Source organism: Dipodomys merriami, unplaced genomic scaffold, assembly GCF_024711535.1.
Source record: "Dipodomys merriami isolate MVZ:Mamm:240054 unplaced genomic scaffold, mDipMer1.0.p SCAF_9, whole genome shotgun sequence".
In the NCBI taxonomy this organism is placed as follows: Eukaryota; Metazoa; Chordata; class Mammalia; order Rodentia; family Heteromyidae; genus Dipodomys; species Dipodomys merriami.
Genome location: NW_027206512.1, coordinates 35,360,711 through 35,504,889, shown reverse-complemented (window position 1 = coordinate 35,504,889; position 144,179 = coordinate 35,360,711). Strand labels below are relative to the sequence as shown.

Here is a 144,179-nt window from a genome sequence, read left to right as displayed (position 1 = left end):
GAGAGTTTCTAGGCACTGTGTTGTGGAAGGCTGGCAGTTAGAGTGATGAATAGTGGGGACTGGAGGTATCCAGTGGGGAAGGTAAGGCAACATTTCCATACATCAGAGCAGTCAGAATCACAGCCAGCTGCACCACTGTAGCAGAACAATGAGAGAGATGAAGAACAGCCATCTTGCAGAAGGTGAAAGAATTGCAGAGAGCCAAGGATAGACCAGGGAAGATGGCATTAGAGCAGAGAAGAGCTTGAGGATCCAACTCGGACTCGCTTGGTCCATGGCTGCAAATGTGTCCTGCCCCAGAATGAATGGCAGAGTGATTTATAAACTTCCTTCTAAGGCAGTGGCTGGGGCAGGGGCTGCAGATCCCCCCGAAGCTGACTAAAGATGGGGTCACCTTTGGGTAAGGCCCTGTTTTGGCATGGAGGGGTGGGGCTGTGTAGAAAGTAGGTACCCAGCTCCAGTCAATTGTAGACATTCTTGCTGAGAGACTTAGCACTGCAAAGTCTGCAATTTTGTGTGCAAGTCTCATATTTGAAGTAGGAGCAACTAAATCCAATTTAGAATACTATTACATTCCAAACCAAATTCCTGGGTGGGTCAGATTTGGACCTCTGGTGGGATTTGTGTATAGTGCTGGGGTAAGCAGACATTTGCCAGTGGTGGAACTTGAAAACCAGCTGTAAGAAAAGCAGGTGGAGACTCTCACATCTGTGTAGGAAAGACAGGTCATAAAGCTCAAAACACCTGCCAGCAAGGAAGGCTAAGATAATCTGCAACAATGGATAGACTTGGCTTCTGCAGGAAACTTTATGGTCAGTGGCGAGACATGCATATCTCAGGATATATATGGCTGTGTTTGAGAGGCTGTGGTAGAATAGGAGCCAAGAAAACAACCATCACCCAAAGAAACCAGCCTCCTTCCTCAGAAAGACATAAGCTTAAGAGAAATTGCTTCTAGCCTCTGCCACAAAAGGGAAATAAGGTCAGAAACAGGTGAGGATAAAATAAAAATTCTGTTATAGAAAGAGTAAGCCTACCAGCTTTAGGGTTGTAAGATATCAAGCAACGCTTTTAGAAGGCAGAAGAATACACAACACTTGGGGACCATGTTCCATGATGTGTGGACCATATGCCCTGTGGACTGGGCTTCAGGATCTGCCTCTCTATCGATGAAAGCTTATGTCATCTAGTGGCAGGCTGGTGTGGGTGTATACATAAGAATGAGGAGGGATATTACTAATGAAGTAGGATTGGGGCACCAATATATTTTGAGGCCTACTATGTGCTGGGTCCTGTGTGCATGCTTCATGTGTGATGACTATTCTGGACACTTCCAGCATTCTTATGAAACATCTGCTTCCCTTTATGCGCACTTTGCAAATGAAGAAGTGGGGGTACAGTGGTTAACATGACTTACTCAGTGTTGGAGCATAACCAATTAGTGGAAGAACAGGAATTTAAATAGATTCAGCATGCAAATAATAGCAAGAAGCACTTTAGCTTCCTTCAAGGAAGTGATGTGTGACCTTTGAGCTCCAACTTCCATTATTAACTCCAGCCTGTCTTTAGAGGATCGGGAAGATTAAGTGAGACAGTGGTGGCAGACTAATGCATTGTTCCTGCCCAATCATTACAATTCATACTAGTTACTGAATAGTAAGAGCTGGATCTGGCATATAGAAGGTTCTGGTGACTGTTGGGGTGACAGCTGGGAAAATTGCAATAGATCAAGAAGTGACTGGTGAATGAAAGCAATGAGCCAAAGGGCACGGATTCCTCTCTGGAAAAGTGTGGGGTTGGAGTCTGTTTTTGTTTTTTTTTTTTGTCGGTCATGGGGCTTGAACTCTGGGCCTGGGTGCTGTCCCTCAGCTCTTCAGCTCAAGGCGAGTGCTCTACCACTTGAGCTACAGCGCCACTTACGTTTTTCTGGTGGCTTATTGGAGATAAGAGTTTCACGGAGGGGGGGGGAGGGCAGGGGGAGGAGAGGATGTGAAGGGATGGGAAGGGGAAACAAAAGAGGAGGCTACAATGCTTGATAAGAAATGTACTCATTATCTTGCCCATGTAATTGTAACCCCTCTGTACAGCATTTTCACAATTAAAAAAAAAAAGAGTTTCACGGACTTTTCTGCCCAGGCTGGCTTTGAACCACGATCCTCAGATCTCAGCCTCCTGAGTAGCTAGGATTACAGGCGTGAGCCACCAGCGTCTGAGTTTGTTTTTAAGAAAGGTGATTTGCACAGATTTGCTACAGATTGAATTCCATCTCCTTCCAATGACTAGGCTGAAGGCCTCATCCCCAGTGTGATGGTGTTAGGAGGCTTCACTTGGGGGAAGTGATTGGCTCACAAGGCTGGTCCCTCGGGATGGATTTGACACTTGTGAGAGCGCAATCTCTTCTCACCAGGTGCAGATAGCACCAGAAGGCAGCCATCTAGAAGCTAAAAAGTGGACCCTAACCACACACCAATCTGCAGACCCACTGAATTTCCATCAGATAATGAAAAATGCAGTTGGGAAGATCTGCTCTCTGAAAGAAAAACACTACAGGTAATTGAAAAGGCTACATTAATGTTCCAGTGAGGATTAAGTTATCAGCCCTACAAAATTCTGCTTGAGTAGGTAGGATTCTGGCACTGGAATTTAACTCATTTTTTAGAAAGGAATAGGACCTTAGAGAACTTGTCCTCCCAATCCCTCTTTGTATCATAGAAGAAAAAGAACTCCAGCTTAGCAATGGTGGAGTTGAGTGAATCCATTACTACTAGATATGCAAGGCCCAAATCCTCAAATACCACCTTCTTCCTCTCTTTCCTCCAACCCCCCTACCATCAGTTTGGGTCTAGAGTTGTGCATAATGTACAGGTATAAGAAAATAGCCTTGATGCATTGGTTGAGTGTGGGAAAAAGAAGCATTTGGACCTCATATTCATTAGGCTAGGTTGGGTAGGTTGTAGTAACAAAAGGTTCAAACATGTTACAGATCAACACAACAGAAGGCTACTTCTTGCTCATTTGACAGTCCAGTGTTGTTCCAGGAATGGCAAGAAGGAAAGGGAAGGACTCTTCAATTATCAGCCTCGGTGGATGGCAGTTCCACACCTCCAGTTTCCAAGGTTATAAACTGGACTAGAGGTAGCAGCATCACTTTTCATCTGCTAGACCTCAGTTACATGACCACAAGGAGAAACATAGTTCAGATGTGTCCCAGGGAAGGAGAGAGAGAAGGGCATTTTGGTGAGCAGCCTACAGCTTCTACCACAATCCCTTCAATCCCCATTTTCCTACAAATTGTGAAGCACCAGGATTTATGACATCAACTTCTCCATCTATATCTGTGCAAATAAATGGCAAGTGGGTTCCTTGGTGTCTTTCTGTGTCATTTTCTCACATGTCTGGTAGCCTGGTTTGTATTCAGGAACAGATAGTAAGTATGGAGATCTTCTCAAGATCCTTAATTGTTCCAATATTCTCACTCTATGAATGGAAGGTAAGAGCTGGAGTGTGGAAAGCTACTGGTCTAACAGAGCAGAATCAAGCTCATCCACTTGCTACTAGTATGACCTATGGCAAGTCAATTAGGTTCTGGAAACTCCAGTGTCCCTAGTTGTTCATTTAAATGCACACGTAAGCCTGGGAAGATATCTGGTCCTGGGGAGTATAAGTGTCTCTTTCATCGTTTGTCATGTGTCTTCATGTTAGGGGTCTTCTTGGGGGCTGCATTTCGGGAACAAAGTGGATTTGTTTGGATAAGTTGACAGGGGTCTATTTGGGAGCTGGGATGGAGGGGGGCAGGAAACTTAACTCAAACACTCCATCAAAGCTTCACACTCGAATAAGGCCATTTCAGCAAACCATCTATCTCCCCTTGAAAGCTAATAGAAAGACCAATTTTTTCTATAACTTTTTTGTCATGTCTAAGTCACTGGTAGTGTATCTAAATTTGTACTCATTTTGTGTCTGAGCAAGTTGTTAAGCTAAGCTACAATGCAGGTCATAGACTTGAAAAAAGTAGATGACACACCAAAAAGCCAGTGAAACTGGTGATTTATCATGAACGGGAGTATATTTTTATTTTCCAAGACACACCAAGGTTTAGTATAATTAACTTGCACTTGTTAGAATCAGTGATTTTTTTTTGCATTAAGGATACAATACCAAAGACGACAGTAAATAGATGTTTTCAATCTTATTCTGATGTCCTTGCCATCATCATGGGAATTAAGAAGCATAGGTTGGGTAAAATTGGTGCATGACTACAGTTCTTCACTTCCAAGAGATCTTGAGAGTTGTGGTAATAATGCAATTTATAGTGGGCAAAGTGAAGTGATACTTAACATGTCTTGGTTTAATAAATGCAAAAACAGTGCAGAAGAAATATGTTCACAGTTTGTCAAATACAATATACAGAAAACCTGTAATGAAGCTAGGACTGGTGGTTCACACCTGTAATCCCATCACTCAGGTGGTTGGATCTGGACGCTCATGATTTGAGGCCAGACTGGTCTACACAGCGAGAACTTGTCTCAACAACAAAAACAAAACAAATAAACAAATAAATAACCAAGTGACTGGGTAAATAGATAAGAAAAACCATAAGGTGGTCTCAGATTTTCTGACCACCTTCCCCCATCAACTTCTAATATCTGTTTTATTTTTTCATTTACACATACTTTCATCCATTTACTTTTCAGTCATTTATTGGAGACTATGCACAGCAGTGATAGGAACTGGGATGATATCAAAGAAGCATAAGAGAATTCTTGGGGTCATAGATTATAAACTAATTGAAGAGAGAAAAACAATGCAGGAGCAAGAACAAAAAGTAACAGAAGAATTGGAACGCTTCAGCAACTATACTGTGTTTGCAGAAGTGTTTTGGAAGTTCAGAGAGGAGCCACAGCATCAGGAGCCTGTCCATCACTTGGAAAGAAGGTAGGAACTGATCTTGGAAGAGATGATGGGAAGATTTTTAGGGGAGTGTGAAGGAGCCAGCTTAGACTGTGCAAGAGGGGTACTGGCATATCCCTACATTCGTGTGTGGAAACGTGAATCCCCAAGGGGGTGGTATTAGCAGATGAGGTATTTGGGAGGTCTGGAAGAATGGACCCCCTTAAAAGACCTCAGGGAGATGCTGTGTCCTTCCTACAGTGAGAAGTCATTTGCCCAGGAAGAAAAGTTCTCCCCAGACACCAAATCTGAAGCCTCCAGAATTGTACGAAGTAAGTTTCTGTTGTTTACAAGCCACACAGTCAGTAGTAATATTTTGTTCTAACAGCCTGAATGAAAGTAGACAGAAGAAAATTAAGGGCAAAATAGGAGGAAGGCAGAAACAGTGTTTATTAAAAGACAGTGGTGATGGGCCTGAAATGCACTCTCCAGTTAGAAAGAGCAGATGAGAGGAGAGGAGGTCCAGAGAGGGAAAGGAAACCTAGCAGGGAAGAAAACAGGAATGGGATCTGCTATGTAGTCAGTCGGTTGGGACTCAGTCTATTTCTCTGGCCTCTCAGTATGCATATGGACTAGGGAGGCTAGTGACATCTTCCATTCCTCTTGAAGGTGGAGCTGTGGGTGCTTATTGGGCTCTCCCACAGAGCCAGCTTCTGGTCATAGGACCTATGCAGTCACAGAGGGCCCTTGGCTTACATAGAGCCTGGGTTTGGTTTTGGGCTCTCTTCTGCAGTCTCAATATCCCCAGACTTGTAGCTTTGAATTAGTGTTTGAAATTGAATGCAAGGGGTCAGCAGAGCTTGGCATGAGAGGAGGAGACGCATGCGCCGTGGGCCCCAGTTTTCACCTTAGCCAGAGCTACTTGCAAGCAGAAGCAGCCAGCAGCATTCCAAGAAACCCAACGGACCAGTAGCTTGCCTTTCTTGTTTGCGTGTTTCTTACTTCCCTGTTTTAGGAAATTATGCGTAAACCACTCAGGCTGAAAATGAAGACATGAAATGAAAAATGAATAATAAAGATGTCAGGCATGGTGGTAGACACCTGTCATCCCAGCACATGAGAGGCTGAGACAGAAAAATCTCTAGTTGAAGGCCAGCCTGGGACACAGAGAGATGCTGTCTCTAAAGCAACTGATCAATCAATCAGCAAATACAAAGTAGGAAAGATGAGACAATTTCTATTTCCTTTGAGTGTGGGGGTGTGTGGGGGTGTACACACGCATGCTTGAACTGCTACTGGATTTTGAACTTGGAGTCTGTGTGCTGTCCCTGAGTTTTTGCTCAAGACTAGCACTCTACTACTTGAGCCACACCTCCACTTTTTTTTATTGGTGGTTAGTTGGAGAGAAGCCTGAGCTGGCTTTGAACCTCCATCCTCAGATGTCAGCCTCCTGAGTAGCTAGGATTACAAGTGTGAGCCACCAGTGCTTAACTTGACAATTTTTCCCCCTGTAGTTCTTTTTTTTAACCTTCCTTTCTCAGCAGTAAAGATGAAGTTAGAGAATGATGTTGGGATGTGCACATCACAAAAGAAATTAAAACAGTTGAGCTATTTTTGAGTAGTGTTTCTACTATTCAGAAATAACTGTATATATATATATATATATATATGTCTGTATTATACAAGATACAAAATATGAACTGTATGTTTTTAGTGAGTCCACACATGAAAATTCAGTGATATTCTTGACTCATGATGGGACCGTACCTCAATAAACCCCAGTAGAAAACATCTTGAGCAGAAAACATACTTTACACAGCCCAGCTGCCAATCAGGAAGCTCTGTTGCTGTGTTCCTCATGATCACATGGCCTTTTGGGAGCTCCAGTATTGTATATTCTGCATATTGATAGCCCAGAAAAGATCAACATTCAAAACTCACATTGCTATGGTGAATAATGCTGTGATAAACATAGTTGTGCTGGTAGTTTAGTATGGCCTTGTTTGTGATCATTTGGGTAAATGCCCAAAAGTGGGATTGCTGGGTCATAGGGGAGCTTTATGTATTTTCTTTTGAGGAACCTCCATACTTCTTTCCAGAGTGGCTGAACAAGTTTATACTCCTACCAACAATGCAGTAGGGTTCCCTTTTTGGCCACATCCCCTCCAGCATCTGTTGTTATTAGATCAGTAGATGAATGGGCCAAGAAAATGTGATTATAGATATAGATATAGATAGATATAAAACAGAATTCTATGCTTCCATCAGAAAAAAATGACACTGCCCCATTTGTAAGGAAATGGAAGGACTTGGAAAAAAATCATATCAGGTGAAGTAAACCAGGCCCAAAGAAACATAGGTCCCACGTTTTCTCTTATTTGCAATAATAAATATATATGAGGGATAATCTCAGCAGATGAGGTGTTTTTCTTTGTTGTTGTTTTTAATGTACTATGTGATTTTTTTGTTTCTTCTGTATGTTCTTCCCCCATCCCCTGTTGTCACTGTATTTGATTTTGGTACCCTGGTACCAAATAGTGAGACAAAGGACAAGAGGGAACCAATGCAACAACATAATAAACAAGACAATATGTTGGGAATGATCTGTTGAGGGGAAGGAAAGTAGGAGAAAAATGAGGGAAGGGGTAACAAGTTTGATAAGAAATGTACTTATTACCTTACTTATGTAACTGCAACCCCTCTTTATATTTCCTTGACAATAAAAAGAAACCCTCATATTGCTTTTGAATCACCATTAAGTAAAAAAAAACTGTCAAGTCATTTGTCCCGGTATATTTGACTTAGAATCTAGCAATGCATGATATACAAATGAATGCCATGGCATTGAATTTTTAAAAGATGGATGCCAAAATTTAGGGTAACAATTTGAATTTTTATCATTTTTATGAAACACATCAGGACAAGTTAGGCATGATGGCGCACACCTGAAATCCCAGCCCTCAGAAGGCAGAGGCAGGAGAATTGTGAGTTCAAGACCAGCCTGGATGACATAGTTTGTTGAGGCAATCTTTTCTTATAATTGACTACTTCAAATAGTATGTGATTATTAATATTGAGATATAATTCAGGTATCTTAAATTCACCATTTAACATAGGCTTTACAGTGGTTTTCAAAATAGTAACATGGTAGTATAATATCCCAGAACGTTATTATTTCCCTCAACCCCTGCAAAAGAAACCCTATACCTTATTGGCAGTCACATTCACTTCTCACATGAAGAGTCATTCCATTGGTGACCTTTTGTGTCTGGCCTCTTTCATTTACCATCATGCTCTTAAGGCCTGTCCTTATGGTAGCAGACATCAAAATTTCATCCCACTTGATAAATATGCCTTGTCTATTTGTCTATTTGGGGTAAAGTTTTAATGAAAAAAGAGATTATCTATCTCATTCCTTTCTACTGCTCACCTCTACTCCACAAGAAAATCATGTTCTACTCCTCTAGTTCTTTCTCCTGGTATTTACCTCTGTGCTTCTATGTGGCATTCTTGTAGACATTATATTTGTAATTTTTAGATATTATTCACTATATTTCCACTTTGGATCACCCTACACAAGTGATCATCTGTTACTTTTTTGGGGTACTGGTCCTCAGGCTTGAATTCAGGGCCTGGGTGTTTTCACTTTTTTTTTTGGCTCAAGGGTAGTAGACCCACACTCTTACTTTTTATTTTTGGCTGGTTAATTGGAGGTAAGACTTTCCTGCCTAGGCTGGCTTCAAACTGTGATCCTCAGATCTCAGTTTCCTGAGTAGCTAGGATCACAAGCATGAGCCACCAGCACCGCAGCCATGTGTTACTGTTTTACCTCCACACATACCTACTCCTTCTCTCCCTTTCTCTTGATGTACTAACATGGACAGTTTTGGGTTAAATCACTAATTGTGCTGCTTATGTAAAGTGGTGTTCTCTGCTGAGCCAGGAATTCTATCATTATCCTTTGGCTTTTTGGACCCCAAAGAGTCACGTGTCTCGTCACCTCCACATGCTGGAGGTCACCAGACTCCGGCTACTTTCTATCACCTATACCCATACCTTCACCATTCCTACAGCTTTAAATGTGAACACTGTGCTTCCAGTTCCTCAGTTTATGCTGCAGCCTGAGCTTCCCCTGAATCCTGGCCTGGATTGGTGTCATCTGCTGCCTTGACATTTGTACTTCGACATCTAGCGGGCACCGCATACTTAACTTGTCCAAAACAGAGCCGTGTGTCCCTCCTCTGAGCCACAACCTTCCCATGTCAGGAAATGGCACTTCCACTTTTCCAGTTAGTTAGACCCCAACCTTGTAGTTTTTTCCATCTCTCTACCTGACTCTCACTCCGTCTTTATTTCCCTTTCTGTCTCAGTCTCTTTATCTCTGTCTTTATCTCCCTCTATCTCTGTCTCTCTGTCTCTCTCTCCACACCTTCTGTCCTCTCTACTAAAGATTCTGTCAATTATCTTCAAATAATATCCGAAATCCTATCATTTCTTACCATCCTTGTGCCTGCCACCCCAAGTCCATACAACATCGTCTCTTACCGACTTTCTTGCAATGACTCTAAGGGCCTCTCTCCTGCTGTCCTGGCCCACTGCAAGTACTTTCTCTACACAGCAGCCAGAGTTGTCCTTTTCAAAAATGAATCCTCACCTTTAAGCCTCTGCTCAAATCTCTCTCCAGATGGCCTATCTTATGCCATATAAGGCATTCAAAGTCAGTCGTGTTTTCAGCCTCATCTCTGACTCTTCCACTGTCTTCACTCTAATCCAGCAGCACTGAGTTCCTTTCCTTACCTGGATACCTGCAAGCTCATTTGGACCTCAGTGCCTTTGCCCTTTCTAGTTGCTCATCTGCAATGCATTGCTCTTTTATGGCATAATTCCTTGGTCCCTACTTCTCAAATGTCTTATCTGTTCAAATGTTACTTGTTGGAGTGGCTTCCCCAATTAGCCTGTATGAACCAATACCCTACTACAACTCTCTGTAAACCTCTTACCTTTAGTTATTTCACCTCCCAATATTTATGACCACCTGACACATTACAAATTTATTTTTCATTTGCTTTCTTCCCTGGGAAGGCTGGGAATTTGTCTGTTGGATATACTATCAGATCTCCAAGGGCTAAAATGTGCCTGGAATACAGTAAGCACTCAATAAATATTTGATGATTGAATGAATTAATAAGAAGTATCAATAATGTATGCATTCAATCTACAGGTTGAACTTGGAAGCAGATTTTCATATTCCATATTAAATTCTAGGTAGCCTCCTCCTCAGAATGCCTCCTTAGGACCTGAGGTAGGGCTCAAGTGGTAGAACACATGGCTACTAAGAACAAGACCTTGAGTTCAAGACTTAGTATTGCAAACATTTTTTAAAAAGCCTCCACAATTGGCAGGACTTCATCTTTCAGTATCTTTCTTGCATTAGATTACAGCTCCTCAGAGATATACTCAGTGCTCACCACAAACAAATAATTGTGACTATCCTCCATCAAATACCTGTAGAATTATAGCCCTTGAGGGGCTTCAAGAATTAATGGGCAGAGCAGCATATCGAGGTCACGTGTCATCCATTCCTAGATGCTTGGGAATGAGTCTGATGCATATAAGACAGAAGATTCCACAGCCTCTTCACTTATCTATCCATGCATCCCCCTGAGAATGAACTGGGCTGATATGTAATGAGTATCTCCACTGTGAAAGTTTCTAATTCCTAAACACTTTCTATTCTTGTGTCTAAATTGCCACTCCACTCACCAGCTCCTGCTGATGTCAAACATTGTTCCTTGCTCTGACCCCCATGGGGCCAAGGAACAGCTGGGTACCAGCATCTGTCTAATCACCCTTCATCCCCCTGCAACTGTTAAGACATGCCAGGTTGCTCTTTGCTGATGCCTCTCAGTTTTAAATGGGAATGCTGGGTATTCAAAGCACAGAGCCTTGACATTTAGATACCTGCCACAGTTTCCAGCTGTGAGAATTGCCTGTTGACTATCAGGGATCATCTTCTCTTCCCTTCTTAGGACTGGGGTTGAGCTTGATGGATTGAGTCCCCAGGTCACCACCTTTGGCAGCCATATGTGGTACAGGACTTAAATAGGATAGTATTCTGCATATGAAAATTGAATTCCATTCAGTGTATTGGCATGACTTCAAACCCAGGAAGAAATGAGGCCATGTGGAAACAAAGTTCCCAAGTCCTATAAGATGGATGTCTTATAGTCAGGACTTCCTAATTTCTTGACAGTCACTGGGCACTTCTGTCCAAATTCCCTGCTTTCTGTAGCATGAGAAGGTGTCCTTGGAGTGAGTTTCCTCAAACCCTGCTCACTGTGTTATGTAAATAAATTGGTTGCACAAGAAAGTCCCTTGGACCTTTTCCAAGGAGGCCTTGTGTTTAGATCAGAGGCCAAGAAAAGAGACCATTACCAATTGATACTGTTTTGCAATAATCGTTCACTGTTTTTGTTAGCGTCCTTTTTAAAAAGCTGAACACTTGCAGGTTAAATGTATGCTTTACCCTCAGAAACAAAAGGCAAAAGTTCATTCTTTCAAAATAAGAAAACAACAACAATAAAATGATAAAACAACAACTTACAGGCTAATTCACCTACCCCAGGAAGGGAGTCTTTGTGTGGAGCAGGCACCCGCTATGGTTGTGGTAATTCAGTTTGCAGGTACACGCAGCCTTTGGTATTTGCTTTCTGGGTTCAGAGTCTTTGTAGCTATGGGTAGCTCTAGCCATCCATTACCTGCGGGACAGTCATTATCAGGAGAAAAAGGGCTCCTGGAAAGGTGAACAAACATTTCAGGATCTCAGAGAGTCTTCAACTTGATAGAATTTTGGAAGTCTTTGCCTCAGCTCTACTGAGGACACAGCTTTGCCCTAAGCCTATGGCTGTGTAGCATCCTAGACCCCCGGTAAGATGGACCTCAGGCTGATCCCTGTTACAGTTCTGGGTTTGAATGAGAGCATGTTTTGTATTCTCCTAAGAACCTCTAGAAACATACCTATGGCTGGCCCCTTGCCAGGAGGCTGTGCTTGAGAAGATATGGGCTGGAAATCCAGGGATAGCACAGATAGGGCAGACAGTTTGTAAATATTTGGCTAATTCTGCCTCTCTCTCCAGATGGGCAAAGCTTTTCTTCAGAGGTCTTTTTCCTTCCTTATTGTTTTCCCCAGGAATCTCTCTGTCATTTGCTCTCTCTCACACACACAGGTTTTCAGATTCCTATGTTCTTTAATCCTTTCTAGGGTTCATGTGCTCTTGATCTTACCTAAAGTTCAAGATTAGAATGTTTCCCATAACTTGTGCCAAATCTCCTTGTAGAATAGACACTCCCAGGTTTGGGGATGTCTGAACTGATCCCCCTCCCAAAAAATCACATATGCAGTTACCTATTGGCCCCTAACTAAACAAGCAAGGTTTTGTGGGGGGGGGGGTTGCTTTGTTTTTGTCTTGTTCTGTTTTTGTGTGGGTCCTGAGGCTTGAACTCAGGGCCAGGCTGCTGTTCCTGAGTTTTTGTTTTTTAGTTTTTGTGGATTTTTTTGCTCAAAGTTAACACTCTTCCACTTGAGCCACAGCTCTACTTCTGGCTTTTTGGTGGCTAACTGGGAACTCACAGACTTTCCCCTGCCCCCAGCTGGCTTCATAATGGGATCCTCGGTTCTCAGCCTCCGGAGTAGCTAGGATTATAGGTGTGACCGGCACCTAGCTAGCATTTTTTTTTGGATGATGATACATAATTGAGAGTGGATAGAAAAGAGGCTTGGAAAAAATTATATTAAGTGAAGTAAGCCAGGCCCAAAGAAACATAGGTCCCATGGTTTCCCTTATTTGCAATAACTAGTATATGTCTGAGTCAAGCAGAAAAGGTCAGATAAGTTGATGTTAGGGAAATCAACCCCAAGATAAGTATTCAAATGTTTTTTTCTTTCATGCGATTGTTTCTAACATATTTATAAGATGATTTCTTTGTTGCTTTGTATGTCCCTCCCCCACAGTATAACCCCTGCTTTCACTGTACTTGATGTTGGTATAATTTGTGGAGGGGAAGGGAAAGAAACAAATCATTTAAATAGGGATACAGGTGGGCCCATTGCAACAATGAAATGTACAAGTCGTTATGTCAAAAAACGAACTTTACAACTTTGGTTGGGGGGGGGGGGATCGGGTAAGGAGGGTGGGGGAGGATATGGGAAGGGATGGGAAGGGGAAACAAAGAAGGAGGCAACAATGCTTGATAAGAAATGTACTCATTATTTTGCCCATGTAATTGTAACCCCTCTGTACGATATTTTCACAATAAAAAAAAAAAGAAAAGAAGCAGTTCTCAGGGTCATAAGCAACAGAAATGGATGGCTGCAAATGCCTTTTCTGGTTCTACTATCAACTTTTCCTGTGTGACCTTGACTTCTTACAACTTACCATAAATACAGAGAACCTCAGGGCTACTTTGAGCAACACATGTTAACTGGTTCAATCATGAAGTAATAACACATCATTTGTTAACATAAAACATTAGGTATACCTAGTAATTCTACTTAACTAAATAACTGGACTAGAGCAGAGAAGTCCACATTGTTTTCTTAGATTGAGTAAGAACGAACAAACATTGTCTTTATTGTATACCAGATACTTAGCTTATATCATCTCACTTCATTTCCCCAACCACTCTAAGTTGACAACACTTTTATTTCCCCATTTTAGAGATGAAGACACTAAGGCACAAAGAAGCAGCTTCAAGTTTTGCAGCCTGAAGAAGCCAAAATCTGTAAGAATGAAACAACCTGTGCATTCATTTTCTAAGTTGCTCCTGTCCACTTTGCCATGATGAGTGCTAGTCTTTCTCAAGTCATTATATAACATTTTGGTAATTCTATTCCATGAAAGTATTCAATCTATTTGGAAGAAATAACAAAAGACAGCCTACATTTGTTGAACTTTGTATAACCACACATATTATGTTATTTAATGTTGAGATTAATCTCAGGAAGTTGGACAGAAGAGAGCAATGTCTGGGTCCTAGGGAAGGAAGAGCATGGACAGGGAAGTAGGGCTCACCTGGAGGTAAAGGTAGGACTGGGTGAGGGTGGGGTGCGGTAGCAGTTTAACAGCATTGGGATGGTGATTAGTGCATTTGGATCTGATATTGGAAATTGAGTGGTCACAACTTCATCGCTCTTAAAATCCGAGTTGTCTAGCAAAGCCAGTCTATCAAGAGAGCACAAAAGGGTAGTGCAGATATGAATGCTACCTCTGTCACTTTTTTCTTGTGATCCTGTGTCTTAATCCTTAATTTTTATGTTGGTAAAATAGGTATTATATAGACACTGAGTAAGGACTCCCACAGGCCTGCCTTGCTTCTCTTCCTGTCCATAGTCCAAAAACCTCAAAAATCCAAGTCCAAGTAGCTTAGCAGTGGTGGAAGTTTTTGACCTTGAACTAAAAAGAGAGGCTTCTAAAAGGGTTCTGCCCCAAGTTCAGGGACACAGGTTTCTTTGAACACAGTGACCAGTACCAAAGGTAAGCGCAGGAAGAGTCCACCGAGATCATCACTAAGTACTCAGTCAGATCTGGACTGCCCTCCAAGGCTCATTACTACGACAGGCTTATTTATAACCTGGCTCTACCAAGAGGTGGAACTGGTAAGAGGGGGTTCCTGGTTGAACATCCTAAGACATGTGGATGTACCCTTGAAGGGGATTGTGAGATACTGGCCCCTCCCTCTGTCTTTAATTTCCCTGTCCCTGAGGAGAATGCCTTGCCTCTACCACATGTTCCCACCCTGATGTTCTGTCTCACCACAGCCCCAAAAGAATGGGACCAATTAACCATGGACTGAACCATCTGAAACTGTGAACCTCATTTTAAGTTGCTCTGTCTTAGTTATTACAGTAACAGAGAGATGATTCACACACAAGGCCTGTCTCCCCTTAGTTCTGTTTCCCTTTAGTCCTGTTTTTCCAGCTTTGTTCTGATAAGGTCAGTTGGGCTGGTGAGAGAATATGCTGGTGAGAAGACATGGAGGGCAAATGCTGGAGAAAGGGATAAAGGTCCATTATAATGCTTCTGAATGGAATTACAAGCAGTCTTAACACTGCCTTAAGGAAAAAGTGGGAAGAGTCAGAAATTAGGGATTAGAGAATGGGGGAAAGAGATAGTTAAGAGCCACAACCTGAGAGAGAACTTCCTAGCACACTCAATTGTGCCACTGACTAGTTAGATGTCCTCATAGGGTCACTGTGAGAACTAAATGAGAGATGCATGTAAGTCTCCTAGGACACTGCCTGCCTGACACATTGTAGGACTCTTGTTAATCTATTATTTTTATTATACTGTATTATATCCACAAAGATAGAATCAGGGAAAGAGGTCTAGGATCCAGACTTCATAAGTTCTACAAAAAGTTTAAAACAGTTCAGATATGCCAACTGAATTCCTAAAGTTGTGTTTCATGTGTTAGTAAGTTAATCCTTTACTATCCCTGTCTGCCTAGATTAAGTAATTAATCATTTACTACTACAACAGGTGGTCCAAGAAGATGATGTTTTCTTTAGTTTGAGATGGTATTGGATGGAAAAAATAATTCTAAGAGTTGATGTTGGTTGATAATCTAGGGCCTCCCTGAAGGTAAAATACTCTATAGAGTAAGGCAGACCAAACTCTTGTTGCATTGTATGGATCATACTTCCCTTTCCATGTGGGAAGTAAAAACTTGAACTTCCAAGCACCCCAGCCCTCACAATTCTGGGCTTTACTTAGTACTTACGTGTCTCCAATTTGTTTTTTCCTCAGCTCAGCCCAGTGGCAAACCCAAACTGGAAAGGGTTGTAGGAGACATGCATTATCAGATAAAGCTGGGTCTGTGCTGTTTGTATGAGGGAGATTCAGAGGTTGGTTTGTAGAACAATCTCCCAGGCTCCTTGGCCAGAGCAATTGTCTCCATCTCTCCCTCTTCATGATCCTCCTCCCTCTTCATGATCCTCCATCAGTGCCAAGTTGAAAAAACATGCAATGTTCACTTTGAGTTTCCTTTTTCTATGTGCTTAAGTTTCAGTGCTTGGAACACTGTGCCTGCTTGGGCCCAGGCTGGCTTCTCCAGTGTGCTACCACCTGGTGTCCAAAAGTAAACAACCATAGTCACCCCAAATCTTAAATTTTAGAGTCTTTAAACTTTTTCTCCAAGACAAACTGCCCATTGTCTTTGTTTTGGGGGGTTCTTTTTAGTGGAAGATGAAAGGGGGTATCTAAGGGTCACAGTAAAATTCCTTTTTACAGCTATGGTACTAAATTTTGTATGTAAGCAATAGACCAAATGCACAGATGATTTTGCTAATGGGGGCAATCATGCTATTCATATCTTTCAGAATGCAAAGAACTCTTGGTGACGCAAGTTCTTGGCATTAAGGGAGACACTTAGCAGACAGGATCCTGACCCTGACTTTCATCTTTGTGGACTTAAGCTCCATGGAAGGCAGTTCACAGACATGTTATTTCTAGCTGGAGTTGACTGTCCATTTCCTGCATTAACTTTGCTATCAGAAGGCGTAGTTGACTTTCAATCATGTGGTTTTTATGTCTGAGAAAAAAAAGTAAGGAGACTGAGCAAAACAGAGAGTCATGGGACTTCAGGGAAAGTCCCTTCAACAAAATGTGTCTGAAGTCTTTGCCCTTCTTTCCTCCATCTCCAATGCTGCCTCCCTAAGATAGTGGATCATTACCTGGTCCTGAGGTTCCTTCTTACAATGGCCTCCTAGGTTATCTGCCTGTGTCAGCTCTCACCCAACTCTTGTATGTATTGTGTACACATAATAGCCAAGGTGATGGTCAAAAAGTGTGAATTAGATCATCACTTCCCTGATTAACACTTTGTAGTACCTTCCCTGTGCTGAAGTAAAGAAAGCCCAAGCGCTCCCTGCACATACATGGCCCTGCATGGTCTGTCTCCATCATACTGATGATTCCTTTAGGCTTAATCCATTATCCACCAACCTGGCCAGACTTCCAGTCCTTAAGAAAACTTTTCCAGGACTCTGCACGCAATTTTTATTTAGATATTTTCTCCCAAATGCACTGCTTTTCCAATAATTCTCTCTCTCTCTCTCTCTCTCTCTCTCTCTCTCTCTCTCTCTCTCTCTCTCTCTCTCTCTCTCTCTCTCTCTCTCTGTCTCTCTGTCTCTCTGTCTCTCTGTCTCTCTGTCTCTGTCTCTCTCTCTCCTTTCTTCCTTCCTTCCTTTCCTCCTTCCTTCCTTCCTTTTTTGTTATACTGAGGTTTGAACTTTGGATCTTGTACTTTCTAACCACTCACTCTTAACCATTATCTTCAGCCCTTTTTTGCTAGGTTATGTGTACCTGAGCTTATATTAGGATTTCTAGTAGCTAGGCTAACAGGATAAGACACTGTATCTTCCTCTTCAATGAGAAGGGATCTCAAGAAGTTTTTCCAACATGTCCAGGCAGGCCGAGGACCTTGGTTCCACCAATCTCAGCCCCCTAAGTTGCTGGAATTACAGGTGTGAGTTTTTTCTCCTTAGTCTTCAGACCACAGGGAGAACTTCCCTGACAATCCTATTCAAACCAGCGTTCATGTTCTCCTCTCTGTTTGAAGCTTTCCAATAGCATTTATGTTTGATGTTATTTTTATTATGTATTTTCCATTTTCTGGTTTATCTTCTGCTTCTTACACTTGAAGGTAGCAAACTAAAATCATGCCTTGCTTGTCACATTGTATTGTCTATCTAGCAAGGCACTTGGCACAAAGTTAGAAGCTCAACAAATACTTGTTAAATGAATAACTTCTTCTAATGAGAATTTGAAACATGCATTTTCCATAAAGTAGTCTGCTTTGAAAGTGAGTGTTTTTCTCTTTTTTGTCTGGCCTCAGAGTTGGAACTCAGGGCCTCATCCTCACTTAGCTTGCTTGGCTGGTGGTGTGCCACTTGAGCTACACATACAGGTCAGCTTTTTGCTGGTTATTTTGGAAACAGAATTTCACAGACTTTTCTGGCTGGGGTGCCTTCAAACTACAATCATTTGATCTCAGCCTCTGGAGTATCTAGGATGACAGATGTGAGCCACTGGCACTCAGAAATAGTAGGGGACTTTTAAACCAAGTAATTCGAATATTCTACCCCACAGAAATCATCAGAAACAAAGAACTAATTTAAAAATATTTGTATGAGACAGGAGTGGATCCAGGCTTGGTGAATTCTTCAGAGAGTTGTTCAAAGCATTCTGTAGGACCTAGAATAAATGTTACTTACCTTTCAGCTCTTCTATGTTGTTGAATTCTCGACATGGTGTAAGAAGCTTTTTTTTTCCCTCTTAGGGCTCAGCTGACTCAGTTCATTATTATTTCTAACCATCATACTTCTAATTTCCAAGGAAAAGAGAAAACAATGTAAAGGCAGTAGGTAAAACTACTCCTGGGCCGTATGCCATGAAGGTTGACAAATAATTCGTGTCTTGCTGAGACAAGTGGAAAGAAATCTACCAGATAATGGTAATGTGGCAGCAGCATAGTATCACCATCACCAATCAACTTCACCACCATCATTATCACCACCACCACCATCATCACTACCATCCCCATTATCACCATAATTACCATGCCCATCATCATCCCCACCATCATCACTACCGTCACCATATTACCATCCCACCACCATCTACTGACACCATCACCACCACCACCATCACACCACCTGCCATCATCACGCCCATCATCCCTATCACTACCACACTCAGCAGCATCACCATCACTACCACCATTATCACCAAATGGAAGCTTTAATATGGTCTTTTCTGAAAAAAAAATTAAGCCCCTAAACAATTCAAGAAGCTGTCTGTGCTTACTATAAAGGGATTCAAGTTACATTTGATCAGAAAATATTCTGCCTATGTGGGTAATAGGGTCAAAACAAAAAGTGATTTTATGAGACCCAGAAATGAGTTTGACCCCAGTAAATATGGGCCAATTTGAAACATGATAATTAAGTTTATTGTAAGCATTTTGCTTTTTGAAATCTTTTTTTTTTTTTTGCCTCTATGGGTTTGTTTTGGTCACTTGGAAAAAAAATAGTCCGATGAGGGTAAAAACATCCAATACTGCTGAGCTTGATTTAGCTAGCAATTAGATACATTTTTATAAGTGCTACTAATTGTCCCTTAAAATAAACTGGAATGCTGTGAAAATGCATGTCACAGTCTAAAATTACTCATCTATTTTGAAATCTAATTCATGGCTTCCACTTAAATGTTTACAGATTATAGTAAAAAATAAGAACTATCAAAATTATGAAACATTTAAGTATAATTTATGAGGAACTTATCATTCATGATTTAATTAAGTAGTTCTTTGCAGCTGTTCAGGTTCATTCCTGAATAAAAATATCTTCCTCCAGCAGTATTATTGAAAACCAGAAGTTGTACCATAACAGTTTGCTCTTGTTATTTTCTTTTTTTGCTTCTTAAACATATGTGAAAACATAATGAGGAAATTGCAAAGTAATGATTTTTAAAACATGGGAAAGTTAACATACATTAGGTCAAGAGCCTGGGTCCCTGTTATAGTAGCACTAACTTTAGTTGCCATTAATCTGGGATCTCTGGTGCACATTGGTTTCCCAGTCTAGAATCGATTGATGGAAGTTTATTTCTTAGTTTTTGTTTGTCTTGAGATAAACTATATTACCCAGGCTGATTCTAAACTCAGGACTGAGTTCAATCAATCCTTCTGTTTCAGACTCTCAAGCTCTTAGGGGTGCAGGCATGTGCTACTGAACCAGGTTGATGAGAACTTCAAAAATTTTGTATGTCCACAGAGCTTCTATTGCTTAGTTCTAAGTTGGAACTTGGACATCTCTATTTTGTAGGCTCCTTGGAAATGTTATTGGATGTCTGGGCATTAAGGAAGTCATGATCCACCTCTCAGGGACTTCAGAAACTACAGGGAACAGAAATGGATCTGTCATCACATGATTTCCAAACTCAGGTGAGCTTGCCATTTGTGGGATCAGTGGCAGGCAAGAGGCTGATTTGTTTCTTATACTCCAATTGTTAGAGATTCCTTGCCTAATCTTAACTGTGTGGTTGTAAGGGGATTGGCAATCAGAAGACTTGGGTTTCAGTCACCTTCTTTCTGCCAACTGACTTTGTGAAATTCATCTCATCTTGAGTGTTATATCCATCAAATGAAATCTTTAGGGATAAATGGCCTCCCAAGATGAAGCTTGAAAACTGGTGGTTCTAGGCCATTTCCAACCTGAAGATGCTCCAGTTGGGTTCAAAACATGGATATTTCATCAAAGAAAATCTGTATTTCATCTTTCCATGAGAAGTTAGAAATTCAGACCAATGCTAATCCTCTCCTTACCAGTAACTAATTTATTGTTAGAGTAATATTTGCCCCTTAAGTTTATAAGTGGAGTTTTTATATCCCAACAAAGGCTTCCCCTCACTCACCAGCCAGTTTGTACATTCCTCCTTCCTGCTTGGCGTCTGGAGATGTTAGATCTGTTTACTCTTGTCCCAAGATCATTTCCAGGGTTAATATGCCTTGGTTCTCTAGATTACATTGGTTCTCTAAATAGCTAGCCCTGTGTCAGCCTGGCATCATTGGCAGATGCTGATTCCTCCTTAATCTTCCAGTCAGGAGACTTTATTTCTGCTTCCCTCTCTCACCTTCCCCTGCCCCCTCCCCCCAAAATTAGAGATTCTTTTCAGAAGAAGAAAAAGAGTGGAATATTGAAGGAATCTAGTGACTGCATCTTCAGAAAGGATCCAATGAAAGGAAGTTTCTTTGTTGACAAATCCCTAAGTACGATATATTCAGCAGGGTCTTACATAGAGTAAAGATTTGTACCAACAGTTTTGTGTAGTTTCTTCCAGAACAACGGCATGACTAAATTACCATGTTTATGCAAGTTATAATGAAAATTGTATGGCATTGAGTCCAAAATTCTTGTACCAATATAATAATTACCTTGTGATGAGAATTACTGGAAGGAAGTGGCTTTTGGGGGGAAAAGGAAAGGGAGAATTTTTTTTCAGCTGTTTCTGAAGCATCCCAAGTACAGTTAGAGAGGAACTTCATGTGGGAGAGAGATGTTCTAGGTCTAATATAGACTTGCTCATGAATGAATCCAGACTCACAGTTGCTGGGGAGCAGTAGGATCAACTTGGTCAGAAAGTGTTCTTCCTATTAGATAAACTCCACCTAGCCCAACGGGGATAGTATTCTCAGCTGTCCAAAGTAAGTTATTATCAAAACCATTCTCTCTCAGATTGCTTAATTCAAACCAAACATTTTAGTCTCCAGCTATGGACACAATCCTTTGTTAGAGAAGACACATAAAATTGGAGTCCAGAAATGAGCACAAGGAAAAGATATCTACACAAATGATAAAATAAACAATGTGCTATGAAAATAGGAAGTCTCTGACATCAGTATGAAAGGTTGGGTGGAGCTGGGCAGTGGATTGACCTGGAACACATAAGCAAACGTTTGACAATAACAATATGCATAGGAAGTCTGCTGGGAATGAAGTTCCAGCTTCTTGGGTGATGAGAGAAATGAGGAGTGAGAATTGGTAAGGAATAAGGCTAGAAAACTAGGTTGCAGCCAAATCAGGAGGCTCTCATCTGCCAACAGTAGTGTCAGCTATTACTTTTAGGTAATAGTGAATCATTTAACTGTTTTGTCTGCAATGAGAGTTATCATATTTTATTTTAGAAAATTAATTCTCCCGAAAGCATGCAGTATGCACTGGAGAGGTAGAATTGATGGGTATGAAGGAAAAAGAGTCAAGGTTACTTTGAGGTTTCTAAGTTGGGTTTGTCATTATCTTTACCTTGTATCCACAGATTAATCCATGGATTAATTTATGTTTTGTTCAATGACATGCTTTAATGTTAATTTAAGGTTAGATTTCAGCCAACAGCTCTCCCAGTAAAATTTTATTTATTTATTTATTTACTTAATTACATGGGGGATTCAACTAAGGGCTTGCTCATACTAGCAAGAGCTCTGCCAACTCAACTATACTCCCAACCCTTAAATTACTTTTTACATAAAAAATAAATGTTATTTTGTTCTAATACATATTATTTTGTCAAAAACTACAGCTGAGATCTACCAGGCATCGGTGGCTCACACTTGTAACCCTAGCTACGCAGAAGATTGAGATCTAAGGATCATGATACAAAGCCAGCCTGGGGAGGAAAGTTTGTGAGACTCTTATCTCTAATTAACCATCACACAAAAGGAAGTAGAGCTGTGGCTTAAGTGGTAGAGTGCTAGTTTGGAGCAAAAGAAGCTCTGAGACTGTATCCAGGCCCTGAATTCAACACCCAAGACCAGCACATACACAAAATATATACCACCACCTCCCAAAAAACCTCCACAATTTAATTATTTAAGGATTCCCCAAGTTTTTATGAATTTATTCCTGGGGCCTTTTTCTTTCATTCTTTAATGATTTTCCTTCAGCCTTTTCTCTTCCTCTCTTTGTCTTTTTCACTGTAGTCTAAATAATCCCACAGTACTTCATGAGCTGTCCAACAGTTTGGGTATTGACATAGAGGTGGTAGTTTCAGGTCATTTGGGCCAAATGATCCTCTGTGTGGTTTACAGAAGGCTGGGATGGTTGTGAGACACATGGCGTAAAAACTATGAAGTCAAATAAAATAATAAACCAATAAACAAATAATCTAATGATGACAAAACATGGGAATGTAAAAGGAACATAACTCATTGAAGAGACAACACACAAACACATACTACTTCTTCTAGTGTGTTCTGCCTTGTTCCATTATATATGACACTTGTTTTGGCCTCATGAAAACTGGATGGTTTTCAGTAAAGTCTATCTATGACAGCCCTTTGGGGTCTTAGAAGAGAAAACAGAGATTTTTTTGGATAAAATACAATTACATCCATATGGAATGTCCTCTTGCCCAGTCTGGTATTATTGGACTTCTCTGGTGAGCTAGACTTAAATGTTCAACTCCTCTAAATTTGGAAAATGACAGCTGAGAAGGAGTATAAGGCTGTTTCATGAATTTCACATAACTTTGAACATGTTCTGTCACCAATATGCATAGCTGAAGCAAAATTCAATGATGAGAAAGGGCTGAACTTAATATTTCATTATTTGGCTAATACTTTCATTATTTTAGAGAACTACTTACAAACTCCTTTGTGAATATTTTTATTAAATATTACTATTCCTAATTATAAATCAATATCTTAATAAAATAATACAATCTTAGAATGTTTCCATTGGCAAAATGGCAAACAGCAGTTATTACACTCACAGAACTCACATTTTTATTTTAAATGATAATTTCCTTTTTCTTTTTCTGAGAAGAACTCACATGTTAATCAAAGAAAAGAGTGGGATTTGAAGTCATCTCCTTCCAAGCTCCTAAGAGGGGACAGTGGAGGACATTAGAAAGTTTTGATAGCAACTCTGTTGTTAGTCATAAAAGCTACAACTTAACTCAAAAATGAGCTGCCCCTGTCCCACCAAATCACCTAATCAAGGTTAAGGCCACCAGAGTCTGAAAGTCATGGTGAAAAACTAGTCTATTATTTACAAGCTGTGAGTTCTGGCCAGTGCTTTGGTTTTCTCATCTTCAACATGGACACCCCAAAATATTCTAGGGGTATGTGTGTGTGTGTGCATGCGCGTGCCCATTGCACTGAAATTCAGCGCCTATGTACTCTCCCTTTTTGCTCAAGGCTAGCACTCTACCACTTGAGATATGCTCCATTTTTTGTTTGATTACTTGAAGACAAGAGCCTCACAGACTTTCTTGCCCCACACTTCTCAGATCTCAGCCTCTTGAGTACTTAGGATTACAGGTGCAAGCCACCAACATCCAACATTATAGGATGTGTAACAGCATCCTGAGATGGCCTTCACTAAACCCTCTCCTCATCTCCCTTCTCCCCTAGATATAATGATTAAAAATGTCATTGAACATTGCCAGATGTCTCCAGTGGGGCTAAGAATATACCTGACACATAATAAGTGCTTGGAAAAGATGAACAATTATTGTTATCATTTGGTACTGCTGCTAAAGAGCTGCAATTATGTCCATAAAATCTCCATTCCTCTTCTTGGTATTCATGAGAACATGCAAAAGAGAGAGTGCAAGAGAGAAACACACAGAGAAAAAGGGAGGGAGGGAAGTAGCAAGAGAGAAAAAGGAAGAGAAAGAAAGAGAAAAAGAGAGTTAAATGTAAACAGTACAGAAAGGATGACCCCAAAACTATAATCAGCTCCAAACAATTAAAAGCAGTAATTTCTTTTTCCTTTCACTACTGAGGAAGTGACCCAATATGCAACTCTTGGATACTTCCTCATATTTTCTGAATTTTATGAATCCCTGCAGATGTCCACAAAAAAAAGATGTCCACAGCTTGGCACTGGTGGCTCACACTTGTAATACTAGCTCCTCAGGAAGCTGAGATTTGATGGTGATGATCAAGCCAGCCTGAGCAGAAAAATCCATGAGACTCTGAACTCCAGTTAACCAACAAAAAGCCAGAAATAGAGGTATAGCTCAAGTGGTAGTGTGAACTTGTAGTGAAAAAGTCAAGTGTGAGCATGATGCCCTAAGTTCAAACCCCAATATTGGCACACACACACACACACACACACACACACACACACACACACACGAGAGAGAGAGAGAGAGAGAGAGAGAGAGAGAGAGAGAGAGAGAGAGAGAGAGAGAGAGAGAATGTCATTGTCTCAAGCTCACTGTATGAGCAAAGGAAAGAGATAACATGACTAAATGACTGCATGCTCTCATAAGTTGTGCTCTGGTGAGCCAAGCCATCATTGAATGTAATTTCCGTGTATTTCTTCACCTCTCACCTTCCACCACAGCTATTACTTAACCCACTGACCCAGATAGCTGCCTATTAACATTTAATACATGTTGAAGTGTGACTGGGCTTTGAACAAAACACAGCAAAGTTTCAGATTTGCTTTTAGCTCATTGCCCTTGAACCATTACACGAGGACTTTTTTAAAGCTTTGTCTTTCCTATGACCAAGGCATGTTTTTTTTTTCTTTAAGGTAAAACGAATGATTTATGAAGACGCATCTTCCCCTCCCCCATGAATGTAAGCTTCTGTTCCTTTAATGAATAGTGATGAGCTCCTGTTATATTAGACCTGCTCCAGTAAAGAAGTCGTGATGTGAAGATGTGGCAATTGTTTCCAGTTGCATGTAGTGGCCAGAGGCAGGAGGCCTGAGGGACAGAAGAGAGTCTGTGTGGGACTCAATATTGTGTGAGAAGTGCTCGTATCTGAAGGGGTATCCGTGGGCACAGGGGGGACAGTAGAAATACATCCAATGTTCCCTAGCTCAGTCTTCGGGGGTTAGCAATACTTCTTTTATTTAATGCCAGATAAACAGAACTAACCCACTACCTTCCCCTGTTCAAAATTCAGGACTCAAATAGGAACCAGAGGAGGTAACATCTGAAGAGTATAGGGGTCCTTGTATATGTAATATATATATGTTTTGTATATATATATTATATATATAGAAGAGCATTTTCAGATAAGAATATTTAGTAATATTTAGTTTGAGGAACTGGAGGTAAAGCTCAAGTAATAAAGAGCCAGCCTTGAGCAAAAAAACCAGATGAGAACACAAGGCTCCGAGCAAAAGTTCAAGTCCAGCACAAACAGAAACAACAACAAAAAGAATATTTAATTTGGCACAAATATGTATCAGTTCCTAAGCTTCTTCTAGAAAACATTTAAGTTCGATACATTTAGCAAATATCAATTTTTTTCTAGTTTTTTAAAATTTCCTCCCTGTTACTCAACAACATATGTTCCAGATTCCTGGTTGTTCATTTTGTTAAAGTGTTAAAAGAAGTTATTGTTGTCCTCCAACACATGAGTGGATCAAGAATATGTGACATATATGTACAATGGAATTTTACTCATTTGTCAGGAAGAATAATAGTATGACATTTGTAGGGAAATGGATGGACCTGGAAAAACTGTTATGTGAAGTAAGTCAGTCTCAGGAGGACAAAGGGTATATGTTTTCTTTTCTATGTGGATTCTAGTTTTTAAGAGATAAAAGTAAAACATGAGAGGCCACAGGCTCACAGAACATTAAAACTCAATCCTCAAGTAAGAAACAAAAAAAGCCAGAAGTAGAAAAAGTGGTTCAAGTGGTAGAAAAAGCTAAATTAAGAGTGAGAGACTGAGAGGCACTGAATTCAAGCCCCAGTACCAGCATACACACAGAATAAAATAAGTAAAATGAAATAGAGGATATTTGGGTACAATTTTAAATTACAAGACACAAAGAGAAGAAATGAGTTTTCCCGCTTGCCCATCCATTCATTTTTATTCTTCTCTCAAAAGATAAACAATTTGAGTTTAATGCATGTTTTTTCTTTTTCTTTTTTTTATCTTTTAATTTTTTTAAATTTTATTGTCAAGGTGATGTACAGCAGGGTTACAGTTACATAAGTAAGGCAGTGAGTACATTTCTTGTCGAACTTGTTACCCTTCCCTCATTTTTCTCCCACTTTCCCTCTCTCCCCAATCTCCCTCCCAATGCATGTCTTTTCAATGATATATTTATGTATTAGGGGGAAACCATAGATAACTGTCCTCTCTCCCCATGGAAAGCAGTTGAATTGTCCACAACTTTGTAGAATTTCACAAGCCATGTAATGTAATGCAAATCATGCTACACATATTTTTCCAGTGACCTCTGCTTTCCTTTACCAGGACATCTTTAACATAGCGATTAATCTTATTTCTCTCGCACTCTGCATCTCTGAGAGTTAATCAAAATTAGTCTTGAGAGGGTGGATTAAGGCTACAGCGAAGAAGATGGTAGAGCTTCTGAGAAAAAATCATCAGAAACCATACTTTGAAAAATCCTTCCTGGATCCCTGAGGTCAGCACGCTCAGAATGCTTAACTCTTTCCAAGGGGCCCCATTTGCAGAGTTATGAAGCTTTTCATTATGTAAACAAAAGAATACCCCAGTCCTGGTCTCTGGGCTGGGCTGGCACTTGCTGGCTGGGGTAATTTACCTCCCAGCCACCCAGCTTTCTCCAACAGCTCTGTGCTGGGCTCCAGGCTGTCTGGGAGAGAGGCTGGCTGGCTCCAAGACCCAGAGGCTGCAGTCTGGGTCTCAGACTAAGTTTTTGTTTTAATAACAAACGTTAACTTATTTTTCTGATGGTTTTCTGGAGTCCGAGGACACTACCTGATCTGCCTACATTGTTGTCTAGTATAATCTTTCATCATTTTCTATTTTTCATAATAATGCCCTCCGAGGGCAATTTAAGTGGAAACAGCTCTAGATTTATGGTCAAAAACTTAGGCTTAAATGTCTGCTTGCCCTGTTTATTAGAACAGATAGACTTGGGCTAAATCACTTCTCTTCACTGAGCCACAATTAGTTTTCATAGCTATCAAGTGGAGATGTATCTGTCATTTATTGGGAGCTTACAGTATGCTGGGCACTGCTGTCAGCACTTCACAAATATGTGATTTCTAGATGGTTAGGGCTCTTTTCTCACCCCATTGTATAGATACACAAACTCAAGGGAAGAGATGTTAAGTAAGTACCCAAGGACACATGGTTTAGGGAATGAAGGGAATGAATGATAGCAAAGGTAAAGACATTAAGTAGGGGTTGTTTTTGATCATTCTTCTTGGAAGAGCTAGCCAGGGCAAAGAGTTGGTAAATAGTTTTTGTCTTTATTATCTCTAAATCAGAGACTCATAACACATGAGAGCTATATGGAAACTCACAAAGTATCAGAGGTAAGCCTTTTCATTATCAGACAGGAAGACAGGCCAAAAGCATTCAGGAAACTTGGGCTAGGTTCAGATTTGCTGATGAGTGCTGCACATAGATTTTGCTGCCTGGATGCAGCCTGGTCATTCCCATGATTTTCTCCATCTAGATAAATGCCACAAACAGCTTTAAAAACAGTTTAAATGGTGGAAAAATTAAACATCTACAACAGTATAATGGACCCTGTGTCATTCCACCCAGCTGTCAAACTTACTTTCTCCATATTCTTTCTCTCCTGCATTCTTTCCCCTGCCCCCACTGGAAGATTTTAAAGTTACTCTCAGGCACCATAACATCTCATCAGAAGTATGGTATTTATCTTTAAACTGCAAGGCTTCTATTTTTAATATTTTCTCAATGCTAGTGTCACACCTTAAAAATAACACTCACATGGGCTGGGAAGGTGGCACTTGCCTTGCATGCATGAGGCCCTGGGTTCGATTCCCCAGCACCACATAAGCAAAAAGGAAAAAAGCTGGAAGTGGTGCTGTGGCTCAAGTGGTAGAGCGCTAGCCTTGAGCTGAAGAGCTGAGGGACAGCACCCAGGCCCAGAGTTCAGGCCCATGACCGGACCCCCCCCCAAAAAAAAAAAAAAAACACTCACACTCATGCTTCAAACAATCTACTATCCTGCCCGGGTTCAAATTGTCTCATTTGCCACACACATTTGTTAAAAAATAGTTTTGAATTTTTCTCCACCAGAGCACTACAGAGGATACAGGAATATTAAAAACACTCCCTATCTTTTGGTTCTGAACAATTAAAACTTAGCACAGTATTAAAATGGAAGAAGAATATATCATGGCGTGGAGTACGGTAGCTGATACAGGGGCTGCTCCTGCTGCCTGGATCCCTAGCTTTGCTTATGAATAAGATGGGTATAGTAGTACATGCTTGTAATCCTAACACTGGGAGGCTGAGGCAAGGAGATTGTGAATTTGAGGCCAAATTGGGTTACACAGCAAGGTTTTGTCTCAAAAACAAAACAAAAAAAGGGATTAACCATAAACTTTTTAAAATTTTTGGATGATCCTGGGTCTTGAACTCCATGCCTGGGTCCCTGAGCTTCTTTCTTTTCTTTTTTTAATTTAATTTTATTGTCAAGGTGATGTACAAAGGGGTTATAGTTACATACATAACGTAGTGAGTACATTTCTTGTCAAACTTGCTATACTTCCCTGAGCTTCTTTTAATTCAAGGCTAGTGGCTACCACTTTAGCCACAGCACCACTTCTGGCTTTTTCTGTGTTATTGATTGGAGGTAAGAGTCTCATGGACTTTCCTGCCCAGGCTGGTTTGGAACCTTGATCCTTAGATCTCAGCCTCTTGAGTAGCTAGGATTACAGGCATGAGCCACTGGTGCCCTGCTAATCCTAACCCTCTTCTAAAGTGATTTTGAAGGAAAAATACTAGATACAGGCATATGGATCAATAAGGGAACTTCATTATTACTCAGTAGGCATTAGCTACTATTATATCCTGGCATGGTTAAGACCCATGAATGAACCTTAAAGGCATCTGCAATAGAAAGGTGGGTTGTTCTGACTATTATGCCACAAACAATAAAGCTCAATTATTACTATGTACTATTATTATAATGGTGGTATTGACCAGACTTTTGGTTTTTTTTATTTTAGTTTCCAAGTCAGTGCTATTGGCTGCTTTATGTTCATCAGTCTCTCTCATACTCTCATGACACCCTCCTTCAACTTGAAGTCAGAAACACTCAGCCCTTGCCATCTTTTTCAGAGGGCCTATGGGCTAGAAGAGAATTCATTTCTCTTCTAGGGAGCCTGCCTGGTAGCACATGACTGCAATCCCTGCACTCAGGAGGCTGAGGCAGGGTAAGTATCAGGTCAGCCTAGTTCTACCTCAAAACCCACTGAAATGGACAACAGGAAGGGTGTCACTATAGCCTGTGTGCTCAGCAGGACCATCCATCCTGAAATGCCCATTATAGGCCAACTGTCCCTTGCCACACCCAGTGGCCCTTGTGGATGGTGAATGCATCACCCTTCTCATATCCAACATAAAATAGCAGGTGTTTTCTAAAGTCGTACACTTTAGAGTCATCATTCCTCATGTCCTTCCTGATGCCTGCTTCTCCTCAGAGTCACTTGCATGACAGGAGGCCTGAGGACAAGCAATGACCAGGGAACCTGAGGCTGGGAATGGTATATGCAGGTGTGACAGGAACTGTAGCTATTTTTAGCTTTTCCATAGTGGAGGCAGTTTTGATCAATGAAGAATAAAGGGAAGGGGAGAGTCAAGGCGAGGAGGGCAGATGAACAGGGAGAGGAAGGCCAGGAGGACATAGTCATGATAGTCAATATACATATATGGAAATGGAGCCAGGTAACTTGCAGGGAGGGATGAAGTTGGGAGAGAAGGGGGAGAATGACAGAAGGGGTGACATTGATCAAGATGCATTGTACTTATCAACTGACGTGTTGACTTGAGCCCCCCCCCTTGTACAACTGCTTAAAGATTTGGTAAAAATTTTTAAATCTAAAAAAGGGGAAAAGAACAGTATCTAATCTCACATCCCTTAATTACAAATTTTAGGAACTACATATAGATTATAAGTAACTCTGCCTCTTCCTTCTCTCAAACCAGGAAAACTGATTTATCTCTTCTTTTTTCTCATGTTGAATGCATATTTACTTCTTGTATTTACTCAACCATTTAAGACTTCTAGTCTTAAAGTATTTCTTTGTCCTGTGGCAGGGAAATGTGACCTCTTTATCAGATTAGAAGGAAAATAAAAAAAAAAAAGAAAAGGTCATGGTATTCACCTTGAAATGAACAGATTTGAATGATACAAATTAATAGTAGTAAATAAGCAAAGACTGTGGGTTTCCTGGGGCCAAAACAAAATCCTCATGAAATAAAATCTAGAAAAAAGCACCACGATGAAAAATTTGCCAGTAAATCAGTTTTATAATCATACAACATCCACTGAGTACATGGTTAAGCAAGCCCTATGTAAGACCCAAAGTTGACTTATAGTGCAGTTATAAAGTAAGTTATTATTTGGTGGAGAGTTTCTGAGGTAACAAATAATTCTTAGATGGGGCAAAGAGAGAGCTAAAACCATGAGCTGAAGGGATTTATGGAACTCAGAATGTGGCTCTGAAAGTTTAGACATACTATAGTTCTGAGAGGAAGTATGGATTTTAATAGGAGGCCCTATGGTTATTTATTATTTATTTATAAGTAGTTCTCTACTTCAGGAAGTTCTCAGGAATGATGGTTGGTAATTATAATAATTGTTAGGTGTGTTTTATTTATATGATACTGGTATATCTGGTATACATACTGGCAAAGCCTGGTATGTGTTAGGCAAGTGCTTTATTCCCACTGATCTGTATCCTACCCTTGGGGTTCTTAAACTGATGTTGTACCTTGCTCCTATTTCTCACAGGATTTCTCCCTTCTAATGTTGATTCTTCCTCCCTCTCTCCCTCCCCCTCTCTCTCCCTCCCCCTCTCTCTCCCTCCCCCTCTCTCTCCCTCCCCCTCTCTCTTCCTCTCCCTCTCTCTCTCCCTCTCTCTCTCTCTGTCTCTCTCCCTCTCTCCCTCTCTCTGTCTCTGTCTCTCTGTCTCTCTGTCTCTCTGTCTCTCTGTCTCTCTGTCTCTCTGTCTCTCTGTCTCTCTCTCTCTCTCTCTCTCTCTCTCTCTCTCTCTCTCTCTCTCTCTCTCTTATGTGGGGAGGGGCAGGATCTGCTGGTACGCAAGCCAGAGCACTCTTCCTTAGATATATGAGCCTCATAGACCTGGGCTTGTTTTGAACCAGTCTTCATATCTTAGCCTCTTAAGTAACTAGGATTACAGGTATGAGCTACTGGTGCCTGGTTTAATGCTCATTTTTCCTCTTTGCTTTAAATTGTTTTCAACTCCTTTCTCAAAATCATACCTCCCACCACCACACACACACATACCCCTAGATCTCCAAAAGTCTCTTGCTTCTGGTGCCTTTTTTCCCAGGCCACTCAGGACTCCCTAATCTCCCCTTTATCCCTTCTTCAGGCCACTAGACATTTTAGAAATTTTCAAGATAATTCGTGTGTGTGTGTGTGTGTGTGTGTGTGTGTGTGTGTGTGTGTGTGTGTGTGTGTGTGTGTGTGTGTGGCTATCTACCACTTGACCTATGCCTCCAATCTGTGGGTAGTTGGAGATAAGAATCTTGGGGCTTTTCTTCCCAGGCTGGCTTCAAATCACAAGCCTCCAATCTCAGCCTCCTGAGTAGCCAGATTACTGGCCATGGGCACCTGGCTTACTTGTTCACTTCTAATGTATGTGTTGATTAACCCCTTGCAGACTAAATTCTGGCAACATATACTCAATATGGGGTAAGAAGTGTATGTTCAAAGCCCTCCAGACTAATTAGGGAAGGGAGATGGTCCAGTAACTGAGCACAGGGCTCTGCAGTCAGCCTACCAAGGGGGCCAATCCTGCTTCAAATTTTATTACTTTTTTGGGCCTCAGTTTCCTCATCTGCAACATGGGGGCAGAAAGGACCTATGATTAACTGGGTGAAATGACTAAGTGCACATGGTTGTGGGCATTGTCAGTGCTGGTTATAATGACAGACTCCCATTGGTACTTTTCTGTCCTGACTGCTTAGACTTCTCTATGAGTTGTAGCACAATTGATCAATTCCTACTATCCAGAACATCTCCTTTTCTACAGCTCCCTTTTCTTGTCTTTCTGATTCCTATTTGTTGAGATTGTTTTAGGGTTCTCTCTCTTTTGTTTGCTTGCTTGCTGCCTTCTTCCTTTCTTCCTTCCATTCCCCTCTTTCCCTTCCTCCCCCTCCCTCCCCCCCCTGCACTTCTCTATTTCTTTCTTTGTTATTTTGTGCCAGCACTGAGGCTTGAACTTGGAGCCTGGGCACTGTCCTTTATCTTTTCATTCAAGGCTAGTCTCTTCCACTTGAGCCACAACTCTAATTCCAGCTTTTGAGTGGTTAACTAGAGATAAGACTCTCACAGCCTGTCCTGCTCCAACTGGCTTTGAACTGTGATCCTCAGATCTCAGCCTCCTGAGTAGCTAGGATTACAGGAGTGTGTCACCAGCACTCAGTTTAAAAGCTCTTGTTTATTCCCATGGTCCCAGTCCTCTTCTCCTCTTCTCCACTTCCCTACCTGTGCTGACCTTGCTCTTCACATTCCTCACTCTATCTAAGGTCTCCAGCTCTTTGCACTTGCATTTCCTATTGTTTACACATTCTTCTGTTTCCTTTCCCTTCTTCCCATCATTCAGAATCTAATTGCCACGTCTAGGGAAACCTCATGAGATCACTACACATACGATTCAGGAGTTCTGTGGTTAGAATATTTATAATAATGCAATCTCTGTTCCCTCTACATGTCTTTCCCATTTCACTGCAAATCTCAGGAGGTCAGCATCTGGGTCTTGTCTAACTTTGCATTCCTGGCACATAGGAGGTATTCAATTAATCCTGAGTAAAATCCAGAATGGATGCCCCACACTGCCTCCTTCATCAGCCCAACCATAGTGTCTTACAATGAGGATCACATATTCATTTTACTTTATGAACAAAAGACTTCCAGATGAATAACAAAACAAAGACTCTGAAGTATCTACATTTAAAGGATTATACCCTAGGTGCAGTAATTTTACTTCTAGGAATCATTCTAAGTAAATTAGCAGAAGCAAGCAAGTTTTATTCACCAAGGTGCTCAGCGCCAAGTAATTTATAGTCATATAAACACTGGGAAAAAAAAACAATGGGAAATAATTAAGCATCCAGAATTGTAGTAGATCCATATGATGGAACACAGTACTATCACGGCATATTATGTTTCATAGATTTTTTTTTTTTTTTGGGTCAGTTGTGGGGCTTGAACTCTGGGCTGGGCGCTGTCCCTGCACTCTTCAGCTCAAGGTGAGCACTCTACTGCTTGAGCCAGAGCGCCACTTCCGGTTTTCTGGTAGTTTATTAGAGATGAGTCTCATGGACTTTCCTGCCCGGGCTGGCTTTGAACCATGATCCTCAGATCTCAGCCTCCTGAGTAGCTAGGATTACAGGCGTGAGCCACCGATGCCCGGTTTCATAGAATTTTTAATGGCATGGAACAATGCTCACTTATGGCATTAGTAAAAATAAAAAAAAAGATCTAGGGAAGTGGTGCTGTAGCTCAAGTGGTAGAGCGCTTGCCTTGAGCTGAAGAGCTAAGGGACAACGCCCAGGCCCAGAGTTCAAGCCCCACGACCGACAAAAAAAAAAAAAAAAGACCTAGGTCTTATACTACATACAGGAAAAAAACAACATGGCCCTGGTGGGTCATGCCTGTGATTTTAGCTACTCAGAAAGCTGAGATTTGAGGATCATCATGGCTCAAAGCCAATTTGAGCAGATTCTTATCTCCAATTACCCAGCAAAAACTTGCAGTGGATATGTGGCTCAAGTGGTAAAGCACTAGCCTTGAGAAAAAAAAACTAAAGGATAATGCCCAGACTCAGAGTTCCAAGCCCTATTACAAACACACACACACACACACACACACACACACACACACACACACACACACACACACACACCAAAAATACTCACATATATAGAAAGAGAAAGACTGGAAAGAAAAGTAACAAAATGAACTCTGTAGTGTTTATGCTTTGGGTGATTTTTTGTTTTATTCTTTATTATTTTTGTTATTTCCAAGTTTTCTGTAAAAGCATCTTTACTTTTATAATCACAAATATTAACTTTTTTTTTTTGCCAGTTTTGAGGCTTGAACTCAGGCCTGCGTACTGTCCCTTATTTTGTTCAAGGCTAGCATTCTACTACTTGAGCCCCAGTGCCATTTCCAGCTTTATCTGTTTACATAGTACTGAGGAATCAAACCCACGGCTTCACGCATGCTAAGTATGCACTCTGCCACAAGCCACATTCCCAGCCCAAATATTAATTTTTTGCACTAGAGATTTTGATTGCATCACAGCATAATAAAAACCTTTGATCTGTTTGTTCAGTGTCATTCTTTTTTGGTGAGAGGACCTCAATTTTTCTTTGGGGATACATCTGGCCCATCATATCCCATGTGGTATGGATGAAATGGACCTACAGCCCAGCTCCTAAGGGATGGGTCTATGACTCAGAATGGGCCAATCACCATATTCTACTTTCTGGCTCTGGATGAACATGGGACTTAAGCCAGGCTAGTGAGATTCGATGTCAGTACTTCTATAGGAGATGTTTAGAGAAGCAGGGAAGCTCTACGTCCATTGGTACTTAAAGCCCTGTAAGGCTAGAGCTGCTTAAATGTATGTCCACACAGAGCATAGATGCATACATGCACATGCATGTATGTATGCATGCATGTACAAGCCCCACTGTTCAAGGCCTGGGATGTAGTAAAGTGTGAAGCAAAATCATCCCTAGTTTCTAATTCTGTTAATTAAGTTCTAGACTTCTTCACTTGCTTAAGTTTGGACTTTGCTTCTACAAGTTGCCATCAAAAGTCCTTACCCAAAGACTTATAGAAACAATAGAATGTATAAAGCACAATTCATGACAGAGTCCGAGGCTCTCACAAAACACAGTATAGAACTTGTCCATATAGCCTACCTGAGATATAAACCATTTCCAACAACACAAATGTTGGCGGTACCATAGTGCTTCAATACAGCACCTTATTTATACATTTTCTTTCAGTACAAAGTGGGCCAGGGCGTATTATTAAATATAGCTAACAACCCTAAAAGTACAGGTCTGCTGTACTCAGCATTCAATCTGTAACGAGATGTGAGGTGTCTCAACTCTGGCTGGAGTAGGTGGGAGGGTGGGGGAGTTGGGGGAAGTATGCTTAAGAAGTGTTTAAGGATGACTTAAAAAAATCAGTACAGGATTTCAATATTCAATAGCCGACGTGGTTAAGTTGGTGTGAACATGAGCTCTATTAGCCAAGATTATGTTTCTTATTTGGAGGTGCATTTTTCCTGGTCAACTATGAATTACACTAGGTAGGGATTTTGTCTTATTCTCTTTAATTTTTTTTGTGCTGTTGCCGGGGCTTGAACTCATGGTCTTGTGCTCTCACTTTGCTTTTTCCATTCAAAGCTGGCAATCTATACCAGTGGAGCCACAGCTCCACTTCCTGCTCTTTGCCAGTTAATTGGAGATAAAAGAGACACATGAGCTACCAGGCTTTGTTACCTACAGGCTATTCATGACAAACATGAATAACTGACCATCATTGTATATTTCTTATTTTTTTTGGTATATCTTGAGTCTTTTTGTTTTTAATCCTCAATAGAAGTTTCTTGCCTGGAATTAAACTGAAATATGATCTCTTTCACCCACTCTTCTGAAGAAATTACCCTCTTCAATATCAGTTGAAGAAAAAAACATGTATTTTTCTCGTGGATATAATGTTGATATTTTAACTCATTGTGATTTTTCTATTTTCATTACAAAATGGATTTTATGTTCAGGTTTTTTTTTAAAACTATTTTTGGGGGGTACTGGGGATCCAATCCACTTAATAGGCAAGGGTTTTGCCACTGAGCTACATCCCAGCCCACCAAATGGATTTTAGAAATAAATCAAGAGCCCAGAAATTTACAATTGCTTTGAGTGATATTTTTTCTTAAAAAAAAAAACAAACCAAAATCTCTGTCATTCTAAAGAAAAAAAGTGGTCTAATGACCTTGCATAGCCATATGACTTGAACCATTTGCTAGGACACTGGGCCATTCACACACCTGAATCTAAGGTCTGTGGGCAGGGCATACATCTTATGTCTGTTAATGATAGTCCCTCCTCCCAGCTGGTCACAAGACAGTTGACTGCTTGCTAAGAACAAACTTATAGACAATTATTTGCAATGATCATTTGATCAACCTCTAGTACTGATACGTTTTTGATGATTAAAAATAAATTTTCTTAAACTAGCCTATGTCCAGCCCACCTAAAACAGGATAGATTTCAATTTGAAATGAAGCTAGAGAGGTGAGAAATTAGACATTTTAGGTAATAGTTTAAACGTCTTAAGTATATTTAAATTGTTCCACGATTCCCCTCCTCCCCCCAAGGACAGGTACCTTTTATTTCCATGTCCCTCCCCCCCACCCCAGTAGGTCTTAAAAGGAGGATTCAAACCCTGGGTTTTCCTGTAGCTATGAGAACTTTTAGAACCCAACTTATGCTGCTCTATGAACTCTCAAACCCAATACAGACACGGTAGTAACCTTGGATTCGAAGCTGGCCCCATAACCCGTGAGCCTGCGTGGAGGAACCTGGCTTGAATCATTTTAATTTTGCTCGTGGCGCAGACTAGGGGGAGCCCCAAAAGGAAAGCAGTTCCTTAACGGTTACTTTAACATAGAGTATCCATACAGAGGAAAAGAAGACAGAGAAAGAAAGGCTCCCAGAAGCACACAGCACTAAACACCAGGGGCTCCCAGCGCGAACTTCTGGAGGCTCCCTTTCCTCTGCCGCCGCAGACCGCGGAAAAGTCACGGCAGGAGCTGGTTGGGCGGAGGCCACAGGGACCAATAGCAATCAAGTGTGTACTTACAGGTTGCGGAGCAGGTGGAGAAACTGAGCATAAAGAATAACCCCAACCCGGGCTCAGTCTTTCACCGCAGGTGCCAGACGCGCCACGCTGGCCCACCCGCCGCCCCCCAAACTAACAGGACTGTAGGAGAACATTGGAACCCATTCCCCCCCTCAACCGCCACCCTCAACGATGTCCTCCCTTCTCCCGCCCTCACGAGCCTGCAGGAGGGGGGCTGGTGGCCAGTCTTTATTGTCTGGGGCGCACCTGCCAGGTGGCTGGTGCCCTAATGGGTTCTCGGCTCGGGCTTGCACAAAGCACTGGGGCAGCGCCGTGCTGGGCTGGGATCGGCTTGGGGAGGACGGACCCGATGACTCGGGAGAAGACGTGTGTATGGGGAGGGGGGGGTGAAGGGGTTCCAGGGTCTCTCCCCTCTCCCGCAGAAGGCACAGACCCCGGCCCAGTCCCCCCACGCCCCCGGGATTACCACGTCGATTGAACGGGGGCCAGACGTCGCCTGAGGGAGCGCGACCCCGGCGGGGCGGGAGCGAGGGCGGGCGCGAGGGAGGGGAGGCGCGGAGGGGCGCGGAGGAGGGGCGTGGCCGGCGCGCAGGGGGAGGGCGCAGGAGGAGGGGCCGCTGCGCGCCGCTCCGCGCTCCGCGCTCCGCGCTCTGGGGGCTCGGCTTTGCCGCGCTCCGTGCACTTGGGCGAGAGCTGGAACGTGGAGCGGAGCTCGGGTCTCCGCGCAGCCACCGCGATGAGAGGCGCTCGCGGCGCCTGGGATTTGCTCGGCGTGCTGCTCCTTCTGCAAAGCGTCCAGACAGGTAGGTGGGAGGGAGAGCGCAGCCTGGGCCACCCTGACCGCACCCCTCGGTGCTGCCTGCCGGTGCCGCACGGGGGGTCGGACCCACCGGGGTGCGTCCGGAGAGGTGGCCGCCGGCCTTTACCGTGCCGGTGCGTTCCAGCCTCCGGGAAGGGCCGGGGCGGCCTGGGGGAACTCCGCGGCGCCCCACCTCGCTCACCTGCGCCTGCAGCCTCCCGCCGCGGGTGCTGGGGGACGCCGAGTGGGAGGTTTTCTTTTATTTCTGGGAACGGGGACTTGGGCGTGAGCGAGGCTGCGGGCGAGTTGGGGGCTGCTTTTGTGGCGACGGGGCGCTGGGGGCCGTGGCGGGCCAGGGCTCGCGGGGTCGCACGGAGCGACCTCGCCGTGCGAGGCGCGGCCGCAGCTTCCTTTTGTTAAAAGTTGCGGGTGTGTGCCCCGCCACCCTGAGCGCCCGCCCGCAGCTCCTCCGACGGGCCCCGGGCAAAGTTGGAGAAGCCTTTTCTTGGCTTCCGCGGTCGCAGCGTTCCAGCCCGCGGGCGCTTCTTTGTGCCACGGTGCGGGCGACCGGAGCTGGGGACCGGGGCTGGGGACCGATCTGCTGCCGCCCCTGCCGGACGCGCGGCACCACCCGCGGATCCGAATCGGAGGCGGCCGCTCTTCTCGACGCCCAGTTCGGTTGGGGGCCTCCGGGGAGGGGGGGGGGGCGCGGCGGGCGGACCCTGCGAGCCTGGAAGTGGCGTCTGCTACAAGGACAACTTAGCCGGGGCGTGTGGCGAGCAGCCGCTAGGTTGCTTCTCTCCCTGCCGAGGTAGGGTTTCCTCCATGACTGCCACGCGCCGGGGGAGCGGCGCCGGCTCCGGGGAGGCCGGGGGACCACGCGCCGGGACGCCGCGGTCCCCGCCCCCTTGCAGCCTCAGGCGCCCAGCCCGAGCGCGGGGCTGATCGGCTCGCGCGTCGCGGCCGGTACCTGCGACCTGTAATCGCAGGTGCCAGTTTACTTGGGGTGGGGGGCGGGGAATCCTGCGATTCACGACCCTCCTCCCTCCCACGCGATCGCTTAGGGCTGGGAGATTGGAGTGAACTTCCTGCAGATCGATCTCACTCGGTTCCCCAAGCTGTTGGGAAAACGCAGTGCTCCGCGCGGGAACTTGGGTCTTCAGGTGTCTGGAGGATCTGCAGGCTCTGCCACCCCCCACCCCCACCCCCACTCTTTTTAATTCCAGGTGTCGCTAGTGTGCGCGCGTGTGCGCATAGCCTGGCCAGGTCCTGAAGCCCTGGTTCTCTCCCAGATCATTTTAAACAAAACATCCTTTTGAGGTTCCCCTCATAGTGTTGAGCTAGGAAAAAAAAAAAGAGTCTGCACTGGCACGGGCCGGTGGAAAGCGGGTGTAGCTATGATTTGTGAGATGACCGTGGGCCAGTTTCTCAGGAAAGCCTCTGGGCCCGGCTTCCCCATCTCCCCCTCCCTGCCTCGGGGAAGGCCTGGGAAGGGGAGGGCTTTGCTGTGGGGAACTTCCATCTAGACCCCGCTGCCGGAGGAAGGGTCGCCAGGGGTCACCAGTGAGTGTCCGGATTCTTGGGCGGATTTTGCTTTTATAGTTTTTGCCTTGTCCTTTTTGATTTGATTAAAGGTGGGAACACCAGAAAGACCACACTGAACAATTCCTTTAAAAAAATTAAAAAAAAATGAACTAGTGCTTTCCTTCTCCCTCCTGGTTAGCTTGCTCTCTATCCAGTAGCTCATCGGCAGTGGGGAATTTTAAGGTCTGTGTCCTGGGTGGCAGGCAATGTGTGTACAGTGTCCCCAGCCTTGCTTTAGATCCTGTCTCTTTCTCTGCCCTTCACTAGCTGTGTGCCCTTGAACAGGTCATATTAATTGTGGGAGAGAGGAAGCAATTTCCTTAAGGGTTCTGCCAGGCATCTGCCTCCTGAAGGATTAATTTTGGGGGGTACAGAACATGTCTCCAGGGTTCTGAGTATGGATGCAACAGGCTTAATTCTCCCCGATCCTGTCCAGCCTCCCTGTCTCTCCTGGTCACAGGGACCCCTTGGAATATGGGGGTATGCTCTGCTGCTGACAGGAAGTTGTAGTTTTTGTTGTCCTCTCCTCAAATCCTATGCACTCCCTATGCTTCAGGAGGTGCTGAATCTCTTGGAGCCTTGTCTGTCCCCTTCTGCATTTACAGCTCTGGTGCTCAACCGAACAAACCTGCAAGAAACAGTGAATCATACCTGCAGGTGCTGGGCTCAAGTCATCCCCAGCACCTGGTGGGAAGCATTCTGGATTCTTACCCAGCTGGAAATAATGTGATCTCTCCTTGTAAAGAGATTCCTAGGTAATTCACAGCTTCCTGTTCTGGTCCTTCCCACCCAAGTGTACCTTTTTTTAAATGATTTTATAAACCATATATGCTGTGCTTTTGTACCACATGTTCTAATATGCCTTAGGTTTCGTGGACACATGTGTTCACAGTTGTTGATGTCATTGGAAGGGCAAGCCTTTGTTGAGGGCTTTGGCTGTTACTGTTTACACTCTCGAGTCCAGGAGATGAGACCATCACCACCAACCCCTACAATTGTACAACTGGAGAAACTGGATAAGGATAAATCACTTGCCCAAAATAATCAGTGGAAGAGCCTGAGCTCAGCACCATATGCCCAATTGCATATCCATTTACATAGCTCTCCAGAATCTGTTGTAAGGCTCATGCAAAAAAAAAAAAAACCCAGAAAACAAAAAAAAACCCCTAAAACTCAAAACAACAAAACTATTTAATGAATGCTTGCTTATGAGCCTGATGTTGTTGGAGATGCCAGGGAGATAGGATGGCCACTTTTGATGAAAAATGTATAGGTTTACCTGTCATTTCAAGGAGACTCAAAGAGGAAAAAGGGACATTTGACCTTTTGGTAGGAGAGCTTTGGATTTTAGGCGGTCCGTTCCAGTTAGGGTCTCTCAGAAAAGAAGATAAGCTGTCTCCAAAATAATAATGGCAATCAGTTGAAATCATTCTCCCGCTGCTACAAATAACCATAGCTCTATATACTTGTGCATAGTTGTGAAAGAAAGCCCCCAGGCTGGGGCATGGCTCAAGTGGAGGCCTTGGACTCAATTCCTCCCCTCCCCCCCCTCCCCCCCTCCCCACAGAGAAAGAGCCACCAACCATGGTTGATATTGCTGGCTATTTACCCTGGATAAACGAAGTGAGGTACAATGACAATTTGCTGCTCTTAGCCTTTCTTATCCCAGAAGAAATTCTCATCTAGAGTGTGCCAAGTATTCTGTGGGCTTCCCTTGTAACACATTTCTGTACAGATGTTGTTGTGGTGATGAATTTCGCTGCTGTTGTTGACAGCCATTAGAAGTTACCCGTAGGATCTTGACTCATTTCCTCAAGTCTCCTCCAGTGGATTAAAAAAAGGACACAAGGAAATGAGCCAAATGAGCCGAGGTGTCCTGAGCAGAATTCTCGGAGCTGGACAGCCGTGCTGGACCTCTTAGAAGTGGCGGGCTGGGCTGTGGTGGCAGCATTTTCTCCAGAATGAATTTAGTTGAAGAGTTGGCAGGCTAGAATGTGGGAAGTGCTTTATTTTGCTGCGTTCATGTGTGGTAACTTTTCCAAAGTGGGATTAAAAGACATTTGCAAGAATCCAAATATGCAAAATTTCATATGCATTCTCAGTCACTTGAAGAGAGATTTTCACAGCTGCAAATCTAGAGTGAGGAAAGCTTGGAAAGGAGTGAGTGGAGGGGAAAGTTTGAATGGGGGGCAAATCCAGTGTGTGAGTCTTTGTTGACAGTGGAGAAGCCTAGCCCAGTGGCTCTGATTTTTTATATTTGTAGAAACAATCAGTTGAGATACTGTTGTTAGACAGTAAGTAACCTGTTGGCATGCTTGTTGAGCTCACAGGATGCTTTTTAGAAAGCATCTGGGCAGTATTGAACTTTTTATTTTATTTAATTTTTGTCGGTTGTGGGGTTTGAACTGTGGGCTTGGGTGCTGTCCCTCAGCTCAAAGCGAGCACTCTACTCCTTGAGCCACAGTACCACTTCTGGTTTTCTGGAGATGTGTCTCTGCCTTACCTGCTAGGGCTGGCTTTGAACCGTGATCCTCAGATCTTAGCCTCCTGAGTAGCTAGGATTACCTGGCTAAAATTATTTTTTAATCAAGATCCATATCTTCCTCCTCTTAAAAAAAAAAAGAGATCTAAGCATGGTGGCAAATACCTGTAATCCCAGCACCAAACTAAATGAAAACAAAAAGAAAAATAAGGACTGGTTCCTTAAGACAAAACCAAGTTCTCAGTGGGCCCATTGTCAGTTTGTATTAGGCTTTGGTGAAAGTTGGTGGGACCAGGCAAGTATCTGTGGTAGAAGGAATATCTGGCAGCCTGCCTTGTACAATCTGATGGCTCATAGCTGGCAGCTGTGTGACCTTGGAACAAGTTACTTAACCTTTCTGCCTCTCAGTATTTCATCCTAGTTTTGCCATCCTAAATTTGCTGTGTGACTTTGGATAACTTACTTAACCCCTTTGTGCCTGTAATTGTGTTGCTACACATCATATTTTTAACTGGTACTTCATAGAAGCATAATAGTCATATGTTCACCTTCATTGTCAACTCTAACATGGGGGTGATACCACTCTTCATGTGGTTGTTGTAAAGAGAAGGTTTTTTTTCCTTAATGCTTGACATATTTTTATTACTAAACATTAAAATATAATTGTACCCGATGAATGTATGCAACTATAACATTAATTTACAATTTTATTTTTAATTTTTATTGTAAAGGTGATATACAGAGGTTGAAAAAGATTCTTGTAAAAGGTACCTGGCATTGGGTGTGGGTCTGGAGGGGTGTTGGCAAAAGTGAGCAAGTTCCTCCAGCAGGTGCAAGTTCTTATTTTTCTTTGTAATTCTTGCCCAAGGTACCAGTAAGTACTAACTTGACAGTGTTGGGATGAAATATACTTTTAGTTTTTGTCTTAGAATTTTCCATAATTTTTATGTAACAGCTGAGTTTTATATAGCTTTTGATATAGCAGTTGGGACTCATTGGTCTTAGAGATCTTAAGAGGTGTTTTGTGCTCTTTTGTTTTGTCTTTTAATTCCTACTCAGTGCCAGTGACTCACTCCTGTAATCATAGCTATCAAGGAGGCTGAGATCTGAGGATCATGGTATAAAACTAGATGAAGCTGGCAGTAAAGTCTTTGCCACTTTCATCTTGAATTCATTAGCAAAAAATCTGGAGGTGGAACTGTGGCTCAAGTGGTAGAGTGCTAGCCTTGATAGAAATTGTTAAAGAACAGCTCCCAGGCCCTAAATTCAAGTCCTAGTACAAGTGCACGTGCACACACACACACACACAGAATCCTGTGACATCCTCTTCCCCTTCCATATCTCACAGGATTTCTCCAGTAAAAATACTCAAGCCTGATCATTTTCCTATTCATCTTAGGTGTTAGTCTTTATGATTACATTTTGGTTATGGCAGACTTTTCTTAGATATCTTCCAGTGCACACCTTGACAGCTACATTTTCCACAGTTTCACAAATTTAATGTTTAAGCTGAATTATTATTCAGGGCATGTAGTGCCAGAGTTAAGAGCTTGGTTTCTGGAATTGACAAGCTGGGCTTTTAATCCCAGTTCTGCCTCTTGCCAGCTGTGTGATCAGGGACCAGATACTTAAACTCTCCTTTGGCTTCATCTTCTCATCTGTAACTGGAAGTTGGTGGTTCAGGGCTCTGGCAGGGATTACAGGACCTTTCTGATGGGAACATGTAAGAGGTCTGCTTAGGGCATAGCCCCAAATACAGGAAGTATGTGGGCTCCAATTTCAGTCAATTTTCTAATGTTTCCCTTTCAACTTTGTCTCTTAGGAAACATTTGTAAATGATGAAAGACCAAATCATATAGGTTTTTTTGTATTAAGATAAAATTTATATTATATATTTAATGTCCATTTCTGGGGTAGTTTACAGTTAGTAATATTCCATGCTACTCTTACACTTCTCTGACTTTCTACTGTTGGGAATACAGAGTTTGGGATAAAAGTTGGGAAGGGGATGGAATTCTGTAAACTTTCTCCAGGTGAATAAGTAGTTCCCTGGGACTCATGAACCCTATTGCCTTATGTAAAATGGCTTTGAAAATACTACTGCCTTATGTAAAGTGACCTTGAGAACACCATCTCCCCAGGAATGCAGCCACCACTCTGACCTGGTGCCTTGTCCTGGCTCCAACACAGTGTGTGCTGCTCAGTAAATACTGTGCTACCTGTTCTGCTGCTCACTGGCGCTTGGATCATGCTTTGAATGCAAGAAATGTTCAGAGAACATTTTGGATTCAGTTTAATGGAGGTTTATCAACCCCTTGCTGGGTCCTCCCAGAGTCTGCAGATAGGGGCTGGGGGTTGGGAGAGATGGGGCAAAGTGTACCACCGCTGATTGAGGGATGAACTTGGGGGCAGAGTGCATGGAGCTCTAGGCCACGTTTTATAGGAGAGGAGATGGAGTCCTGGTGGGCAGGTGATAATAGAGATTAGAGATCAGTAAATGGTGTGTGTGTGTGTGTGTATGTGTGTGTGTGTGTGTGTGTGTGTGTGTGTGTGTGTGTGTGAGAGAGAGAGAGAGAGAGAGAGAGAGAGAGAGAGAGAGAGAGAGAGAGAGAGAGAGAGAGAGATTTGAGATTAATTCCTACACTTTGAAGGAGAAACAGGGTGTAGTTGAAACTTCCTTTGGAAAAAACTACAAAATCCTACAATAAGGCATTCAGATCTGGCCTGAGGATTGTTTGGTCATTCCTTTGATCAGATGGCTGGGGTAAGAAATCAGAGGGAAAGAGCTGGAAGGGTAGATTCCTGATTAACTTCAAGGAGCACAGGAGGGGGCAAATTGAGTGTTGAATTTGGTCCAGATTATGAAGAAGGCTTTGAAGGCCAGGCTAAGGTGGACTTGACCCAGGAGCAAGGTCACTGTCCAGGGCCAACTGCTCTACATTCTGTCACTTAAGCACTCTCCAACCTGCCATAACTATGGAAGCTGAGTGCCAGGACTTGCTATGGAAGTTGCACCCACCCACTTGCTGTGTGCAGCCAAGACTAAGGGAAATTGTTTTCTTTTTTTTTCTTCTTTCTTTTCCTTCCCCTTTCTTTTTTCTTTATGTAAAATGCATGTGACCTAACTTTTACCATTTCAGCCAATTTTCCATGTAGAGCTCACTATGAAGTGTGTTTAGGTTCGTATGCAACTGATTTAGGTTGTGCAACTGATTTCCAGAGTACTTCATCTTGTAAAGCACAAACTCCATATTCATAAATAATAGTGTCTCCCTGTCCCTCAGGCTAGTACCTTCTGTCTCTTAATTTGACTTCCCCAGGGACCTGGTACAAATGGAACTGTATAGTATTTGTCCTTTTCTAACTGGCTTATTTTACTGGCCATAATGTAGCCTTGGAGATAAGGTTACATCCATCTTGTAAGAATTTCCCTTTTAAGGCTGAATAATATTCCAATGTATGCACATCTCACACTTGTTTTTCCAGTCACTGGTGGACATACATTGCTTCCATCTTTTGGAGGTTGTAAATGGTGCTGCTGTGCACTTGGATGCACAGGGCGTAAGGGAGAGTTTTGGAAGGGCTCTTTTGGGTTGGCGAAGCTGGGCTGAGAGCCAGATGTTGATGGGAGCTGGGCAGAATTACAGTTGGGCTCTTTTAGATGGTGTTTGGCTTTTGGAAGGAGTTTGTTAGGCACATGCCTAAGAAGGGGAGAGGGTCTGTGAGACCAGCATCTGGATTCCTAGATGCCTTCTGGGGCAGGCTTGAATCTCCTCATCATGACAGCAGGAGGTACTCAGTGGGAGTGATGGCAGTGATTGGCAGAGACAAGGCAGGGAGAGGGACAGCCTGTTTACAGGAGAAAATATGATGTTGGACTCCGCTGTGTTTGTTCATTGATTATTTATGGGCTGCATCTATTTGAAACTCAATTTCCAGACATGATGGTAGATATAAATGTAATTCTTCAGGTCAGGTCACTGTAAGAAATAAAATCCCAAAGTCACCGAACCTGGCTCTATAACCTTCTAGTACCATTTGTGGTATAGGAAGAACTTTGTGTTAAGTGCCTTCTAGTTATTATGAAAGTTTTTGTCAAAATAACGAGGTAGTAGGAAGACAATCTTGTCTTCTTAAGGTATGCATTTATAGTTGTTTTCTCAGAGAATGAAAGGAACATTGGGCATCAGGAAGGAAGTATTGTTGATGAGCCTTGGGAAGCAGGCCCTTGGAAAGCAACTTACAGAAATTGGATTTATTAAGGTTGGAGAAGATAAGATGAGAGGAAGCTTAGTGAATGACAGTTTTCAATTGTTTGTAGTATGGGGGTGTGGTGTGGGGGGGTGAAAGCTGAGACAAGATGTGACTAGTTGTAAATTGCCCCAGAAGAAAACTGAGACTTTGTTGTTGTTGTTGTTGTTTTTAAAGGAAGAATTCTTTAATTGGATAAACTGGAAAAGACTTTTTTTGCTTTCCCCAGTTGATTGTAGGATCTTGGCTGGAGATAAGAGAAAAGCCAAATACTTAACTTTGAAATGGCTAGGTCCTGCTCCACTCGACTGGAGATGCCTGTCTGAAATCCTTTCTAAATAATTTGGAAATGGGAAAATAGTCATTTCTCTCTCTTCACCCCTTGGCTGTGGACTGGTGTTTCTCATAAATGCTGTGTAACAGCTCAAAGTTTGGCTATATTGAAGATGACCAATTCTGAGCCTACAATCTAAAAATAGGTTATTGATCTGTTGGAGGGGGGTGGGCAGGAGGAGGGAATATAACCACTGAACAAATAGTGATGAACAAGACTTAAACTGTTTGTCAAGATAAAGAGGCGTGAAAGGAAGTTTGAGGTCTAGAGGTATCTATAATCGATGGTTGTATCCAAACCTAAGGAGGATTGTGCTGTGTGGTCACCCCCCTCCCCCCCCGCCAGATTCCACCCCATACCAGGTGGGCAGGTCTGTAAGGATGAAAGGTGCACCGGTCCTTTTCCCTTGATCACTCAGGGGTGGATTGTTCCTCTGTGGCTCACCCCCCCTTCCCCATTCTTTGATTTCCTTCCCATCTGTCCTTCCCTTTTGGTCATTTCACAGTCATGGTTCAGTGGTTTGCGTTAGAGCAGCCACTGGTGGGAGGGCAGGGGGAGAAGGGTGGAAATGAAATCGCACTCATTAGAGTTTCTGGCTGATAACATCATTTAACCTGTCATATCAAAATGCATTACCAGGTATAATGTGGGTTCTCAGCCTTTAAGGAGGCCAGATCTGCAGGAAGATCTATGCTGGGTAGATGCTAATGGGATGCCATTTATAATAATATTTAACCAGTCTGGTCCTGTTTCTTACTTTAGGATTGGAGGATGTAGGCTTCACTCTAGTAAAAGGGCTGATTTGAAATGATAGGACCTAAAATTTATTTTAGGAGCAAAGGTAGCCAAACAGTTCCTGAAAGAGGGGGGGGGGAGGAGAGAGGGGGAGAAGGAGGGGAGGAGAGGGAGAGGGAGAAGGAAAAGGACAGGCATTGGGGGATAACTTTAGAGCACCTGGATTTCATTTCAGTAATTTAAATATTTCCTACAGTGCCTTGTGTGATGAGATTTTTCTGATGAAATCTGGTCAAGTAATTGCCTAGTCAGAGAAATAACTTTAAAAAATGGTAAAGTATGCATCTCACTTTTGCATGTAGTTACAGATATTATATGTATAAGGCAAATCCAATATGGATATGTTGTACTGAGTTTTTTAAGCATAAAGTTAATTACCTTGTCCTTTCCTACCTTGGACTCGCCCTACAATGCCAAGATTACTGATAATCTGAATGTCACAGTAGCAATAGTTGATGTGATCTGCAGCAACATCCTTGTTTTATCAATTTATTTGGTCAAACAAAAACAAGCAGCTTACAACCTTCATTGTTGTCCTGTGTGGGCTGTGACATTTCCAGATTTGTTCCATTTCCCAGTCAATTCAGCATTTGAAGACACAAAACAGTATTGGAAGGAGCAGGTGGCTATTTATGGTGGGCAGGTGTGAAATTGATGACAACTTGCCTAGCTCTTGACCAAGTGGAAGAAAAAAGGGGAAAATTAAACTGAGGAGAAACCCTGATTCTTTACCGATATCTTTAAGATGCTCAGTAAAACTACTTATCCACCCACCTTCATTTGGGATTGCCCCAGGTGATTTGGGATATATTCAGAGGACGTTAGAAAATCCCCTGGTACTCTGGGGTGCCTATTTGCATACAATAATAGCCTAACAAGTTTCTTCTGGGGTTGAATTGCTTGACTTAAGTTGAGAACAAAGGAGAAGGAGTCCTCCTAAGAACTTTGGAAGAGATAGATAGGTCTGCGTGGGGAAAGTATTCATGGAAAGGAATTCTATGTAGATCTCAGTTTGTGGAGAGAACATTTACACGTGAAAGGTGGCTGGAGGTAGTTTGGAGATTTTAGCTACTAAGCCCCTCCTTGTGGCTCCTGTGCTTAAAAGTCAAAACAGACATGTTTAAGAAAAATAAAATCTTGAGAACTCTACTTGAAAAGATTGGAATAAAGGCAGTCTAAGTATTTTTAGTATAATAATTTTTAGCTTGTAAAATATTGAAAGTGCATTTCTGGCCTAGTTTTCACAATGTGGATTTCTTCTTTAATGGCCGAAGCACTATGGAAAGATTTTTAATTAAAGAAATGGATGCTGTTAGATTGGTAAACTCTATATGAACTACTTTTCAGGGTTGTTATTGTTAAATTAAACCAGATTCCTAGTCTGAAATAATCAGTAGGTTAAGCGGATGAGAATTCCTAAATAACTTAAATTTTTTGAATTTAGTTTAGTATAGACTATATAATTACTGCAGGGAAACAGTAGATAAGAATTTTAGCTGAACTTGAAAGCATCCCTTTGATAGACATCCCTCCACCTTTTAACAATAAGCTAGCAGATGTGGAAGGTTTGTGGAGTTTTTGGGTAGTTCTTTTTGTGTTGCCTTACTTTACACCCCAACATTTTGAAGGATGGTTGTTTAAAATGATCATCCCAGCTTCAGAACTCTTGCCTTGGATGGAGAAGTTGGACATGGGTACCATACCAGCAGGTGAAGAGAGGCCCAAGCAGGGTCCAGGCAGCTTCTCCCAGCACGAGGAACACATGGAACAGCAGGTGTACTCACCTGTGGACAATTACCACTACATTTTGTTGCAGTGTCTTTAATTCATAGATTTATTCACACATCATTATTAACACTTTGGATGTGGGTGTAGTAATGAACAGCAGGCCTAAATCCTTATCTTCTGGGTTTATGTTCTAGTGAAATATTTTTTTTTTTAACTCAAGACCTTATGTCCTGGAGCTCAGAAAAGAAATAGAAAAAAAAAAAGTTGGTCTGTTGCAGAAAGCAGTTTAATTGGGATTTATTTAGGCTCCAAATTGTGGTCAATTACAGAAGAAAGGTTACTTAGAGCGTCAGAGGGCTGGCTCATGAGGGGAGGAGGAGAAAGCTAGGGAAGTCATCCAGGAGAACAGGAAAAAGAGATAGGTTGGGGGTTTAGGAGAAAGACTAGGGGACTGAGTCAGTGGGAACACTCAGAGTGCTTGTCATTTACTGACACCGTTCCTATCCTGGGAAAGGCTGAGCCTTGGCCGCTGGCCCTGGCTTCAGTCTTTGGGACCTCAGAGCAGTAGAAGGTCCTCTGGATCCAGTCAGTGTCGCTGTGATGGAGGCTGAGTCAGCGCCCAACCACAAGCAAAGTTACCTGAAAGACTGTGAGAGCCTTTCATGTGTCAAGGTGCTTTGTCAGTCTGAAGGTTTGGAAACTTCCAGAATGCTCTTTCACAGCTGAGAGAGATGTTTCAGTTTTCCAACTCAGTGTTCTTTAGATTCTCTCCAAGGGGTGGGAGATTCTGTACCATTTTCTATTTCCCTTGGTTTTTTTGTTTGTTTTTGTTTTTGTTGGTCTTGGAGCTTGAACTCTGGGCCTGGGCGCTGACCCTCAGCACTTCAGCTTAAGGCTAGCATTCTACCACTAGAGCCACATCACCACTTTTGGTTTTCTGGTGGTTTATTGGAGATAAGAGTCTCTGGACTTTCCTTCCCCGGGCTGGCTTTGAACTGCGATCCTCAGATCCTGAGTAGCTAGGATTACAGGCGTGAACCAGCGGTGCCTGGCTTCTTATTAAATCTGAAGAACTTTGGTTTTAATAACTGCAGTGTTAAAATGAAATCACGTTGTTATTTGGCAAATCACTTGTCGGCCAGCCTCAGTCTTACTGTGCACTGTTTAAGCTCTCCTATTGCTGTTAGCTGATCTGGGCGAGGTCTCTGAGAGAACCTGGCTTGACTTTTTGCATCTTAGCCATTAGATGGCCTTTCAGAGTCACATTAAGTGGTCAGTTCTTCAGTTTCAAAGGATACACTTCCTCAAATGAGAACTGACACCATGGGATTACTCAGGGCTGAGTACTCCTCTCTGCTTGTGCTTGGGCGCTCTGAAGGGCTCTCTTTGCTGCTGATGGTGAGAGTTCTTTCTGGTTTTTGGGAAGGAATCCAAGCTAGAGGCTGTCTAGGGACTGATGGAGGAGGTTCCTTCTCAGGTTGGGAGCGAGGCCTCCTCAGTGAAGGGTATCAGGGAGGCATCTAGAGGTGGTTGGCAGGTGTCCCTGAGGAATATGGTGGAACTGTCAGCTGCAGGGGATATACTGTGAGTACTTAAGTAATCACAAAATCAGCTGTTTTAATGGACTCACTCCAGGTCTGACAATTTCTTTTATCTAATGTAATCATCATTGGCTAAGCTGCTGTTGTTTTGGGTGAGAATTTCAGGGCCCACATTTAAATAGATGTGTTTAAATGTATTATCAGTTGACTAGGGAAAAGTAAACAAAATTTAAAAAGCAGCAGGGAGCCTATGATTTCTAGGCCACTGTCTGAATTGTTTCAAAACCTGTTAGTGGCCATTTTGTTTTAAGATTGGAGGAACTGAGCCTCATTCATATGTTAACTTGGAAAGACTGTAATTTTATTCAGGGAGCATTTTAAGCAGCCTAGTATGGTGAATCATGAATTGTCATCTGCATTGTCCAGTTTCCACACTTGTAATCAGTGTTGGCAACTTTTCTGTCTTACCTCTTTTCCCATTTCACCTGCTATTCTGTAAAGCATGGCTTAAGCATCATGGAAGTTTTACCTCATAGCCGTTTCAGTTTTTACCTCTAGAATACAGAGCCTTGCCCCCCTTTTCTTAGACATAATGATGGGGCCAGTATCATACTCTTCTACATTATCTTAGTCACTTTTCATCTCTTGGACAAAATACCTAAGAACCATCAACTGGAAAAAGGAAAGATGCATGGTGTCAGAGGTTTCAGTCCATGGTCAGCTGGCTCCTTTGATTTTCACATCTGTTGCAAGGCAGGATGATTGTATTGGGGAGGGTGAGGTGAAACAGAGCTGATAACCTCTTGGCAGCCAGGAAACATAGACAGAGGAAGAGGTGCTGGACAAGATGAAACCTTCAAAGGTATAACCTCTAACCTCCAGTGATCCATTTCTTCTAAGTAGCCCCACCAGCTAGTTACTTTCTACCATTTTCCAGTAGTCCATTCAATTGTAATTCCATCAGTGAATTAATCCATTATTAGGTTCTTGCTCTTATGATCCAATCACTTCTCCCAATCCCCACCCCACCCTGAACATTGTATGGAGTGGGGGGGGGGGAAGCAAACCTTCAAGACATGAGCCTTTTCAGGGGGACACTCCTATCCAAACCATTAACACAATTCACAATTCTACACTGTTACTGAGTATCCATTATTCACTTCCTTCATGTTGAAAATAATATAAAATATGAACAAATATGTAAATATTTGACACAAGTCAAATAAGATCCACACATTTAATTGGTTATTATGTCCCTTATGTCATTGCTTTCCCGTAGGTTTCAGCCTCTGTTTTTTTTTTTTTTTTTTTTTTTGTGGAAGAATCTGTGTATTTATTCTGTGCAGTTTGTCGGTGTGAATTATGCTGATTGCATTCCTGTGGTAATTAACATGTTCTGTTCCCTGCATTTCCTCTAAATCATTGATTTAGTGGTTTCATCATATTCAACTTTTTTTTTTTTTGTAACTAGTACTGGGATAGATAGGGTATGTTCTATTTTCCTATGTCTTCTTTGTCTCCCTCTGTCCTTTTCTCCCTCTCTCCCTCTCCCACTCTCCCGGTCTGTCTCGTGTGTACCTTTGAATATTTGTGAAGATTTTTACTTTCCTGTCCTAATGATTGCCATTACTTGATGCCTTTATGTAATACTCTTATCTATACGTCAGCCACATCTCCACTTGCTGCTTTTTGCTAGTTAATTGGAGTTAGGAGTCTCGTGGACTTTTCTGCCTGGGCTAGTTTCAACTGTGTTGCTGAGAGTTCATCCTTCTGAGTAGCTAGGATTAAGGAAATAGCCTTTTTACTTTAAGCTAATATCTATAAATCAGGAATCTGTTTTCGGAACTTCCTATTTGTTTCTGATGGTTGTATTATAAAAGAACTCTGTTAGCACATGCAGCAAGCACACACTTGCTTTGCAATCCCCATTATTAAGTCTTATTTCTGTAGATAAAGATGTATTTAATGCTGGCTGCCAGTTGTCTCCCACTTTTCTGAAGCTCTACTTGTAATAGATGAATGTGGAGAGACCAGGGGAAGTATTTCCTCAATGTGTTGACCCCAACTCTTCTCTGCTAGTCTTTATATTAAAGGTTAAAGGTCAGGTTGGCTGATAGAAAATTCTTGGTATCAAGAACTCTAACAACAACAGATGCTGGAGGGGATGTGGACAGAAAGGAACCTTACTTCATTGTTGGTGGGAATGTAAACTTGTTCAACCACTTTGGAAAGCAGTATGGAGGCTCCTCAAAAGACTTCACATAGAACTCCCCTATGACCCAGCAACCCCACTTTTGGGCATTTACCCAAATGTTTACAAACAAGACCACACTAAACCTACCAGCACAACTATGTTTATTGCAGCATTATTTACCATAGCTAAGATATGGAACCAACCCAGATGCCCCTCAGTAGATGAATGGATCAAGAAAATGTGGTATATATACACAATGGAATTCTATGCCTCCATCAGAAAGAATGACATTGCCCCATTTGTTAGGAAATGGAAAAACTTGGAAAAATTATATTAAGTGAAGTAAGCCAGGCCCAAAGAAACATAGGTCCCATGGTTTCCCTTATTTGTAATATCTAGTATATATATGAGTCAAGCGGAAAAGGTCAGATAATGTGATGTCAGGAAAATGAACCCTTAGATGTGTATTTTAATGTTTTTTTATTTCATGCATGTGTTTCTAACGCATTTATAAGATTATCTCTTAGTTGCTTTGTATATCCTTCCCCCACAGTATAACCCCTGCTTTCACTATATTTGATGTCAGTATAACTTGTGGAGGAGATGGGGAAAAACCAGTTGTTTAAGGATACAGGTGGACCTGTTGCAACAATGAGAAGTACAAGTTGTCATGTCCAAAACTAGCTTTACAACGTAGGTGCGGGGGGGGGGGGGGGGGAAGGGGGGAAGGAGAAGGATTGGGATTGGGGGGGAGGGGGGAGGCTGGGAAGGGATGTGAAGGGCAAACAAAGGAGGAGGCTGCAATGCTTGGTAAGAAATGTATGCATTATCCTGCCCACGTAATTGTAACTCCTCTGTACAGTATGTTCACAAATAAAATAAAATTAAATTTAAAAAAAAAGAAAAAAAAAGAAAATTCTTGGTTATCTTCTCTTTGTTCAAGTATCTCTAACATTATCGTATTGTATTGCATTTTATTTGTATTTTATTGCATTTCTGCAGAAAGTGTTGTGATATGTAATTTTTCCAAATCTTGTGATACCTAATTTTCTTTTTCTCACATTTGACAAGTTATGTTTTCCTTGGCACCTAAAAAAGTATGTTCTACTTTTGTTCTAGGAGGCCCAGTATTGGATATTGATTGATTATTATTTTATTTTATTGATATTTTATTCTTGGTTGATTCTTCATTGATTTATACTGTTTGTTTGTTTTTTCCCCACATTCCGGTTCAGTGTGTAGTTTCAAATACTCTTTTTATTTTCTTCCAATAAAAGTTTCTTGAAGTAGAACATTTACTATTCTATTCTTTGGCTGGGAACTCAATATATATATTATAAATACATATTATATATTATATGTATATTTGATCTTATTTTTGCTTTTAACTTTTTTTAATTGGGGCTTGAACTCAGGGCCTGGGTGCTGTCCCTGAGCTTTATCAGTCAAGGCTGGCACTCTACTACTTGAGCTCCACTTCTGGCTTTTTGTTGGTTAATTGGAAATTAGAGTCTTATGGGCTTTCTTGCTCAGGCTGGCTTCAAAATTTTCCCAAGATCTCAGCCTCCTGAGTAGGTAGGATTATAGGTATGAGCCACTGGTACCAGGCTCATTGCTATCTTCTATGACTGCCTTTCACTTTTTAAATCCCACCCCCTCCAAGACCACATACTGTGAATTAAAAATTTTCTCTTTTCAAGGTGAACTTAAATAGTTCATTTAAGGCACTACTCATTTTTATTTATTCTTGTCTTCTGTTTATCCTTCATATCTGAGATATATTCTTTTTATTTTTACTTGTTTCCACTCCATTTTTTCAAGGGGGCTCACAAAATTCACTTTTAAAAAAGATTTACTAGCATACATTAGTTGTACAAAAGGGATTGATTGTGTCATTTCCATATATGCTTACAATGTACGCTATTAACCTCACCGCCCTGTTATGTTAGTCTCCATTATCCCTGTTCCTAATTCTTTAATTTGCCTCCATTCTTACATTTTCATTTTCTCCAACTCATTTCTAAATTTAAAATTTTGATACATGCTGTCCTTTCTAGTTTCTGTCATTTGCTTTCTTTCCACTTGTTTTGAAAGTTGTAGCTTTGTTTTGCCTTCAGCAAGCATGCATGTGCTAACAGAGTTCTTTTATAAGATTTTCTACACAATAGCTTTTTTTTTTTTTTTAAAGAATAACCATTCAGAATCTTTTTGTTAGTCTCTGGCCTCTCCTCTCCTCTATAAAGAGGGCCAGGCAGGGGAGTTCTTGTAGCATCAGACTTTGGTAGAGTACACTCTTACGTTGTTTCACTGAGCAGTTTAAAGATCCAGGTAAAGAAGTGAATCTCGTTTTTAGGTACTAAGAGGTTTCCAGGAAAACAGTGAATGTTTTTGGGGTCTAAATTGAATTGAAAAGACCCAGGCAGACCTAAGAGGTTCATGACCTGATAACCTCAGAGCAACCCTCCTGAGTGCAAGGTCCTCTGCCCTAGAAGGAAGAGGCCAAAGATTCCACTGAGGTCAAGGGCAGAAGATGGATCCTGGGTGACTTCAATGTTTCCATAAAATACAGAGCTGAGGCTTTTTGCAGGGGATTGTCCAAGGGGGGCACACAAAAGGCGGGAATTCTAACAACTTGCTTTCAAATGGTCCAAGAAAAGTAGTATGTCCATAAACTGACAAAACAAATGTAACAAAATTGTAGCAACGAGTGCACTGGAACTCTTCTTGGTACTTACCTTGCAACTTTTCTGTAAGTTTGAAGCTATTTCCAGATTTTCTTAGATCCAGCTTTGTAATTTGAAGACTATAGAAGCAAGATCAGAGGCTTGAAATGATGGTGCTTCTCTATCTGGGCCTGGACACTGAATCACTGATGGCTTTAGAGCCAGACATGAATTAAGAAATGTAGTAACTCCACTTCTTTACACCCTAAGATCTTAATTTCTTTTTTTTTGTTTGTTTGTTTTTTTTTGCTTTTTGCTTATGTGGTGCTGAGGAATCGAAGCCAGGGCTTCATGCATGCAAGGCAAGCACTCTACCACTGAGCCACCTTCCCAGCCCAGATCTTAATTTCTTTTGACCCTACTCAGTGAGGGTTGGGAAGTGGATGGAAAGTAGCCCCACCCATCCACACCTTTCTTCTTTTTATCCCTATTTTACTCTGGGTCCACTCCCAGCATTATCACCTGGGTTTTGGCCTAAGCTATTCCAATCCATGTCTCCTCAACTCCACAATATTCGAGAACACTGGAAACAGATGCATTACAATCCCCTCCATACTCACAAATACAATTGGAACCTGCCAGGTCATCTTTCAGGTTCTGTGGCCATTTTTAAAGTGACCCTCCAAGCTTCCTAGGGTATAGATGATGGTCATTTGGTAGCTGCTGTATTCTCTTCCCAGTCCTTGTATTAGGGGTTTCCTGGATACCTTATCACCTTGTGTTGTACATTTTGTTGTCTGTCCGTGGATTTTTGTTCTGCTCTGTTTGCTCGTTTTTTTATGGGTGAGGAGAATTGACAACTAGGCCACTACCCCATAGCCTCTAACATCTTCCTGGGCTGTGTTGACTTTTTACTATATAGAACTTGTTAACCTTTGGGTCCACCAAATCTGGATTCTTTTTCTTTCAAAATAATCGCTTAAACATTAGTGGTGGGAAATCAAAGTTATGTGAAAGTGGATCAGGATAGAAGCAAGCACTTTAATTGGCTCTTGTCTTAGCTTTCTGAATGTGTTGGTTAGCTAAAACATAATGGTTTGAAATCAACCCTCTGCCCAGAAGTTCATTGCTGAACTGTTGTTTCTGAGAAAAATGTCTAAGACATGATACCCTTTTCCCATTGCTTGTTTGGTGTAAGATTCTTTGAGTTTTATAGTTTTAAAAATGTTACATAACAGCTATCTATACTTGTAACACCCACTAATAAAGATTAACATCATTTCTTAATTAGGTGCATTTTCCTCTCAGCTCATTCTTTCCCCCCAGTGAAAAATTTGCATATCTCTAATTATAGTCATTTGGAAAAAAAATGCTCTCAGGGCTTGACATAATATTAATTTAGATTTCCAAAAATACTATATTTCCTTCCTCCAACTTGAGTTTCTTCCAGTTGGCCATTGATTTAAATTACCATATTAAAAGGTTACAATTTTAGAACTGGCCTCTTCCCTACTCTGGTTTTTAGGCATGTTCATTATAGTACAGCCACGTAAGGACAAAGAAATTTCTCAGTGTACATATCAGAAGCTTTATTTTACTTTATTAATTTGTCACAATTCTGGAAAACAGTGCAAGATAGTCTTGAGGCTATCCACGTTTTCTACAGAGATAGAAAGATTACAGAGACAGAAAGATTATTTTGCACTGGGCTGTTCATTAAGAATTCTTTGCAGAAGGAAAGCAGGCTTAGTGTATTGCTCTAAGTGAATATCACCCCAGAAAAATTAAGAGAAAAGTGAACACTCATTAAGCAAATTGACCAGCAAGTGTTCTGATGAATGTTGAAACAAAATTGAATAAACCAATTTTGTCCATTAGTGAGTGTGCTTTTAAACCAATGTGATTGTTTTGGTCTAATTATTTTCTATTTAGTTTATTCAAATGTTGAATGGCTACAGAATTAACCATTGTAGCAATTATCTGATTAGCAATTCAGGAAATTGGGGACTGGTGTCTGACTATCACCCTACTCACCGAGAAATGCCTGGTATGTGTGAAACAGGGACCAGGGACCCACACAGTCTGGGTACAGAGATCCTGTGCTCCTTGTAGTTTTCTTGTTCTGGGGCTCTGGGACCCCTGTGGGTAAACATGGTCTATGGCCCTGGGTGCTGGGCCTTTTACACACAGTGGTCCACCAGATTGTGGTCTGATGTGCTGCTGCAGAAGTTGTCTTTGCCACCCAATGTCACTATGCTGGAGTCCCAGAGCTGTGACTGGTTGCATTCTGCAACATTTCCCACTTCGAAAGCTCGGGGATTTGAAAAATCTGTACCCGACTAGCTGCCAAAGCTTGTCAGGGGGACCCAGCGCGAGGCCGATTTCTAGGTGTAAAAGCCAGGCAGATTTGCTCACTCAAGAAAAATCTGTTTGTTTTTTTTTTTTTTGCAGGTTTGCTTTGAGTTCCAAGATCCTGGTACAATTTCTTACTGTACTTATGCCCCAGGTTTAGATTTCTTCTGTGAGCTGATTGCCTTGTAAGGCAGGAGGCCACTGGCTTTTCAGCTGTGGCCAGGACCTACAATATCCACAGCCCCTGGCACCTGGAAGAGATGCCATCGTCTCCTAGACTTACTGCAGTGGAAATCTTGGTTTTGAGAGTCACTGGAGTGGGTATCAGAATTACAGAGCCAGGTTACTGCCTTGTGAATCCCTGTAAAGTCAGACCAGAGTGCATTTCTCAGTTCTCCTTCTGTCGAACCAAGAAAGATAGATGGAGTTTCAGTTAGTCCAGATAAGAAAACAGACCATTGCAGTACCGTGGGACAGTGCTGAGGCTTCCAGAAACATGCATGTGTGGCGGGGGAGGGGAAGAAAAGGCCACCCTAGCAGTGTATTTTAAAAGGACAAAAAGATGCTTATCACCCACCCTGATTGCAACCTTTTAGAGTCTGTCCAGTCTGTACAGGGCCCTCTCAAGCCTGTCATTTGCCATTTTGCATGTGCCTACCTCATCCATTACTCCTGAAGCCTTTTAAATGTGTCTAGCTTCCTGCCAAGGTTACAACACTTCTCCATGACTTCCTGGTGCATCCTGCGCTCCATCTGCAGGTATACTTCACAGTTTCTGACCTCCCAGGTTAGGTCAGGTCATTTCTCATTGTGCAAGCTAAGGCTTCACACTTAACACATTGTAATTATGTAATTGTATAATTACTGGCTCTTCCTGGAGCTAAATATAAACTCCATAGGGGTGTGGAGGGATCTTGTCTATTTCACTGTTTCCTAAGGATGCAGCACATAGCAAGTCTTCAAGAGAAGGGTAGAGCAGGTCTCTCATTTCAAGACACCTAGGCTGGAAATAAGGATTACATTCAATGTATCTTGTTTTGTTATCCATGTTCCGTGTGTGAGTGTGTGTGTGTTCCGTGTGTGTGTGTGTGTGTGTGTGTGTGTGTGTGTGTGTGTGTGTGTGTTGGTCTGTGGGCTTAGTCAGAGCCTGTCCCTTAGCTTTTTGCTCCAGCCAGAGCTTTACCATTTGAGCCGCGCCTTCAGTTTCAGCTTTTTGGTGGAGATGGGAGTCTCACAGACTTTTGTGCCCAGGCTGGCTTTGAACCTCAACCCTCAGATTTCAGCCTCCTGAGTAGCAAGAATTACAGGCATGAGCCGCCAGCACTGGCCAGTCCCTAATGAATTTCTGAAAGGCTCATCTAATCCTGTCATCACACTGACTTGATTCTGATCTTGGGTCTGGATAAGGGACACCTGATAGAGAGGATTCCTGCTATTAGTATTCCAGGGAAAGAGGAAGGGGAGACATCCTTTGTTCTTGGAGACATTTATAATATGTGGATCAGAAGCCAGCAGCCTGAAGAACGAAGAATTAAGGTGGTACCAGGAACTTTTCAGAGAGGTAAGTCATCTTGTCTCCTGGGATTTCCAAGAACAACTTCCTCGGATCACAGAGGGCAGATTCTTCTCGTACTTCCAAATCTAGCTAATAGGAAAAGATGTACTCCTTCACCTCCTGGTCACATAATCATGCCTGGCAAAAGAAAGAATAGACCTGCATTCCTATTCTAGAAGGTAAACACTTGGGAGGTGCTTCCCAGAGGCAGCAACTTCCTAGTGGTGGCATTTGTCTAAAATAAGATACTGAGCTTCACTAATATTTAATGGAAGGATTGACAATACATGCATTTATGTCAATTACATACATATACACACCACACACACAGGTTTTTGGTTTTTTGTTTTATTGAGAAAATCTCTGGTTGTGTAACCCAGGCTGGTCTCATGATCCTCCTTTATCACTGTCCCAAGTACTGGGGATTTCAGGCATGTACCACCATGCCCAGATCAGCTCATTCCATACCCTCATGTCTTTCCTCTTCTTGCTTGGAGGGTGTGGCCCTGATGTTTTCTGTGGTACTTCAAATGGTCCTTACCCCTTACCCTCTTGCTGTCAAAGTAATCCTTGCAGTACCAGTGACTAAGCATAAAGAATTTAAATATTTAACTGTCTTCCAATTTATAGATGTTAAGTCTGAATCCTAGAGAGTCAGCTTGGAGGGTCAGCTGCTTCTCCCAAGACTCATTAGAATCTCTGCATGTCTGGCTCTAAAGCCATCAGTGATTTCAGTGTCTTCACCTGCTCCCCCAGGCTCAGAGAAGCACCATCATTTCCAGCCTCTGATTTTGCCTCAAGTCTTCAAAATACAAAGCTGGATCTAAAAAAAATCTGGAAATAGCTTCAAACTTACAAAAACAGTTGTTTTTAAAGTGAGAATCAAGAAAGGTAACTGTATACCTGTTGTTACAATTTCGTTACATTTGCTTTGCCAGTTTATATAATACTTTTCTAGGACCATCTGCAAGCAAGTTGTTAGAATTCCTGCCTTTTGTATGCCCCTCTTGGACAATCCCTTGCAAAAAGCCTCAGCTTTATATTTTATGGAAACATTGAGGTCACCTAGGATCCATCTTCTGCCCTTGACCTCAGTGGAATCTTTGGCCTCTTCCTTCTAGGGCAGAGGACCTTGCACTCAGGAGGGTTGCCCTGAGGTTATCAGGTCATGAACCTCTTAGCTCTGCCTGGGTCTTTTCAATTCAGTTTAGACCCCCAAAATATTCACTGTCTTCCTGGAAACCTCTTTAAAAAACCACCACAAATGCAAGTAAAAAGGAGCACCCAGGATATTTCCAGGTATTCTGTAAAGAAGGGAGGCAAAAGACTCAGCCCAGCATGTTATCCAGAAATACAGGTAAACTGTTTTTCTCCTTCAGAATTCAAGTTGGTTTGAAGGACTGTTATCAATGCCAGTACCTCTTTCTTCAGCAACTGCCTCAGATAAAATTCCTGTAGCTGAACAGGTTATTAGTGCTTTTGTTTTGACTTTCTTTGCTGTAAGCCAGTCCTGTGCCTATAAGGCCATATATAAGTCAAGCATAATCCCTAGCATTTTTCAGAGTTAGAAAATCAGAGAGTTTTTTCCAAAGTAGTTGAAGATGGGTTTAAAAACATGCCTCTTAGAAAAATGACCCAGATGTCTGGGTGAATTGAAAACGGTGTTGTCCTATACATATAATGAAATATTATCCACCCCCTCTTAAACAGGAAGGAAATTCTGACTTGTCACAACATTATTGGCCTTATCAGTTACATAATTGAGGTATACCAGGACAAATGATATATGATTCCCTATATGAGGGCCTAAAGTAACCCAGTTCATACAAAGTAGAATCTTGTCTAGGAAGTTGGGGAGGAAGAGGGAAAGGAAAGTTACTATCTTAATAAGAGTTTCTGTTTGGGATGGAGAAAAAAGTTCTGGAAATGGATGCTGGTGATAGTACCACAACTGTGTGAATATTCTTCACTTCACTCAACTGTGCAGTTAAAAATTGCTAAGGTAAATGAAATATTATGTCTATTTTACCATAGTAAGAAGAATCACAAAAGCCATGTTTTGTGTGTGTGTGAATGTTAGTTACTTCTTACTTATTGAAGTTTGACCTTGATGAAACATCTCAATTAGATGTCATAGGATTAGAGCTAGAATTTAGGATATCCACTTTTTTGTATTTCCTGAAGTTTTCAGCTTTTGCTATTACAAAACTTGTTTCTTCTCCCGAGCCTTGAGGAATTGGCATTCTGCAAAATTCTAAATTTCTTGATGGGAGGGAGCAGCTTGGTAATTAGTTAGTCTAGGAGCATACTGCATGCACACTTACCCTGCACACCTGCCCACACTAAGGTGAAAGAAGCATCTGCTCTATGGGGGCTTACTGCCTAATCTCAAGAGACTACAGCGGCAGCCTTCCCTGAGATACCAGAAGAGTATGCTTGGAACTGGGCATATCTGTGCTTGCTGAGTGTGTATGTGTGTGTCAGGGGTGAGGGGAGCGGCTGGGGGTACTGTCAAGCTAGTGAGGCTGACCATTGTTGTGTTCTTGCCTGTGTTCCCTTTTGCTTTGTTGTTAGTTGTTCTTTAAGTGAAGGAAGTTGATGTTGAAAGAAGTTTAGTGGCCACCCCACCCCAAGCGTCCCAGATGGTGAGGGCCTTGTCCTGGTGTTTATAGAATTCTAGTCCTTAGAGTTTCTTATCTAGTTTACATTTCACTAAGTGATTTCCAGAAATCAAAACACGGAAATCTCCATATTTAAAACAGGAGCTAGCCTAGACTAAGGGCTGTGGGGGAACCCACTGGAGATGAGAAAGTTCCTTGTCTGTTCAGGGCTGTTGCCTCCCATATCATGCTTATGAAATATAGACCTTATCTAACTCCCTAAAGACTGAGTCCATAAAGGCTGAGGAAGGCTTCCTCCTCTTAGGTATCTGGTTGAGATATGGAGGGGAAGTCCTGCTTCTTTACACATTGGGTTGTATTTTTCTTAGGATTTGTGAGTAGGGATATATTAAGAAAGCCTCTTGAAAACCTTTACTCTTGATAATGTGCATATTGAGAAGAAAATTTGTAAAAATGAGAATAGATTAACTGGAAAGGAGCCTTCTTTTAGGTGTAAAAATGGTAGGTTCATCTTCACAGGTCTTATTGGCCATCTGAGTTGTGAGAAAGAGCCAGGCCAGGGATTCATTTCCATGTTTAGGCCCTTACTCTAATTCCATTTCCAAACAGTAATTTAAATAAAAAGTAGGTGATTTGTTATTTATGTCATAGGAGAATCACTGTTATTTACTCTTGGTATAGACATTTGGGAACTTTTCCTACCCAGCCACTAGATTTTTTTTCTTTTAAGGAATCTCCTTATCTTAACGTCCTTATGGCCTTGAATGTTTTGATTACAGAATTTTAGAGCTTTGGGAACCTTGGAATACATCTTTTCATTTTTCAGATTAGAAGATTGTGGTCTAGAGAACCAAACTGACTCATTCAGTATTTAGAATCCAGAAATTTATGTATATGGCCACCAGAACATTTTCCTCTTTACAACAATTACCAATGTCTTGAAAGCAAATGTAGACTGCTAAACATCTTATCTGAAATGGACAAATAGTAAATGTCATAGTAAGCATCAAACACGTTATAATTTTGCTTGAGTTCTCCAACTAGAGAGAAACTAAGACTTGCTTTAAAAGGTACTCATTAGAAGCTTGAATCTCTGCATTGTGGTTACCATTCAGTTTCTTAGAAGCAGATGAACATTTGACATCTCTTTGATCTGCAGTGTGCTTTTCAAAAAGCAGAAGCAGCCTGAGGGCATCTTCTCACAGCTACTTGGCAGGTTTGGGAGTTGGGACCTAGCAGAAGGAATGAGTTGGGGGATGGGGTTTGTCTCAATAAGTTGAAACTCCATCTAGGCCATGTTGGGGGATCCAAGTAGGGAAACACTTTATAGCAGAGAATGAAATGAGGTCTGCCTAATTTGCTCAGGGACCACAAAAAGTAATAGCCAGAAGCCAAGTATAGTGGTCCATATGTACTTAGAAGGGCTTGAGACAGGGGAAATAATTTGAGTCCAGGAGCTGGAGTCCAACCTGGGCAACATAATGGAGACTTCCATCCCACCTCAAAAGAAAAAAGTAAGGCAGAAAGAAAGAAAAGGCAGATGTTACAGGAACAGTGAGATAGGCAAAAGTACAAGTGATTTATTAGCAGTGAGTTTGTCCATGTGGTTAAGACAGCAATGAGCAGCTGTGAGAGGAAACATCTCAGCACCTACTGCAGGAAGGGCCCAAACCACAGGTAGCTCACCCAGCTGAAAGCTCCCCCCCACCCCCAGGAGAGCAGGTGGGAAGGGGAGTAGCCTCACCCCACCTCCAGAGAGCCAGACATCTCTCTAGTAGTGGGGAGCCTGGGAATCACATTTCCTTGAATATCTGTGGGAAAGTGGAAGTCATCTATTGTACCTGAGGCTCCTTTGTGCCACAGATAGAGTTCCCTACAAAAGACTCAGTCCTGTCTCTTGTGCCCAGTGTGGGCTCCTCACCTCTTGGCCACAGACAGCAAGGAATCTTGAAGCCTCAGGCAGGTCAGCTCAGGAGCTCTTCTCTTCCAGCCCCTTGTGTCCCAGCCCTCTCTCCTCCCTGCATTTTGTTTTACTTTGCCCTCCCAGCCACCAGCCCTACTCATGTTATAAACCCTGTGGGAGCACTCAGGATCTTCCATGCTTACCACCATCCATACTCATATTCACAGAACCAACAATTCTCCCTGTGCCCCTTCATCACCAGATACTGGCCCTGAGGTTGCTCCCTCCTCCTGTTAATTGGAGATAAGAGTCTCTCAAGTTAATCTGTCTTGGCAGATCTCAGCCTCCAAAGTAGCTAAGATTATAGGCTTGAACCTACCTAGCAAGAATGCTTTGTGTTATGGAGAGAGAGAGAGAGAGAGAGAGAGAGAGAGAGAGAGAGAGAGAGAGAGAGAGAGAGAGGGTATATGTGTGTATGTATACACCAAATTGCAGCCACCTTGTAGCGAGGATTACAGGCTTGAACCTACCTAGTAAGAATGCTGTTTTTTGGTGAGAGAAAGTGTGTGTGTGTGTGTTTACCAAATTACAGCCGCCTTGGCCCTTCCATTTCCTACTGTGATTCATGCCCTTTCTGCCTTCCCAGCTGGAATGTTTATGGACAGTAATGGTTACCACTCAGCATGTTATCAGTAAGACTCTGGAATATACTCTCATCTACCTCCTCCCCCAATTTCTAGAACCTTCTGACTGCCACTTGCTAGTCAAAATGCCCCTAAATCTTTTTTTCCTTCTCTAGTCTTCTGGCATCACATGTCCCTATCATGGAGGCCAAAGTCAGGAATTTTTTCCTCCTTTGTGCTTCTTCACCACGCAGGGCCAGTCCACTCCAAGCCCCTCACCTGGAAATACCCATCTCACTTCGTTGTTCCCACTGTCAATGGCTCATGCTTCCATTGTCCCCTTGTCTCCTGTCTAGATCCCCACCCCCTTGTCTCCTAACTGATTTTAGCTCTAATCCTGCCCCCCTCGGGACTAAAGGAGGCACTCCCAAAGTCTTATCCTGCCTAGTTCTCTGGCCTCACTTTCATGCCTGAACAGTTCTCTGTGGTCCTGTGCCTGCTAAGTACTTCCTGGACTGTTTCTGTGGTCTATTCTCTGTACCCCTTCTCATCTAATAGATAAAACCTTCCCTACCCCATCTCTCTCCTCCTCTCCTCTCCCTTCCTTTCTTCCCTGGCATTGTCTTCAACTTGAACTCTAGCAATCCTTTTTGACCCTTCTTCTTCTTGATCCTTTCCCCCTTAGTTTGTCAGCTTGGTTCTCCTTAATGTGGATACTTCCTCAATGTATGGGATTGCATCCTGATGAACTCATCCTAAGTTGAAAATATTGAAAGTTATAAATGCACTTAACACAACTAACCTGCCAGACATCTTACTCAGCCTGGCCTACCTTAATCATGAACACTATTAGCCTACAGTTGGACAAAACTACCTCACACAAAACCTGTGTGATAATAAAGTGTTGACTATTTTAATACATGTGGTTGAGCCATTGTGAGAATCGTGAATCACGAACTAACCTAGGGAAAGATCGAAATTTGAAATTTGAAGTACAGTTTCTACTCAATGTGCAGTGCTTTTGTTCCATCCTAAAGTGGAAAATTAAATGTTGAAGCATCATGAAATCTGAATTTCTGGGCTCTGCTTTGTGTGTTGTATTTACCCACACTTGCTTCAGCTGCCTGTGCGGGTCTACCTCCCTCACCGGACTGTGAGCCCTTCTGTATTTCTAGTCCCTGGCACAACCCAAGCCAAATGGTAGGAACCCAGTTACCAATGCATGTTTGAAGACACCATGCAGAGGTATTTACTTTGATACCAACTCAACTTGGTTTGCCACTAATGGCTGATGTGTTAACTTCAGTTTTAGTTTTATTTCTCTTTCAGTTCTCTTCTGTCAGTTAGTTGAAATATATTTCAAAATATATTTAAGGAACTTCTTTAAAAAACATGTTGCAAAGAAGTCTTTCAAGTTTGTGAGTTTTAAACCAACTTTGAACTGACTGATCATTTTATGATGTTCTATTACCATTACTTGAACCCTTAGACTGGCTCAAATATTGAAACAGATATTATATGGTCATTTAATAACTTATACCTAATAGAGTACTGAGACTTAGCCTGCCCTTTATTTTCTTTATTTTGAAGCTAAACAGAAATGTGCATTGTTCAGTAGACTTAAAGACATCAAGGACATGATGTCAAACATGGTTTATCTTATGTTTAAACTATATGGATTTTCATGAGTTTCACCTAGGTAAGTACTTTCATTCCTATTTTACTGCATTAAAGAGACCTTAGTCTTACCCAGAAAGTCCTTTGGAGTTAGCAGAGTGCTAAATCTCTGTGGGATCCATGTTTGGTGTGTTCTCAAACTTGTCCATGAAGTTACTTTTCTTTATATTTCCTTTCTTTCTCTTCTTTTCTCTTTTGTGTCTATCTTGGGGCTTAAACTCAGTGCTTGAGAGCTATTCCTGACATGTTTTATTGAGGGCTAGTGCTCCATCACTTGAGCCACAGCTCCATTCTTGGCTTTTGGTGGTTAATTGGAGATAAAAGTCTCACCAGCTTTCCTGTCTAGCGGACTTTGAATTGTGATCTGTAGATGTCAGCTTCCTGAGTAGCTAGGATTACAGGCGTGAGCCACCAGTGTACAACTGTCAAGCTACTTTTAAAGGCCTAGATGTATATGGTTGTAAGGTAGTTGGATTTTTCTCCCACTAAAAGTGCACTCAGTTTAGTCTTTCATTTTTAGTACATGTGAAACAATATAAAGACATTTAAAATTATTTGCCATCAAGAGACAAATGACCATCAAGAAAACTTACCTGCCATTTGGTGCCAGTGGCTCACTCCTATAATTCTAGCTAATTGGGAGGGTAAGATCAGAGGATCCTAGCTTGAAGTAACTCACACAGAAAAGCCCACCAGACTTCATCTCCATGATCAGCACAATTCCAGACCATAGGTATTTCTAGTATTATTCTTGGTTTTTAATGGTGGCTCACATGGTAGAACAGCAGGCTTGAAACAAGCAAGCTGGGTGAAAGCATGGGCCTTGAGTTCAAGCCTTGTTCTCTGCAACAGATGTTCTTGGAATGAAGCTTCAGTGAGGGTTAAGGTCGTAGAATGTTTCTGTACTAGTATGCCCATAACTCTGGGTCCTTTGATGCATGGCTTCCTTCAGTGTGGGGGTGATTCAGAGATGGTAGATGGTCCACAGTCTCCTATACCATGCTAAAGATGGTATAGCATGTATTTTAGAAGGGGTCTAAGGAGGTTCTCCCAGAGGTAGAAGTAGTACTAGAGCCTTTTGGGGACTTGTATGCTTTTCACTGAGTACCTCTTCCTCTTCAGCTTTATTCTATTTCCAGAATCATCTTTGTTTGTAAAGCCTCCAGGGTGTTGTGGGCAATTACTTGGATCCTTCCATCTTGGTTTTTTTCTATTGTATTCCTGTGGGGGTATGAAAGTATGTCAGAAACAATATGACATACAAATCATTAGCTTTTTTTTTTTTATTATTATGAGTTGTGGTTAAACAGTACGGGAACCAACTATTCAACTCCAAGGCAGCAGTTGTTTCTGCTCTACTTCCTCAAAACTATACTAGGCTTCTCTACCTGGGTTTCTTTCCCAGCCATTATTTTGCCCGGTTCCTTATATTTGGTGTCCAAAGGAGGAAAGGTTTTGAAATGACTTCCTTAATTTTAACCCCAACTCTGTAAGTCAGGTCTTTGCAGCAATAGACATTTATGAGGGACCAGAAGAGCTAGCTGTCAGAGTTAACCTGAGCCATCCACCACAGTCAGTGATGGAGGAGCAGCCTGTGTGATGGGGGAACAGCTTCTGTGACAGGTGCTCAGTCAGCATAGGTCCCGAAGTTCAAACAAGTACAGTCTGGACCCTCAACTAGTTTGTTCATTGACACATTGTCAAAAGTCATTTTATCTTTGCCTAAAAATGAGAACGAAAGATGAATGGTTGGTATATCTTTAGATAGAGGGCCAAAGTCTTTTCTTTTGAGTGTTGGTTGGTTGATGAGGATTGTCAGGAGAGTTCTGATCTGTTATCTTTGCCATCCACCACACCCCAAAATACAAGATCTTCAATTTCTAACTTCACTTTTCTTAACATGATCCTGTGAAGCAGTCTGCATGCAGAATCTCCCTAGCTTTTGGTGAGTTGGGAGAGGAGGGTGTCTCTCAATCGATTAATTTTCACGTTATACCTTTTCTAGTTTTCAGCTACCCTATTTCCAAGTTAGCAGATGTTAGCAGATAATTATCAGCTTTTCCTCAAATAAGTACACATACTAATTTTTGATTAATTTTCATAAGTATGTACCTTTTCATGTAATATATACACAGTGCACTATCAAGTGTACCTTCCTTGGAAGATTTGAGGGATAAAACTAAATGACTTGAAACAAGGGTACCCGTTGACCCATTGTAACAATGAGATGTACAAGACACTATGTTGATACAGTATGTTTATTATATATATATATATATATATATATGTATATATATATAAAATATAAAACATTTAAAAAAAGGAGATGCTGTATTGAGAATGAACTTTACAATTTCTGGGGTGGAGGGGAGGGAGCCATTGGGGAGGTGGGCAGGGAAGGGATGGTAGGGGAAAAACAAAGGAGGAGGTAACAATACTTGATAGGAAATGTACTCATTACCTTACTCATATAACTGTAACCCCTCTATATAGTATCTTTACAATAAAAAAATTATTTAAAAAAACCCGAAATAACTAGAAGAGCTAAAATAGAGCTAATAGTCTCAGATATGAAGTGCTCAGGCTGTATGATTTCCAAACAAGATTTTTTTGTGTCCTGCTCTGAGATAAAAGAGGTTTTGTTGTCAATACCTGGTTAGTGGAAGTAGTGTGGAAGGCACAGTTGCACAACGGTGTGGAGCTCTCAAAAGATGGCTTATTTATTTTTTGCTGGTCCTGGGGTTTGAACTCATGGTCTGGGCACTGTCCTTGAGCTTCTTTTTTTGCTCAAGGCTAGTGCTCTACCACTTGAGCCACAGTGCCACTTCTATGAACTTTTCTGGCCTGGCTGGCTTGAAACTGTGATCCTCAGATCTCAGCCCCCTGAAGTAGCTAGATTTACAGGCATGGTGGTAGGTCAAGGAAAAAAGAGCCAAGTCAATGGGGAAAGATTTAGGGTTTAGGCCTATGATTTTTAAATTTTACTGTTTTGAAAAATGATGATAAAACTATATGCACCATAGAAGATACTGTTTCTAAGTCTTCATACTTTTCTAAAAAAAATATCCCAGACAAATGCTATTCACTAAACTAACTCTTCATTGTTTGTCCTCACTCCAAACCCTAGCATCTTTGGTTTTAGTTCCTGTCCTTATGAATTATCCTATTTTAGATCCCCCCTCATGTAAATAGAATCATACAGTCTGTAGTACTCACTTAGGAGAAGGGTGCCAAGACCTTTCCATATTGTAGCATGGATCAGCATTTCATTCCTTTTTATGGCTCAATGGAGCCTTTTTATGGCTCCATTGAACTTATATCCCGTATATTGTTTATCTGTTCATCTGCTGATGGACTCTTTGAGTTATTCTCCTTTTTTGGCTGTGGTGATTAATACTGTTTTTCCACTGATGTATAAGAATCTGTCTGAGTCCCTGTCATCAGTTTTTTAGGGCTGATTACATTTTACCAGACATTGCAAGTATCCAAGAAGGAAGGAGTAGAGGGTATGCTAGCATTTCTTTTATTTTGCACTGTCCTTGCAATCTTTCGTATGCTTTTTATGAACAAGGACCATACTAGGTTCAAGTTCAGCCTTCAGTGAGAACCTAGGATAAGTACTTCCTAGGTAGTCATTGGATTCTTCCAGGCTTACTCTTGTTATAGGATGTCGTGGGTATTTTCATATATCATTTTCTTTTGGTTCATTAACATATGTTCAGGGAACAGAAGACAACTCAATATTATTCTTAGCCAGATGTAATTAAAGAAGCAAACTTTCTCATGTGAGAAGTCCTCTGAAGTAGGTAAAACACAATTGAACAAACATGCTGAGATCTTGCTATATACTATATACCCTGCAAAATGTGTCATTTCAGAGCACTTTAAACCTGTTGGAGTGTTTTTCTAAAAGAGCTTCCTTTCAAGTGAATCTCTTCTCTTTTTAACAGAGATCATTGACATAGATAATTGGTGTTTTTTTTAAATTTAAGGCCTTAGTAGCAACATTTACCATGATTTGGAAACAAGAGAATAAACATTACCCACAGTCCCACTGTAATAAAAGCCTATTTTCATTTTATAGTGTGAGTCTGAGGGTTTGAACTACTCAATAATTTAGTTGGAAAATAATACTCTGGAAGCTTTTGATGGTCATTATTTTGAAAATAATTATTTCATAAAACTAGAAGTTATAAATTTATGGTGTTGAATTTTCAGGCTCATTCTATTCAGTGAATCAGGATACTGTTCTTGGTGGAACAGCAAAATTAACATGCCATTTTGGGGTCTGGGCAGTTAACTGATGCCATCTTCCTGGGACTAGGGACTAGGTGTCTAGGAGTATCCACCTTCAGTGACTGAGGTGGTGAGGGGTTTTTGTTGTTGTTGTTGTTTTGTCTTTAGGGGAATAGCTATCTGAGGTTTCTAAGGCCTGGCAGTGAGGTGAGAGGTCAAATATGGACAGAGTCCACTTGTGAGCACTGCACAACCCCTGTAGATGGTAGTGCTGACTGTTGGATTTAGTGAGGGCAGGGATCTAAGAGGCCAGAAGACAGCATCCATTGTGAGTTTGGCCTTCAGCTGAGCTTTCTACAGGACTGGAAGGGGGCTAGAGAAGATGTGTTACAGGACCTGTGGGCCAGGATGGGCAGAAAGGTTGGCCTGTTAGGAAGAGGTTAAGTTGGGTCTGAGGAAAACAGCTGGAAAGGCATCCCATACATGCACGCTGCTAATCACACCTGAAGCAGTGTTAGCTGCCTCTGCTCTATCCTGGGCTTTAGAGCTGGGAGGATCTGGTAAGAGGGTAGGTTTGAGGCAGATGGATCTCAGGGGGATAGGGCAAAGGAGGTCTTTGAGGAGAGAATGTCCTCTCTGTGAGGTGGTAAATCACTTCTCTGGGTTGGGACAGCATGAGTGGAAAGGAATACTGTGTGTGTGTGTGTGTGTGTGTGTGTGTGTGTGTGTGTGTGTGTGTGTGTGTGTGTGTGTGTGTGTTGGGACAGCATGAGTGGAAAGGAATAGTGTGTGTGTGTGTGTGTGTGTGTGTGTGTGTGCGTGCGTGCGTGCGTGCCTGTGTGTGTGTGTGTGTGCGCGCGCGTGCGTGCGTGCGTGCCTGTGTGTGTGTGTGTGTGTTGGCCCCAGTGGAAAGATGGCTAGGATTTCCTGCTGGAGAGAGAAATCAGGCCACCACCCTGTTCACAAGTGGGTAAGTCAGGACTGATTTGGAGATGGTAAGTTGTTTCTAGAATAAGATTTATTGTGTGTTTCCTGTGTGCCCAAGTGAGATTCCAAGTGCTGTGTACACCACTTACAGAATTGCGTGCAGTCCTGTAGGTAAGGAGCCCAAGACAGAATGGAGAAGTAACTTGTCCAAGGAGTACAAGTTTAGTAATTGGCACAGCCCTAGTGCAAGTCTAAATGGTTGGTCTTAACTAAAGAGCCTTACTTTTTATCAATAGCTAGTGTTTAAAAATAGCTAGTGTTTATTAGTAGCTAGTGTTTAAAACATCTCCAGCCCCGTTTTAAGTTCCTTGCCTGTGTTACTCGTTGATTCTCATGAGAACTCATGAGATGATGGTATTGTTTTATACAGTTTTCTCATGGTAATTTGGACTCAGAGTTCAAGTGACCTGCCTTAGGACACACAGGCAGGACTTGCCTGTATTGGACTGGAAGATCTTAAGAAGTCAGTAAAGCTTTCCTGGCATCCAGTGACTCATGCCTGTAATCCTTGCTACTGAGGAAGTTGAGATCTGAGGTTTGGGGTTCAAAGCTAGCTCGGGCAGACACATCCCAGAGACTTATCTCTAACCAGCAAAAAAACCAGAATTGGCGGTGTGGCTCGTGGATAGAGTACTATCTAAGGAATGAAAAAAGAGTCAGCAATATTTATTTGTGTGGACACATAATAATCTGTATATGACCTCAAGAATGACTCATGGGGAAATCTGATGGAAATGTAAATTGAAATATTGCAGTATAAATTCTTTAAGAATTTTTGGATCAAATTTACTGTCAGTCTCATGAGCCTATTCACTTGATACTAATTTGTTTTTTTTCCTTTTTTTAAAGGGATAATTGAAATAATAGTATCTCTTTATTGCTGTCTCTACTTGCATTATTTAACACTGTACCACTCTGATAATAATCTCAGCCATTTTGTGTCCTTATTCTTACTGCTGTGTTGGGATGCAGAGCCTGGTGGACACAATGAGATGCTATCACACTGTAGCACCACCCATGGTGGTATTTACTAACATTGAATGATTGTAATTGACCCTACTGTTATCTCCAGCTAAGAAAGGCTGTCTTTTTTTAAAATTTAATTTTATTGTCAGTGATGTACAGAGGGGTTACAGTTACATATGTAAGGTGTACATTTCTTGTTGAACAATGTTACCCCTCCCTCATTTTTCTCCCACTTTCCCTCCCTCCACCTTCTTCCCCCAAGTTGTAAAGTTCATTTCCATCGTACTGTCTTATGAAAGGCTGTCTTTTGATCTGGTATGTACTTTGCTCGACTCCTTGAGGCTCTGGTTGTATTTCTGGATGGAATGGAATAATTGTCTGAAAACAAAGGGAATTGAGGCTGGTCATCTACATATATACCTGCAGGACACAATCCTTCCTTTCTGTTGTGCACCTTTGATGTGTCCCTTCCTAGACTCTCTTCCTTCTGACTTCATGTGTGAAATATCAGCTTGCTCTCCTTTTAAACCTTGTTCAGTTACAGGTTTATTTATTTATTTTTTTCCCAACTCTGCTATAGCCATTCAGTGAGGTTGACACGTGTAGCTTATAGCCTATAAACAAATTTGAGGAACAAACAAATTTCCACTCAATTGAAACTGTTGTGCTGTTGGACTTCCAGTGGTCTCTTTGTAACCATATTGGAAAAAATTTATCAGTTCTCTAGGGCCCCTCAACCCTAACTTCCTTGTTACTTCTCTCTAGCCTTTCTAGGACCTTCCTTGGGTCCTCTTCTGATTCTTTCCTATTTTCCTCTGAGCGGTATTGACTCTGTGTGTGTGTGTGTACGTATGCATGCATGCATGCATGCCAGTACTATGGCTTCAACTCATGGTGTGGCTAAGCTTTTTTGCTCAAGGCTGGCACTCTGTCACTTCAGCCACATCTCCATCTCATGCTTTTGGGTAGTTAATTGGAGATAAGAGTCTCACAGACTTCCCTGCTAGCACTGGCTTCAAATCGGCATCCTCAGATCTCAGCCTTCTGAATACTTAGGATTACAGGCAATAGGTATTGCCCTTTGAAGTTGGTGTTTGGTTTTGTCCTTTAATGGCTCCATCCTGGCTTAATTAACACTACAAATCAGCCTGTACTATGACTATCCAAATTTCAGATTATAAGCAACACACAAAACCTGAGAATCTAAACAGGTCTCTGCTGTCATATCCCGGTTCTTTTCTGTTTCTCACCATCCTAAACTTGTAAGTTCCTCGATGTGTGACTCTACCTTGCTGCTTTTACCTACTCCTCCCTTTCCTCCTCCAAAAGACTGACTCAGGTCAGTCTTTGTCTCCACCATGGTATGTGTATGGAAGGGGCACAGAGCCCATGCACATAAGCCATTTCCCCCATGATCTTGCAGAAGTAGTTGAAAGCTCAGCCCCTCAGGATCTGTACAGTTCTGCCTCACCCAGGGAATAGGTCTCCTGTCCTCATCACTGTTGTCATCCATTAGTCAACCTTCTGCCTTTTCATTGCACTGTAACATCTTCTTCATTCAATACTATCTTTCTGATCTTTATTCTTAACTACTTACAGTAAGTTCTCAAATTTGCCTATGGACCCAGACTTCCACTCCTTTCCTGGGACCTGAGTGATTCTCTGACATTGTCATTTTTCAATGAAAAACTTTAAGTCTCCCAGTCTCTGATGCATTTCAGGTACTTATACCCAACTTCACAGGGCCTGGTTTTGTGTGACTTGGTTGTACCTCTCCATGTCTCCACAAGGAACCCTGGATTCCTGCCAGGCTCATTGTTGCTAAAAGGACCTCATGTGACAACCTCAGTGCCAGACCTTTCTTCTTGCCACCTGCTTCTCCATCCCTTTGCTTCTGAAATGATCAGGGGCTAGCCCACTTCTCACCTTTTCTTGTTAAAGTGTAAACTTATAGCTTTAGTTCACTTATTCTGCACTTGAGAAGTTGACTCTGAAGCGAGAACAAAGACTATGGCTCACACGGCATGTCTTTCCCTCCAGCAGGTAGCACAATGCTTTTGTGGACCATAATTAATGGACAGATAATTGAATATGTAAATTTTCTAAGGTTCAAATTTCAAATTGAGTCTTAACAGTCACATCTTGATAAACTAGATACATTGGTTTCCTACTAAAGGAAATCTTACACAAGCATTAGATTCATTAAGTTGAAATCTAACATGTAATTCCAACACTTAGGAGACTTAGGCGGGAGGATTGAAAGTTTAAGGCAAGCAGGGGTTACATAGCCACGCCCTATCTCACAAAACCAAACCAGAGGCAGAGAAAGAGAGAGACAGAGAGAGAGAAAGGAAGAGACAGAGAGAGCCAGAAACAAAGTGGTGTGGGGTTGAACCTAACATAGAATATCAAATAGACAGAATATCTCATGGACTGATCTTAAAGGTTTATCATTTTCTGTTTTATTGTTTAGAGTCTGTGAATAGTTCTCTTTTTTAACAAAAAGTTAATTAATTAATTAATGGTACTAGAGTTTAAACTTAAGGCCTGTGCTTTCTAGGCATTATACTCTATCAGTTTGAGCCATATCCCCGGACCCTTTTGCTTTATGCATTTTCAAATAGCCAGGCCTGCTTCTATTCTACCAAAGAGCCTCCTACAGGGCTGGGAAGGTGGCTCAGTGGTAGAGCACTTGCCTTGCATGCCTGAGGCCCTGGGTTCGATTCCTCAGCACCACATAAACAAAAAAGAAAAAAGCTGGAAGTGGCTCTGTGGCTCAAGTGGTAGAGCACTAGCCTTGAGCTGAAGAACTGAGGGACAGCGCCCAGGCCCAGAGTTTAGGCCCCACAACCAGAACCAAAAAAAGAAAACAAAAAACCAAAGAGCCTCCTACTTAAATTTATAACATAGCTGAGTGACAGGTGATCTTTCACCCCCACATGCTATTTCATGAACTGCTCCCTGATGCTGGCCTTGAATCATTATATCCCAATCTCCTCCTTCTGGGTGGCTAGGATTACAATTATGAGCCACCATGCCTGGTTGTGAATAGTTCTCCTTTGATGAACATTGCCATGTAAAGAAAACTATATGGAAATGAATGAATTCTGAAGCTTGAAGCAGTAGCCAAGATGTGCTGGCCATGTGTGTTCTGCCAGTCCAAGACCTGAGGGTGGCTGTTGTTGTTTTTTGTTTCCATGGTTTGAGATTTTGTTTCTGTTATTCCTAAGCCAAGTATCAGCCTATTACTGACATGATGATGGCCTACAATCAGAGTGGAAACTTGAACCAGTTGTGTATTTAACCCAAAGAAGTCAGGGCATATGGCGAGGCCTGTCTTCGACATCAAATGTGACCCTTAGGACTAATTGAAGATTGCAGAAAATAACTTTCTAAGTGAACTTAAGAAATTTGAAACAGAACTCTCTTTCTAGCCCTAAATAGCTGAGGAACATTGTCCTGTTTTTATTGCAGAGCACACAGAAGATGGAATTCAATACAGAAGAAATGCCTTCTTTCTCCATGGAAGATCAGACTCAACATGTTCCTTGTTTTTCTTGGCAGGCTTTTCTCAACCGTCTGCGAGTCCAGGAGAACCGTCTTCCCCATCCATCGAGCCAGCACAGTCAGAGTTAATAGTCAGCGCAGGTGACACCATTAGGCTGCTATGCTCCGATCCCGCCTTTGTCAAATGGACTTTTGAATCCCTGGATCAGACAAGTGAAAATAAGCACAATGAATGGATCAGAGAAAAAGCGGAGGTCACCAACACAGGCAAATACACATGTGTCAACAAAGATGGCTTGAAGAGTTCCATTTATGTGTTTGTTAGAGGTAAATGCTCAGCTTCATGTGACGCTATGACTTAGAGGGCTCAATACCCTATTCCTAATTATAGATAGCCTATAGGTAAAATTTTGTTGGCTAGCTCTAGAAAGCTTTCAGTCATGTTTCTCCTCCGGTTTATTCCATCTTTTATGGTGGCTTTGAATGTGACCCCAGCTGGTGGTGTACAAGGCTGTGGTACTTTTCCTAATGAGATTATAGTATGTGTAGCTCATTTGTCTGGGTGCATGGAGTAAACCCTGACAATTAATTATGTCCTCTGGGAAAGCTGTGTTATTGAGATACTAGATATTCCCACTTAGTAAAAACATGTTAGAGAATCAGAGGCCTCTCAAGGCCTAAAAGATCAGGACTTCAAAAGATTTGGCCCTCTCCTATGGAATAAGGTCCAGGAAAGCAACTCAGTCAGCTCAGCATCCTTTGTCTTACACAAGTTCTAAATAGAGTTGATTCTTTTTTTTTTTTTTAAATTATGATTTCTTAGAAACAAAAGGAAAAAAATGTGACAGAGATACAGGCTTCATTTCCTATGATAAATCTAGCAATTTACCTGTGCTTTTACAATTTTGTTCAGATGAGGTTAGCTAGGTTAAGGCATATATCCTGTGGTTGATGTAAAAACTGCTACCCACATTATGGGAGAAGCAGAGTCATGATTCTAGTTCTTCACTGTCTTTAAGAAATGGCCTGAAAGCCTGGTGTGGTGGTGCATGCCTGTAATCTAAGCTACTTAGGAGACTGAGACCTGACAATAGCAGTTCAAAGCCAGCCCAGGCAGGAAAGTCTGTGATACTCTTCTCTCCAATTAATCACAGAAAAAGCTGGAAGTAGCACTGTGGCTCAAGTGGTAGAGCACTGGCCTTGAGCAAAAGGAGCTCAGGAACAGCACCCTGGCCCAGGATTCAAGTCACAGGACCAGCAACTAACTAACTAACTAACTAAATAAATAAATAAATGAATGAATAAATAAATAAATAAATAAATACCCGAGACATAAAGAACCCTGTATCCATAGTCTTGTGGATGAACAGTGTGGCATCATACAGATAAGAGATCAGCTGTCTCCAGAGATTTGAGTTTCTCATCTTAGTACTTAGATCTAAAATGATTTGCTCTGTCTTCCTTAGCAATGGATAGAGGGACAGGATTATGCAAATGCTGGTATGCTTTATCAGGAGTTATTAAGAGGACTCAGAAGATTGCTATGAATTGACTATGCCTCTGCTTAGTTTATCAGCTGTCCTTTTCTATGTGGGCAGCTGAGAAGAAATGCACACTCAAAAGCTCCGGCTTAGCTTCAGGGTATAGTTCATAATTGTTGGTGACATTTGAGAAGGTGGTCCATAATTTTCGGATGGTAATGACTGACTTATTATTCTTAATAGGATAGACACACACAAAAACAAGAAAACCACTGGATTAACCAAATCACTCAGAGAGCTCACAAGCTTTATTTTATGGGAAAGTCATCTATAAGCTTGAACTATCCATAATTGTAACTTACTTAAGTAATCTATGCCACAGTGATAAAAGAAGCCACGCGTAGTTGATGAAAGAAGACAAGCATAGTTGGAAGGGTAAAAGTTTAGACAGAAAAACAGCCAACAGTGACCTCTAATTCATGCTTTGAAATTTTTTCAAAGTTAATATATTTCAGTAAAGTTAAAATACTTTTTATTGGTGCTATTGCCAGGACTTGAACTCAAGGCCTTACACTCTTGCTTGCTTTCTCACTTGCTTAGCTGGTACTCTACCACTTGAGCCATGCCTCAAGTCTAGCAATTTTGCTGCTTAAGTGGAGACAGAATTGGCTTTTCCACACAGGCTGGTTTCAAACCTTGATCCTCATATCTCAGCCTCCTGAGTAGGTAGGAATACAGGCACAAGTCACCAGTGCCTAGCTTACATTCATTTTAATGAGAAAACTAATTTTCAGACAGAAAGGACAATTTAAAAACAGAACTTTAGTGTAATCCATTGGCCTATCTCCTCTTCTATGTTTACAGCTGGGGGTAATAGGCTATTGTTTGGCTTTGCATCTATGAGGTAGGTCCTCAGCCATTCCTTGTTAGTGACCAGTGTCCTGGCCTAATGCTTTGTAGTGTGCCTTCCACTCAAAAGTGTCCTGGCTTGGGCAGTAAAGTATCTGCCATGGTATTTCTGAAATTCACTATCTGTTCTCATGTGTTGAAGTTATTTGCCTTCCAGAATTATCAGTTCCTTTCAATGTATTGAGGGTTTTCTAGAATCCCATTAGAAACTGAACAATCGGAGGCCTTTCAGATCTGGACAGAGTCCTACATAGAGGAGTCAGAGGAAAAGACATTTTTCTCTGCCCTCACCATGTCATCAGACTGGCTTATTTTTAACTGATGTGTTTAGGACATTTATATTTGTTGTAGAAAAAGAATAACTATTGTAATAAAGTATTACCAGAGTTGTAAGAGCTCAAAGTTTAATATCAGTCAGACCTAGGTTTGGGTTTCTGCACAGCAATTTCCAGGCAACATATGTGACAACATAAGGAAAGACCTGTTTTTTCATCCAGATCAAAATAGTATTTTGAATGGTACAGGTTGCAATATCCCCTGATCCAGAAATCCAACGCCCAAAATGCCTTAAAACTTTCTGAGCATTGACATGTTGCTGGAAAAGTTCTATATCTGGAATTTTGAATTCTAGAGCTTCACCAATAAAATCTCTGCAGATATTCCAAACTCTCAAAACTGTAATATCTGAAACACTTCAGATCTCAAGCATTTCTATCTGACACTCTGAAGAGTTAGATAAAATGTGTGATGGTCAAAGGTTAGTGCTTGACACTTGGAAATTATTTAATAAATGTTCACTTTTAATTGTTTCTACTATATGGATAGAGTTTGCTTTTGTTCACATAGGAAATAAGTTGCTTGGGTCACTAGGGATTGCAGTCATGAAAAGCAACATTTTAGGTCTTTGAAAAATGTTTTCACTTAAAAAATATTATTGTTTGATATGCTTTAGATCCGGACAAGCTCTTCCTTGTTAACCTTCTCCTGTATGGTAAAGAAGATAATGATACACTGGTTCGCTGTCCTCTAACCGACCCAGAAGTGGACAATTACTCCCTCAGGGAGTGTGAGGGGAAACCTCTCCCCAAAGACCTGATGTTTGTCCCTGATCCCAAGGCTGGCATCACCATCAAAAACGTCAAGCGAGCCTACCACCGTCTCTGTTTCCGTTGTGCTGCAGAGCGAGATGGGAAATTGGTTTTGTCAGATAGACTTGTCCTGAAAGTAAGAGCAGGTATGGCCCTTTCCTTTCCTCTTTTGATGATAGGAAAACCATGTCAACCATTTCTTTTCTCTCTGACCTACCTTACTATTGGCGATCACATGGTTTTCATTAATTCACAGCTCCTAAAAACTTAGCTCCTTTTGAATTCATCCTTCCATAGTCCCAGCTTCAATTAATAGATCCTTGACCATTGCTGGCTAAGGTAGGTATGCCTGCCTGAGATTGGCATTTAGAACATACTGAGATGGTCATTAAGTCTGCTGACTTAGGATATCCCAAAGTGTACCCACCTGATAGAAAGCTTTAATTATACTGTTTGAAAAGATTAGTGTACAAGTAATTCATTCTGTGATTCATCATTAACACCTGCATTGACTTTCTTTTTAGCTAATCCATTTTCATACATTCTCAAACTCTGAGATCTGAGAAGGAAATTATAACTATGGTCTGTTATTATTATGACACCAAGTAGGATATTTCAGTAACCAGAAGATAAAAATCTGGATTTTATATCTGAGATTATTTAATCGACAGCAGTTGGTATTCAGCTTTTGAGTACAGTTTTTTATTAAGACTTTTGAAAAGGTATGCTCATTGAAATTAAGGAACATTTTAGTTAACTTAAAAACTGAGATTTTCAGAGACAAGCAAGATGTTATTTGTACAGTGCCTGGGAAAGATGCCTGTTTGGTTAGAAGGATGTAATTACTTTTAAGTCACATTCCATGAAATCACCCAAGGTTGTCTGAGGTAAAAACTAAACCTGCTTCACTATGCTGGGTTCTTTCCTGTCTTGAAAAAGCAATTTCCCAGAATCACTGCAATCTCTTAGTAGCCATCCCTAGCTTTCCCCCTCAATATTAATGAATTTACTTGAAGGATGCATGGTTTAATTGCTAAGGTCCTTTGTAGTGTCAATCTTGGGGCTTGAACTCAGTATCTCCAGCTCTTGTTTCACTTTTTCCACTCAAAGCAGGCAGTCTACCACTTGAGCCACACCTCCATTTTTGGCCTCTTGCTGGTTAATTGGAGATAAAAGAGTCTCTATCATTTGTCTGCCCAAGCTTTTTGGCTTCAGACTGGATCTTCAGATCTCATTGTCATGAGTAGCTAGAATTACAGATATGAGCCACTGGCACCCAGCTGCCTGTCTTCAGATATACTTTTTATTTTATTTAGAAGATAATGAAGTAAGCTGTACACATTTGAGCAAAGATTTTAAAAGGCAAGCTAAAATTTCAATCTGTAATAGAAGAAATTGTTTAAATGCATTTCTTTTTATTCTAGCCATCAAAGCTATACCAATTGTGTCTATATCCAAACCAAGCTATCTTCTTAGGGAAGGAGAAGTCTTTACAGTGATATGCACAATAAAAGATGTGTCTTCTTCTGTGGGTTCCATGTGGATAAAGGAGAACAGTCAAGTAAGTGAATTGTTTCCTTTATTTGTCTCAATATTTTGTTCTCTGTGTAAATATTTTTAATGTTTTCCCTTAAAAGCATGTCCTAGGGTGACTCCAGTAGTATGTTTATCTTTTGGAATTATCTGAAAATATATTCATATGTATATTGCCTCTATGTATTTCCACATATACATTTTTTATTATTGCTATTTTAGGGGTACCAGGACTTGAACTCAAAGCTTCAGGTTTACTTAGCTTGATTGTTTATCTGGTGCTTTACCACTTGAGCCATACCATCAGCCTAGATTTTTAAAATTGGAGATGGAATTTCATGGACCTTTCAGGCTGCCTTTCAAACTTTATCTGTCACGTTTAAGCCTACTGATGAGCTAGAATTACAGGTGTGAGCCACCAATGCCTCACCACATTTCTTATTATTGAGAACTATCTTCTTGAAATTTATTCTGAAAAAGTTTTACGTAACTCTGGTCTCATGTTATTATTTAATACTGTTTCTTTGAATGACTTTAATAGATTTTTTTTAATGGTTAACTGTACAAATATCATTAAAATTATTTTTCTGCTCAGGCTAAGTAACTTAAGATAGTAAATAGTTTCCCAAGTTTTTCCCCTCCGTATTTACAAAGAATAAATAAATGGGTCAGATATGAATCAAGAAGCTTTTCTGTCCCCAACAGCATAGCCTAATCATTTGAGTGATGAGTGTTCTATGGATCTGATTTTCTCTTTTGAAGCGGGTTACCTGAGATTAGATTGCTAATGGTCCATTATTTGTTTCGGTTGCTATTAATAACATGGTTATCTTCAATCCAAAATATTTGAACATGTTTAGGCTCTCATTCATTTAATAAATGGATATTGAATCACTAGTATTTGTCAGATAGCGTGTTCAACATATGTTAAAACTCAATACATCTTAGCTAGGCTTTTTTTTTTTTTTAAGTAATCTCCACTATCTAGTTAATTAGCTACCAGAGGCTTCTCTTCATTACCATGTATGTATACATTACCTTGGAAAAAAGAAATACTCTTTATACCTCCTTTTTATATCTCTTCCTCCTCTACATGCCTTATATTTAGTATTGGCAATTTCATGCCTGGTTAAAAAATGATTTGTTAAAAAAATAACCATGATGATTAGTGTAACTCAGGGACATGGTGATATATTTGTGTGGACCCATGATGGATACTGTCTTGCTCAATGAAAGCTGCTCTGGGGAATGGATTGTATGAGAGACTTCTTCCATACTGATGGCTCAGAGAAATAATTTTTAGTTTCTATGTCATTTAAGGTAATAAAAAAGAATAGCTTATGTATGGCTTTTTGGCTAACCTTACTGAACACAGTCTCATATTAATTGGCTTTCTCTAATCCTTGGTTTCAGATGATTTAGCCCATGTGTGTTTTGAGCCTCTGTATAAAAATTAGCCTTTTTGAGATGAGAAATTAAATTGCCTCAGGTGATTTGTTCTGAACCATTTTTCCCAGGAGCCCTGCATGCTCTTCCCAATTAATCCTCTGGTGCTGTTAGATAAGGCTTTAGTGTTGGGAGCTCTTTGGGGGAAAGCCCAGTGTGTACATCGAAGGGTTAAAGCAAACCAAGTCACGTGCAAACATGTAATGTGTGACTTGCAGATGGCACTCGTGGCTCTTTGCCAGAGTTCACCCATGAACATTGTATTGATATTCTTTGGCTTAATTTGGAATACTGTTAGTACTCTGAAATTATTTTAAAGTAATAATGTTTGATCCTGACCATTTAGGATAAATTTACCTCAATGAAATTTAGGATAAATAAGTTTTTAGAGTTGTTAAAATTTATTGAAGCATAAGATAGTTTATCCATCATGTGTTAATCTTGGTTAACTTTGCTAATGCTTCTGAGCACTGGTATTTTTATTTATTCCTATTTCCAATCTTGACAGTATCCTACACCATGACCTTCAGGATTTAGATTTTCATATCACCTCACTTAGGACCAAGCTGTCCATCCAGCATAGTGTTCCTGAGCAGTGCCCTATTGTAGACTCCAGGCTTTGACAAGTGAAAGAGAGATACTTTTAGTCCAGAACTTAGTATCTATCTAATCTACCCATTGTCCTGCTTTTGGAGAGTCTGATGGACAATGACCACTGTCACTTTACTTTGCTGTCACTTGACTTGGTCATTGCATGTTCTTCTTGTTCATGGATGTTCTACAGTGGAATGGCAGATTTCAACCAGTCCTTTGAAGAGATTCACAGAAGGAGTGGCTTCAGGTCTACCCGGTGTTCTATGCTGGCAAGATCTTACAGGCACATTTGTTCCCTCACACTTTCTATAAGTGAAAGCTAATGCTGGTGGTACTTTTGACTCGCTCCCAAACCCAGCAAGTTAAGAGGACAGCCAGTTTCTCTTCTTTTTCTTCACCTTCAACAGTCAACTTTTATATTGCTTTTTTGTTTCTGGTACTAGGATTTGAACTCAAGGCCTTGCTCTAGCAAGTTCCTTACCATTTGAGCCACATTCCTAGCCCTTGTGTGCTCATTTTGATGTTAAAAAAAGTTTCAAAAGTTGGGATAGGGTGTGGCTGGTTCAGTGATACAATACTTGGCTACTATGTGAATAGCCTTGGGCTTCATCTTCAGTACTGAATAAGAAATTCCTAAGTATGATAGTACTAGGGGGGAAAAAAAACTAGCTTGAATCCCTTGTTTATCACTAGCAGTACTTTATAGTATGCACGAGTCTCATGATTTTAAAATTTTTCTACTAGATACATTATAATAAAATAAAAAATTAACCCAGAAAAAGTAATTTTAATAATAATGTCGCCTTTGGTCCATTATCCAAATGCCATCATTTTTGTTAATGAGATATTTTGCATTTTTTCATGTTGAGTCATTAAAATCTGGGACATATCTTTTATACATTCTTAGCATAAATCAATTTGACTCCATGTCAAGTGCTCCATGATCACAAGTGGCTTGCTTCTCCTTATAAATCCTACATAGCCCAGAGCTTTTCATATTTTGTCCATATATTTGTACATATTTCTATATTTTTTTCATATTTGTGTCCCCCTTCCTCTCAGTTATGGTGGCAGTTGTAAGGTAATTTTTTTAAAATTCTGTTTCTTTTTTCTCTCTATACTGGGGCTTGAACGCAGGGCTTGGGCACTGTTCCTAAGCTTACTTTTGCTCAAGGCTAGTGTTCTGTCACTTTAACCACAGTTCCACTTCCACATTTTTGGTGTTAATTGATATGAGGTTAACAGACTTTCTTGCCTAGGTTGGCTTCAATTCTCAGGTCTCAGCCTCATGAGTAGGTAGGATTATAGGTATGAACTACTAGGGCCCCCACTCAATTTCTCCTTTTTTAGGTAACACAAACGCTTATCTTCCACACAGTCATAACTTTTATTGCTATTTCCTATGTGCTTTCAGATCACTTTGAGTTACCACTGTAGTCAACATGTGAAGCTCTTCTCTTAATTTCCTAGTTTTTTTTTTTTTTTTTTTTTTTGTCGGTTGTGGAGCCTGAACTCTGGACCTGGGCGCTGTCCCTCAGCTCTTCAGCTCAAGGCTAGCACTCTACCACTTGAGCTACAGCGCCACTTCTGGCTTTTACTGCTTATGTGGTGCTGAGGAATCGAACCCAGGGCCTCGTGCATGCAAGGTAGCACTCTACCACTGAGCCACCTACCTAGTTTCTCCTAGATAAAATTTGCTAGAGTAGATCAGAGGCTATGAGCATCCTTCAAAGCTGCTTTCTACAAGGATGGCTCTAACAGATATCACTGGCTGATAGCTTAACTATGTTATAGCCACCTGGCCAAGGAATCACTCTTAATATTGATCTTTGTCAGCAACAACTGTTTTCCTTCCTTCCTTCCTTCCTTCCTTCCTTCCCTACATCCCTTCTTCCTTCCTTCCTTTCTTTTTTCCTTCCTCGCTTCCTCCCTTCCTTCCCTCCCTCTCTCCTTCCCTCCCTCCTTCCTTCCTTCCCTTCCTCCTTCCCTCCCTCCCTCTCTCCCTCCTTTTCTCCATCCCTCCCTCCCTCCTTCCCTCTTTCTCTCTCTCTTTCTTTTCTTTTCTTTCTTTCTTTCTTTCTTTCTTTATTTCTCTTTCTTCCTTTCTCTTTTTCTTTCTCCCTTTTTCTTTCTTCCTTTCACTCTTTCTTTTTCTCTCCCTCCCTCTCTCTTTCTCTTTTTTTTTTTTTGGTCTAGACTGATACATCTATATAGATATAAGAGGTATGTATGAGGGTTTTTTTTTTTGCATTGTGATAGGAATGTACACACATTACATGAAATTTGGAAGATACAGTAAGCTGTGTCCCGCTCTGCATATCTTTTCAATAGTGTTGCTCTTATTTAGATTAGGGTTTTCTTATGATTTTAAGTGTAAGCAGCCTCTTCATATCTTGTCTGTAGACACTACGTTTGGGATGGTGACATTACAAAAGTAAATCCACAACACATGATTAAATCCTTTGGGGCTTGGTCTTTTATGTCTCTTAACTCCCAACTCCTTTCTTCGGTAGATGTCAGAATATCACTAGGTAAGAAACTGTAGGATGAACTTCCAGGTTGTTTGTAGCCATTCTGATTCTGTTGTTGTCCCTGCAGAGACTAAATGGTAATAAAATAGAATCTTATTGTGAGTAGCAATGTATTTTCTTTCAATCACTGAGCAACAGAACAGAAAAAGAATGTTAATGACCTAAGTAAGCAGACTCATATTACAAATCATCAGTATTCTATAATATTTTTTAAGTAGTAACTTTGAAGATAGGATACATATAGCACAGAATTTGGAATTCATTTTCATGTTTTCCCTACTCATTAATAATGACTATCTTTCAATGTAACCCTGGAATATGAAGGCTTCTAGTGACAGGCTTGTCACCATGTTTTATTATTCCTACTTCAGTAGGGTCTAATGAATGCTAATATGGAGAAGTTAATTGCTGCTATTTTTAATTTAGGAAAGATCCCTGAATATAAATTATATGATAATCTCTCTATGTGTATGTGTATTTTTCTCCTCTTCTGAAACCAACAGACTAAAGCACAGGTAAAACGCAATAGCTGGCATCAGGGTGACTTCGATTATAAACGCCAAGAAGCATTGACTATCAGCTCAACAAGAGTTAATGATTCTGGAGTGTTCATGTGTTACGCCAATAATTCTTTTGGATCAGCAAATGTCACAACAACCTTGAAAGTAGTAGGTAAATATCTCTGGGAATGTATAAATTACTGGAAATAGTGAAAAAAGAAATTACTAATTTTCCTTTTTATGTAAATGAAATTCTAGGAACAGATTCTTGGAATTTTATTAGCACCAAATGAATGAATATTATTATACTTTGTACCCTCTTGCACCTAGAACACAAAAGCAAATTCTACCGGTTTTAACAGAAAAAAATGAAAAGTTGTTATTAACATTCCAGCCTGTCTCTGAACTACCTACTGCCTCCTTCCACCAAATAAAGTAGAAATTTAGTTTTGCTAAAATTCTAGTACTTGCTGATTGACTTATGTTTGGAAATGATCACTGGCTTTGCTTATCAGGCAGCTCAGTGGTTAGAGCCTACAGTCTTTCTCTGAATCTTTTGGTTGGGCTCCTCTACTTTTTGCCTCATTATTTTGCCACTTATGGGCCCTAGTTCATTTGTAGTATGGGCTGAATTGAGATTTTCCTGTTCTGTAACTCCCTTCTTTTTTTATTGTGAAAATACTGTACAGAGGGGTTACAATTACATGGGCAAAATAAGGAGTACATTTCTTATCAAGCATTGTTGCCTCCTCCTTTGTTATCCCTTCCCATCCTCCCCCACACACACACCCACCGAATCCTCCTCCTCCCCCAACTCCACCAAAGTTGTAAAGTTTTCAATATAACGACTTGTACATCTCATTGTTGCAATGGGTCCACCTGTATCCCCGTTTTAACAATTTGTTTTTTCCTTTCCCCTCCACAAATTATACCAACATCAAATACAGTGAAAGCAGGGGTTATATTGTGGGGGAGGGACATACAAAGCAAAAAAGAAATCATCTTATAAGTATGTTAGAAACAATCACATGAAAGAAAAAAGCATTTGAATCCATATCTTAGGGTTCATTTCCCTAACATCAACTTACTTGACCTTTTCTGCTTGACTCAGACATATACTAGTTGTTGCCTGAGCCTCATCTGCAGCCTAAAAAATGTGCTATCAGGAAGGAGGGCAGTGAGTTTGATTCTACTACCCAACAATAGCAGAACACGGTCATATACCTGAGTATATCATATCTGGTCTGGTCTGCCAGTTGGTTGAATACTCCCTGCCTCCACCCCCAAAAAAATCTCACAGAGCTATTTCCTAAATATACATGTAAAGAGAGCAAATGATGTGAGTTACTTGATGGTTTTGATTTGCTGAGAACAAGAATGGCTATTTTTAAAGTATTCCATTCATACCTTTTTTATCTTTTAAGTATAAATTTAACTTCATCAGTTTTCTAAAAGTTTTTTTTAAGTTTTAGAAAACTTTTCCCAACTTTATTCAGATCTAATTACTAAATAGAATTTATATAAGTATAAAATATTACAATATGCACATACATCTGAGCAACTGTTCTCTTGGAGCTTGGCTCTGATTAAGTATTTGTAGCATGAAATTTGTCATCATGAGCAATAATGAAATGATACAATGTTTGTTTTCATCTCTCTTCTTCCCCCTCCCCAAATTTTAATAATTTGTGAAACAGTACTGTGTGATTTATCCTACAATAATCTTCTAAAATTTTGGTGTCTCTGCCTGTGTTCTAAGGGAAAATATCTCACCAGACTGAAAAAGAGTCCTCCCTAGTAATTACAGAGTCAGCACACAGAAAGTGGTGTTCTACTTTGTCCCCAAACGTGATTGTGAACCATTTATTAATTTGAATAGAAGGCCATGCTTTTAAAATATTAAACTCCATAAGCATTAATTTGCTAAGTTGATTAGGGAGCATGTTGATATATCAGCTTCAGCTCCAGAAAGCAATTAGAAAGGATGTTTTGAGCATATTGTTGTATGTAATCGGATTTTAAAAATCCATTCATCAATTTCCAAGAATTATAAATGTGTGACTGGAAAGAATTGTGGTTGTGAAATCTGAATCTGGCCTGTATTATTCCAGGAGTTGCTAGTGGTGGGGCAGGGGTAAGAAGAGACAGAATAGTAATTTTTTAGGGACTTGAAGTAGGATCTGGATACAAATATGGAATAGTGGAGAGAATACAACTTTGAGACCATCCTGACTTATTTGTGTGTGTTGCATTATTTGATGATTTTCTGTTTTGTCATTTAAACATGTTGTAACTAGTATAAGTAGTTCTTTTTGTATATGTAACTACCCCAATTTTAAGGGGAATTCTCAAATCACAACTATAGGATTAGATTTAAAAATATGTAATTGAGTCTTGCCAGTGTGTAGTGTGTAATTCAATGTTATTTTATCACTCTTGCATGCTGGTTAGAGATTATTTTAAATTAGTTTTGCTATTTTAATAAGTGAAAAGTGGTATTAGATTTAATTACCAGTTTGGTCAAACATTTCTCTCTTTTTTATATTTAATGTCCTCCTCTTTTCTGTTAATTGTGCTATACAGAAATTTTTTAATGTTTACTCATTGAAATTGTTAAGGTATTTTTGTTCTGTTGCTTCCTAAATGCTTCAAAACCCTCAGTCCCCTCCCAGCCTCTCTTCCTGGCTCTCTCTCCTCATCTCTTCTATCTATCTTATTTTCCCCTCTCCTTCCTTTTCTCTAAGGTCTCACTTTGCAGCCCTGGTTGGTCTTGAACTCATTATACTTCTGCCACATCCTCTTAATTTTGGGATAACAAACATGTACTACCATACCTGGCCCTTCTCACTCTTTAGAAGTCTGATAGTAAATAGTTTTGTGGCTTAGTTAAAAGTATAGGTTCATTATCAAAATGTTACCTGTGATTTACCAGTAATATGTATGGTGTGATGAGATACCTAGGTATATTTTTCTTCAAATACAAAATCACATTTTTCAGCATCTCTGTAATACTTTAGGATTCTTTTATTTAAATGTTGACCTTTTTTAAAAAAAATACTGACCTTATCACATTTACAATTCTATTGGTTCTGGAGTGAGCTGTGTAGCTCAAATCTCTTTTAACCCCAAATACATCAAGACTAGTAGATTTAGAAGACTTGAGATAGAGACAGATCTCTTAGGAAACTGCTTTCCATTTCCAGTGTGTGTTCTTTCTCACCATATGGCAGGGAATTTGCGAGAGCAGCGTAAAAGGTAACACGGCTAGCTCACATTTTCTTACTTCTTGTTGCCAATTAATACTGGAAGGCAGTCAATCATCATTGTAACTCTATTTAGGTTGTGATTTTTGTCAGACAGTGGAGGCTAACAATTTTGGTCTTACTGTGTTATAATTAGATAAAGGATTCATTAATATCTTCTCCATGATGAACACGACGATATTTGTAAATGATGGAGAAAATGTAGATTTGATTGTTGAGTATGAAGCCTACCCCAGACCTGAGCACCAGCAATGGATGTACATGAACAAGACATCCACCAACAAATGGGAAGATTATCCCAAGTCTGAGAACGAAAGCAATATCAGGTAAGACCTGGGCCCTGTAGATTCCCCAAGTTCCCCCTCTCCTACTTGTCTGATCCTATTTCTTTGTCCCATCAATGCATGAGAAGACACAGCTAAGGAAATCTAGGGTTGTCTCTATCCTTTTCCCCTCTATGTCTGTATTAGGGTGTGAATTCAGGACTAGTAGACGCTCTTAGCTTTTTCCACTGAAAGCTAGTGGTCTACCACATGAGCCACAGCTCTAGTTCCATGTTTTGGCTGGCTAATTTGTGATGTGTCTCAGGCTTTTCTTCCCACGTTAGCTTCAGATCTCAGTCCTTAGATCTCAACTTCCTGAGTAGCTAGGATTATAGGCATAAGCCAACAACTCTGGGCCTGGAAATGGTTGCCTCATGAATCCTCATCTGAATAATCCCTTTTCATCTGTATATAAACATGAGAGAGGTAGACAGACAGGCAGACTGAATCTCTACCTCAGTTTTCTCATTTGTAAAGTAGGAGTAGGTCTCTCTTAAAGAGTTCTGAGGATAGCCCCCCCAAAAGAGCTCAACACATATATATATATATATATGTAGGATACAATAAATAAAATCACTTTAGAAAAAGGAGTATCTTTACTTGTTTCTTAAAAGTCTTAAAACTAAGGATTATTGAATAACTTTAGGCCACACAATGAATATCAGAACTCTTAGTTGATCCTCAAAACAATATAATAGTAGCAATAATACTTTTTGAGACAGGGTCTCAATTTGTAGCGTAGGCTATCCTCAAACTCATGATTCTCCTAAGTGCTGGGATCACAGTCAGGCACCACCTGACTGTGGTTGGCTAGTAATAATACATTATGGGTAGTGAACATGCCTTTCTGTCAGGCCTGGTTCTGAGTGCCTTATGTATTTTAGTCCTCACAAACTGTATATGAAGATGCTCTTCCCCCATTTTTATGGAAGAAGAAACAGCAGAGGGATAAAAAAGATTGACCAAGGTGAAATGACGCATCAGGGGCAGGTGTCTGGATAGAGTTGTGTAGTCAGGAGCCCTTGGCTCTTGGAAGACTATGGGTGAGGCAGGACAGTGCTTTGGGTTGAGAACTGAGGGTAGACAGAAGATGGATTTGGGGAATGACTGAGTGAGAAGAAAGGAGAAGCTGAAGGTACTCTTAGGTTGAATCTTGAGAATTCTGACTAGAATGTCTTGGATCAAGTTCCATGGGACAGAATCTGAGCTCAGGTGTTTAACAGGGAGCTGTCAGGGAATGGGGAAAGGATCCAAGTAAAGGTGTATGTGTTGGGAGGTGACTGTTGGGAGCCCTGCACTCTGGGGCTTGTGTACTCCCATCACAGTTACTCATGGTCTGCAGACCTTGCAGGCTATCAACATCTAGTCAGTCTCAGTGTGAAAGGCAGTCTTTGGCAGAAAGTTGCAGGCATAAGGTATGAGTAATTCCCACAGCAGGGCCCATAAGGAGCTGGGGCTAGAAGAATGCAGAGCATACATGGCATAGTACAGAGATACCTGCACTAGAGATTAAGGTTGGAAAGTTAGGATCAAGCAGCAGGTGGTTTACAGCAAGAGTGGTTGTCCTCTGGTAAGGGGAGAGTGCCAAGGGTAATGCATTTGAGGAGAATTGTTCATGGGCTACAGACAGGCACATCAGAGTACATGTCAGGGATTTGCTCGAGGTTGTAGCATATGCACTCACCATTCTGGGATTCTGGGAAAAAGAATTTAGTGGGATAGAAGAAATCCCAGAAGATTGTGGAACCCCAAGAAACAAGGTGTGGGAGTGGTGGAGAGTGTAGCTCTGGAAGGGCTGCAGGGTCCCCATGATGGTGGTGGATGTATGAATGCTAGCCAGGTTGGGGTTTGTCCAGGTAGGTGAAGTTGAGGACACCCACAGAGGGAGGAAATAGCGTGGGCAGAGGGACGTGGTCATGAGGATAGCCCATGAGGGCAGAAGCAGGGGCCTGATTGTGTTAACTGGCCTTTCCATATTCTGTTGTCATAGGGCAGTCATTTGTCCTACATCAACCATGTATGCATTTTTAATATGAATTTTGTTACTGCTGGGAATTCAATGAGTTATATTTCTCTTCAAATACATATGTAGTTCCAGATAGAAGTGTAAAAGGATAGGTCTTGTCTACTAGAGGTTGATTATCATCTTTTCTTTGTAGATATGTAAGCAAACTTCATCTAACCAGATTAAAAGGGACCGAGGGAGGCACCTACACATTTCTTGTGTCCAACTCTGATGTCAATGCTTCTGTGACCTTTAGTGTTTATGTGAACAGTAAGTAAAATTCAGAGCTCCTTCCTTGTCTATCTATATCTATATTTATATATTTATTTCTTACTGCACACTGAGGCTTCTGTCTGTAACAGCTGCACAACTGTGTTTCTTGTGTACTATGTAAATAATGTTTCATGATAATTTTGACTTTAACAGAGACTGCATGGTTTGGTGGTTAGAAGAGTAAAACCAAGTCCTTGCCCTACATTTCAATGACCACATAAAAGTGGCACAAATGCTAGAAACTGTCTCTCTGAAGTAAACGGAGGCCATCAATGGTGAAAATCACAGTTGTTTGAGGGACAGTAGACTATTATGGATTGATGAAGTAGGGAGGTGGATGAGTAGGAACTGGACTTTGACAGTGCATGGGAAATCTGACATGACTGTCCTCTGTTATAGCACTTTCTCTTCTTCCCAGGCTGTCCCACTATTGACACTTAATAGATTGTTCTCCCATTAAGACTGATGCACATGAATCTAGCTAATGGGTCATTCCTGAGAAATGTGGGGACTGTGGAAGAATAGCAGGTGGTTGGGGGGACAGTTGGTTATGTTCATGAGACCTTCAATATTGAGTCTTCCATTGCTGTAAGCACCTACCTCTCATCCCTACAACTTCTTGGGGAAATGCCTACACAGAGGCTAAGGCCAAGGGGGTGGAAAAGCCCTACTGGGGCTTTGGCTGAATGAGGAGCTTCCTCCTGGCTCTGCTCTGACTCCAACCTGTGTTTGCAAAGGAGGACTAGCCAGTATCTACCAAACCAGCTCTATCAGAGACCCAGTGGCTCAGTAAATGGCTATTGGAATTGGCCATCCCTGACTGGAGGGTAGCATGGGGATTGGGATTCACCAAAGAACATTTCCTTTCAGAAGGGAGGAATAGGACTGTGTGGGCCACAAGGATAGTTGTGGGAACACAGACTGGGAGCCCCTTCCCTATCCTGGATTTCCCACCTGCTGTGATTTCACTTAGGACTCCATCTGAGGCCACAGCTCAGTCCTGTTAGTGGGTGAATGGGTGATGGGTGAATAGTCCAATCCACTTACAAATAGGGAAGAGAAACAGCTAGGAAATGGCCATCTGGACAGGAGTTTTGATTGCTTATGTAGAAGGGTTTGTTTTCACTATGTCAGCATTTCCAACATTATGCTTCCTGAATAAAATGTTAATGTGAATTTAGATTTAAAAAAGGTCGATGGCTGGGAGGTAGCTCAGTGGCAAAGTGCTTGCCTAGCAGAGGCAACACTATGGGTTCGATACCCAGTACCATGAAAAATAAGGGTTGCATGCTTATAATTAAAAATACAGTTTTTATTGACAACCTTTACAGAATCCTTAATATGTTCTGTACTTCCCCAGGAGCAGGCTCCAGGATGGAGAGAATTATCCCAAACTTACTTGACTCCAAACTCTCCCTTTCCAAGGGAAATCTTAATTAATATTTCAGTTGCTCAGATAGTTTTGATTATTTGATATCTCATTGGCCCTCAATTCAAATATTTCTAGATTAATTCAGATGTTAATCAAAGGAGCTTACTATTACTACACATTGGCAAAATTAGCTACTTCTGAAAAAATCTTAATATTCAACTAATTTAAGAGATGACTGTAGGCAAATCAATATCCTTGCAAGCATAATATGCAAATGGCTTGTATAAGACTTTATTATGAATGTTGTAGTATAGTAAGTCTTGTTCATCTATTACAGTGAACCCCTCCACACCTCCACACAAAGATTTTCAATTTACTGTGGATCAATAAGTCTGGAAAATACAGTAAGAAAAATCACTAGAGAAGTGAAATAAACAGATATAAATACTAGTATGAGCCTTGTTATTTATTCATCTCCCCAGATATAAAAGTTACTCTGCCAGATCAGCCCTTCCAAATACTTCCCCTCTGTTTCCAGGCCTTTCTTTCCTGTGGCTCAGGGATTGCAGATCATGAAGGTGTGTTGTTCTCCATACAGCTGACTTCGAGAAGCTGGGCCATTGGGGATTTTACAGTCATGTGCTTTGTGTTCTCTCCCTCTCTCCTTTGTCTTCTTTGCCAGTTTGTGATCTTCCCATTGGTCATGAGACTTGACCATAGAAGAGCATTTCCAACTTTGGGAGGGAGGGGGGATTGCTACCATCTTACTTTCGAGGCTAATCTGCTATCAGACTGGTCAATTGTAATCACTTCTGCTGGGAACCCATGCTTGTTTGAAAGCAGGTAAGCCATTAACTTCTAAAATGATCCCTCCCTGTTAGGAAGAGCCTATTCCTGTAATCTAGTGTGGGTCTTCTATCTTCCACCTTGTGGTCGAGGTCCTGCTTGATCACACTAAGGATACTGAGCAGGTTAAGTAGACTTTACCCCCTGCTGCTCAGGAAGGCTTTCTTCTTAGGGGTTTTGTATAAGCACTAAAGGCATTTCTTTCACTTCTCTAACCCACTGGGATTCTAAGTCCTTTGATAGAGCTGTGCATGTGTGTGCATGTGTGTGAGTCTGCGTGTGTGTGTGTGTGTGTGTGCGCGCGCGTGTGCGCGTGTGCGCGTGTGCATGTGTTGTATACACATTTGTATATATGTAACTGGAGCTTGAACTCAGGGCCTGGGCATTGTCCTTTAGTTTGTTCACTAAAGGCTGTTGCTCTACCACATGAGCTATAGCTCCACTTCCAGCTTTTTGCTGGTGAATTGAAGATAAGAATCTCGTGGACTTTAGTAATCCTTAGATCTCTAGGACTTCAGGCATGAGCCAGTGGCACTCCAGCAAGCTGGAATTTTTTATGTGAACTGTCTGCCTCTTATGAACCATCACCCAGTCATTCTGTATAGTTACACTTAGTTTGTTGGGTTTAAATATGTTTCTTTTGTTTCATAGCATTATAGGTGAGGATTTTTTTTAAATGTTGAACTTTCAAATCAACAGCTTAAATCACTTCACAGTTTAAAACATTGAGCATTGTGTTCATACTGACATCATTTTAGCTGAAGCAGTTATACATAGGTCTACTAGATGGCTTATTCTGTAAATCACCTTCCCACGGGAGAAAGGAATTAGGTTCCGTGAAATGATAATTAATAAAAGTCAAGATAATAAACGCATAGGGTTAGCACAGAAATTCAAACTACCAGTGACACTGATATGTAATTGCTTAATAGATTCGGTTGTAAGAAATGCCAATAAAAACGTCCTTGATTTGAGATGGTTTAATGTTGGGTGGTTGAAAAATCCATTTGTTTTGATAATTCCATAATGTAGACTTCAATATATTGAGTGTGGGAAAGTGTGGTGAGGAGGGTCTTATGAGTGAGACTTTTAAAATATTATGACCTGACCATTAGTGTTAAGAGAACACTTAAATATGTAACATATAAAACTCACACATGTCTTAATACTGTTTTAATTTCTCTAACCAGACCATGGTTTACATGTGTCAGTGACATTCACAGTGGTTTCAATGGCCAAGAGCTAGAACACATTTTTCTGTCATTGAGTACAACAGAGGAAACTAGTGGGTGTTCTCACTCAAGCATAAAGTGAAACAAAAGTCAGTGTTCACTGAATTTGCATTACTATAATTGCTCTTGGAATTGCTTATCCAAGACGTGCATAGAAATAAATTTCAACTTCTAAAAACTTTGATACGGATGATTTCTTTCCCTTGCAAAAAGAAAAAACTTTACCACAGCCAGGTACCAGTGGCTCAGGCCTGTAAGCCTAGCTGCTCAGGAGGCTGGGATCTGAAGATCGCAGTTCAAAGCCAGCCCAGACAGGAAAGTCCATGAGTCTCTTATCTCTAATTAACCACCAGAAAACAGGAAGTGGTGCTGTGGCTCAAGTGGTAGAGTGCTAGCCTTGAGCTGAAGAGCTGAGGGACAGTGCCCAGGCCCCCAGTTCAAGCCCCACGACCAACCAAAAAAAAAGATTTCTTCATAGGTAATTACTCTTTCTCAAATTCCTGTCAGTGTTATAGACAATAGCATCATCAAGATGTTTAGGTAGTTTATGTTTATGCTAATTATTTAGGAAATGTGATCTCTTTGGTTACAAAGGTTAATTACCAGACTCAGGGCAATAAATAGCCATATATGTAGCTTAAGTTGTTCATTTGACCTTTCCTTCCCATATATATATACTCCAATATTTTTTTGAGTAAATAAGAAAACTTGAAGCTGGGCCAGGGAAGTCCATGAGAGTTTTTTGTTTTTTTTTTGCCAATTAAGTATCAAAAAATGGCAGAAGTAGATCTGTGGCTCAAGTGGTAGAGCACTAGCTTTGAGCAAAACAGCCTCTCAGGGATAATACTCAGACCCTGAGTTCAAGCCCCAGAACCAGCACACACAGAAATTAAAAAAAAAAAAAAAAAGACTTTAAGAAGGAAGGAAGGAAGAAAGGGAGGGAGGAAGGAAGGAAGGAAGGAAGGAAGGAAGGAAGGAAGGAAGCAGGCAGGCAAAAGAGAGAAAAAAAGATCAAGACTGAGAGAGAGTGGGGGGGGAGAAGGTATGATCACTAGGGTAAGTCAGTTATTTTCCAGGTCTCTCCAATGGTTTTCAAAAGATCCAGTAACCTTGAAATACTACTTCCAACATTATCTGACAATATTTCCAAGTCAGTATTATGACTTTAACAGATGTAGGAAATAGTATTTTTAAGGTTATAAATACATTTCTTTCTAATCTTAAAGTTTTATCCTTTAGTGGACAAGCCTTAGCTAGTTGCACAGCTACTGTGGTCCACAGATAGGAGTGGAAAGGTAGATGTTGAGCACTAAAAGGTTTGCCTTTCTTCTTTACCTTATGAAGTAGATTGAAGGTTAGGCTAGACTGGAAACCCAAATGACTGCTAGACTGCATGAAATTAACTCAGATGTCATCAATTTCATTCCATTTATGGATGGGTGTTAACAGGGAGTTGAGAAACAATTTAAGGAAATGCTAAATAATGTATTATACCTAAATCACTGCATCTCATAATTAACATCCTGCCTGAGGTTACTGATTATTTATAGATCGTACAGTACAGCTAAATCAGCCAAAGGAATCAGTCACCCAGAATGAAACCTTTTGATGAGAAAGTTCCCCTCTGAACACATTTACAAAGTCTGGGCTGCCTTTGTATGTTTTGGGTCATAGTCAAGTTTACTTACAGATGACTGAGCCAACTCTAGGGAGGGACTACTATCAGTGCAATGGCCCATAGTTTTAAAAGTGGAGGTACTCTTGTCAAACCTACCATGTGGGTAGCTTCAGCCATCTGGGTCCTCCACCTGGCTGGAAGCTCAGGGACCTTCTCCAAGGCTGAAACAGTATAGTGGCTTTAAAGACTACTACTCAGTTGGGGGCGGGGGAGGAGGGTGGACACTTTAGCCCACTGTGCTCTTGAAGATGGTCTTCAAAAACCAAGGAGAGTAGAGTTGCTAGAACTTGGCTCCTTTAGACATTTACCACTTCTTATCCTGTAAGGGTGTTTTTTTGTTTGTTTGGTTTTTGGTACTGGGCATTGCACATACAAATGTGTGCTGTACCACTGTACACAAATTCCTCTTTCTATTTTTAAAAGATAGTAGGTCTTCCTATAGGCTCATGCCTATAATCCTAACTACTCTAGAACCTGAGATTTGAGGATCATAATTGGAAGCCAACCCTAGCAGGAATTCATGTCTCCAGTTGACCAGAGTAAAGCTGAAAGTAGAGCTGTGGCTCAAGTGGTAGAGTGCCAGCCTTGAGCAAAAAAGCTAAGGGACAGCACCAAGGCCCTCAAGAAAAGGAAAAAGACTGGGTGCCCATGGCTTATGCCCATAATCCTAGATATTCAGGAGGCTGAGGTATGAGGATCATAGTTCAAAACAAACCCTGGCCGGAAAGTCCATGAGACTCTTTAATTCTACTAAACTACTTGAAAGAGCTGAAGTGGTGCTGTGGCTCAAGTGGTAGAGCGCTAGCTTTGAGCAAAAGAAACTCAGGGACAGTACCCAAGCCCTGAATTCAAACCCCAGGACCTTCCCACCACCAACCCCCCCTCCCTCCCCCCCTCCCCGAAAAAAGAAAGGAAAAAAGGTAGGATCTTGCAAATGATGGATGTCCAAACCATGCTCTCTTTGTGTTTGAGGCTGGAATTTTTAAATTTCAACACATTTCTGTATGGGTTTTTGCCGAGAAGTTTGTCTTTTAGCATTTTCCTCATTAGGTAGCTCCTATTGGACCTACCTGTGTATCAAATACTTGAAATACTTTAAAGAGGGCTGGTGCTGACTAAAAACTCTTTTCTGACTTATGTGGCCTTCTCTGGGTGGAACTGGAATTTGAACTTGGATGCATTATGCTCTACCACTTCAGCCATGCTTCCAACCCATGCTCTTGCTTTTGAGAGTTCAAGGTGGGGCTCCCATGAAGAGTAGAATGTAGCTTGGTATGTACAAACCATTTGTACATGGAGGTGCCATTCAACAAAGCAGCTTATGAATATAGTACAATGAATCGTGATCAGTGTCACTCCTTTCATTACAAGTGTTTTTAAAACTAAAACAATTTTTTCTTACTACAAAAGTGTTATAAGAATAAGAAAAAACAGGAAATATAAAGTAAAAATAAGTCAGGTTTAAGTATAGCTTTCAAAGTGTATTTATGTTTTATCACTGAGTCTTATAAATATCCCATATTACTCTCTCTCTCTCTCTCTCTCTCTCTCTCTCTCTCTCTCCTGGTCCGGCCGTGGGCCTGAACTCTGGGCCTGGGTGCTGTCCCTCATCTCTTCAGCTCAAGGCTAGCGCTCTACCACATTGAGCCACGGCATCACTTCCGCCTTTTTTTTTTCTGCTTATGTGGTGCTGAGGAATCGAACCCAGGGCCTCATGCATGCAAGGCATGCACTCTACCACTGAGCCACCTCCCAGTCCCATCCCATATTTTATATATATTTTTAAATATATTTTTATAAACACAAGGTCATATTGTTTTCTAATCTGGGTTTTTGTTTATTTTTGTTTTGCATTGAGTAACATATATTGCCTCTTACCAGGCCATACTGTGTGCTGGTTTTTGGGTCTGTTTTTTTGTTTTTCTCTTGCCAGTCCTGGGGCTTCAGCTCAGAGCCTGGGTACTGTCTCTTACCATTTTTGCTAGTGCTGTACCAGCTGAGCCACAGCTCCACTTACAGCTTTTTAATAGAGTTAAGATTCTCACAGACTTTCCTGCCCAGGCTTGCTTCCAACCATGATCCTCAGAACTCAGCCTCCTGAGCAGCTAGGATTACAGGAGTGCACCACTGGCACCTAGCCATAATATGTTCTTGTCTAACTTTTCAGAACCTCTTTAGCCCTGTCATGCAGCTTTGAGACATGACAGAACAAGGCAGAATTCTGAAATGGTGTGACAGTTTTCAAAGAAACCTGTCAGATGACTTCTTTAATGCTTATAATTATCTTGTTTAATCTCAAATGAGTGACCTTGCCCGCATGCCTGCAAGTTAGTAAGGTTACCATCTGTCATTACCTTTCTGTTCTTTCTGTGCCTGTTCTCAGGACAGTTTCAAATAGAGAAATCACCCTCTGATCATTTTAGGATGGCAGCTCATCTAGGTAAATAGTTGCTTATTTTTTACATCATCTTTTTATAGGCAAAGCATGTTGGTTTATTGAATGTATGGGGTATTTGAATTCTCTCCTTCCCCCTTGTCTTGAAATGGTTTGGGGTGGGGTTTTTTTTCTTTTGTTCTCAAATTGGTTGGGAATTATGAATACTGTTTTTTTTTAAAGCGTGACTTCTCCTTATGAAGAGAATCTATAGATGCAAGAGTAGATGTAGAATTTAAACTGGAAAAGAAAAAGATGTGGAGCCTGATTTTAATGTAGAACTTTGATTCTCATCTAAAAAAATGAAACTAGCAGACATACCTCTCAACCCTTCTCCACCAGTGCTGGCATCATTATTTTCCTCCATATTTCATGAGGAAATTAATCTTGTAGGGTGTGTTACTGATGAAGGGATTTTGTAGGATGTATAACAAATGGGGGAGATCTTGTAGGTTGTGTTACTAATGGGAAGATTGACTTGAACCTTTTAGAAAAGGGCAAAGTTCACTGCCTTGTATGCATAGGCCCTTTCTTGCTGAGTAGGTTTTGGAAAAGCAGGAGAATCAACTTGGCTGAACTTTTCTAAAAACCACATGAGTCGCCCCTTTGTATTGCAGAAATCCAATTGGATGGTATTTTTTTTTTCTTTTCAGTTGAGCCAGGTGTATTTTTACATCAGATTAGCCCCCTTTATTTGTAAGTGCATGCAGGGTCACCTGTAATTCAGTGGAAATTTAAATTACTCCAGGAATAGACACATAATTTTTCTGTGGGCATTGTGTCAGTACCCTTCTCTGCTTCTGAATGATGTGGAGAATGAATTAGCTACTTTACAGGGTAGAGAAACAGCGTTTCTCTACAGACCTTGACCGCACATGGATTGTATGGTGAGTGAGCCCAGGGCCCCTCCTCATGTCTGGGTTGTACCACAGCAGGGGGCATATCAAATAGGCATGGTCATTTTGGCTCAGGAAGGCTTTCTCCAAGTACAGACATTATTTTTTCAACTTTATCTCAAATTCAGTTAGTATGGGATAACCCACAAACTAAGGATTTTATTTTTAAGTAATGGGGAGAATAAAAATTTTGTGAAAAAAAAGAATAAAATTCAAATTTTGATGTACAAGTAAAACAAAAAGTAAAAGTTTAGGATCATGGTTACTGTATTTTGTGTTTTGGTTTATTGAGACAGGGTCTCACTCTACAACCTTGGCTGTCCTTGACTCATGATTCTCCTGTTTCAGCCTCTTGAGTGCTGAGATTAAAGCCATGAGCTACCACACCTGACTTGTAAGTAAAAAGTTCTATTTCAAGACAGTCATGGCCAGCTGTAAGAGAGACTCAGAGGTCTCTGCCTAAGTCCTAAGTATTTACTGGAAATGTTCGTCTTGTCTCTGTTTTGCTGAGCTGACTCCTAATTGGGAATGTTATCTAATCAGAACAACGTGTGTGTGTGTGTGTGTGTGTGTGTGTGTGTGTGTGTGTGTGTGTGTGTGTGTGTGTGCGCGCGTGTGTGTGTGTGTGTGTGTGTGTGTGTGTGTGCGCGCGTGTGTGTGTGTGCGCGCGCGCACGCGCGCGCCTTAGGAATATACCACTTAGTTTGTTAAAAAGCTAGACTAAGTTATTTTATGAGTGTATTTGAGCTTATCAATTGATTTATGGTACTGGGGTTTGAACCCAGGTCCTCATGCTTGCCAGGCAAGCACTTTACCACTTGAGCTGTACCTCCAGCTCTCACCTGATTTTCTTACTTCTTTATTATAACAGTGTTAGGACTGGAATGGAGGTTTCATCCAGATCTAAACCAGGATAGTGAGAAATTAATTGCTAAAATGCTGCTACACCACCATTCAACTCCAGCAAAGCCTGGAACTGTAAAAACAGAAATTGATCCTCTGATTGCTCTCCATTTAGTCTTTTATTATTTGGAGCCTCAAGTCTGTATTCTTTGTCCTGCCTGATTATAGAGTGTGGACAAATGTGCATTTATAGCAGGAGTCAGCTAAGGTGGACCGGGCAAGAGAAGACCTAGTCTCAAAAATGTTTCTCCACAGAGAGATAAACCAAGGACCTTCCCTGCTAGTCACTTCTGCACACCCGCACTTCCAGCTCTTGTTGTCTGGGCTGAGTTCTTAAAATTCATTTTGTTCCTGCATTCCACATGGACCTGATGGTGGTAGAAAAGAATATTTTTCAAAATCACAAATCCGTAAATCAGTAAATGTTTAGACTTTTCACTGTGTGAACAATAAATTCTCAGTCAAATCACTGCCTACAAGCTGATCAGTGTTGGAAACAGCAGAATGACACAAGTCCTCAATGCTTTGAAAGGAGGAAATGGCTATTTTTTTAAATCTCCCCAGGAAATGCATAACTTATCCACCTTTTAGGCTTATCTAAAACCTCCAACTTGGGAGGAATTAGGGAATGTGTCATTTGGTATCCTGGTTGTGGCAGAATATCTGAGAAACTGCAGCTTAGATTAACCTGGAGAATTGGGGAGAGTATGTATCTTTAGCAGCAAAATGCATATTTAATGCCGTTCACAGGGCATGGAACCACTTATAAAATGAAGATGAGCTCGGGTTTTCATTTTTAGGCATCAGATTTCCACCTAGCTCATTATTTTTATGCATTAAACATTTTCCTAATGCAACATGCCATGGACTGGGCTAGTATAATAACCTTTACAGAATGAGATGTCACACCACTACCACTGGGGACAGGCCAGGATGACGGTGAAGCAAAGAGCGAAGCCCTCACAGGTGCCATCTTGTGACACTTTTAACGCTAGTGTCTTCTGAAATGTCACACTGTCTCTCCTGCCTTCATCTAGGCCTGGCCCTGGTGGTGTTCTTTGAAAGTGCTCTTAAAAAGTACACTGGTGGATCAGATTATGAACCTACTGGGATTCTGGAGAGGGGCTTCCAGAATCTTCACAAGGGTCATTTCTCAGGATGTCTGACACATAGGGAAAGTTTAAGATTCTCTAAGGCCCGCCAGGACAAAAGTGGCTCAACCAGCCACAGGTTATGATCCATCTGGAATAGTAGCATTAAAAACAACTACCTAATTAACCAGCACACAGGAGTAAATAGGTCAGACAGACAGACTGCACCATGGCTGGGCACTGTTGTTGTATAACTGCTACCAGGTGTCATGCTGCAAGGCTTGGATCTTAGAGTACTTGTCACCAAAGTGAAATGTAACTGGTTATGTAATTTTGAACTGCTCCAGTTTTCTAAAAAGTATTTTATAGGTGCATTTTTAGTGTATGTGTGCATTGTAAAGTGAAATTAGAAAACAAGCCAAAAATAGTAAAAATTATCCAAAAATCTTTCATATGACCACAGAAGACCATTGTCAACATTTTGCAGTATCCCTTCAACTTTTAAATGTCTTCCTTCTACAGAATCTAGGTCCATTAAAAGTCCATCTGTGGCATTATGGGCATTGGGAAGCATGTGTGACAAGAAGAATATAGGTAGTAGAACCAAATTCTGAACTTGAAGCTCGTGTCCAAATATCTATGTCATCATGGATAGACTTAATCTCAGAATGAAAAAAATTTACATATCTAAACATATTTGTGAATTTCTTTGGGCCATCTGTTGTAAGAACAGTAGAAACATATCCACTAGGAAAGTCACCATTAGACTTATTCTTAAGTCAGTGCCTTTGGACTTTTAGAGACTTGTTCATTGGTTGGGTTCTCCCCTCCTTCTTTCCTCCTGCCACCATCTTATAGTGCTAGGATTTGGGGAAAGAACCTTACTGTACAACTGAAATATATCCCCAGTCTTGGATGGGATCTGTGCGTGCATGTGGGGGAGGGGGCAGTACTAGGTCCTGGGAACTGTCCCTTAGCTTTCTTGCTATAGTGGAGCCACAGCTCCACTTCTGGCTTTTTAGTGGTTAATTGGTAATAAAAAATCTCATGGGCCATCCTGTCTGGGCTGGCTTTGAACTGTGATGCTCAGATTTCAGCCTGTTGAGTAGCTAGGATTATAGGTGTGAGCTACTATATGGTGCCTTTAGAATCTTAATCATTCATTAGCTCTACTATGTACCGCAGTTAGAGGTACAATCAATCAGACATGGTTCCTGATCTTGAGAACATATAGTCTGAAAGACAAAGCAGACCAAGGTCTAACATAACAAAGTCAGGGAATCCTAAATGCCATGAGAACTGGAAGAGAGAGACAGATCAACTGATTTGGCTTGGGAGAATTGAGGATTGCTTAGAAATAGAGGTGACATTTAAGCTGAGTCCAGAGAGACTTACCGTATGGCACCTACCGTCTCCAGCAAAATAGCATTCTCCTAAGAGTCTACTGTTTTTTGTGTGTAGTGTCCTACTTTTCAGCCTGATCACACAGTTGCCCATGATAATTAAATGAAACTTGCCAGATGGATATTTTCGCAAGACGATGGCTTGTCTTCTTGCTCTATTTGTGAAAGCTGGCATTGGATCCAAACTCTCAAGGATGCTCCTACCTTGAGATGGCTTTGGAGAGTCACTCTTTTGTGTGGTTTGCCAATTGGCCTGCCCATCAGCAGGGCCAGGTTGAGTGACAGGTGGGTGTGTCATGCATGTGGACACTCTGATCCCTGCCAACTCATTTGCCTCTAAGGAGGTAAGGTGCTGAGAGGTTGTTCTGCAAAGATGCCACTTACCATTGTTAGCTTTCTCTGGGGAAATAACTGTCCTATGTTTCTAATCTGTTATTCATTCTCACCACACGTATTTCTCTTATCAACTGCAATATAATTGATGTCACATTCCCAATGTATCAGATTAAAACACATACATATTATCACATTATTTTAAAGAAGCAATTTTCAGATCACTGAATGGAATATTAAGCGTGGCAGATACGATTAACTTAATCTGTAGAAAATGCATTTAACCAAGCAGGGTGGGTACTCCAATTAGTAAAGAAAACTGAATCAATAATAAAAATTATCAATAAATGCATTTTTTTCTTTTTTAGTACTGGGGTTTGAACTCAGAGCTTCATGCTTGCTAGGCAGGAGCTCTACTATTGAGCCACACCTCTAGCCATAGTGCTACATTAGTGCAAGTCATTATTAGCTCTTTGTGTGCCCCAATTCATTTAATTATCTCAACTGCCCTAGGAGATGGCTACCATTCCCATTCCCATTTTACACACGCAGAAACAGAGCCTGCAGAAACAGTGGTAGAGAATTGGTAAAGTATAAGAGATGATCCACCCCACACATAGCCTTTGTAGTTGTGAACTCATTTCTGGGCTCACCTCTAAGGATGCCGATAAGCACATCGTCATCTCTGCCCTCAAAATGCTTACAGGTAGCTTATTCTCAGCATGAGAAACCTTCAAGTGCATTGCCATTAAAACCAACAAACACAGCTCATCTTCTTTTTCTTTAGAAATAATTTCCAAAATTTTAAATTGTTGAATATCAATTGATTATTATAGTTACACAGAAATGTCAAATTAGAGCTTTCCTGCTGATACAATTTATGTTTTTGCTGATTCTATCCAGGCTGATTCTATCCAGACTCTAAATATATGTGTGAATATAATTTTTGGCTGGTTTTCTCTTATCATTTTCTGTCTGCATTTTGCATTCGAAATAAAGGTCTGGAGTTAAAAGCCCATATTGTCACATACTGTCATGTGTGAGCTTCCCTGTAAATAAAGTGATTCAGCTCTTTATGAATAATACCCTTTCTATTCCCCAAAAAGACAGTTCGGATTTTCCTTTTCCGGTTACAAATCCTAATTTAATCCCCACAATAACTTGGAATCCCATTAGGAATCTACTAAATAGAATTTTCACCTTTAGAAAGTTGGAATGCTAGCTTCTTAACCAGAAGTAGTCTCTCAGACTTCTCATCACTGGAAGCAAAACCTAGACAGGAGGTCTTGTGACCTCTGCTTGAGAGAGGTCCCAGAGACCCCCCTGTGTGCAGTGGGCATGGTGGGATTGTAAGTATCTTTCTTGGCTAGATTCTCAGTTCACCTCTCCATATCTTCCATTCATTGGTTCAGAGTCTTCCCTTGGAAGATCATTCTCTCTCACAGCTTCAAGAACGTTCTAAGGATGGGAGAGATGAGCAAGAATTGGAACGGCTCTCATGGAGGGTTTTCAGCAGACTGACATATGGCCACTTCTCTTTTTTCTACAGCAAAACCAGAAATCCTGACGTATGACAGGCTCATGAATGGTATGCTCCAGTGTGTGGCAGCGGGATTTCCAGAGCCCACAATAGATTGGTATTTTTGTCCAGGAACGGAGCAGAGGTGAGATGATTATTTTTGGCACTGCTTAAAATGCAGAAGGGAAAGACTGCAGTTGAGTTGAATTTCAAATGTGTTTAGATTTTTTTTAATTTTTTTGAAGAAGCTTTGATTATTATTTTTCTGTCCATGTGGCTTTTCAGAGGGGGGGAGGTAATGGCTGTATTTTTCCTGGTAGACATTAATTTTGTTTGCTGAAAAATGATTACTGAATGACTCCTCTACTTGGGTGGTTATCTTTTTTGGATTTATCATGCAATTTCTAGCCTGCAGGTAAGATAAAGCAATTTTCCAGGACTAAGTAATTAGATTTCCATTCTATATGCAGGAGGTAATGTGTGTGGGAAATGTGGCTGTAGTTATCATGAAAAAAATTACCTCAGACGTTAATTGCCAAGTTACCAAAAAGTAATGATCGCACAATTACAACATACATATGGTAGGGGTAAATGGCAGGTTGTAAAAGGTTTGCTCCTTGATGAGGTGCCCAGCCCCCCACAAACAGAGACCATCTGATACTGTGTCGCTTCGCTCTTGCAGCCCACACTTAAGCGTTAAATTATCTTTTCCCATTACCCGAAGATGAAAACAGGGTCAACTTTGCCTTACTTTTTTTAAAAAAAGATTTCTTTTATCTCTCAAATGTGGTTTTGTGTTCCAGCCTTTAAAGTTCATTTTAACATCACAACCAGTAAATAATAAGGTTAGTGGTAGAAATTTTATTTTTTGTGGACTAAACCTCTTTGTGGCAATGCATCAGAAGAGGTTACTAGGATTATTCTAGTCTGAGCTTTTGTGGAATGTTTGCTTGTGGGGAATCATGAATCATGGGGGCTGAAGGGGCCATGTAAGACCTCTGGGAAGTAAGCAAGGCCCAGTGATTATAGTCTTGCATTTAGCAAATAATTGGAGAGCCAAACATGTCAGATGGTGGTCCAAAGAACACTATGCTTGAGTTTCTTTCTCTCTCGGGCTGTGTTACTTTCTCTTAGGTGGACAGATTGCAGGTGAGATCAACAACTATTTTCTATCTGTAGGTGTTAAGAAGGGAAAGAGAAGTAGCCAGGAGTTTCAAGTAGGGTAGTTGGGGGTCTGGCTCATGATTGCTCCCAATAGTAATGCCACCTGGTGCATTATCAGGCCATACGGTAGTACCACCCTGCTTCCAACCCAGAGCCTTGGGATATAATTTTTTTTCAGTGTTTTCATGTCCTCAGCCAATTTATTTTTTAAATGCTTTCTTCCTCCATACTCCTTTCAACCATTCATACATACTTGAAAATTTGGGTTATTTTAAGGGTCTGTTGTGTGCAAAGATCTATCTATGGCACTTTTTATTTCTAGCCCTTTCATTAACACCCTGCAAAATGGTATTGCCATTTCAATGTACAGCTGTGGAAACTGAATCTTGGGGGAGATTACATAACCCATCATAAACCAAGAGACTAGGCAAATTTGAGTTAGTATTCAAAACCCATTAAATCCCAAACCTCCTCTCCACCTTTCTGCTCTACATGGTGCTTTTCTTGCCCCTAAGACTCCATAAAGTCGTCTTCATCAGATTTGGTGGCCTCAAAGGGGATTTGTCTGGATGATGAGTTCTAATTGTGCTGTCCAGTATGCCAAATGCTAGGTGTATCATGTATTTGGTTTCCCATCATAAGTCCATGCCTTTGTGCTCTTTCCCTTAGGTGTTCTGTCCCTGTTCCACCAGCGGATGTGCAGATTCAGAACTCATCTGTGCCACCATTTGGAAAACTAGTGGTTCAGAGTTCCATAGACTCTAGTACATTCCGGCACAATGGCACAGTGGAGTGTAAGGCTTACAACGAAGTGGGCAAGAGTTCTGCTTACTTTAACTTTGCATTTAAAGGTAACAACAAAGGTATATTTCTTTTTAATCCAATTTAAGGGGATGTTTAGGTTGTGTCTACCACATCTGTCATGACATTAAATCCATTCCAATGCTTGGCCATGTCATTTCTAGAAACACCTAGTAGCACACCAACCATACTGTCATCAGATTCATTCTCTACTACTTTGGAAATAGAGATGTGTCTTTTATCAATCATTTTAACCACTTTGTTTTGTATATTTTATCCATGCATATGTGTAAGTCCTTCTATAACTAATTAGGTTTATAATTGTTTCCATTAAAAGAGGGTAGAAAGTTTGAAGAGGATATATTTTACCCATTCCCCAACCACAATTAGAACATTTTCAAATTCAAGTTTAATATTTAGTGATTTGAAATGAATTAAAATGTCCAGATAAAACCGGGTGCCGGTTTCTCACGCCTGTAATCCTAGTTACTCAGGAGGCTGAAATTTGAGGATTTCGGTTCAAAGCCAGCCCAGGCAGGAAAGTCCATGAGACTCTTTATCTCCAATAAACCACTAGAAAACTGGAAGTGGCACTGTGGCTCAAGTGGTAGAGCGCTTGCCTTGAGCTGAAGAGTGCAGGGACAGCTCCCAAGCCCAGAGTTCAAGCCCCACAACCAATTTAAAAAAGTGCGGATAGCCATATCCAAAAATTAATAGTATTTTTGGTGTAATTTTTGGTCAGCAGTGTCTTTTGTATTTTCCTTTTTTGCTTCTTTTTCTCCTTTCTTCTTTCTCTTTCTTTTTCCTTTTTTTTTTTTTGCAATACTGGGGATAGAAACCAGGGTCTTAGGGCTACACTCTCAAACCAACAATTTGTTTCTTTAAAATGTGCTTTCTGAGTGAACAGCTCTCCTCTTAACATTAATGAAATAATTCTTGAGGGCACATTGACGAGTTGGTTTAAAGTTAAAAGCCAACCTCCCCTCCCCCCCAAAAAAAACAAGGGCATTTAAATTTGTAGGCCGTGTGTGTGTGTGTGTGTGTGTGTGTGTGTGTGTGCGCGTGTGCGTGTGCGTGCGCGCGCGCTTGTGTGCGTGTGCATGCGTGCGCATGCGTGCGTGTGTGTGTGTGTTGTGTGTGTGTGTGACAAAGACTTAGGCCAAAATGTGTGTGTGACAAAGACTTAGGCCAAAATGTGTATCCTCAGTTTTTAAGTAAATGAGAGGAAAAATTTAACATTGTTCTATGTTATTGATCTTTCCAGACAGTGCATTGAAAGAGACACTTTAGAAATGTTTTTCTTGGTTGTGAAAGACATTTATGGTCATTTCAGAAACTTGGAAAAGTCAGGAGTGCCAAAAAGCAGAAAAAGAAAATGTAAACCACCAATAGAATAAATTGGGTTTTTTTTTAAAGAAGGACTTTGAGAATGTCAAAAGAGGTGACAGTGATCAAGATGCATTGTATTCATAAACTACGTTGTTAAGTGGCAACTCCTTTGTACAAGTACTTAGTTAAAAAGAGAAGAAATTTGGAGTCCAAAGGCTGTTCGTGATATTGCTTTGAAAAGCAACATAAAATTATACAGATACCATAGACCTCTCATCATCTTTCTGAGTAATCTGACTTAACGTTGTATTGTTAAAAACTTCATTTTGTTACCAAGAGTAAGACATAGCCAAGGTTAAGGAGCAAAAACCACATAGCTGTATCCCCTGTCCAGGCTGTGAGACAGGAAATGGGTCTGCTCGGGATTTGGCTGTCACCAACATCCTATCCTGCTAATAGTTTGTGATTCTCCCCGCTTCTCTTCCCTTTTAGAACAAATCCATTCGCACACCCTGTTCACACCCTTGCTGATTGGTTTTGTGATCACGGCTGGCCTCATGTGCATTGTAGTTATGATTCTCACCTACAAATATTTACAGGTAACCATTGATTTGTTCTCTCCTCTAGTCTCCCAGTGCCTTGGTGACTGAAGCATTCCTCATTAAAGGGTCATCTGTCTTTTCTTTTCTCCAGAAACCCATGTATGAAGTACAATGGAAGGTTGTCGAGGAGATAAATGGAAACAATTATGTTTACATAGACCCAACACAACTTCCTTATGATCACAAATGGGAGTTTCCCAGAAACAGGCTGAGTTTTGGTCAGTATGAAGCAGGGGCTTTCCATGCAGCCCTTTTGTGTACACATAACAATGATTTTAGGGAACCCCAGGGTTTCCGTTGTTTCATTCCACCTGAAACAAGAAGTGGTTATTATTATTTTTCTTTTCCCTGAGAAATTGCACAGAAAACTGATACGTTTGGCACAGAACACACTACAGGGATACATTTTTAAAACATTTGCCGCTAATCCTTTTGTTGATCTTGGAACCTTCCAGTGTTCCTTCCTCCCACCTCTACATTGCTTTCTTCTTTTCTAAAGGGAAGACCTTGGGTGCTGGTGCCTTTGGGAAAGTTGTTGAGGCCACTGCGTATGGTTTAATCAAGTCAGATGCAGCCATGACTGTTGCTGTGAAGATGCTTAAACGTAAGTTGCTACCATAGGCCAGTACATTCACCCACACCAGTTTTTACTTGCCCATTGGGGTTTATTTTTTTAATGGGTTTAGTGGAGTTGGTTTAATATTAGATGTGAAATGCTAAAATAAGATGTTTCCCAATTTTAGCAAGTGCCCATTTAACGGAGCGAGAAGCCCTCATGTCTGAACTGAAAGTCCTGAGCTACCTTGGCAATCATGTGAATATTGTGAATCTTCTTGGCGCATGTACCATTGGAGGTGAGCCCATATCCAGATGCCATCTTCCTATCTGCTAGGTTGCCAAAAGAAGGACTTTAAGAAAAAAATAAGACTCGAAAAAGCTTGATTATTAATTGCTAGATTTCTATCCAAATTTTCATTCTTTTTTGGTAGGTTTTATTTTCCTACTTGTTCTTAACCTAATGGAGGTTATCATTTCTGTATTGTTGTTTTTTTAATCAGTTATCAATGTTTTCAGACCTTTCAGACCTTTGAAAGATATGATTTCATAGACTGTAGTTACCCTACTGAGCTTTTGACCTCCCCTCACCCCCACCACCTATGATTGGCACTCCTATCTACCATCTCAATCTCCCACTTCCCCATCCTAGCCTGTAGTGACCTGGATTCTATGCTCTGCTTTCATGAAGTCAGCTCTTCTTGGCTTCTACACATGAGTGAGAGCATGCAACATTGGTCTCTTTGCGTGCCCACTTGTTACCCTTAGTTGATTAAGACAGATTGTGTACATGTATCAAATTACATTGTTATAACCCCTAAATGAGTATAAACACTGTGTCAATTTAGAAAGGGAAGTTAAATGATGAACTAAAAAAAATGTAGATTTTTAAAATTTTACATCCTAGGGAGAAATAGCCTAGGATGTGAGCTACTGTCATCTATTATTGACAACGTTGATCTCTTAAATATCTCATTTCAATCAGAAGGCTTTTCTTGTCCTGCAAACTATCTGTGTTGCTGGGTCATCATCAGTCATTCAGAAGCTGAAGTACATGTGTCCTCGATCACTGAGCGTAGGCCCCTAAGCCTCCCACTTGCCTGATATACACCAAATGAAGCAAACGTTTCACTCTGTAAAAGTTAATTTCCAATTCTTGAGGTTCCCATTAAGGATGTCTACAGAATGTCTGCAGAATGCATTTCAGTCTAATGGAACAAAGATGAGAGGAGCTGTTTCGGAGATCCGGAGAGATCCACAGGGATGTTGACAATTTTCGACAATGTCTCTTAAAACAGCTCATGAATGGGGCTTCACCCTATCATAAATTGTTCATAAGACAGTTCCTACCAAGGCAATTAGTTGCCTGTTCATTTCACAAAGCAGATTTTTAAGCATTCATTAGCAGTAGAACTCCTTTTGACTAATAGTGCTCAAAATACAGGTCATTTCAGGTTTCACCCACTTCCCAGTCTAGTCTCAGCTGTCTGTTCCATGTGGTTTATTTTCTTCATTTCCATAATAACATTACAGAGAAGATGTGAAGCCCTGCTGAAAACAGAAGTGAGTCAAAGGAGATCTATATAGGAAGCTTGATAATAGTAGATCCTTGAAAGCAGCAACTTGTGTCTGTAAAACCAGCAGTCAAGCCTGGCCCCAGAGCCTCATGTCACTTAGAAATTCAGATCAAAAGGGGCTGGCTTGTTTTGTTTTAAAATACATAATGCCACTTTTTTGTGTGATGAGTGCTGATAATAGACAGAATTAGGACTAAGAAGGCTCAGCTAACTGAAGCTGAATGTTAATATCCCAGATCACCCTTGGGTTTTGTGGGTTGTTTTTTTTAACAAGAGGTTGGATTGGTTAGAGTATATTTTGCCTCTTCTAATTTTTTTCTTACATCCTTATAGGGCCCACCCTGGTCATTACAGAATATTGTTGCTATGGAGATCTTTTGAATTTTTTGAGGCGAAAACGTGATTCATTTATTTGCTCAAAGCAGGAAGATCAGGCAGAGGCAGCGCTGTATAAGAACCTTCTGCATTCAAAGGAGTCTTCTTGGTAAGGCTGATTTGCATAAGGAGTCCCCCTTGACAGGCAGTTCTTGGGTCATAATGGTTTGCAATCAAAGCTGATTCTTTAAAAACTGAGCTGAGGTACTCCAAAGTGGGAAATCAGAATTATTAAACTATTTAAATATGATTAACTGTTTAGAAAGTTCAAATAGTGTTTTTGAGTAGTCAAATTGTGGTAAACTTAGGTTTTGGCTATTTTTTTTTTAAAGGCACGCTTAGATTTTTTTCCATGTCTCAGTTACATGCAGTGGATTAAATTGTGTGCCAGTTTAACTTTTTTTTTAATCACTTTTTTTTCTGTTCTGTTTCTGTGTGTGTGTGTGTGTTCTGTTCTGTTCTGTGTGTGTGTGTGTGTGTGTGTGTGTGTGTGTGTGTGTGTGTGTGTGTGTGTGTGTGTGTGTGTGTGTGTGTTGGCGCTGGGACTTGAACTCAGGGCCTTGTACTCTCAGCTTTTTCACTTAAGGCTGGTGCTGTACCATATGAGCCATATCTCCACTTCTGGCTTTTTGCTTGTTAATTGGAAATAAGAGTCAGATTTGTCTGCCTAGGCTGTCTTTGAGCTATAGTCCTCAGTTCTTAGTCTCCTGAGTAGCTGGGATTACAAGCATAAACCACCTGTTCCCTGGCATCACAGTTCCATTTTTTTGTGTATTTCCATTTGTACTGCTGAGATGAGTGCTGTAGGCATCTGCACAATGCAGCTATTTATAGGAAAGATGCCAAAGGCTGCCACGTTGGCACCGTAAAGTCCTTTAACATTTTTTCAGCAGATTGATGTCCACATAGACTTTTACTTTCTGATTTCTTCCTGTGTGCCAGGCCCCTCTTAATTATTCAAAAAAAACCCCACCTGGACCTGATAGCTGGCATTATCCAATTATCCATACCATTCTGAATTTGAATGATGGGGTAAAGAACAAACTCCAAGTTTCTTTAAGAAGAAGTAGTTTGCTTTACAAGAGGAATGATATATATGCCTTGGTAGATATACCTTTGTTTTCTCTCCGTATGCTCTTAAACTCTACCACTTTCGTTTCACTCTTACCTGGGCACCAGTGGTTCTCACCTGTAGTACTAATTACTCAGGAAATTGAGATCTGAGGATTAAGGGTCAAAGCCATTCTGGGCAGATAAATCTAATAGACTCTTCATTCGCATGAACCAGTAAAAAGCTGGAAGTGGAGGTGTGGCTCAAGTGCAACAAAGCTGAGCAAGAAGGCAAGACCCTGAGTTTAAGCCCAATATTGGCATAAGAAGACTTGCTAGCTTCACCTGACGATAGAAATCATAATCAGGCCCACCCCCTTGTGCTTAGCATTGCTACCTCGTGTGATGGACTTTACTTGTCCTTTATATTTTTACTGTATGGGGTGGTTGGAGGTATACTCAGTGGTAGAGCATGTACTCAGCATGTATAAGGCTCTGGGTTCTATCTCCAACACTAACAACTAAAATAAATTTTACTATATGTCTCCCATGTTTTGGAATAGTGAGACTTTGTCTCCTGAACTCACAATTCCAGGCTCCTCAGGAGACTTCAGTGAATATCATTGAAGGGCATTTATTCCCTAACTTGATTCTTTTTTCTGCCTTTGGCTCAAGTTTAATAAAGCTCCAGGTGAAGCCCTTCATTTTCTTTTCTTTTTTTTTTTAAGCCCAATAAACTTGAGTAGTTTTAGAACATAGTAAGTTCTGCAAAACCTTATTAGCATCCCCTGGGCATATCTTTGCTGTGGCCCCTGAGCCATTTTTTGTGTTTGTTGTTGGTATTATGTAACCTCTGCCCTGTCTATATTTTTTAAATTTCTAAGATAATGGCCTAAATGGTCCTGTGTGGTGTTCTTTATGCTTTGGGATCCCATATGGGTTTGGAGCCACCAGCACAGTATGAAGGAGGTTGTTGTCATGGTGTTTCTATGCTAATCAGTAGCAGGAAGTACTAGAAATCTTGAAGAGTCTCCAGCCAAATGTTGCAGATTCAAGAGGTCCAGATGGTTCAGAAAATCATCCAAATTATTGGTGTTTATTTGAACCAAACTTGATTTTTTTTTAAACCTTCCATCCGTTGCTATATGTTAGCAATCTCTCTGATGACACATCTCGGAAGCTCTGTTCTCTGTCTTGTGTCTTGTCTCTGTGGTGGCTAATTTAGAATTTGGAGTAACTCAGGATAATATTTGTGGCTGTTTCCTATTTAAATCCACCATTTCTACAGCATTTCAAATTTTTTACTTTTTTGGTGTTAGTACTAGGGTTTGAACTCAGGGCCTTGCAGCTCTTACTTGGGGTTTTTTGGTTTTGTTTTTTTTCTTTTTTCCCAAGGCCCATCACTTGAGCTACAGCTCCACTTCTAGCTTTTTACTGGTTGATTGGAAAGAAGAGTCTAACCCAGGCTGGTTTAGATGTCAGATCTCAACCTTCTGAAAAGCTAGGATTACTGGAAAGGATTACTAGCACAAACCACCAGCGCTCATCACTTGGGACACTTCTAACCTGAGTAATTGGACCATAATATTGCACATTGAAAAATCAGAATGCGGCTTTTTTAAACGTTTTATTCAAATGCTGCATTGCATTTTTTTCTCAGATAAAATCTATTAAGTGACAAAGTAGACAAGAGAGGAGCCTCTCACATTAGTGGCCCCTTCTTCCAATTTCTGGTCTGTTCAGTCTTAAGGATGCTTCATTTCTTTCTCAGCAATGATAGTACCAATGAGTACATGGACATGAAGCCTGGCGTTTCCTATGTTGTCCCAACCAAAGCTGACAAAAGGAGATCCGCAAGAATAGGTAGGTCCCTATCAAGTGATAAATGCCACTTTACTTACATCCGAACAAATACAAAATCAGTAGCAGTTAGAATTTGCGAGTGCATGTTTGGAGTCAGAACATGTGTTTTTATATTTGAACATCTTACTCTGTAGATGGAATTTTAGAAATGGGTCTGCCATCCCCCTGCCCTGAGTATTTGGGGATTGTTAAATACTGATTTGGTGACTTAACACCCAGCTTTACTCAGTACTGGGAGTATGATTGGTCCATAAGTGCTCATCCACTGATTAGTTGCCAGCCTTTGACACTGATGTGGCTATCTTCTCTTAACCTAGGCTCATACATAGAAAGAGATGTGACTCCTGCCATTGTGGAGGATGATGAGCTGGCCCTAGACCTGGAAGACTTGCTAAGCTTCTCCTACCAGGTGGCAAAGGGCATGGCTTTCCTTGCCTCCAAGAACGTGAGTGGGAATGATGCTCAGATGTACACGGAGATGTACACGGTCTTCCTTTTCCTTCCTTTTTTTTTTTTTTAAGAATGGAGCATTTCAAGGCCTTAGTTAGAATGCAGAGTGTCATTTTGAAGTGCAGTAACCCAAAGTAGAAGAAATTTAGTTTCTTCATGTTCCAACTGCTGTCTCTTTGGAATTCCTGTTCTAATTTATAAGCTTTAAAGCACAAACCTGCCTAAATGAGCTTCCATGAATATTCTCTTATGTGTAGTGAATTCACTTAAAACATTTGGCTTTAAGATATAGGTAGGCTCCTAAAAAATAGAAGCTAATCATTTTACCAGTAACAGTAGGGCCATACCTCATTATTGCTATGCTCAGTGAAATACATAATTAGTCACTTTGAATTGAGACCCCCAAATATTACATGTATGGCTGATAAGATATGAGGAAAGGGATCAGAGAGAATAATGAACACATAGGTGGGGGATGGGAAAATGATGGAACCAAAAGTAGGAACATGGATCTGAAGGTCAAGAATTCTCTCAGAAATAGGACTAGCTGAAGAGAATAAAAGTCACAGCCCCCAAACTAAACATCATCAGTGGCATTTCCAAACAATTACCAAAATTAAAAGAGGATACAGGATAGTAGAAATAAGATCTTCTTCCTGTGTCCTTGGGAAATGTCAAATCAAAGTTGCAAAGATGTTTTAGGAATCATTTGAAAGGACATTCAGAGAGATCCGTGCAAAATGAATTTTCAGCTTAAAAAATACAATTTGAGTATAATACATGCTACTATGAATAAAAGCTGTCCTGAGGACTGGAGTATTTATTAGAATTGGTTTTAAAAGTGATTATAGTAATTAGGGTTCTAATGATGAGAAACACAAGATGTGAACATCATTTGAGGTGCAATTTTGATTTTATTTTTAGTGTTCTGAATACTTTGTAAAATGAAAGTTTGGGATTTTTAAAAATAATATAAACAGCATTTTAGTCTTAAAAATAGTTTTTACTCTTTGAAAGTTAAAATGAATTTAAATGGCTTTCTTTTTCTCCCCAACCTAATAGTGTATTCACAGAGACTTGGCAGCCAGAAATATCCTCCTTACCCATGGTCGAATCACAAAGATTTGTGATTTTGGTCTCGCCAGAGACATCAAGAATGATTCTAATTATGTGGTTAAAGGAAATGTGAGTATCCATTCTCTGTCTGACAGTCTCGCAAAGGATTTTGAGCTTCAAAACTTGTTTTCTATGATTTTCATAATGCAAAATCTACCTTGTAATGTCATGCATTTTAGCAGTCAAATTAAGTGTACTCCAGCAAAATTTGCATGGAATGCTGAACATTTCTACTACTAACAGTTGATAATAGAATTCCGAATTCTAATTGTGTAATTATGGGGCATGTGAAGGAAACAGAAATAGCCTTAATTTTCATTGTAGCCTGAGAATAGCAATGAACTTGATTTTTCTCAAGTGTAACAAATGTTAGCCTTGAAGGTCTCAGCAGGAGAATTTTTTGGAGATTGACATACATTGTGAAAGTGATTAAAATTGTGTTCTGGGTTAGCCATACGGAATGTTGGATCTTAGAGTCAATAGAGGTCTCTAAGTAGATTTATAAGTAATCAGTGATTTGGAGGAAGTTGTTTTGGGTTTTTTCAGAGTGCTGAATTATGTCATTGTCAGCTTTCATTGTATCCTCAAAACAAACCCATGCCCTACTATTCAATGTCTTCCCAATCTTAATAATTAGAGAAAGTAAAGTACAGTGTATCTTGGTGGTTTTTATGTGAGATGACATGAGTCAGTAGAGACTGAAACCAGAGCTCGTAATTTCCAGATCCAGTATCCCATGGGTCTGTAAAGCTATATTCTCCTGTGCAATTATTCTTCTAGGGCTGTTTGCCCATTCTTAGAAGTAGATTTTGTGTCCCTTATGATACTGTAATGCTTTCTCCTTCATCACCATGACATCTTCATTGGTTGCCTGTGCTCAACTTGGTTTTATAAAAATATGGCTTGGTTTATCTCCTGACCAAACTGTGCAATTCTGAAAAGGCTTCCCCCAAGCCAGGTATCATCATCAAGCAAGTTTGTAAACAAACAGCTACTCTCCTTCTGGGTCATGGGAGGAAGAATAAAAAGTGGTTCCTTATGAAATTGACTGTGAACAAGAGGAGATAGCTCTGTTTGGGCTCAATGTCTTTGAGCTGGGTTCAGATCTATGTCCATCATTTAGTAGCTATGTAATATTTGGTAAGAATTATCCACTACCTTTACATCTTGGTTTCTCACCCCTTGGGAATAATACTGACACCTATCTCATAAAGTTATTGTGAGCAATAAATGAATTGTGCTCAAAACGGTGCCAGACAATTCTTACTTTATGGATGCATTCTTTGAAATTTAATCATGACAAAGGATGTCATTTGGAAGGAAATTAACATCTCTGTAGCTTGTTACTCTATTGGCAGTGCAGATGAGGGCCAGCAGACTCTAGATTGTGGTGTGCAGCTCAAGTCAGTTGACACAATAACCAATCCGCAGGCATCACTCTCCAGTAGGCGTCTCGGTAAAGAGGATTTAAGGAGCAAGTTTGGAACAAGGAAATACATACAACCTGTGGTTGAACCCACATTTACATGTAGTCATTAGAACTTTCTTTTTCTTGGTGGTACTGGGCTTTAAACCCAGGACTACATGCTTGTGAAGTAGACACTCTACCAACATGTAGTTGTAGAGAGAAATCTCTCTGTTCATTCAGGTTCTGTGAAAGTTCTTCCATTTTGTGTGATTTCTTAGTCATTCTTAGACCCTGAACCCTGTCAGTCAAATGAGGCCTCTAGGTAGACCCCTTACCAGACTATCTTTTTAAATGTTTAACATGAAATACATAGGGCTAACCAAGATAAGCAGTTAACATTCATGACAGTTTTCAAGTTTTAAAAGTACATTTGTGAGAAAAGTCAGTACATGGACTTCTGTACTACACAGAACAACATATTCTAATCAGTGTTGTCATTTCAAAGTAGTTATGGATGTCAATGTTACAGGTCCCTGTACCTATGGTGATAGGATGTGAATATATTTGTGTTACCACAAGTAGCTAAGTAGCCTTCAAATGCCTTCATTTGGAAATTTTGAAATGCTTAACTTCATCTAGAAATTGTTGAGAATAAGGGCATAATAACCTTCCCAGATACACAAACTCCTGAATTCAAGGTACCAATATATCTCAAATTAACAGCATCAGCTAGAGTTTTAGGACAAAATCTGAAGTTAGCTATTAAAAGATTTTGTTGGTTTGTTTTGTTTTTAGCCTACTAAAATATCTTCATTTATCTTTTTAAGGTAAGCAGTTAGCTTATTTGAAAGTGAAAGGAAATCAGTGAAAGGAAAGAAGCAAGACTCCATTCACAGAGAAGCTCCCAAATGGAGTCCCATAAAATAACTAGAAAAAAAATTGTCTTCCCTGTTTTGAGTCCTAAAAGGAATGAGAGAGACTTGATTTAACTTTTCATGGTAGATTCATATCCGGAAATCCAGACAGTCTCGTCTCTAAGGCCTAACACACAGTGTTTGTCTTGACTTTAACCAGAGGTGTCAGGCTGTGAAGTCCAGCTGTGGAGTTGAAATGTGAATCTGCCGCTCCCCATCTCCGAACAGCCACCACTGTTCATTGAGCACTTGTAATATGAGTGATTTTTCAGATCACTGAGTGATAGTGTGCGAAGCCTTTCTGCCTGTATCATCTCATTTGTCTGGTGGAGCAATTCATCAAATTGGAAGGGTTATTTTTGCTTCACAGAAGAGCATTCTCAGGCTAAATGATCAATATGTAAGTGACTGTCCTAGTGGATTAGTAAGAGTGAGTTTGAATTGTATATGAAAACCCAGAATAAAAGGAAGGAGAGATCACAGGCCCAGATGGGTATAAAAGTCCCACCATGTGCTCAGAACTAGTTCCTTCTGCCTTTCCACATTTCACCATTCCTGGATACAGTATTCATCTTCCTGGCCCAGGTTGCACACCAGATAGACAGCCAGTCTCCCACATCCAAAAGTCAGGGAGGAAGAGACACCATAAGAAAGAAGGTAGAGAATACATGCCATTTAAATGTAAATGGATTTTTCTAAAGTTGCCAAAGGATACTTACACCTTAGTGACCAAAACTGAGTTACGTGCATATAACTAGCTCCAAAGGCAGCTTGGAAATGTAGTCCTAATATGGGAGGCCATATTTCCTGTTATTAAAATAGAAAAGGGGGACACTGAATGGCAACTAATGAATCTATTTTGCACAAAGCTAATAATGGAGCCAGGATTGGAATCTATGCCTGTCAGTCTTTTGACTTCCATGGTCTTAATTTACTGCACTAGTCTTTAAAATGGGATAGAATGGTTATGAACCACCCCTTTCAGAGACCATGGGGAAAAGTTGCATAGGTAAAGATTTTTGTGAGGTGATACTTAAGTTCTTATCCTTATCTTTCAGCAGGAACAGCATCTGTGGGAATATTTCCTGCTCTGTCTTTGGAACTTCTTCATTAACTGGTTGAACCTGTTGTGCTTCTCTCCCAGGCCCGACTGCCTGTAAAGTGGATGGCACCTGAAAGCATTTTCAATTGCGTGTACACGTTTGAAAGTGATGTCTGGTCCTATGGGATTTTTCTCTGGGAGCTGTTCTCTCTAGGTAAAATGATCCTTGCCAAAGACACCCTCATTAGATTTAAACCATCTTCTTGGGGTTTCATGAGTATCTTGCTCACTGTGATTAACATGGGTTTGCCAACTGCCTCAGGAAGCAGCCCCTACCCTGGGATGCCAGTGGATTCCAAGTTCTACAGGATGATCAAGGAAGGCTTCCGGATGCTCAGCCCTGAGCATGCGCCTGCTGAAATGTAAGGACCCCCATTTTAATTTCCTTTTGAAAGACAGAAACCTAGATATTTGTTGGTTTTCTCTACTACAGTCTGAAATGTCACTTGGTTCCTTTTGTGTTCCTGATCCGATGTCATTGTTGCCATTTTTTCCTCATCATCTGCCACTTACCAATAATAGTACACAAAGTTTTGTCAGAATCTCCTTACAACATTTTATGCATATGTCATTTCACGTGTCTGGGTGCATAGCCCTAGGCTTCATATTGAAGTTGTTGGGGGGGCCCACTTGGGAATATTTGTCATGATCATGGAAGAGTGCTAGTCATGGCCCTTATTTTGCAGGTATGACGTAATGAAGACTTGCTGGGATGCCGATCCCCTAAAAAGGCCAACGTTCAAGCAGATCGTTCAGCTCATTGAGAAGCAGATTTCAGATAGCACCAATCATGTGAGTAACCAGCCAGGCCTAGAATCAGTCACCCTCAGCTCCATTGCCTGGAGTGGTGGTCTTCAGGCCGGTGTGCTGACCCTTGAGTCACAGTTCCATTTCCAGCTTTGAGATGGTTAATTGGAGATAAGGCTGAGGTGCTTTCTTACCCACACTGGCTTTGAACTTTGATCCTCAGATCTCAACCTCTTGAGTAGCTGGGAGTAGTACAGAGGTGAGTCACCAGCACCTGACTTCAAACCTCTGTTCTCTAAACCAAAGAAATGAGCTGTGGAGGGGGAAGAGCAGGGCAACTTGTACTGGACATGTTCCTATAAGAAGTAGCCCTGATTCTTCCTCCTCTCTGAATGTTGATTGGGGGGATCCAGATTGTCTCACCCTTTCTCACATGTCATCTCTCATGTGGGTTGAGTAATGTAAAAAACTACAATGAAAGCACATAAAATGTCTTTTCAGTCGGCTGTTGAAGTGAAGTAAGCCTTCTTCTCAAACATCGATAGCCAGCAAATGGCAATAGCGCTCATGCCTACAGATGCCTACCAGCCAGCAGGAAGGAAAAGTTCTTTGAACTTAGAAGATAGTTCCCAGGGATTTGGGAAATGGGAAATGAAAATGCAAATCCATTATTCCTCTCCTGCTTTTAAGGATGAAGCACCCATCCTTACTTTTTGTCTCAGATTTTTTTTTAAAGCCACTTTCTTTCCTTTACAGGCTTCATGTTTAGAGCATTTTGTTTTGTTTTGTAATAGCATGCCACTGATACTTTAGGATCAAAGTCTGTTCTGCAGGGTCCCCAAGTATATTTCAAGTTAAACAGCATTTTCCACCCAATTGCTTTGATTACAGACAGAAGACCCCTGAAAGAGTCTTGGGAGTTGGTTTCTAGATAAATTATATCAGCAGTTGGGTTGTACTTGGCTATAATTTGTAAACCTTCTTAGTAGGCTAGTGGTTGTTCTCAGTTGTGACCCATCAAAACAGCTATTCCTGAATAGGTTTTGCCATTATTTTTTGAGTAATTTTCTTAAGGGGGGAAAAAAGGGATAAACTGGGCCTGAATATGTTTTGTCAGTATGATTGGGTTTTAGCTGCCAAATGTTTGCGACCACTTCTATTTAAGTCTTGGGTCCAGGAACAGTGACTCTCACCTCTAATCCCTAGCTACCTGGGAAGCAGAGACTGGGAGGTTTTCAGCTAGAGACCAGCCTTGGTAAAAAGCTAGTGAGACTCTGTCTCGATTAATAAATTGAGTGTGGTAGGGCATAGCCATGATCCCAAGAGGTGCAGGTAGGAGGATCACAATCCTGGGTAAAACTATGGGACCCCATCCAGAAAATACTGGCTCAAGTAGTAGAGTGCCTACCATTTAAAGATGAAGCCCCAAGTTCAAATCCCCAAACCACCACCACCAATCATGATCCTAATCATTATCTTAGTGCATTACTTGCAGTTTTGAAGGGGTAAGTGCCCCTTGCTGCGTTCATTGTAGAAGAATTTGGTATTGATTTGGGGCTTGGTTTTTTTTTTGCAGATTTACTCCAACTTAGCAAACTGCAACCCTAACCCAGAGAACCCCGTGGTGGACCATTCCGTGAGAGTGAATTCTGTCGGGAGCAGCGCCTCTTCCACGCAGCCTCTGCTAGTGCATGAAGATGCCTGAGCAGGCAGCATGGCTGGTTCTCCTCTGAAGGAGCAATCCCCATTCTGGCTTCAATGATGGTTATTTTGTTTTCCTTCAACTTGCAACTTACTCCAGGGGTGGTGGCCTCCCTCCCCCCCTGTAATCCTATCTTTATGAGCACACTTTAGTGGCTGGTGATTTTTGTCATCAGCCACCCTCCTACTGCAAAGGTTCGAACTGTATATATTCCCAATAGCAAAGTAGCTCCTACTGTAAACAAAAGCTTCTGATTGAGAGAAAGGGAGGCGATGGGGTAGATGCCCAGTGTTCTTTCTAATGTTCGAAAAGGATAGCTGATAGATTATTTGAATAAATAAAATTGTCACCTTTGGCTAAAGAACCATCCATGATGATGTGAAGATCAGCCGAATTAGAAACTGAAGCCTGAGTCCTTTATACTGAAAATAGAGTATTATTAGAATGAAAGGCCCAAATGTGAACGTCAAGGCTTAAGAAATCTCTTATTTCATGCTGAGGAGTCCTAGGCTGTGAAAATTGCCCACCTGAGCATGAATAGCGACTCCACCATTGACCACCACAGCTGACCTGGTTTTCAAATCGAGTTTGATACTGGGGAGTTGGAAACAGGGCCTCCCTCCAGCCAGTGTTTGTACATATTCATCATAGGTTGTGTGTCTCCATACATTGAAAGGTGGGGAACCCACAAGCTTTAGTTTCTGTACACAACCCTGACATTATGTCTGCTCTATAGGAATCAATTAAGAGCCATAGAAATTTGAAGGAAACAGTTAATACTTTTTTTAAGTGAAAAAAATTGTAACTGCCAAGCACAATCTTAACAAAAACCTCCTCTTTTAGCCAATGAACTTGCTTTGTAGATTCTCCAGAACAAGCCTACCAGCTTCAAAGGGCCTCACCGTACTCAATGGATTGGATGCTGTTTGCAAAAGGGACTGATGTCCCACATGGTTCTCACAAGTGTGAGCAAACAGAGCTGTCTTAGTTTGGATTCTTAGGTAGCAGGAAGTAGAAGACCCAGCCTCCTTTTTTGGATCTGTCCTGGACATCGGGCCAGTATCGATTTAACTGTGTATGTGTGTGCATGCAAGGATGCGTGTAGACAAGGGATTTTGATGGGTGTTCTTTCCCTGAGACCAAGAGGTCCCAGTATCCAGGAACCAACGTGGCTTTCATCATCATCCCTATTTCTCTCCTGTTTCTCTGCACGTGGCTGTCAGGAGTAGCATACCCAAGCTGATGCAGACGCTGATCCTCAGTGGAGTGCATAAGGACCTATTTATTTGCAATCCATGTGTACTTAAGGCACTCTCTTTTATACTCAACATACTGTATCCATTCCATAGACTTTAGATGATGCTACTGTTCCACTGAAACGTATTTAAATTTTCTGCTTTAGGCTGTAGCCTGGGTATGATCCTTGTAGCTTAAATTCCCCCTCCACCCTCATCACTGTCTAATATAAGAGATAAATCTATCCATGGCAAGATTTGTGTGTTGTCTTGCACAATTCAGGTATGTAGTTCATGGTTTCCCCTCACCCATCCCTTAGACTGCATTTAGAGGAGCCTTTATTCTGGCACTAACATTTGCACTGGAGTTCTATGCTCTCGCACCTTTCCAAAGTTAACAGGTTTTGGGGTTGTGTTGTCACGTAAGTGGTTGTTGCCATTTGCCATACTTGGTCTGAAAAATTCCTTTGTGTTCCTATTGATTATGGTTATAATAAGCAAAATAATTGTTCATTGTAGATGTCTAGGTACTTCAGGGGCACATCATTGAGAATTTTGTCTTGGATATTCTTGAAAGTTTATATTTTTATATTTTTTTTAACATCAGATGTTTCTTTCAGTTGCTTAATGTTTGAGATTATTTTGTGGCTTTTTTTGTAAATATTGAAATGTAGCAATAATGTCTTTTGAATATTCCCAAGCCCATGAGCCCTTGAAAATATTTTTTATATATACAGTAACTTTATGTGTAAATATCTAAGCAGTGCAAGTTTAAAGGATATTGGTGTTTCATGTGTTTTTTCCTAATATGTTGTCCAATTGTTGACAGTTCTAAAGAATTCTAATAAAAATGTAAATATATAAAGCAAATGGAGGGTTTTTTTTAATTTCTTAAAGTACACCAACCCCAACAGAAAGTTTTATGTCTAGTTGCACTAAAATACATGCAGGACCATTGTACCACATTTGGAAGTGTATATATGCAGATTTAATAGATATTTGAGAAGAATTTTCAGTATGTGTTGTATTTTTCTCATTTTATTCTTGCAACCTGGGGTCTCTATTTAAATTGAAAAATAAATGTAAAAGACATTTTGAGAATTTTGCACATAGCTATGATTATTAAGTTGATTCATGGGAAGTGATATTTGTCAGGAAAAATAATCATGAATAACAGCAATTTCTTGTGGTCCAATCCATTATACCTGGCATGTTTCCTCTAAAACAGATTGTCTCCAAATTAGCTTGAACAGTGAAGTGTAATACATGAGGTTGAAATCAGGAATCTGAAGAAAGACAGCAGTTTATATCCTTGTTGGCTCAGATTCTTTGAAGAGAGGTTATTTCCTCATGAGATAGATGGTCGTGTTCTTCCCCCAGCCCTTACTCCTACTGACTTCTGGAACAGAGTTAACTTCTCTCACTTATTTAGTAACAATTCTTGTGCCTAGGAGATGAGTACTGCCCTAGGGCTGGAACATCCTGTGGTTCTAGATCATTGGAATCATCTTGAGATAAAGAACTATGTGCACCACACAATCCTATTAGACACCCAATGCCATCAGTCTCCGGGTCCTTTTAGGCTGTGTCATGTATATCTGCAGACATATCTCCTGAAAGGAAAGAGTATAGAGAGGCAAAGATAATCTGCAATAAAGAGGAATCCTTTGCAAATCAGGAAGGAATTGGGTGTCCAGGCACACATTAATAATCAGTGGAAAACATCCACATTTCAGTCAGGTAATGGTCACTATTATAGACAAGGATGAATGCTAAGTGACCACAAAGCAAAGAGATCAAAAAACTATCATTTAGCCTTTTTTTACATGTTTAAAATTCTGAATTGGAGCAGTTGAGGAGCCTGTAGATTATTGGTCTGTAGCTACTATCTTTACTGGCCCAGCCTTTGATTGCCCTGTTAGTGTCAAGTGCTTGGTGTCCAGGAATTCAAACTGAATGCAAATCCTGGTGCCCACCCTGACTTTACCACTCACTGCTCTATGGAGTTGGGCAAAGTAGTTGAAATCTCAGATCACAGCAGCATTGTCTGCTGTGGTCAAGACCATTTCATATGCCTAAAGCCCAGAGTGCTCAGCCATGATTGTCATCAGGGCTACTTAGGCTCATTGAGGAAGAGGTATTACACCCCATAATGTCATAACCCATAGAATGGCAGCCTATTTTCCACTCAGAGATCAGCTTAATCTGTTGTTTTGAAGATTCTTTATCTTTGTTTTTTTTTTAATTCCAAAATAGTTTCTCTTTGTCTCTGGGCTTCAAAGTCTCACTATCATGTGTCTACAGTTGGTTTTGTTTTTAATTTACCTTTTGTGGGCTTCTTCAATCTATGAAATCACAAATACTGGGAATACTCCTTTTCAAGTTGCTTTTGCCCATCCTGTTTCTCTTCTGGGACCCCACTGAAGTGTACTCATTCTTACTCTTAATCTATCAACCCTACTTTTCTCTTGGCTTGCTGTGCTTCATACAAGATAAATTCAGTCCTCTCAGCTAGCCTTTAGCTCCTGTCCATGGAGAATTTTTCAGCACATTCACTGAAGCATTATTAACACACCATAAAATCTATCCATGACAAGTATATATTCAATGATTTTATTGTGCAACTAGTCTCACAGTTCAGTTTTAGAACATTGCAGTCATTTAAAAAAATTCCCTTATGACATACAGGTTTAAAAATAATTTAAATCACTTTTATTTATTCTTGTCCTCTGAAATGACATCACATCTTTGACTGCCATATAGCTCATACTTACTATCTCTAAAATCATCTAGAAAGATCTAGATGTTTTGGTTCTAGAAAATAACTGGTAATTGGTAATCGTCTTGGTTGGCTAATTACCAGTAATGATGATGATAGTTACCATTTATATTAAGACTACAATATAGCTGGATCTGTATTTGTTGTTTCTGCTATATTACCTTAATTAAACCTTAGGATAGACCTAGGAAGTGGATATGTTTATCTCTGTGGAAAAGTGAGAAAACTGACTCTGAGAGACTAGTTAACTTGCCCTAGACCTGATGGTGATGGGCAATGAAGTTGAGGGCAGAGCTCTAGTTTATTGACCTCTGCATCCTAGAATTATAAGCACTGCCTTTCCTCATTAGTCCAGCTGGACATGACAAGTCCCTTTAGTATCCAAGGAGTGAGATTTTAACTTTTATGTAACATTAAATCTATAAGAAATCAGACCAAATACTGCCACTTACTGCTAACTCCCCTAAGAAGTTAAGAATCTGATTGAAGTTAAAAACTATGTAAGGTGGAAAGTTAGCTGGTTGTTTTACAGGCACATGATCTCACTCCTTGACTTGCCACATGAACTTCTCACCCCTCCTCCCTTCCCATGGAACACCTCTCCTGTGTTTCCAAAATAAGCCTTGTCCTTTTGAGCCTTGAGAGAAAAATGCCTTGCCGGACTCTCACCATGAGCTGCAGGCCTGAACAGTAGATAGTAGCACTAGAGATGCAAAAGAATGATCTCAGTCAATGTCAGTGTGAGAGAAAGAGCCACCTCTCCCTCACTTCAGCTGTTCTTATTCTTGGTTATAAATTAACCAACTGCTACCCATATGTCTGCTTCTCTGTCAATTCCATGTTCATTGGTTAAATACAGTCTTTATGATGTGGGCTCTTCTAGGAAAGAGTTTGACCTCACCAGGGCTGGGTAAATGCTCCTGCTTGAAATGAATGTTCTCAAGTGGCTCGCTTATGTCTCCATCCATGGTTGCTTTGAAGTGTGTGTGCTTTTATGAGCACATCAGCAGGACTGTGGTATATTTCATGAGACTGACCTTTTTCTTTGTGGTCTGTGGCTTAGCAGTCACTCTTGTTCAATACAAATGAAGAATGAGGACAGGCAGAAGGACTTGCTTCATGGCTGCTTGTCTCCGGATGTGAATAGACATTCTAGGGCAGCTGAAAAACTTATATCCACACAATAGGATGCCTGCCTGCCTGAGTGCTGAATCTTTCTTATATGACATTGTTTGCGTCTAATCAGGCTTTATTTTACTCTTGTGGAGTGTTCGGTATAGAAAATTGGTATGGATTAATTGACTTTCTCCACTGATACAGCCATATTCCAGTCAATATGATGTGTAGATCGTTTCATTTGGTGAGATCATCAATTAGTAACCACATGAAGTGGCTTTTTTTTTAAATAAAGGATACAGATCTTAACAGTTTCAGTGAGGAAGAATTCTATATTTGATTAGTTATGTCTACGTGGACATGCATGACTATGGAGAATTTCATCTTGTGTGCTTATATATTGTAAGCACTATGCATACCTCAATTAATTTATCTCTTCAATGACCACATGTAGTAAATATTTTCATAGATGAGGAAACTGAAGCTTAAAGATGTCAAGTTGCCCTAGATTTCATGGCTGCTAGTTGTCCAAGGCAGAATTTGAACCTAGGGAGTTTGGCTTCATTTTGGGTTCTGATCACTGTATTAAACTCTGTGTTTTTCTGTTTTTATTAAGACAACCAAGGTCTCTCACATTTGTTTCTGGTATTAGATACAAGATGGGGTTCTTCTTCTAGACATGAGTTTTATGGCACTCTTGCCTTTATTTCTCCCAAGGATTTCCTGACAAGGATTTGAACTCCTAACCTTGCTAAATGAGATGACTTTTCCAACATAACCAATCAGGGCTAATATCAGTAACAATTTAACCCAGGTCGCTGAAATGTGAGATATCTAAGGGTGACAGGGATATTGTACAAGGATTTTTTCCTCTCCTGTACTACAACTACAAAGTGACCCCTTCTTTGGAAGGCAGAGATAGGAAGATAGTGAGTTCTAGGCCAGCCAGTGTGCAGTAAATATTGTGACTCCAAAGTCCCTCTTAATGGAATGTGGATGTCCAAGACTCGAACTCAGTATCTGATGCTTTCATTCCTTGGCACCTGTGCCATGCCTCTAACCCTGAAAATGTCAGTTCTGTGTCCACTGAATCCTGGTAAGTGAAAATGCCAAGAAGCAAAACAGTAACAAATTCCTGAAGTCACTGACCAGGTTTTTTGCCCCTTCCCATGGCCACAACAGACCCTCAGACTCTCTAGTCTTTCACAGATCACCTTTGGGAAAGCCCTGCAAGTCCCCTGCAGTTTAACAGCTTAAACTCCCCCCTGCCCCAGTGTGGTGGACTGACTACAGCAGATGTCTCCTCTTACTCAAAGATTTCCTGTTTCCAGGACACTTTGGGGATGTTCACCAGCCACTTAAATAGCCTCAACCAAGAGAAGGTAGTTTCTTATATTCACATTTCTCCTAAATTTTTACATAATATACAAGGTTCCTCCAAATCGCAACAAGTTGGTTCTAGAATATTCTTTTTTTAGTTGTTACTGTAAAGGTGTAAAGGTGAAGGACAGAGGGGTTACAGTTACATAAGTCAGGCAGTGAGTACATTTCTTTTTGAACAGTGTCAGCCCTTGGATACTAAAAATCTGAGGACACTAAGTTACTTATGTAAAATGCTCTAGTATTTGCATATAACCTATATATGAATATCACTCCATATACTTTAACTATATTTTTTTGTCTTTTCTTTTTTGGTACTGGGGATTGAACTCAGGACATTGCACTTGCTAGGCAAATGCTTTGCCACTGAGCTACAGCCCAGCCCTCCATATACTTTAAATGTACTTATAATATATACTTATAATACCTAATAGAATATAAACACTATACCAATCCTTCTGATACTGTATTGTTTAGGGGACTGACAAGGATAAAAATTACTATATTCACTACAGATATGATTATTTAAAAGTACTTTCTGAAAATGAACTATACAACATGTGGATAAGGAGGGGAGGGGAAAAACTGGGAGAGAGCAAGGGAAGGGGTGACATGATCCAAAAATAAAAGTACTCACAACCTGACTTATGTAACTGTAACTCCTCTGTACAGAACCTCTACAGTAACAACAATATATATATATATATATATATATATATATATATGATGTCTGAATTCATGATATGAACTTGGATATATAGAGAGCTGACTATACTATTTTTAAAAGATTCCTTCAATTCCTAATCTTCTGTAGGTGACCAATTTTGGTATGACACCTCCCATACCTTTCCATATTTATATGTACGTGTTCTTTCATGTATATGTTATTGAAAGAGATGAGACCATACTGTATAGTCTGCAACTTACATTTTTAACTTACACTGTGTCATTATTATTATTGGAATCAACATATATAAGCTTGAAATTTTTCATAGTATGACTATAACAAAATTTTATAAGCTTTCTGGTAAAAATGTATCCTCCTGGCTATTGGAAGGCTAAAGTGTGACATGTAGTTCATGTCTACCAAATGGAGAGGGTGTCATATATTTGATTTCAAAGTTTAATTGGGGTAAGTATGAGGAATTCAATTTTAGACAGTTTACTTAATAAAGATAATTCATGCAAGGGCCTAATGCAGTGCTGAGAGAATTACCCAGACTCACTAAAAGTTAATTAAACATAACAAATATAATACACATTAGTAAGTAAAAATGAACCAAGAAAGTAGAAGGAATAATAGTGTGCTGGGATTGATTTTTTATTACAGGCATTTTAAAAGTCAGATTATCTGCTTTCCTTAGGTGTCTGAAGGAAATGAGAAGAAAAGGAGTTATTTTCCAATCACCTATATGCTTCTACAGTTCAGTTGCCTATGATTACAATGAAGCCAAACCACACCAGGGTTACATTAGGTATTCACTGTTCAGATAACAATAGGTTATCACTTTCCCTTTGAATTGCTCACCCAAGAATGTCAATCAATCCTTAGTCTTGTTTGGGCTGATTGGAAAGCATCAGCCTGATCTTACCAGACATTGCAAATAGCTACACTCCATGTGCTTACCAGAGAACACAACCTCCAACTCCCTGACACTCAAAGGCCATCAAAAGCCTAAGTGATAGAAACAATACTTATGTACTATTGTCTGAAGAATAATCAGTACATCTGTCCTCTCGTTGGAAATTTGAGCTCGGTCCACAAATATAAGAACACTGTGTGGATGAATAAGGGTGAACAGTACCCTCGTCTCAGAAGTGCTCTTGCCAAATTATATTTTGTTGTTATCAGCTACTGCCCTGGAGAAAGAACATTGTTGTGATTGTTTGGTATGTGGAGACAAGTTTCACTTCTGCCTCTGCTATGCATTACCTGCGTGGCTTTGGGGAGTTAAACCAGTCCCAGGAGCATCGGCTATTTCACTGATCTTACAGAATGATGCACAATGTATCAATGCACAATGTACTGTTATGCAATGATTGTTGCACCATCACTATGATACAATCCATGTTAAGCATTACCAGTACAGTTCTCAGTACTTGCTAGAGTAGCCATCATTTTAACCAGCAACTTCTATGTCTTCTGTGCATCCTAAAGGCTGATATCCAAACTCACAGAATGTTCTAGACCAATAGATTATTTTCTAGTTTGCCTAAACTTTATGTTTCTCTGAGTCATCTTCATTTCCATGTACATGTATGCCAGTCCAGCTCACTGGAATGATACTATACTTTAATATTTTCATTAAAATAGTTCAGTAAGTATGATTATAATTGGTATTCCAATAAAAATCAAGAGAAATGTTAGGAAAGACTTCATGAAAGTGAACAGCTAAGGAAAATGCCTACCCGTGATGTGGGTATAATAACTATAAAAGGAGACCAGACCAGAAAGAAAAAAAAAAAACAACTAAGAGAAGCACACACTCGAAATGTTTCATAAATTGTCTAATTTTCACATTCTAATTTAAGCAAACTGACATTTCAAATCACAGATAATGTATTGTAGATATAATTTATAAAAGATAGCATTACAGTTCCAATCAGAGGATTCTTAAATCAGAGAAAGAGTATTACCCTACCCTGGAAGCTAAAGGAAATTGTGTGTGTGTGTGTGTGTGTGTGTGTGTGTGTGTGTGTGTGTGTGGAGAGAGAGAGAGAGAAAAAAATTACTTTAAATAAAAGTTTAAAGGTATTTCTGTATCGCAGTGCTATTTGCAAGTACACCAATTTACCCATCAATTATTTGCTTTTGTTTTGGTTGACAAAAGTTACTGGACTCAACCCATTTCTACTCAATTATTCATTCACAACATACTTAAGACTCACAAAAGAAGCCCTTTTCTGGTCCCAGTTCAAGTGGTACTTTTTCATGAATCAAAATGTTTGGCTTAATAGATTTTGTGAGTCAGATAATTATTTTTCCTGTTTATATTCACTCCTATAAAGCTTAGAGCCAAATTTTGATCTATCCTTAGCAAATGGAGACGATTTGATAGCATGCCATTTGTATTCATCTCCTGCCTGGCTCCTTGTTTTCCCCTCATTTAATTTCCTTTTTTGTGTATGTGTTTGAGATTTATATTGTTATCTAACTATGTGACATTAAGGAACATGAGCAAAGCCCATGATTTTGTTCTGACTTCTCCCAGCCCTGAGAGATTTAGCATAATGAGTTAGATACTTAGAACATAGTTTAGACATCTGGAAGGGTGAGTTCTGGGTGCTCCCAGAATTCATCCCTGAGAAAGCACAGCCAAACAGACCCAGAAGGGAAGTGACAGCCTTGAGCACACATCCAGGAAGTAGAAGTCAGGAGGTGCCCACTGGGAATGTCAAACTTGAAAGCTCATATCACAGCTGCCATGGAGAGACGACCAAAGAGCTCTGGTGCCACCAATGCCTTTTAGTATCCAGAAAGCTCAGGACTGCCAATGCAGTTCAGAGGGCAAACCTGCCCAGGCCCATGGACACCACCAAAAACATAGAAGCAGGAGGACAAGATGGCTTTCCCCTCTGACTGTTGTCCAAGTTCTCCTGATGAGAAGAACTGAATTTGTAGCAAGAAGACGGCTTCCAGAGGACCAAAGAAACATTCCTAGCCCAGCATTTCAGTCCTGCACTCCAACAGAAGAAGGATACAATGAAGGCTAAGGGTTCATCCAACCTGATGTACTTTAGTGAATCACCATAAATCCTTTTTGGTTCAAAGGGGGGATAAATCAAATTAGAAAAACCCTTCCAATTGGCCCTGTGGCTGAAGTGGTAGGGTGCTAGCCTTCAGCTAAAAAGCTCAGGGACAACGCCTAGGCCCAGAGTTCAAGCCCCACAACTGAAAAAAAGAAAGAAAGAAAGAAAGAAAGAAAGAAAGAAAAACCTTTCCAATCCCCTACCTCAAACAAATGAAACAGAACTGGGCACCGGTGGCTTATGCTTGTAATCCTAGCTACTCAGGCGGCTGAGGTCTGAGGATCTGGGTTCAAAGCCAGCACAGGCAGCTAAATCCAAGAGATTCTTATCTCCAATAATCAGTAAAATGCTGGAAATGAGCTGTGGTGCTAATGTTAGTGTGCTAGTCCTGAGTGAAAAAGCCTGAAGACAGTGTCCTGAGTTCAAGACATACACATCCACATCCACATCCACATACATACACATACATGGCTCATTACAGTATGTCATTCCCATCACATCTCTTTAGGCAAGTACTGAGAATAGTACAGTTGTAGGAAAGGACAGACTCAGTTTGAGCTGACTCTACCTCTTACTACCCTAGAACACAAAACCAGAGACCTGCTTTTCTCACAAACAGGATGAGAACAGTAACATTCTCCCCATCCCAACTACCCCATGAAATATTGCAGGCACTATAGGAGTGTAACTCCTATATAAGGACCTCATTACTTTTGTTTTAAAGTGTTTTACATAGAAGAGATTAATAATGCATCTTAATAATAATAATGTAATAATAAAATGTATCTTATTAATAATAAGGCAATCAGACACCAGTGACTCATGCTTGTAATCATTGCTACTCAGGAGACTGAGTTTGGAGGATCGTGGTTCGAAGCCAGCCTGGGTAGGAAACTCCAGGAGACTCTTATCTCCAACAAACTATTCAAAAAAGCCAGGAGTGGGGCTGTAGCTCAAGTGGTAGAGAACTAGCCTTGAGCACAAAGAGGCTCAGGGACAGTGCCCAGGCCCAGAGTTCAAGCCCCAAGATGGGCTAATTAATTAATTAATTAATTAATCTTATACTTGTTTTTATACTCCCATCTTTCCCAACTAGCAAGAGATTTAATCCACATCATTATCAGGGCCTCCCTTCCATCCTAGAAATCTGAGAGAAGACAGAGGATCCTATCCAGTAAGAAGCAAGGGATGGGGGTTCTACCTTGGTTACTGTAAGATACTCATTTCAAAGTCACAAACAACCCCGTGGAAGTGATGCATTTCTGCTGGTTCTGCACCAGCTAGACAACTGGATCTTTGCCTTTGCTGAGAGTAAGGATATGTGGGATCTTGACTGTACTTTTCCTTCCAGAAAGTTCCTCACTAGGAGAGTCCCAGTAACTTGAGCACCACAGATATTCCATTCCTCCCCAGATATCCCTGTGGCCCCTGCTTAAGTCCACAGGTACCTCTTCACTTGCTCTAGAAAACCTATCCAGGATGCCTCCCAGGTACCCCCACCCCCAGGCTGCAAAAGGGAGAGGTATTGTCTTCTGGTAACTACTGCCTGTCACACAAATTCATCTCTCAACAAATTGTACTGCTGCATCGGTAAAAGAGCTGTCAAATGTGGAACATCACTCTGGCCTTCCTTTTCATCTCCTCTGGCTTCAGGCTGGCCTTAACATACAGCAGCATTTGGGGCTGTAGGCTTCAGAGACCACCCTGGAACTTGTACACAATAGAAAATAGCACTACTTTAATCATTGATTTCCAGAGCACATTTACTAGAAAGGAAGTAGAGGGGCACATGGAAGGAACTCTTCTTCAGATCTGTCCAATCCCACCGAGACAGGCTGAGTTTGGCCACCGGATGACTTTGGGAAGGTCAGTTCTGCTCTGCGGGGACTGGAGTCATCATGATCGAGATGAAATGACCGTGTTACACCGATGGTTTTTAAAATACTCAGTAAGCATGAGGACCTAGGGTCTCCCCTTTTGTTTTCACCAGAGCTATTTGACATTTGTGTGGCTTGTGGATCTGGGTAAAAAAGAAAAGAAAGAAAGAAAGAAAAAGAGTTCTGCTACTTAAAAGAAGAAAAGGTTTTGAAAATCACTGGTCAGATGCATTTATAGAGTGTGTAACTCTGTGAAAGCAAACTAGATCTGCTGAGAATTGGTGGTAACCTCTTGTGTGCATATTGTCCCAAAGAGGCCTCCATAGATGTGAGCAAATGATGGCTGCCCAGGGCATCACCCAGGGGTCAGAACCCAAAGACATAACAAGAGGATTCTCCAGGGACGTGTAGCTACTGGGGAAGCGGAAGCTCATGCCATGCCCCTACTCTGCAGATTCCTTTCCCTTGCTTGTTACAATCTCTCCTCTTGTTGCCTTGGATGCATAAGTCAGGGATAAATGAATCGGGTCCTAGATAGGCAATTTTACACTTTCTCTTTTAACTACTTAATGTCGGTTTGTATTTTGTATTAGTCAAGTGAAGCCCACGATTCTGAAATCTAAGGCCCTATCTCCAAAGTCACTTTAGATGACCTAGATAGTGTATTATTTTTGTGACAAGGTCTCAGGGCCCCATACTTGCTAGGCAGGTTCTAGCCCCAGATATGATTAATTAACCATTCAATCCCTACAGTCTTCCACTAATGTATTTCCTGAGTACCTCCTCTGAAGAAGGCACAAAACAAAATTCTAGGCATACAGTGAAAAAATAGGGCATAGACAGAATCTTAGGAATGATAGACCAGACTTTATAGTTCATAGCTGTAGTCTCAGCTATTTAGAAGGCAGAGGTAGGAGGATCAAAGTCCAAGATACATTTGGACAAAAGTGCAAGACCATATCTGAAAAACAAACTAAAATCAAAAGGACAGAAGGTATGGCTCAGCTGGTAGAGGGCTTGCCCAGTAACCACAAGACCCTAAGTCCAATCTCTAGCATAGAAAAAACAAAAACAACTTTTGTGTATGTATGTGCTTGAACTCAAGGCCTGGACACTGTCCTTGAGTTTTTTTGCTCAAGACTAGCACTCTACCACTTGAGCCATAGCTCTACTTTTGGCTTTTTGGTGGTTAATTGGAGGTAAGAGTCATAGATTTTTCTGCCTGGGCTGGCTTTGACCCATGATCCTCAGATCTCAATCTCCTGAGTCACTATGGTTACAGGTATAAGCTACTGATGTCTGGCCAGAAAAATCTAATTGAAAAATGATGTATGTTCAAAGTTATACACAATTAACAAACAACTGTGTCAGCTATTGCATAATGATCATATCACCACTCAGATCTGGACAGTATATTAGATAGATCCATAACTAACCCTTGTCCCTCCTCTCTGTAACTTTTTTCTCATTCCCTTTTCCCCAAAGGTAATCAGTAACCCAACTCTTCATCTCTTAGGATAAAGTTGCTTGTTTTAAAACTTTGTATTGTTAGCCGGGCGCCGGTGGCTCATGCCTATAATCCTAGCTACTCAGGAGACTGAGATCTGAGGATCATGGTTCAAAGTCAGCCTGGACAGGAAAAGCTGTGAAACTCTTATCTTCAATAAACCACCAAAAAACTGGAAGTGGTGCTGTGGCTCAAGTAGTAGAGCATTAGCCTTGAGCTGAAGAGCTCAGGCCCAGAGCTCAAGCCCATGACCGACAAATAACAACAACAACAACAACTTTGTATTGTTGTGTGTCTGGCTTCTTTAACTCACCATTTGCAAAATCCACTCACGTATGTACTGCTATATGATATTTCATATCTATATATAAAGAGAAATACACACATATACACCACTGTGCTCAGCATTATTTTAAGACAAGATCTTGCTATGTAGCTCCGGCTGACCTGAAATTCACAATTCTCCTGACTCAGCCTCCTAAGTGCTGTGATTGTAGGTATGTGCCACATCATCTTTCAGAGATTATATCACTTTTAGCCCCACTTTTAGCATTGGATTTTGATTCTATTACCATAGCCTTGAGTGGTTTTAAAATCAAGGCTGTTATATTTTGTTGGGCTGAGGGTCTTAGTAACTTTTTGCCAAGCTGGCTACAAATTGCAATCCTTTGATTTCCCACCTTCTAAGTAGTCAGGATTATAGGTGTAAGTCACTGTGCCTGGCTTCTAATGATCTTTGGATGAATCAGTGTTTAAGAGAGTCTAATATAGTAATTGTCTCCTTTGTGATAACAGCACTTTCTTCAGGGCCATGAAGATCCTTTGATAATTTTGTCTTCTAGAGGCTATGAACTTTACTTTTCATTTTAATATGAGAAACTTCAATCTACCTGAAATTTATCCGTGGTGTGAAGTATGGATAGATATCAAGTTGATATGTCTTCATTTTTTGAAAAGATCAGACCTTCCTTTTTGTTCTACTTTGCCACTTTCCCTGCCAAAAATTGAGAACATCATAAACTATGTTATTGTCACAAAATATGTGTAAATCAATTTGTGAATCCCCAGTCTATTCCTTTGGTTTATTTGTATGTTCTTGTGAAAGCATTGCAGTCATTAATTACCAGGGATATGTAACAAAGTTTGGAGGTCTGGTAATACACATTTTCTAAATTTGGATCTTAAAATTTACTGGGGGTGGGGGGAGGGAGAGATATTGTCGACTCTTCACAGTTCATATAAAATCTAGAATAGCTTTGTCGATTTTTTACCCAAAATACCTTCTGGGATTTTAATTGCCATTGCCTTGAATCTATAAATCAGTTGGATGAGAATTGACATCTTTATAAAAGTGATCCTCTGGTTCATGAAACTTGATGTATCTTTCACTTTATTTAGAATTTCTTTCATTTCTCTCAGTGGCATTTTGTACTGTTTAGTGTGTAGATTTTGAATTCACTTTCATTAGACTTAGTCTTAAGTATTTGATTGGGACTATTGAAAATGATACTTAATAACAAAATTGTGATCTCTAGTTGAGCCTCATGTTTAGAAATCTTAATACATTAACTCATTATTTGTAGAAATTTAGATGTAGATGTCTTGGGGGTGGGCCCAAATCATGCCATCTGTAAATGATGACAGCTCCAGTCCTTTCCCCCTTCATTCTTTTTGTAACATCACTGCACTGAGTGCATGGTCCTGTTGAAGACCTTGCTCCTCACCTTAAGTTGAAGTGGCAATGGGTGTTCCCACCTTGTTCCTCATTTAAAGCCTCCAGGTGAGGTGGGAATTTTGTGAATAATCCTCACCATATTCAGGACATGTGCGAGTATTTCTAGGTTGTGACAACTTTGATCATGAGTGGATCTTCAGTTCTGTGAAGCAATTTTTTTCTGCTTCTATTAAGATAATGAGATGGGTTTTCCCCCCTTTGTTCAGTTAGCATGCTAAATCACATTTATTGATTTTTCAAATGTTAAATCAACTTTGCATCCAGGAATAAATTCAGCTTAGTTCTCATGCATTCTATTTCTTACATTCAAGTTGCTAATGCTGTATTTGCATCTTTGTGAGAGAATCTTGCCTGCATCCTGATGTGCTGGTTTAGATTTACTATCAATTTTGTTGACAGTAAATGATAGAAAACCTATTGAGAGGTGTTTTTCTTTTTATTCTCAGGAAGAGGTTATATATGGCTAATATTGACCTTCCTTAAATAGCTTGACTCTGTGAAAGAATTCACTGATAGAGGCATATGTATCTGAGTTGTCTTTGTTGGATGGATTTTATTAGAAGATTCAATACTGGTCAGATTTTCTGACTGGGAGGGGCTTGGGTAGTTTATTCCAGGTAGTTTTCTTTTTTAGCTACTTATCCATCCCTTTCATTGAAGGATATGTTTTTTTCTATTCAGCAAGTGTTTGTTTAATTACTTGGGGCATTGCACTTGCCCGGCAGGCCCTCTATCAATAGTGCTACGCCCCACCCAATGTGGTATTCTTTTTCCAAATTAGTTTTACAAGGCGAGGAATCACTTGGCATGCTATGTATATATATACATATATATGTATATATATATATATATATATATATATATATATATATATAGTGCCTTGATCAAATTCATCCCCTCCATCATTCTCCCTCATGCCAATTTTCTCCTTCCCAAACCAATCTCAACAAGCTTCCTTGTTCCACATTCACACACATGAATATAAGGTATTTTGAGTATATTTACCTCAGTTTATCTAAATTTTAAAATTTTAGCAGTAGCAAATTATTCCCAATGTCCTTTTGTTGTACTTTCCAATGTGATATTTACAGTGACAACACGTTATCAATCTTGATATTGGCTTATGTTTTCCTTCTTGGCAGTACTAGAGTTTTGACTCAGGCCTCATGATTGGTAGGCAGGGTTTTACCACTTGAGCTATACTATAGCTTGCTCCTCTTTTCCTAAGTAAACCTTTATTAATTTCAGCTGTTTGAGGATGTTTGCTGTTAATTGGTAGTGTAGTTCTTGAGTGATCAGATATAGTTCACATAATTTCATTCCTTTAAAATTTTTGAGTTTTATGTCATACCTCAGTATTTAGACTTTCTTTTTTTTCCTTTTGTGCTGGTACAAGAGTTTGAACTGGGAAAAACTGGGAGAGAGCAAAGGAAAGGGTGGCATTGTCCCAAAATGTGACTGTAACCCCTTTGTGTGTTACCTTTATAATAACAATAAAAGATTTCAAAAAAGAGTTTGAACTCAGGACCACACACTCTTGCTGGGCTTTTTTGCTCAAGGCTAGTGCTCTACCACGTGAGCCATGCTTTCACTTCCAGCATTTTGGTGGTTAATTAATGCTAAGGGTCTCATGAACTCTTCTGCTCTAGTTGGCTTCAAACCATGAGCCTCATATCTCAGTCTCCTAAGTGGCGAAAATTACTGGTGTAGCCACCCATGCCTGGCTATTAGTATTGAGACTCTAAAAATTATTTCTTTTTTATATTATTACCTTTAAGTAGTATACAGAGGGATTTCAGCTTACAAATATAATGCATTTTGTTCAATGTCTCTTCCCATCATTCTCCCCTCTCGGTATTTAGACTCCTCAAAAAAGATTCCATGCGTATTTTAAGAATATATGTATATTTTACTTGTTAGATATTGGATATATGCAAAGAAAATGAATTTATACTCATTTGTATAATTATGTATATCTATTTACAGTTATAAATTAGATTGATTATTAGAAGTGGCAGTTAAATCTTTTGTGTCCATGTTCCCATTGTTGTCTGCTTGGAATATCAGTAACTGAGAGAGATGTGTGAAAATCTCCCACTGTGTTGGTGGGTTTTTCTGTCTCCTCTCTTAGATGTGTTGATGTTTTCATTCTGAATTTGGAAGGGTTGCCGCTGCTGCTGCTGCTTCTGCAGGTACTGGAGTGGGGTATTGGGTCTGCCCACCTTCATCCAATGAGCTGCTGTGAAATCAGGTGTTTGTGAGCCCTGCTCCAGTCCCACTTATCCTTCACAACTGATTCTCTGAAATATTTGAATGTCCTCATTACGACAGAGCATTCCACAGTATCTTGCATGTCTACTCCACTAGGCATATTCTAGACTTCCTTTATTTGGATCAAGTGCAAATGGCACTTCCTTTCCCCTGGCTGCTGATACTCCAAAGGCTTGCATGAGTCCTCTGTTGCTTGGCTACCAATGAAAGAAGCAACAGGCTTATATCAATATCTAAATCCCAGTTACTCAGGTACTGGGGATACAGTAACAAGCAGCCATTTGTGAAGTTTATATTCTGGTGAGTGAGCATAAATTTATTTATGACAGGTAACCCAGAAAAAGAATCACAAAAACAAGCTTTGGGAATACAGGCTACTATAGTTCTCTCTTCCTCTCCCTCTCCTTCTCCCACTCCCTCCCTCCCTCTCTCCCCCCCCCACTTTCTTCCAGCCCACCATGATTTGAACAGGTGTCTGCTACATGATCCCATCATGATGTGCTGCTTCAACAAAGGTCCAAAAGCAACTAACCAACTAACCTATCTAAAATTGCCAGTCATTCTAAAAAGAGATGATCTCAGGTATGTTGTTACCCATACAGAAAACTGACTAATACATATAGCCTATCTCATGGATTCAGAAAAAGCTTTCCTAAGAAGTGATTTTTTTGTGGAAGTCAGGTCCATGGAAAATTGCAAGAAAATCTAGGAAAAAGGAAATTGTGCATTAGGCCCTGAGGCAGGCAGTTCTACATCTCTTGAGAAGTGGAGGAAAAGTCAGTGTGGCAGGTTAAATAATACGAAAAGCTCTTCTGGGTGAAGCATATGAGGCAGGGAACCTTCAGAGGTCACAAAGGAATTGTATGACCTTAAGTAAATCCACTCACATTCCAAAGCCTCCATTTTCTTATAATAGAGATCATTCTCAAAATGCTGAAGCTCCAATCCTGCCATGCCCCAAGCTCTGAGTCTTTCAATTCCAGTTTGATGCATTTATTTAGATATCCAACAGGCATATTCAACTATTTTCAAAGCAGAATTGCTAATTCCTGCTGCTCTGCCCTCTGGAACTTCCTCCTCTGGCCAAGTACCTCCACTGTCCACCCGATTGTTCAGCTCCAAACCTCAGGAACCTCTGACATGGATTGCTTTCCCACATTGTCCACATGAAGAAAGCCTCTTGCCTCTGATGTCAAAACAGATCTCGAATCTATGCGCTTTGATCAGCTCTGCTATCCTTGTTGTACTCCAAAGAGATGTTGTTCTTATCTCAATTACTATAACCATCTTCAAGCTCTGACTGCTGTTATTCTTCTATAATCTGTTATCCACACAGCAACCAGAACGTTCTTTTTTAAAATGTACATTGTCATGTTGCCCCTCTATTTGAAATACTTCTCTCTACTGTCCTGCTGCGTTTAAAATAAAACGCACACTCCTTTCTACCACAAGTCCCTAGATAAGCAATCTCAGGTCTGTCTCTCTGAGACCATCTTGTACCTGTTTTCTTTTTTTAATTTGATTTCATTGTCAAGGTGATATACAGAGGGGTTACAGTTACATACATAAGGCAATGAGTACATTTCTTATCAAACATTGTTACCATCTCCCTCATTTTTCTCCCACTTTCCTTTCTCCAACTACTCCCCCTCCAAATTGTAAAGTCCATTTCCAACACATTGTCTTGTGAGTATCACTGTTGCATTGGTTTGCCTTTGTCCTTTGTCTCACCATTTTGTTGTTCCCCTCCCCTTCTCTAATTCAGATAAACATATATACAAGATACAGGGTACCAAAATCAAATACAGTGACTACAAGGGATCAGTCAAAGGGAAAAAATGCAAGCTAAAAGAAATAACTTTACGCAGTATCTTAAAAACAACAACAACAAAAGAAAAACCTCTTGTTTCCGTATCTTGGAGTTCATTTCACTTAGCATCTGCTTTCATTCCATTCCCCAAATTATGTTGGTGTTTTGTTTCTCAAACACGGCAAGCTTGTTGTTAATTCTTTTGTTGTTGTTAACTCACAATGTACACAATCATATTCTCCTTACCCCCATTACTCTCTCTTTTTCTCCACTCACTTCTTCCTGGTCATTCCCCTCATGATGTTTGTTTTAGATCTATATTTTACATATGAGAGAAACAATGAGATGTTTGTCTTTCTGTGTCTAGCTTGTTTTATTCAACATAATGATCTCCAGTGCCATGCATTTCTCTACAAGTAACATCACTGTAGAGATAATCCAAAGCCATTATCTAGAAATCATCATCACTTCTTTTAATTTCTCAATAATACCACCATTCTCTGAGATAACAAATTTATTTCTATCTTACCTTATTCCAGCTTCTTGCTTCACAATAACAGGACCAGTCTAACCCTTCTCCTTAGCAAAGTAATTACAATATTTGCCAACAGAATGAATGAATATATGGATGAAATCACCTCACCGGGGCCCATTTAGCCCAAGAGCCAGAATCCATTTCCTTTGGCACTACATTTTTGTCTCATTCATAAGATACACCAAAACTTGACAGCTCTTGAATTAGGACCAACATTTCATTAGCATTGACTCAATTTCATTTTTTTCAAGACCCAAATCCATTGTCTTTAGTACAACTCAGGGACTATTCTCGGCATCATAATGATATCACAGCATTCAGATATTTCACCCTACTGTGAATTCCACAAGACAGGAAGCCCATACCTATCATCAACATAAAAATATGTTTCTGTTTAAAAACAAACTTGAAAGAACTTGGGAAAACTATCTCTTTGAAACACATAAATTTTCAAGTAATGGCTTAAAACATCTATTGATTGCCTGATGGATGGTTTGTAATTACAGATCACACATTTGTTAAATAAGGCCTTTGTGGGCCCTTTGAAACTTGTTTTATTGGGTTAACAGATAATTAGGGTCTTTTATGTCTATATACCATAACTGCTCCTTTGGAGCAATTGAAGTTGGCAGAATGGATCCCCAGTTCGGCTGCTTCTTTGATGCATCCCTCCTTTGAGAGGAGAGCAAGGGAGAGGAGCAGGCCAAGGCTCAAGCTGATGTTTGGGGAGGAAGCTGATTTGCATGGAAAGAAGAGCCAGCAGTTGCAACTGGGGCCAGAGGAGGGAAAGAGGGTAAGAAGGAGGGAAGGTGGGAAGGGGGCTCCATAATCCTGGAGGTGCTCCAGTTGCCCCCAGGCAGCCATGGGCACAGTGTCAATAGCTGTTACTTTCTGCTGTTTTTTCCCCAGGTGTGGATTCCAGGCAGAATGCATTGCTTTTCAGATTCTGGTTCCAAGTATCTGTTCTCAGGCTAGTGTGTGTCAACACGACCTTTTCTTTTCTTCTTTCTTTCTGACTTCTACGTGGAGAGTACTACTTTCAAATACTCGTCACACACTTCTGTGTAGTGTTCAGACACAGGAAAAACATCCTGGCTTGGTGGGCTCTAAAATGTGGCAGGTCTAAGTTTGAATAGTTGTGAAACCCTGGAAAAGTTTTCTTTTCTCTGCAAGCCATGAGGAATATTAATAATTGCAAACGTGTGTGTGTGGGTCTGTGTGTATATGCATGTGCATGCATGCATGCCAGTATTGGGCTTGAACTGAGACCTTAAGTCTTTCACTATTTCCTGGCTTTCTTTTGTTTAAGGCTGGTGTTCTGTTACTTCAGCCATGCCTGCCTCCACTTCTGGCTTTTTGCTGGTTAATTGGAGGTAAGAGTCTCAAAAGTGCATTGTTCTCATAAACTGATATGTTGAATTAGAAACTCTTTGGACAACTACTGAAAGATAATTTTTTTTAATAGAAAATAAAGGGTTTCCTGGATTTGTCTGGCCTGGCTTCAAATTTAGATCTTCAGAGCTCAGCCTCTTGAGTAACTAGAATTATAGACAAGAGCCATTAGCATCAACAGTAATTGCCAATTTTCTTTTTGTCGGTTATGGGCCTTGAACTCTGGGCCCGGGCAGTGTCCCTGAACTCTTCAGCTCAAGGCAAGCACTCTACTACTTGAGCC

The 144,179-nt window shown here is 40.7% G+C and overlaps 1 protein-coding gene across 2 annotated transcripts; it reads left to right on the top strand.

Moving 5' to 3' along the window:
• Window positions 1–37,969: 37,969 nt before the first annotated feature.
• On the top strand, window positions 37,970–124,614 carry Kit (KIT proto-oncogene, receptor tyrosine kinase). 2 transcript variants are annotated; one of them, XM_070013061.1, is made up of 21 exons: window positions 37,970–38,106; window positions 76,159–76,428; window positions 79,444–79,725; window positions 81,004–81,140; window positions 86,187–86,355; window positions 89,583–89,772; window positions 91,929–92,044; window positions 105,785–105,899; window positions 107,588–107,769; window positions 109,541–109,647; window positions 109,742–109,868; window positions 110,150–110,254; window positions 110,394–110,504; window positions 112,116–112,266; window positions 114,979–115,070; window positions 115,388–115,515; window positions 116,583–116,705; window positions 120,103–120,214; window positions 120,323–120,422; window positions 120,747–120,852; window positions 122,384–124,614. In XM_070013061.1, exons 1-21 carry the CDS (start codon window positions 38,040–38,042, stop codon window positions 122,510–122,512), a joined length of 2,919 nt encoding a protein of 972 aa, XP_069869162.1. In that variant the 5' UTR covers window positions 37,970–38,039; the 3' UTR covers window positions 122,513–124,614. The 2 variants fall into 2 exon arrangements, with proteins under 2 accessions (XP_069869162.1, XP_069869161.1); XM_070013060.1 differs by having other exon boundaries at window positions 107,588–107,781.
• The last annotated feature ends 19,565 nt before the right edge of the window (window positions 124,615–144,179 follow it).

Coding starts and splice junctions, on each gene's coding strand:
- Kit (XM_070013060.1), top strand. CDS start 38,040: ATGAGAGGCGCTCGCGGCGCCTGGGATTTGCTCGGCGTGCTGCTCCTT. Junction 86,356..89,582: donor AACAACCTTGAAAGTAGTAG/GTAAATATCTCT, acceptor TGTTATAATTAG/ATAAAGGATTCATTAATATC. Junction 112,267..114,978: donor CATTCAAAGGAGTCTTCTTG/GTAAGGCTGATT, acceptor TTTCTTTCTCAG/CAATGATAGTACCAATGAGT.